This window comes from Clinocottus analis, unplaced genomic scaffold (assembly GCF_023055335.1).
Source record: "Clinocottus analis isolate CAN_PGR_092001 unplaced genomic scaffold, fCliAna1.0.p SCAF_14, whole genome shotgun sequence".
Taxonomy (NCBI): domain Eukaryota; kingdom Metazoa; phylum Chordata; class Actinopteri; order Perciformes; family Cottidae; genus Clinocottus; species Clinocottus analis.
In genome coordinates this window covers 9,161,099-9,268,607 of record NW_027175865.1, presented here as the reverse complement: position 1 = coordinate 9,268,607, position 107,509 = coordinate 9,161,099, and the positions used below count along the sequence as shown (strand labels likewise).

At 41.9% G+C, this 107,509-nt stretch overlaps 7 protein-coding genes across 23 annotated transcripts; 6 read left to right on the top strand and 1 right to left on the bottom strand.

The window, feature by feature from the left end:
• Positions 1-1,909: 1,909 nt before the first annotated feature.
• On the bottom strand, positions 1,910-7,716 carry crtap (cartilage associated protein). Its single transcript, XM_068575961.1, has 7 exons — positions 6,617-7,716; positions 5,892-6,041; positions 4,054-4,225; positions 3,745-3,873; positions 3,516-3,661; positions 2,815-2,898; positions 1,910-2,306 (listed from the first exon to the last, which is right to left on the bottom strand). The coding sequence occupies exons 1-7, from the start codon at positions 7,076-7,078 to the stop codon at positions 2,229-2,231; spliced, it is 1,221 nt and encodes a 406-aa protein (XP_068432062.1). The 5' UTR covers positions 7,079-7,716; the 3' UTR covers positions 1,910-2,228.
• Positions 6,629-17,544, top strand: fkbp9 (FKBP prolyl isomerase 9). Of its 2 annotated transcripts, none has more exons than XM_068575960.1 (10): positions 6,629-6,637; positions 9,406-9,551; positions 10,820-11,009; positions 11,096-11,241; positions 12,180-12,369; positions 13,725-13,870; positions 14,447-14,636; positions 15,724-15,869; positions 16,109-16,272; positions 16,383-17,544. In XM_068575960.1, the coding sequence occupies exons 2-10, from the start codon at positions 9,464-9,466 to the stop codon at positions 16,560-16,562; spliced, it is 1,440 nt and encodes a 479-aa protein (XP_068432061.1). In that variant the 5' UTR covers positions 6,629-6,637; positions 9,406-9,463; the 3' UTR covers positions 16,563-17,544. The 2 variants fall into 2 exon arrangements, with proteins under 2 accessions (XP_068432061.1, XP_068432060.1); XM_068575959.1 differs by lacking the exon at positions 6,629-6,637 and adding an exon at positions 7,994-8,404.
• Positions 17,545-24,502: 6,958 nt separating this feature from the next.
• LOC137785015 (uncharacterized) lies at positions 24,503-50,648 on the top strand. Its single transcript, XM_068576030.1, has 47 exons — positions 24,503-24,676; positions 25,794-25,862; positions 27,184-27,208; positions 27,346-27,363; positions 27,783-27,848; positions 28,127-28,254; positions 28,334-28,450; positions 28,596-28,653; positions 28,734-28,781; positions 29,128-29,196; positions 29,490-29,629; positions 30,704-30,835; positions 30,920-30,977; positions 31,084-31,164; positions 31,304-31,384; positions 31,634-31,668; positions 31,830-31,898; positions 31,996-32,050; positions 32,415-32,483; positions 32,565-32,704; positions 33,162-33,278; positions 33,439-33,499; positions 33,645-33,689; positions 33,786-33,842; positions 33,930-34,075; positions 35,893-35,994; positions 36,092-36,140; positions 36,609-37,214; positions 40,345-40,422; positions 40,660-40,796; positions 41,653-41,754; positions 41,936-41,993; positions 42,133-42,254; positions 42,376-43,252; positions 43,354-43,475; positions 43,574-43,687; positions 43,902-43,959; positions 44,281-44,412; positions 44,945-45,118; positions 45,309-45,587; positions 46,283-46,357; positions 46,706-46,839; positions 46,947-47,102; positions 47,844-47,901; positions 47,983-48,063; positions 48,170-48,265; positions 48,791-50,648. The coding sequence occupies exons 1-47, from the start codon at positions 24,650-24,652 to the stop codon at positions 50,194-50,196; spliced, it is 6,927 nt and encodes a 2,308-aa protein (XP_068432131.1). The 5' UTR covers positions 24,503-24,649; the 3' UTR covers positions 50,197-50,648.
• A 4,253-nt stretch (positions 50,649-54,901) lies between these two features.
• Positions 54,902-60,744, top strand: LOC137785226 (uncharacterized). Of its 5 annotated transcripts, none has more exons than XM_068576351.1 (12): positions 54,902-55,042; positions 55,910-56,045; positions 56,404-56,481; positions 56,564-56,706; positions 56,792-56,914; positions 57,008-57,065; positions 57,216-57,512; positions 57,920-58,056; positions 58,186-58,302; positions 58,421-58,478; positions 59,071-59,136; positions 59,269-60,744. In XM_068576351.1, the coding sequence occupies exons 2-12, from the start codon at positions 56,021-56,023 to the stop codon at positions 60,273-60,275; spliced, it is 2,109 nt and encodes a 702-aa protein (XP_068432452.1). In that variant the 5' UTR covers positions 54,902-55,042; positions 55,910-56,020; the 3' UTR covers positions 60,276-60,744. The 5 variants fall into 5 exon arrangements, with proteins under 5 accessions (XP_068432452.1, XP_068432449.1, XP_068432453.1 ...); XM_068576348.1 differs by having other exon boundaries at positions 57,213-57,512; XM_068576352.1 differs by having other exon boundaries at positions 57,213-57,512; positions 59,895-60,061.
• Positions 60,745-62,534: 1,790 nt separating this feature from the next.
• Positions 62,535-70,615, top strand: LOC137785212 (regulation of nuclear pre-mRNA domain-containing protein 1A-like). Its single transcript, XM_068576324.1, has 7 exons — positions 62,535-63,126; positions 65,368-65,497; positions 66,316-66,422; positions 66,878-66,972; positions 67,240-67,366; positions 67,704-67,879; positions 69,521-70,615. Exons 1-7 carry the CDS (start codon positions 62,976-62,978, stop codon positions 69,617-69,619), a joined length of 885 nt encoding a protein of 294 aa, XP_068432425.1. The 5' UTR covers positions 62,535-62,975; the 3' UTR covers positions 69,620-70,615.
• A 179-nt stretch (positions 70,616-70,794) lies between these two features.
• On the top strand, positions 70,795-80,579 carry si:ch211-13c6.2 (uncharacterized protein LOC100000125 homolog). 2 transcript variants are annotated; one of them, XM_068575651.1, is made up of 13 exons: positions 70,795-71,068; positions 71,368-71,436; positions 73,546-73,570; positions 76,608-76,694; positions 76,782-76,921; positions 77,042-77,161; positions 77,262-77,307; positions 77,813-78,773; positions 78,927-79,023; positions 79,143-79,208; positions 79,297-79,398; positions 79,845-80,100; positions 80,312-80,579. In XM_068575651.1, the coding sequence occupies exons 1-13, from the start codon at positions 71,015-71,017 to the stop codon at positions 80,557-80,559; spliced, it is 2,271 nt and encodes a 756-aa protein (XP_068431752.1). In that variant the 5' UTR covers positions 70,795-71,014; the 3' UTR covers positions 80,560-80,579. The 2 variants fall into 2 exon arrangements, with proteins under 2 accessions (XP_068431752.1, XP_068431753.1); XM_068575652.1 differs by lacking the exon at positions 73,546-73,570 and having other exon boundaries at positions 71,017-71,068.
• Positions 80,580-81,250: 671 nt separating this feature from the next.
• Positions 81,251-102,735, top strand: nfyc (nuclear transcription factor Y, gamma). Of its 11 annotated transcripts, none has more exons than XM_068575685.1 (12): positions 81,251-81,341; positions 92,102-92,211; positions 92,372-92,440; positions 93,757-93,870; positions 95,601-95,696; positions 96,638-96,814; positions 98,515-98,556; positions 99,745-99,813; positions 100,239-100,388; positions 100,726-100,830; positions 100,937-100,996; positions 101,462-102,735. In XM_068575685.1, the coding sequence occupies exons 2-12, from the start codon at positions 92,113-92,115 to the stop codon at positions 101,579-101,581; spliced, it is 1,101 nt and encodes a 366-aa protein (XP_068431786.1). In that variant the 5' UTR covers positions 81,251-81,341; positions 92,102-92,112; the 3' UTR covers positions 101,582-102,735. The 11 variants fall into 11 exon arrangements, with proteins under 11 accessions (XP_068431786.1, XP_068431781.1, XP_068431789.1 ...); XM_068575680.1 differs by having other exon boundaries at positions 92,369-92,440; XM_068575686.1 differs by having other exon boundaries at positions 81,258-81,341; positions 92,105-92,211.
• The last annotated feature ends 4,774 nt before the right edge of the window (positions 102,736-107,509 follow it).

Below are 107,509 nucleotides of genomic sequence, written 5' to 3'. Positions count from 1 at the left end.
TTAAAAAAAACTAAGGCTTACACAGTGTACTGTAGCGCTGCATGATTTGGTTATATTTGTTTGTGTTGTTTCTCTCGTGTGCCAAATACTTGACAACAAAGGTCAAATGTTTGAATAGTAACGCTGATTTAAAAAAAGGCGCAATTGTAAATACATTCAAATAGCCATGAAAGGGTTCACACTTAGATATTAAAGTTTGTAACTTTTGTGATGTAAAAAGATTACAAAAGCATGGAAATAACTTAGAAAGTTCTTACTTGTAATCAATGTAAAATGTGAGTGATGACGCTCCATGATGTAATGGTCTTTTTTTCTTTTTCTCACATCCAGCATTCTCAGTTGATTTCTAGATAATATATTTTTCATGGTGTTATTTGGAAACATATTTAGTTATGAAACACATGTTTGTTGGATGTGGACGGGTTAAGTCTATAACAACTAATATTGATTCGATCCAAATATTTCATCAATCTTTTTGATTTCCGTATTGTGGTTTCTGAAACTGAATTGACACCAACGTCTTGATGTGGTGAGGGCCGGGGGAAGATAGCACCTGCATGTTTGTGTAAATATGAATCTTTAACTGTAATAATTGGCTGTTCATAGTGAAGCATTACCGGTGTGGGGAAATACGTTTGACTTGTGTTTCTCCACTAAGACAGTTGAGCACATTTGACATTACCTCTTCAGGTCTTTCATCGCACATGTACACAAAATGCCCTTTTACAACTTTTTGTTCTACTCAATAGCATGAATTGTAGATTATCGAGGAATCGCACCAGGTTTGCCACATGATCCATGAACACTGATCATAATAATTAAGACTGTATTTGGGTTTGGGACCACCTGGGTTATGTGCAAAATCATAACAAATTATAAAGAAAGCGAAGGACTCTTATTGACATTGACTCTCATTCACATGATGCTAATAGTTTTCTATGTCTGTTTCTTTTTCATCTCAACCAACGTGATGTGTGTGTTGTCAGGTAGAAATGTGTACTGTGTTTGTGTCCCAATAAACTCCTGAACTTCAGATCTACTTTTATTTTTGCAAGGTCGTCTAGATCTCTAATTGCATGATCTATCATTCAGTGTATACGTTTGTGAAAGTGATCAACTTTTAATATTAGGGTGTGACTTTGACCTGTGACCTTGACACCTGACGATCAGCCTTTTATGTTAACTGTTACCTAATCCCACTCTACCAGACCTTAGCTCCTATTTCTTTGTGATGTTTCCCAGAAATGTTTAAAAAGAATGAGGAAGAATGTTTAAAGAGAAGAGGGCAGATGAAAGGCAAGAATTGGCAAGGGAGAAGGATCAGGAATAAAAGAGTCAGGTAAATACCGACAGGAGAGAAATGAGCATGCAGAGTCAGAGAGAGACGAACAGTAACTCTGAGAGAATGTTCCCCTGAGGGGTTTTTACATCACCATGTGACAAACTGCACAGAGACTCAATGTTCAAACATTATTAAACAACTCAGTGTGTTCTCTGGACGTCTCTCTGCTCAGCACAGCCCGGGTGTCGTCTGAAGGACCCTCGCAAACATCCTGCTGTATTCAGACTCCAGTCACATAGCAATGGACTGAAAGAGTATTATTTGATTGATCAATTATTTCCTAATTTCGGTCATTTTTGGAGCACAAAAAAATGGTTGTTCCCTGGTTTCAGCTTCTCAGTTGTGATGATTTGCTGCTTTGGTCGAGTCTAATAGTAACTTGATCATTTTATGGTTGGAAAGGAAACACCAAAAGACATGAACTTAGGTTTGAGGATATTGTGATTGCATTTTTTTTTCTATTTAGTGATATTTCATGAACCAATGAAGCATTCCTAGACTAAGTAGGTGTTAGTCATAACCGATCACATCCCCAAAACCAGCAAATATTACGACAACACTGTAATGTTACTTGAAAGACCTGTTTGTCGAGTTTTATTTCATCGTTACCGACAACATACATGATTTACAGTGGAGGAACGGATCCATAAAACAGCAAGTACAAATATTTCGATCTTTATTAACATCATTTTCTGTAAATGAATTTACCACCGTACCATGTGCACAAAATAGGGAGTTAAAAAAAAATCAGGACGTGGTTCTGCAGGTAAATACACAGTGACCAATCAGAGCCTCTTGCAAAACCCAATAAATACAAACTGTGGAAGGGCTGGAGGGGTGCGAGGGGTAGGAAGTGGGGGGTTGGTGTGGTTGTGTTTTGTGTGTTTCAGTGTTTAGGAGGTATTTCCAATTTGGGAAAGTCATCACCATCCAGGAACTCATCAATAAACTCCAGCACCTCTCCCTGCAGACAACCACACACACATAAAAAAAAGAGAGAACTCAGCAGGGTCTGTTTGAAGTGCATAAGCATTAAATATTTGAGTCACAGTTGTATCTGTGAGTTCTCACCGGGCTTTACTAAAGAGATAGCAGCCAAATACTGACAGGTGTTCACCACATTCAGCATGTAACCCTGGTTTATGCTGGGTGTGCTTGTGCTACGTTGTAAGAATTTAAAGAAATTCCAGTGTTTGCTGCCACCTGCTGGCCGCTTTATATATTATATTGCAGTTTGAGAATCACTGAGCCGACGTTGCACTGCAGAGTGTCATGTGACCAGAATGAAGAATCCAGGATTATTCAATAAGTTACACAAAGACCGAGCCTGATCCAAATTCTAACTGATAACATGGGAACCATGCAGGTCTATTTTTAACGGTATATTGTTCCCTTGACTTAAAGATGCCACGCTGGCTAAAAGCATCCTGTGATGCATCAACACACATAAATATGTAAACACAAGCACTCACCTCGTCGTCGCTCACCAGGCGCTGTCTGGAGAACTCCAACATCTGTTGCTGCATGGTGGTCTGATTGTAGTATCGCAGTGCCTCCTGCAGCACACACACAGACACACACAGACACACACAGACACACACACACACAGGAGCACAGCGGGTCAAATGTGTCACAGTGAACCAAAGACATAGAACAGAGAAAGAAGGCAGATTGCATGTGATCAATCAGTTTCCCATATAGTCCAAAGAACCCTCAATTAAATATGCTTATTTGCTTTATTACGGAGCTACATTTGTTGATTGATGTCACTATAATGCTGCAAATGTCGTTTAAATATAAAGCAGATGGACACAAAGAAACAGTCACCTTGGTTTAGTCACATAGTCTCTGCACCTGGCAAAGAAATATTTACACACAACCTTTATGTTTTCCTGTTTTAAGTACTTTTGTTAAGCTAAGCTGATAGGCTGCTGGCGTGCGGTGGCTTTATATTTACTGTACAGACATAAGAGGGTGTGAAACTTCTCATCGAACCGACTTAACCTTTTAAACCTATTTGAACTGAAAGCAACATGCTTATTTGCTTTCCTGTCATGACTTGTGAATGGTAACACTGATACCACCTAAAGGTCACTGAATAACTTGTTGCACCTTGTTTGTTTATTCATAACTAAAAGGGTGCATAATATTTCTAGTAATTCATCTGTCTCACTGGTCTGGCGAGGAAGTCCTCCTCCGTCAGCTCCCACCGGCTTTTGTGGAACTCGTAATAGGCTAAGTTATTCTTCATAACATCATCGTTGGGATCAAAGAGCACATAGCTGGCAGCACACGGTACTGCGTTCTTCAGGTCATTCACTGAAAAACACAATTACACAACTTAATCCAGGAAATTCGGTCATAATAACACAGCAGACGTTTGGAAACAGCACGCTACTCACATTTGTAATAGGCGAACTGCAGGTAGTGGTACATGGTGGCCACAAAATTATCCACCACAAAACCTCCTACTACAGGTGTCAGTTCACTTTCACACCTCACTTTCCTGTCAAGGACCTCTATGTAGTGATCTGAGGAGGAAAAAATATGATGGAGAGAAAAAAAAACATTACATTTTGAAAAATTCAGGATTAAAGGGTTGATTAAATGACAAAAATAAGACAGATGCAAAAGGAAGAGAAATGCAGATGTAGATGGACAGGACAGGAGGATTAGAGTCAGAGGTAGTAGTCCACTGCAGAGGAGCTGACCAGCGATGGAGGGGTAGAAGTCTTTGAAGTCTTTGACGTCCCTGGGGCCCTCGGACGCAGCCAGACACTCGTCGTAGACCTTGAAGAAATCCCGCAGAGACAGCTCCATGTCTGACACTGACGTACGGAAGTTTTCTCCATTGTACGCCCGTACTGCGCGCACAAACAGTGTCTGCAATAACACACACACAAAGATAATGTTGTTTATTTTGCACAGGATCGCCTTACTGAAGCATCCCACAAGGAGCTGTGTGACGTATAACAACATTGCTGCAATGCTTCTAAATTTAACATTGTGGCAGACAATATAAACATGAATATGAGAAGGAAAAAAATACAATATTAAATATATGGCACTCTTATACATGAGTCGAAAATATTGCTTTCAATGATTATTTTGAACGAACAACAAAGAACGACTTTGGGATTTTATGAATCAATATCAGATCATTTAAATGTAGAACGACTTGAATAGAATAATTTACAGCCTATTTTCACCAATACTAGAACCAACTTTTTGAGTCAGTATCGGACTGAAATCAGTATCGCTGGACCTCTATTTTTCATTTAATGTGTTGTAAATAGTAAATGGACTGCACTTTTCTAGTCTTCGGACCACTCAAAGTGCTTTAACACTACTTGTCATCATTCACCCACACACTGATGACAGGGCTACATGCAAGGTGCCACCAGCCCATCAGGACTATCTAATCTTTCATTCCTATTCACTCACAACAGGAACAGCCTGCAGGGGCAAATCACAGGTTTAGTGTCTTGCCCAGGTATCAAACATTTATATTTGTTGATTTGTGCGGGCATGTTGTCGGCTACAAGACTCCTCTTGTCTCTTTTACTGGGTTTCTTTCATTGAGATCCTCGAAATTTCTTAAGTTTCTCAAAACGTTGTAATTTTATCTTCCTTTTTGACAATGGCGCTGTGGCATGTGATGCAGTTCCTTTAAAGGTACTTGTGAAGCTCATAGACAAACATTTTTTGTGGGTGTCCACTTGTGCCAAAACGATGAACTGGAATACAAAAAGATTGGATGTTGGGAATAGACTCTTAAAGCCACTCTTCTGATTTTTGAAGCATGCATACTATAAATGAACAACACCTCCAAAAGCCTCCAGAGGGGTTACTGGTGTATTTTGTATTGTAGAACAAAATGATAAATCTCTCAAGCTTATCCTAACCACAGAGATTATTTCAGGAATCGTACCAAAAAACATTAAAAACACACTATGAGACAAGGGAAAATTATAATGTTGCTGTTGTGAAACCCCACAATAATCAGTCCAGCGTCAGAAGGGCGCTTTTATGCGGCTCTACGACGATGTTGCTCCACTTTCGGTCTCAGAATTTCAGTTGCCAATAGATCTGGAGAGAGATCTCAAACTTTGTAACAATGTAATGACGTTCATAATATCTCTAGTTTAAAGACATTAGATAGTTTCTGGATCGAGGTGCTGCGTTTGCAGTGGTGAGTGTATTCCTGCTTTCTTGCAAAGTCTGGGCGACATAGTCAAACCTCCCCTTAACTCATTCCTGCTGCGGTCACTGACGGTCCCCAGGCCCTATTCTGGAAGCACTGGTGTCTATGAATGACTCTCCATGATGTGGCCAACTTGGCCAATTCACCATAGGCTGTATATTCCTTGAGCACACCCACACAGACAATAATAGGATGGCTTGTGTATATTTATATGTATTAACGTGGGTATGGGAGTGACTCCTACATGCACGCAGCCTTTCCATGTTTACTCTTCCTTCTGATTCTGTGTGTGTGTGTGTGTGTGTGTGTGTGTGTGTGTGTGTGTGTGTGTGTGTGTGTGAGCACCTCATAGGATTTGGTCTCCAGGTCTTTGAGGTGTTCGTCGGATCCAGGCAGACTCTTGTAGTAAGCCATGTTCCTCTGCATCATCTCATCATTTGGGTGTTTCAGGAGGAAGGTGTGGGCAGCAGACACCGCCTTGGCCAGGTTGTCGGACTGGGAGACATAACACAAACACAAATTGTACAGCTGTTCTGTTGTGCTCATTACACGTGATAACCCATACATTACCAAAACTTAATTCCAGAATAACGGAATGGAGGACTGTATTTTAGATCATTAGAAATTAATTAACAATGTAAGTATCCAGGTGGGTCCTCTTCCTTTGTCGCCAAATGATTTTTTCAATCTTTGACTCTAAATAAACTGTGATTCACAACTTAGTCCTACATTTTACATATTTCCCTTGTAGAGGCTGTGAACAGTTAAATAGTTTTTTCTCCATTACGTGTGTTCATTTGACTTCTTAATGGGTAGGACAAAGGAAACTGAAGCATTATCAGGTAAAAGATCCAGGACAGACCCGAAGCCTAACAGACATGTGCATCCGTGGCACGTAGGTGACGTCAGAAAGCAATAGAAAACACTATCAGTGACGTTGAGAAAGTGTGGGCGCCTCAAAAAACAACCTTACACTGACTTTCACACCGAGGTCAACGTACAACCCCCACAAGGCCACGGGCTGGATCCCCTCGACCCTCCGGACGACCCCACACATTTAACAAGCCTACCTTGAAGTAGGCGTACTGCAGGTATTTGTACGGCTCTCTGTCCTCAAACTCAATGATGGTGTCCCGACTGGGCATCGTCTGCCTGAAAGCGGGCAGCCCCTGTTTGCAGCGCTTCAGGCACTGCGCCCTCTTCATCACGTTTCCAAACGCCCGCAGCTCTGGAAACTCCGCAAACTTCTGCTCGTCTTCCAGCCGGACGGAGCTGCAGTTCAGGTTGCAGAAGGCCTCGCTGTCCCGTAGCAGCCGGTACAGCCGCAGAGACACCTCCATGTACTCCACCGTCTCCTTCCACTTCTCTCCGGTGTACTGGTCCAGTGCGTGTTTGTAAGCGGACTCCAGGGGCATCAGCTCGTGCCTGGGGAAACTCCTGAAGCTGTATTTTTCATACTGGGAGTGCACCACGGAGATGAAAAGTGCGACGACAAGAGCCGAGAAGACTTGTGAAGAAGTGGAGGGTGCCATTTTTAAGTTTGGTTAATGGTGGACTCGGGGGTGATCCTGGAGTGGGAGCGTGGGTCTCTAGGACCGCCTCAAGTTCCACGACGTATCCGGACAAAGCCTCCCCACCGCCGGGCGCAAAGGCTTGATCCGCCGCTCCAGCGGGTGGGGGCTGCTGGAGCTGCTCCTCCCACTAAACCACACCAGTAAATCTCTGCTCTTGCGCTGTCCTTTTACAGGACAAGTAAAAACCTGACAGGAAATAGAGCTGTTATACTTTAACTATATAAGTGAGGGCGAAATTACGGTACTTTATAGATTAAGGACGAAGCGATTTAGCCATTTGTTTAAACTTTAGGACTGACCATGAACACATTATCCAATCAAACTCTATAAACTTGTTTCTTCTACGTCACCAATTAAACCCCGGCATGGTGAGGGAGATGTGTCCCTCCCACTGCCACGTAGAGACATTCCTGTCCGGTCTCCCCCCCTGAAACAGCAGGCCTGAACTCCACCAACAAACCAGTCAGGATCAATGTATCACATCTTCTGGGGTGGAAACGTTATGTGTTCTGCTCATATGACTGCTACGTAGAGGCGTATCCATTGTTGGCTACGTGTTCGTACGTTATAATGGTCCAGATGTGGGGGTGGAGGGTCTTTCTGCAGATGTGTGGAGACCCTACGTTACCACGTTGACACATATCAGGGGCTGCACTGCGCAGGAGCAATACGTGGTGCCCAAAACTATCCCATTCAATCCAAAGGGCGTCAAAGCAGCCAGAAAGAAGCGGGATGGGACCGGAAATGTAAAGTATAACTTCAAAGTAAAAGCCCAAGTGCTCTCACAACTTCGTTCGCGCCTGTTTGTGTCTCACAGAGACATCTGTTTATATATTTGTGTAGCCATGTGTAGTTGGGCTTCATCACCAATTCGCGACGTTAAGCTGCCCAGTCGACGTTGTCTTGTCAAAGTTCAACCGGAAGTTATACCGTTCTAGCTAGCTTGACACGTGATCATTCCTGCTCTGTGACCGAAGGCAGGACTTCCATCCAAGTCGGAATAGAGGAACTCACCAGGGAACAAGGAGGCAGCACATACTCACACAGGTCGTACCCACAGTTGTCTCCATAGGCAGTGAAAATGACCCAGTGCGTGCAGGGAATGCTGTATTTGTCGCTTCTGGTGGCGTTCGCCGCCTGCAACGCTCCTCCGGTTCCGTTAGACGACATCTTCATTGAGAAAACTTTCGTGCCAGAGCAGTGTGTGCGCGCAGTCAAAGAAGGGGATTACGTCAGGTATCACTACAATGGCATGTTCCCGGACGGCAAGAAGTTCGACTCAAGGTGAGTATCGCGGCAAGAATGAATGTATTCCCACTTGTCGTGTCTCTGTGCAGAGCAGACCCGGTGCACAGTGGGGAATAGCGTGCGTGATGCGTAAAAGTGCGCGTTGAGTGGTTCGCCCTGGGTAGCCACGCAGGCAGGCTGACTGAACTCTGAATCCATGTATGCTTATCCACAGGGCCCTAAAACCTTTTAATATCCACAGGTTTCCACTAAAGGCCTCATAGGTTTTTGATCAGATGGAGAGTTTTGCTGTTTTTCAGGTATTAGCCTGCTTAATCACATATTAGTCACTGTTTAGTTAATGCTCTACCTGCTCCCAAGCCCCCTGAAGGTGCCTGCACTTCACTTTAGAAACCACATATATTATTGACAGTAGTAACAGTGTAACGTGCAAATCGGTTTGCTTTCCACCAAGGGCCCCTTGATCCCTGAGGCCCTAAAAGCCTCAGATTTACTTGTTTTTTGGGTTATTTTATTGATTGCACATTTCTTGAAAAAAATAGAGTACTAAAATATGCAGGCCCTGAAGTATTAGCTAACTTTATGGCCTTGTGTTGTAGAGGGGCCCTGGGCTCAAATAAATGTCTAAATTAGGTAACATCTTACTCATTTAAATCAGACCATGTCTATGTGTGTTCTGTCTCAGGACGTCACAGGCTTGAAAGATGGTGACATTTAAATCTCACATAAACAAAATGACAGTTTGTATAAATTGAAGTATAATTAGCATGAGACACTTTAATACTCACTTTTGAGTCTCTTGAGATGAATCTGAACTCTGAGAAGTATTTTTTTTTCTAAATGAGTTGTCAAAGCAAGACGGGAGATTTATTTGTTCCTTCCAAATATTTTCCCCACAACAAATCACTGATGAAACAACTTTACAAGTTTTGTGAACTGGTTTGTTTTATTGTATACATAGGTTTGCAGAAAGGCTCCTGAATGAATGTAAATGCAGTCATTTCCAGTAAATAAAATAACCTGCTTATGTGTTCCAGTTACGACCGTGGCACCACCTACAATGTGTTTGTTGGCAAGAAGCAGCTGATCGCAGGGATGGACAAAGCTCTGGTGGGGATGTGTGTCAACGAGAGAAGCCTGGTCAAGATCCCACCTCACCTTGCATATGGCAAGAAGGGATACGGTGTGTTTGAAACTTCATTTCATATTAGCACATCCCTGTCCTGCCTGATTGCTCTGAATCAGACAAAACACAATATCTCTTGTTCTCCAACGAGTTTGAAGACGGTGTGTTTATTCCTCTGGGGAGTTATTATAAATATCCATATGAGTGAGCACCAGCTGACACTGTTTACGCTCACACTGAGAGAATTTGGTGGGACATTGGCAGGAGCATGAAGGACCAAAGTTACAGTCTTTGCAGAACGTACCGACTGTATTGTGTTGTACTAGAGTCAGTCGAAACAGAGAGGAAGTGGGCTGCTCCCAAGCGTCCATGTTTAATGATGTCAGAGGGACGTCACAAACCAGGAAGCAGGTCAGAGGAAGATGTTTTGAATCAAGATTTCCAGCTGGTAGTAGCTTCACTGCAGATGCGAGAGCATTAGTAGATGGAAAATTACAAATCTTGAACTATATATGAACATAAATACATCTGGCACAGTGTGCACTAGATAGAGTTTTTGTCAAAAAATGTTGATATATTTGCATGTAATTGCAGTAATGAGAGTAAAAATGTAGATGCTCTGTTTACATGTAGAAAGCATTGCGTCACTTTGTGTATGCATGAAATAGTTAAATCGAGAGGAAAGAGGGGAGCATGTTTGGACAGGTAAAAACAAGTCTGTGTCAGAGAGAAGATTAGAAAGAAAAGGGAGAATATAGAGAGGTGAGCATTTAGAGGAGGTAGAGAGAAATTTAAACTGGAAACAGGCCAACCAGCTTATTGGTCGTGAACATTGAAAACCTGCCACCCACACATTCCTTGCTCCCCTCCTCCACTTCCCCCGACTCCTACATCAACTTCTGCATGTCTCTAGGCTTGTTGAGCTCAAAAGTTAGAGACTCCTCCTCATGTTTGCTAACAGAGCTGGTTGAGATGTTGGTGAGTGGACTAAACCAGAAAACATCAGAAAACAGTAAAAATAGCATATCACAATTTTCCTAATCCCAAACTGACTCCATCAAATATATTCAGTTAACTGTATAAGACAAGGAAAGGCAGCTATTCAGCACATTTGTTAAACCATCAAACTGATTAGTAAATTAGTATATGTCTATTTGACTTCCCAACCGCGTCCTCTCCAAAGCATTATTCTTGTTCATCACTGCCAGGTTCATGGAGAAAGAAAGGCACGAATGAGGATTCGTCTTGACACAGAGAGTGATTAATACACAAGAGTCCAATCAGAAAGTATTGTAACTTGACTTGCTCTTTTCTTTTCTCCTTAGGTGACATCATCCCTGCAGATTCTATCCTCCACTTTGACGTCCTGCTGCTCGACGTGTGGAATCCGGAGGATGGCGTCCAGAGTAACACCTACCACACACCCTCAAACTGCTCCAGAAGGGTCGAGGTGTCGGACTACATTCGCTACCACTACAATGGCACCCTCCTGGACGGGACACTCTTTGATTCCAGGTTGGTTCTGTGTAATGGTCCCTCATTCACACAGACATGCAGCCACACACCTATATGTAACCTCTCTCCCCCGCCCTGCGCTGCAGCCACACCCGTATGCGTACCTATGACACATACGTTGGGATTGGGTGGCTGATTGCCGGTATGGATCAGGGCCTTCTGGGAATGTGTGTTGGAGAGAGACGCATCATCACGATGCCACCGTCACTTGGATACGGAGAGAATGGAGATGGTGAGTGTTAACAATTTCTTAATTTTCATTTGTTTCCTTGAGTCTGAATTACATTCCTGTTTGGGATCTCTGAGAAAAACAATGGATTAATATTTACTGTGGAAAGCAACGGAGGCTGTAGTTGCACATTTGTGGCATAAGGTGGCGGTACATCACACACGTGTGGTGCGGTTACACGTCCCATCTTGTTGTACTCTCTCAGTCTTGTCAGGAATGGAGAATGCTGAATCTTTTTTTTTTTTAAACCCTAGCCCTGATAAATTTATTTGCAAAACTGCAAATTTGTATCTGCATATTTAACTTATTTTTATCTTTAAAAGTAAAATGAATGTAATATAATTTCTATGATTAATCTTGTAGTAATTTTCCAGCCAAATACACTTTTGCTTTGTTGTCAGTCTTTGTGCTAAGTCAAGCTAACCGGTGGCTAGCTGTGTCTTCATGTTTACAGATAAAGACATTGATGCTCTCGTCCATTCCTTCCCACAGAAAGTGAAATAATCTCACAAGTATCCTGCATATTGACAGGTTATTGCCAGAATTTTACTGACAAGAGACACTTTTTCTATTCATTACTTGCAATATATTATATTAACATTTTCAAATAACCTTCAACAATAAATACAATTTAAATATAAAAATATAATACATAAGTATGAGTGAAACTATCAACAACATTTAACTGACTTTTAATTAAGGCCTTGCTTTAATGCTAGATATTTTAAATAAAACAATACTAAAATAATCAATATGAATACAAAAATATAAACTTTTTAGAAGTTTCCCATACTGTCATGCTCACGTCTCATGTTCATATTTGTATAAAGATGTATTCTTGACCTTGTAAATAACAGCAACTCCACTGTACATGGTCGAGGTTAGGAATTGATCTGGTCAATCTTCTGGAGTTCCTCAACTCTTTCTTCTTCTCGCTCTAGGAAGTGACATCCCGGGACAGGCGTCTCTGGTGTTTGACGTCGTCCTCCTGGACCTCCACAACCCCAAAGATGGGATCACAGTGACCAATCAGATAATACCTGCGTCCTGCACAAGGAAGTCCGTTGCTGGAGACTTTGTACGTTACCACTACAATGGCAGCCTCCTGGATGGAACTTTTTTTGATTCCAGGTGTGTGTCAGTATTTAGTATTCATCATGTGGACCACGCAGTAGATTTTATTATAACTATAGATGTTTAATGTCTGATGTTCCTCAAGCGGCCTCTGGGTGGCAGCGTGTTTCTGTTCACTGAAGATGTTTTAAGAGGAGAACTGAAACCTAAAAAACACTGGCGGAAACTTCCTGTTTGTGTTACAGAGTGTTACATCATGTGATTCGTCACATAGTTGTGCTTACGACAATTGAGGCAACGCACAAATCATTTATAATCCATAGAATATATCACAGTGTTTATTTTTCACCCTGGTTATGGCTTTAGAACATCTCTATGAGAATGACAGAAAATATAAAACATAGAGTTCATTCTTTGAAGAACTTTTCTTGCATACTTTTTGATAATTTGCAGCTCAGTGGGTAGAGCGGGCCGTCCTCTAATAACATGGTGCCTTTACGGCATCAAACCGTTTATAATGCTTAGGATGGGTTGACTGCAGAGGTCAAATTGAATGCATTCAAAGCCATGTGGGTTTGGCCTTGGAGCCTCTCCTTTTATTGTGAAGCAATTATTTTTCACATTCTGTAAAAATGAAAAGAAAGCCAATGTGTGAGCTTTCTGTCACTCACATTTTCTGTCTCTTCATGCAAATATCAGTTGGCCAGGAATCTGAAGCTCTTGATATACTAAAATGCCGCCATACCGCATGTGTGTGTGTCAACAAAAAACACAAATGCATCCTCCAAAACAAGCTGCTGGTGACAACTCAATCACAATGGTTTTGGGGATTTTTGAGTATAGTCACGTCCTTTTGTTAGCGTTCATCAGTTATTGGAAGCTTGGCGTCGCCTCCGGAAGAATACAGTTCGACAACTTCTCTCGTTCTTGTAATTTATTTCCTCTAATCACAAGTAAAGTAACAAGCGCAGCAGCTGCAAAAGCAGTTACTGGAACAACCGACTCGCAGGTTGTCAAAAGAACAACTGCCCCACAAACAGAAGTGGGGTCTTTTCATACACAGCTTATCGTCACAGATTCGCATCGTTCTAACATCTGATTCGCTCTATCCTGTCAGGAGGAGGAGAATCCTGTCTTCTCATCTTTTCTCACAGACTGGGACGAGCAACGTGCCAATCTGTTTCCCTAATGTCAATATACTGATAAACAGGTGTGGGTGTTGAAAGGTGCAGGCGTGTAACTAGTTTTCCCTTGAGAACCGGACGTTTCAGAGACACAAGTAAAGCTGCATAATGTTTACTGACCTCGCTAACCTAACCTGAACTTTCAATAGACATACAGTTCCCAGATTGACTGTGATTTCTTCCTCAATGGTTCAGTGGGATAGTAATAAGATATTTTCTATTCCACAGCTACTCTCGTAATCGTACCTACGACACCTATGTGGGTAAAAGTTATGTGATCGCCGGCATGGACGAGGGTCTGATTGGAGTCTGTGTTGGAGAGAGACGCACCGTCATCATTCCTCCACATCTGGGCTACGGAGAGGAGGGCACAGGTGTGTGTGTAATGCTTTGATGTCCTTATCTTGAAAATGGTCCCGCTACTTAACTCTGTACGCCAAAACAAGCAGACACAAAGACAGTTTCTTCATGCAGGCCGTCCATCTGATGAAGAGTTAACATCAGTGCTTTTGTGTCAATAGCATAAAACACCAAACATCTATATTACCAGTAAATTATATATTACATAGTTTAGATAGTCACTGTTCTTTAACATGTTATTGTCTTCACTACCACTTTAAATATAAGCATTGCTGTATACCTTGTATATAACCACCTCATCCATAAAAAGCAACCTGTTACGGTATCGTCCGATATGTATTCCAGCCTCCTTTGCACTTCTGTATTACTGTCATTGGACGGATAGATACTTTATATATATGTCTATATCTGAACATAGTTGTCAAACGTCTGTTTAGGTTCAGCCGTGCCTTGTGGCACAAGATGAATTCACAAAGAGTTTGTTTAGAGAACATTTCCAAATGCAAGGAAACTGATTCTGATGAAGTTCGTTTGTATGCAGCTTAACATTGTATTTACTGTATTTCTTTCCATAACCATGTTTCTCTCAGGCTCCAAGATCCCTGGTTCAGCTGTACTGGTGTTTGACGTTCACATCATCGACTTCCACAACCCGTCAGACAACACTGAGGTCACCGTCACACACAAGCCAGAAGAGTGCGTTAAGCAAACCAAGAAGGGAGACTTTGTCAAATACCACTACAACGCGTCTCTAATGGACGGCTCATCCATCGACTCCACGTGAGTAAACTTCTGTGAGACACTTTAAGGGGCCCTCGGGTAAATACCAGAGTAATCTTTCAAGTATATGTACTCTTTTGCTGAGATATCGACTCTCCTAATCTAGTCGAGCCACAATCCTAATACACAATGCTGGATATATGTTAGCAAGTTCAATAAATAAAAGAGTAATAAAAGAGTAATGACTGTATGTGTGTGTGTGTGTGTGTGTGTGTGTGTGTGGTTTGGGTGTGTGCATCTGAGAAGATAAGTTTGCGTTTCAGCTTGTTTCAAGTGATAAAACTGGAAACAGTTTGGTTTGTTGGTTTCAACTGCTTCAACATGACAAATACATGAGGGTGTGTTCTGAAGTCGCAGGTTGGTGTGTCGAGTGCGCTTCCTGCGCTTCCTCTCAGCAAGTATGTGTGTTTGTGTGCATGTGTGTGTGTATGTGTGTGTGAAGGTTTATGTGTGTAACAGGCCTTCTGTGTTGTGGCAGATTTAAAAGGAAGAGAGCCTTTGAGCAACCAGCGTGGAGACGTTTATTTTCATTCACAAAGTTTAAATGATAAATCTCCTTTCCCACCATTTCTCCATCAATTAGGTTTAGCAAGTTGAACCGGACACATTTGGGTGTTTACCTCCATATCTCTTCACTTTCATCACATACTACCACTTTCCAGTCTGGGTCAGGCTAACTTTTTAGCAAGTCATACAACGTTCCCTACTTCACTTTTCTAGGAATAGCTTTCATGCCTGTCCTGATACTGGGGTCAAAATGTCAGATGACATGAGGTCACATACGGTTATTTCAATCAGGAGAGATTTGTTTTTAGTTTAATAATTTATTACAATTGCAAATATTTGCATAGTAATCACTGGGAGAATTAGAGATTGAGATTATGAATAAACCGGAGTGTAAAGAGTGTCTTCCTTACTGAAATTCTGCTTGAGCGTCATCTGCATGCACCCCTTGAGTTACATTTATTTGTGTTGTTTTCTTCAATGTTGTCCATTAATTCAGTGTTCCTGGGCAACACAATGGTAATTTAATGACAAAGAAACTTCTCTTTGCCTCTTCCAATAACTTGAACTCAATTTGTTTCAGATATAATTATGGAAAGACATACAACATTGTCCTGGGAGCTAACCAGGTAGTCCCAGGGATGGAGGACGGACTAATGGATATGTGTGTGGGAGAGAGAAGGCACCTTGTTATTCCTCCTCACCTGGGCTACGGGGAGAGAGGAGTCTGTAAGTCACACGCAGTTCAACAGCTGTTAACACATTTCCAATCCATTTTGAGATATCATGTTTCACTAAACAAAGACACAAACCGTGACCTCTTTCGTGGAGCTATCAGTTATGTGTAACACAGGCAGTTAAAAGAAACGTTTGTCTTGCTGGTGACTGGAACTCACCTCTCCTCAACACATTTGAGTCTGCGCTCTACCACTTGACCTCCAGCTGATTCAGATTGTGTGTTTGTGTAGCTGACGAAGTCCCAGGGAGCGCTGTGCTGGTGTTTGACATTGAGCTGGTCGACATGGAGGAAGGACTTCCTGAAGGATACATGTTCATCTGGAACGAGGATGTTTCAAACGACCTCTTTACTGAGATGGACAAAGACAAGAACGAGCAAGTGGAGCCTTCTGAGGTATGTAATAACGTGCCATAATATCTGAAACATCTCAGACATGTGTTTCAGTTTGCTACAGTCCATTCATCCTTGATTTACCCTCTTGCTCCCCTCCTTTCTTCCCGTAGTTTACTGACTACATCATGCACCAGGTGACTGAAGGCAAAGGTCGTCTGGCTCCCGGCTTCGATCCTTTTCGCATCATTGACAACATGTTCTCCAACCAGGACCGCGATGGAGACGGAAAGATCACAGAGGCAGAGTTTAGACTTAAAGCAGATGAAGTCGCCTCCCATGACGAGCTATGACGGGACTGAGTGTAAAACTCAGATCAGGGTGAGAAGGGTCAGACCGCGGGGTTGTATTACATATATGGGTGGTAGAGTAGAAGCAGACGGGGCTGTAAGTGTAAAGTACGCCAGTGTGAAGCAAGAAATGTGCTGAGAGATTTTTTTTTACGTTCAAAGGGCTTTTTGGCCTTTAAGAGTCAAATGAGAAGAAAGAGTGCAGATTCAGGAGTGAGATTATTTTGAGTGCTAAGTATTGGAAAGACTCATCCGAGGTCTATGATGACTTTCTTTATTTTTTTTTTACCTCACTCCCATCAAGTTCTTGTCTTGTTTTATGTGACATTTGTTTTTGTTTTTATATTGAAGGGTACAAAAGCACTCATGTGGGAAAGAACAAACCAAAGCCTCGCTCCACAATATACATTCAACACTCCTTTGTGACTTTTATTGTTGTTAACATTTTGTGATTGTGCGTGAAACTTTGTTTTCTTTTCACTGGGTATCAGCTTGTCTCTGAAATATCCAACAGTCTTCCAAGAGCAATGAGTCAGTCATCACTCACTTGTTTGTTTCTAAAAGTTACAACTCATTTATTGATTAAAAAATAAGTGAAAATGTTAAGTGAGAGCTTAAGTTACAATAACATTTTATTTACATGGTGTACAGCTGACACATTTGACTCTTTTACCCTAACTGTCAGGATGCCTTCTTTGTTTCTGCTGTTAAAATCATCCAAAATAACACTGAAAGGTCACAAATCCTAAAATGTTGGGGCTTTAAATCACACTTCATCCAAATGTCAGCATTTGTACACAATTTAGGACTTTGTGTGTGTGTGTGTGTGTGTGTGTGTGTGTTTATGTGTGTGTGTGTGTGTGTGTGTGTAAGAGAAAAAGAAAAAAACAGAGACATGTTTTTGTTTTACTTTTTCATTCAGGAGAATACTGAGGCTTGGTGATGAAAATGTCAACACAAAGTTTAATTTGATTAAACCTGAATATAAAACCAGATTGGGTTTGTCCTTGAAGTTTCTCTCTTTGGTTCAGACACTTACTTAAACATTTTTTAAGACACCAGAGTAGTCAGATTAGTGCAAGTAATATGGAAGTGTCGTGGAGTAGACGTATAAAGTAACATCAAATGGAAATACTCAAATAAAATACAAGCGCCTCACAGTTGTGTTTACTTAGTTTGGGTATGTCCTAATAAGGTAATGTGTACTCCGTGAGACCCTTTCTTATCAGTGGGTAGGTCATAATGTATAGTCAGTGAAACAAAGGTAATATATATATATATATATATATATATATATATATATATATATATATATAATAAGTGCATATATACGGTACTGTGTGTTTACTGACCTTTATCTACGACACAGCAGGCGTCCAGGTGTGCAGCATCCTCCGTGGCGTTTTCTGTTCTCACATCCACTGCTTTCAGTGCACTGCCCACGACATCACACACCGTGGTCCTATATATATATATATATATATATATATATATATATGTATATATATATATATATATATGTATATATATATATATATATATGTATATATATATATATATATATGTATATATATATATATATATATATATATATATATATATATGTATATATATATATATATATATATATATATATATATATATATATATATATATATATATATATATATATATATATATATGTATTGTAGCGACCCTGCGTCAGGAAGTTACGAGACGTCGTCTGGCTTATTGGATGCTTTATTGTACAACACAGAACAGGCTACTGTTGGCCGTAGCCTACGCCAAAACAACCCAAAAACCACACTCAAAGTCTCGCAACGAGCTTCAGGTTCGCTGTCTGTCGTCCTCTCCCCGGACCGCAACACCACACGCATCAATCCACCCCCCCTCACTCGCTCTGCCAATCACAGGCACGCTCATAGGTAGCTACTTTGAGTGACAGCTTACACAGCAACACAGCTTATGTGACATTCACTGACCTCCTGAACTAGTAACTAACAATTAACATTGAAACCATAACATTACATAACAATTAACATCGAAACCATAACATTACATGTGCTGAGTCCGTTACACTACCCTCCCCCCACAAAGTCCCTCGCCCCCGAGGGGGCGAACAAAATCTCTCAGGTGCCCTGGGGGTCTCCGGCTCCGCCGAGGACGCCGTCGGTCTTGGGGAGAAGGGAAAGTGGTTGAGGGGATACTGGGGCCAGGGGATGGCAAGGAAGGGGAGAGTTCAGGGGCACCAAGACCAACCGGTGAAGATGCGGGCGAAAGACCGGGTCCATTGGATAAGGTTTGGGGGGTCATCCGGGCTGAGTCCAGGGTTCGTCGTGTCCCAAGCTCTCGTCCTGGTGGGGTGCCTGTGCCTCGATAGGGGGCCAGCCTGTCTCTGTGCAGAGCGACCTTCCTCCCGCGTGGTGGCAGCTGGACCCTGTATACCACTTCCCCAACTCTCTCCAGGACTCTGCAGGGTCCCACCCATTCACTGTCGAGCTTTGGGCACCTGCCCTTCTGCCTCTGCGGGCTATAAACCCAGACTAGCTCGCCGACTTCAAAATGTCGCCCTCTGACGTGGACGTCGTAGTTCCTCTTTTGCCTCGCGCCCGCACAGTGCAGCTGTTTCCTGGCAAACTCGTGGGCCGACTCCAAGCGGTCCTGGAGTTTCCGAGCATAGTCGAGCCCCGGGGGCCCGGCCGGAGCGTCAGGAGGTTTCCCCATCATCATCTCTGCTGGCGTCCGGATTTCTCTGCCGAGCATGAGAAGGGCAGGAGAGCAGGACGTGGAGTCCTGCACAGCAGACCTGTAAGCCATCAGCACAAGAGGTACATGATCATCCCAGTCACGTTGGTGTTTAGCCGTCACTATGGCCAGCTGCTGTGCCAGCGTGCGGTTGAATCTCTCAACCAGCCCATCGCTCTGTGGATGGAGAGGTGTTGTGCGGGTCTTGTGGGAGCCCAGTTTGTCACACATGGCAGCAAAGACACGAGACTCAAAGTTTCTGCCTTGATCCGTGTGGATGACTTCAGGGGCCCCAAATCTGCTGAACATTCCACCCACCAGAGCATCTACAATCGTTTCTGCCTCCTGGTTTGGCAGGCAGTAAGCCTCAGGCCACTTAGTGAAATAGTCCATGACAGTGAGGATGTAACGGTTACCCCTCTCTGAGTGAGGGAATGGCCCGAGAACATCAATCCCCACCCTCTCCATGGGGCACCCAGCCGGAAACTGTTGGAGCTGGGCATGAGATCTGTCCGCAGGGCCTTTCTTTGCAGTGCAGCTGTCGCAGCGGCGGCAGTAGTCCTCCACATCCCGCCGATGTTGGCCCCAGTAGAACCCTTGCCGGAGGCGGCGGAGGGTCTTATTAACCCCGAAGTGACCAGATCCCGGCGCTCCATGCATCGCCCGGAGCACTGTCTCTTTCAGAGCCCTGGGTACCACCACTTGCCACTGCGTCTCTCCAGTCACAGGCTCTTTCCACCCCCTCTGCAGCACACCATCACACATGCGCAGGGCTTGAAAAATTGACCACAGCCTTTTTGTGGCTCGAGAACACATGGCGATCTCTCCCCAAGGTGGTCGCTGCTGGGATCCCACCCAAGCCAGCACCGGCCTTATGTCGACATCCTCTTCCTGTTTGTACTCCCACTCTGCTGCGTCCACAGCTGTCAGTCCAGGGCCTGCCGGCGCACACCCTGGGCCCACTGCAGCACATTTCACATCAGGTTGCAGCCGCTCTTCTTCATGCGCCTCTCTTTTCTCACAGTAGTTGCAGCCCTTAGCGCTGCAAGGCCGGCGTGAAAGCGCATCAGCATTTCCGTGGCGCACCCCTGGTCTGTGGATCACAGTGAAATCATGCGCCTGAAGTTCCTCAATCCAGCGTGCTAGCTGGCCCTCTGGCTCCTTGAAGGACATGAGCCACTGTAAGGCAGAGTGGTCGGTCCTAACTGTGAAGTGGAGGCCCCCAAGGTAATACTTGAAATGTCGGATGGCACTGACCATAGCAAGCAGCTCCCGTCTCGTAACACAGTAGCGGCGTTCAGCCTTGTTAAACTGTCTGCTGTGATAAGCCACCACTCGCTCTCCTTCAGGAGTCACTTGGGCTAGCACAGCACCTGCGCCTGCATTACTGGCGTCTGTGTCGAGGACAAAAGGCAGGGTGGGGTCAGGCGGTGAGAGAACTGGGGCCTCTACCAGGGCTCTCTGCAGTGAAGTGAAAGCTGCATGGCATTCCTCAGTCCAATCAAATACCACCCTTTTTTGAAGAAGGTGGAACAGCGGTGCAGCTATGCAGGAAAACCCCTTCACAAACTTCCTATAGTAGGAGGCCAGGCCCAGGAAGCTTTTCAGGTCCTGTACCGTGCTGGGGGTAGGCCAATCCTTCACAGTCTGCACTTTATCATCCATGGTGCCCACACCACCGCCCCCAATCTTGTGTCCTAGAAATGTGGCCTCCCGCTGCATGAAGGAGCATTTCTGTGGGTGCAGCTTTAGACCTGCTGCTGCCACTCTTTCCAGCACCCGCCTCAGGGCCCTGAGAGCCGCCTGGAAGGAGTCACCATGCACCAGTATGTCGTCCAGGTACACAACACACTCCTGCCGGGGGATACCAGCGAGGACCCTGTCCATTAGTCTCTCGAATGTGGCAGGAGCATTGCAGAGGCCAAACGGGAGGACTTTAAACTGCCACAAGCCCCCATTAGTGATGAAGGCCGTTTTGGCCCGAGCTTCAGGGCTGAGGGGGACCTGCCAATACCCACTCCGCAGGTCCAAAGAGGAGTACCAGGCTGACCCTGCCACTGTGTCGAGAGCTTCGTCGATGCGTGGAAGGGGGTAGGAGTCCTTTTTTGTAACTTTGTTGAGGGGTCTGAAGTCCACACAGAAACGCCACGCCTCCTTCTGCTTTTTGGGAACCATGACGACCGGCGAGGCCCAGGGGCTGGTGGAAGGCTCGATGATTCCCGCACGTTGCATCCCTTGTAGGGCTTTATCTGCCGCAGCTTGTCTGGCCAGTGGGAGGCGTCGAGGTCTCATCCTGATCGGCCGTGCATCACCGGTGTCGATGTTATGCTGAATGAGATCTGTGCAGCCCACATCGTCCTCCGACAGTGAAAAACAGTCCTTGAACTCAAGAAGCAGCTGCCACAACAGCTCTTGTTCACTAGGAGTCAGACCGTCGCAGTTTCTCTGCCAGACCTCCCTCACTGCCAAGACTCTGTCACAGTCGTCAGGTGGAGAAGCGTTCGTCACCTGTGTGTGTGGACTTGCAGCTGGTCGGACAGAGGCTGGGGGTGGGTGCAGCTCAGCAGCTAGCAGGGTGGAGGCCGGTGGAGGTGGCTCATTTGAAGGACTGCAGCAGGGAGCAGCAAAATTTGTTGTCTCAGCCATCAGTGTGGCAACAGTGTGGGTCGCAACACAGCCAGGCCGGGGTGGCTGGCGCCACATCTGGATGACATGTCCATCAGGGAATGTGAGAGTTCCTCTCTTTGTGTCGATGACACAGTCCAAAGCCCCGAGAATATCCAGTCCCAGTATACAGTCTTCTAGGATGGCAACCCACACCGGGCAGCGGATGGACTTTCTTCCCAGCCCCAGAGTCACTACTGCTTCCCCAACCATAGGAGTTCGCTCTCCGGAGACTGACTGTAGTTTCACTAACGTGGGAAAAATAACAGTTCCATTTTTTACCACATCGGGCCTCACCAGGGTTGCTGATGAACCTGTGTCTACCAGTGCAGAGCAGTATGTCCCTCCAATAGTGAGTGGTGCATACCAACAGTCTCCTATCCAGGTCCGGCCCAGCACCACTAGTCGCTCCAGCTGACCATCGAAATCCTCCGGTGGTCTGGGTGTCCATACTTGGTCGGGTTGTTGTGTAGCTTTGGTAATGACAGGGGGTTGGGACAGAGTGCCAGGGGTCCGCATCGTCCCGATTATGCGGTCCCCGGATCGTTTCCCTTGTCCGCGGTGGAACGGGGGCAGTGTCGGAGCAGGTGGCCAGGCTGTCCACATCCCCAGCAGACTCTTAGTCGTCGCCTGTCTTGTCTCTCCTCTCTTAAGGTGGCAGCCCTCACCAGCTGGGTTAGCTCCCCCACCCAGGCAGGCTGCACCAATTCCATTTCAGTCCCACAAGCAGCTCTCCCTTGTGGTGCTTTCTCAACCACTTTACCCACAGCGCCGGTACACAGCATTTCTCTCTCCGTAGCTGACTCCAAAGCCTCCTGGAGTGACCCGGGGTGAACCAGTAGTGTCTGGATGCGCAGGTCAGCTGGCAGCAGGGCCTGGAGGAAATGGTCCCTAGCTAGCTCGCTCTGGATGGACGGGGGCATGTGGGCGTAGGTGCGGTGCACAAGCCCCTCAATGTCATTAGCGAGCTCCCTCAGCGGTTCTTCCGGCCGTCGCTGTCTACTGCATAGTTCCGAGCGGAGCAGGCTAGTGGCAGAGCATTGTCCAAACCGTCGCTTCAGAGCCCCAATCAGTGCATCATAATCACTCCTATCAGCGGGACTCAGCAGCAGCAGGCTTGATAAAGCGTCACCCGTGAGGCACATTGCTAACTGGAGAGCTTTTATTTCCGTGGACCATCTACTGGCATGGGCTAACAATTCAAATTGTGCATGAAAAGCTTCCCAGTTGGATTTACCGTCGTATCTGGGGGTCTTTATTGTGGACGGAAGAGCTTCCCTGCGTGTCCCAGTGTGCTCAGTGATGTCCCATTCTGCAGCCGCAGTCGTTCCTCTACTGCCGCCATTTCCCTCACTGGCGCGGGCCGAGTGTCCAAGGCCAGCCTCGGCAGCCATCCTCGCGGTCATTTGTTTTACCCGCTCACGGTGCTGCGTCGTCTGCCAGGACTCGGTTACGCCGTCCCATTCTCGTCCGTCACTTCCACTTTCATGTTTAATGTCGAGACGGCTCCCAGACCACATGTTCTTCACCGCTGACGAGCGTTAGCCACTTAGCTACTCCGCTGCAAACCCGCGTACAATGTTGATATCCAAAAGTTTTACTTCTGACACCAAATGTAGCGACCCTGCGTCAGGAAGTTACGAGACGTCGTCTGGCTTATTGGATGCTTTATTGTACAACACAGAACAGGCTACTGTTGGCCGTAGCCTACGCCAAAACAACCCAAAAACCACACTCAAAGTCTCGCAACGAGCTTCAGGTTCGCTGTCTGTCGTCCTCTCCCCGGACCGCAACACCACACGCATCAATCCACCCCCCCTCACTCGCTCTGCCAATCACAGGCACGCTCATAGGTAGCTACTTTGAGTGACAGCTTACACAGCAACACAGCTTATGTGACATTCACTGACCTCCTGAACTAGTAACTAACAATTAACATTGAAACCATAACATTACATAACAATTAACATCGAAACCATAACATTACATGTGCTGAGTCCGTTACAGTATATATAACCCGTGAAACAAAGGTAATATATGTGGTCCGTGAGACCCTCTCATCGCAAGGCATGTTTTAGCTAAAACAGGAAGCATCTTTCCCAGCATGTCTGCATGTCTACATCTTCAGATCAGCTTTTTTTAATGTCAGTGTCTAACACTTGAGCGCAGCGCATTAGCAGTTTACAGAAATATAAGTTTGCAAAAGCAGAAGCGTGACTTTTTACTATAAACTTCTGCACTTTTGGCCTGAACTTTTACCCTCTAAACGTATGCACTCTTGGCATCGTGATGGAAAATGTTTAAAGCTCTGTATCTCTTCATTTCCTAAACCTGACTAAGTAGTTTGTTGCCTAAAATGGAAACAAATTCCTGGAAGACAGACTTCTGCAGGTCGACACAAGCCCCGCCCACTGGCGGTGCCGGTGAGGTCGACACGAGGAGGGAGGAGTCGCGCCCTCACGATGACGCCACAGTTGCTGCAAATTAAAGCGAGCGTTGTCAGCCCGGGCCACTCAAAAGAGGTGTGACCTCCCACCTCCACAACATGGACACTCAAGCAAACAAACTGTTACCTCTAAAGCTCGACGGCGACACTTCAGCGTAGTTTTTTCTTCTTGCTCGACATCCCGCCTGGAGAGAAGACCTCACAGCGCTGCTGTCTGGCGGCTGTAACTTTCATCATGGAGCGCATCACCCTCGGGTGCCAGGTATGCGCTTGCTCATGCTTTTAGGAAATTGCGCCACAGTCATGATTTGCAACTGTAACAATGGAGTGGACAGCGGAAATAACGGAAGCACGAGTCCGTGGAAATATGGACTAGTCTGACCTTATTTGTTCCTGTTTGTGCTATTTGTGCATATGCTCGGTTGGTCTGCTATATTTGTCTTTCCATAATTTAAATTCAGAGCAACAACTCGTTACTCGGAGAATAAAAAGAAATGAAAAAAGGCAAACTCTCACTGTGTGTGAGAGACGGACTCCATACATGTGTATAGTGAAACCTCATATGGCGGAAGAATGATTATATGTTAATTGTTTTATTAGAATGCAATACATGCTATATCGATAAAAATTGCAACACCCGGAAAAGAATTAAACTTGATCTCGTGAGCAAAGTGTTTTGCCAAAAAGAAGAAAAAAAACAATAACAAAGAACCAGTGACAGCCTCTGGACATGCAGCTGTTGGTCTCAGGGCCAGCGGTGATCGCTTCCTATTAACTTTTGGCTTCTGTTGACACTCAGGACTAAAGGCCACACCTGCTCTCAATTCACCTAATGAGCCACAAGCTCCATCAATTCCTGACCGGCCTCTCATCATATTGTATGAATACAAGACTGTCTTTCCTCCAGATTTTGCATATGAACTGTGTTGGTCACTACAATGCATTATAGCATAGTCTGCACATTAAGCTTTCCCCATCTGCCCAGTGTTTCTTAATTTTGGAAAGTCCCTAAAGTGAAGCCTATTTGCTTGAATGATTTGCACTCGGCACCGATTTCCTCGGCAGACGCTTAGTTGTCGCTTGTTGGTTTCAGTCCTTCTATGCAAAGCAGGAGCCTATTAAATATACAAAGACAAATGTATCTTTGTAGGCCTTTGTAGGCAACAACATGAACAGGATTCCTAGAACTGATGCATACCAGATGTTGAGCTTATGATTTAGGATCCAACCCTCTTGGAGCTTGGGAGTCCAGTCCTCGATGTCGCTGCTCTGCATCACTAACTGAGAATTCCTGGTTCCTACTGCTGACTTCTACTCAAATGTTCGTTCTTCTCGTTCATGCCACTAATAAAACATGTTTTATCTTTTTCTCCTTGTAGGTCTGCCTCACCACATTTGACCGGGTGGGTAGATTGAAGGGCCATGTGTACTCACAAGCACATCAAAAGGTGAGCATCAAGCTTCATGGGCACTTTACCAGGTGTAATGGAAGATTTTCTCAGTTAATCTGCTAAGGAGTAATGGAATCTCTTTCGTCTTTCGTCCATTTATTCTTGCAAGAAGGAAAAGTCTGCCACAGCCACCCAAAGCAGTCTGTCCAACAGTCACGGCCCTCTTTTATACAATATGAGGGTCACACCTTCAAACCACGTGGAACAAAGAAACACTGGGTACCCACCCATCCTAGAGCTTTTGTCTCTTGGTCCTTGATTTCAAAGAAGTCACAATCTCCTTTGCCGTGAGAATTCAACACCCCATCAGTTCACAAATTGTTTACGATCACCCCCCTCCCTCCTCATATGCATACATAGGAAACAGTCCTTTGATTCACTTCCCCCCTCACCGTCTGCTTCCAACATCACAGAGAAACATTTAAATCAGTTTAACATTGCAATACTATATTTTCCCATTACACAGGTTACTCTGAGTGTTTTCTGGAGTTCGCACTATATTCGCATCCTGATTCATACACCAACCAAAGAGATTTGGGCGATGACGCAGTTTTACTGTTTGCTACTTCTAAACCGGTAAAACTCGGGTCACAAAATTCACCACTATCTGCTCAGTTAGTGAACAACACAATCTGCTTTCGTTTCATGTTTCTGCCACTTCTGTTGTGGGTGAGACATCTGGTCTTCCTCCCGCCTTTACATCCTGTCTACTTGACGGCTGCATGCTGCATTGTTGTTTACTGAATGGATCATTCTGAAGTCAGCGGCCCGAGGAAGTTAAAATCATTCAGACAATAAGTAAAATCCCGATTTGGGCGCATTTATTCACACATGTGGAGACATCACAAAATAAATGTAATGTAGGTCCTAAAACATAAATGTCATATTATTTTGACTGTGGCTTATGTTCTCTCATGAATACTCCCTCCAGCCTGTGACACCCTCACTCAGCCACACATACTATAATAATGTCAGCCTGAACTGTAATGAGTATTGAAAGAGCTATAAAAGGAATCTAATGATAGAGATTATAACAATATAAGATACAGACACATGTGATTATTCCATGTCAGTACATGCATCATCCCATCTGCTACTTTGAGGTGTTCGTCTGTCTCTTGAACAATATTAAAAGTAACTAGTTAACTGTTGAGTTAAAGCTGGAAGAGCTGGACCGTTGGAGTAAAGAGGCCAGTTGGTGCAGTCGTCCAGTGAACTGTAATCCCGTATCATGAGGCGACCTCTGTAGTTGTGTTTCTATGTTGGCCTCAACCTGAATAAATCCCCTCTGCATGTTTCCTCTGGTCTTTACCAACAGAAAAGCAAAGATGTCTTCAAGCAAGGTAATGTTTTTTTTAATTTTTTAACCTTTTTTATCTTTCATGGCACATTTGATTTATTGTGTTTCATGCAAAATAATGTGTACCTCCTGATTTTTATATCCAGTTAACTAATAAATGTGTATTTGTTTACTTTGTAGATGTTATGACGGGTCAAGGTAAGCCTGCTGCTTCTTCTCTTATGTTTGGGGCTTCTCAATATTATTTCTGTTTACATTCATCGTGACTTACTGAAATGCATTGTTGACGCCCAGCAGTTTTTTTTTGTTTTTTTTTTTGTAGGAAGATTACAGTGTCTCAACATTACATTAAACATAACATTGAATTTAGCATAATTTAATCCGATGTTTGCATTAACAACAATTGTTCTCCCCTCATCTTTAAGTTAGAAACTCTTTAGATGTAGTCAAGCTCTCAATACATGCTTAGCCCATTCTGTAAACTGAGATGGTTAAACAAAAAAAAAACACTGTTAGCTCATAAATTTCATCACTCAATCTGTTTATTCGAAAATTGATGTCACCTGACTGTAGCTCAAACATAATCATCTTTTCTTCCACTGTTCTCTCCTCTACAGGCACCTTTCCATCCATTACATTGATTGATCAGTGGTCCAAAAAAGACATCAGACAACCCATCACAGGTGCGTCACCCAGTCCTGGCCTTTACTCTAGCAGAGTTTGATGGCAGTATGATGAGGAACAGGGCAACATTATACACATGATTGAAATGTCATCCAATGTTCGGTCTTTGCAGACTCAAGATTGTATCATTTCATAATGACTGAATAGTATTTTCTCTGCTTTTTATTAAAAATACCTGTCTTAGGTGTATATCATTTGTAATGTATATAATTTGTAATGTGTCTGGCATTTAAACCGATGTAAACATGTCAGACCATTCTAATGTCCTTTCTTCCAGGCTTGACTTTGTGTTTTAGTCGAAAGTCACCTGGATCCTTTTACTTGTGCCAAGTCTGTGAGGAAAAGTGTCCATCACACAATATTTTATACCACCTTTCGACTATTGACCATTGCAGAAACCACTTTGTAAGTGCATAATATTCTAAAAATTAACCAGTGTTTTAAAATGTAGAAGCAGAATTTAATTAGTATTTTGTGTTTTTAGAGCCACACAAACCCGAATGCGCTGAGGTTCTCCTGGATCCCCAGCATGAATATAGAAGGCGTTTTAAGGCCCGAGGTCACAAAGGCAGTAAAGGAAAGCGGCGGCAGACAACTACAAGTTAGTACCTGAAGGCCTGGAAGCTTTAATTTGATTGTATATTGATAATTCTATATTGGCAATGGATCACATCACTACGTGTTTGTATCACTAGATTTTTTTAAAGAAAGTTATTTTGCGTTTTCAGCATATTTTCTCTTTGCAGGTTTTGGACTTACCTGAACGTCTGTGGGAAAAGGTTGAAACGAGTCCCTACTCTGACGGTATATGATTATTTCTCTGTAATATTTGATATTTGTATCAAATAGTTTGTTTCTGAACATGATCTGATTCTACTCCCCAGTGATGCACACGCTCAGGAAAAATGAAAAGCTTCTCAAGCTGCTTGAAGGTGTGTGTGCACATTCTCTCCCTTTTTTTCTGCTCATGGTTCAGTTGTGGAGGAGTTATGGAGTTTAATAACCAAAATCCAGCAGTGTTTAATCAGTCTGTTTGACTTGTAGCTGTTCTGGTACTTTCAGTAATATCAAATGATCCATATTCCAATGCAAATTTGAGCATCTACAATTTAAATGACAGCTGGAATAACTATCGGTTCATAAATGATGTGACACGATCCAAAGCTCCACAACGACTACTAATGGACCTTGTGGCGAGACTGTGGATCTATGTTAGGGTTACTATTTATTATCCGTTAGTCCATGTGTCATTGCTCCAATCTTGTGTTTTCCCCCTAGTTGTCAAGCCAAAGCAGATGACGATACAAACATACCAAAGAGACGGCAACAGAGAACATCCACTTCTTGGTCAGTAAATGTTTCACAAAACATCATTTGGAAGTTTGGCTGGTAGTGAGATTTCCCTTAATGGTAAAAGATGGTTTTCTTAAAACTTAAAGAAAAATTATATAAATGTCCTCCTCGCACAACCTCTCTCCTGAAACTTATGAAAGTCTCCCGAAAGGAAATAGATAGCTCCAAGGAAGGATTTCACCAATCCATGAGATTAAATTCCCGTCCACACTCATGCAAGAACATCTCCAATGTTTGCTTTGTTTTTTAACTTCTTCCCTGTGTCTTCTCTGTTCCTGGCCTTGTAGGAATGCAGCACCTTGTTGAATGCATTTCTGTCGGGCAGACCGAGAAGAGACACTACCTCTGCACTCTCTGCCACCTGACCTTGGCCGCCCATGCGATTGTCAAACATGTCCTGAGCTTTGACCACATCTTTTGTTACTTTGTAAGTACCGATGTAGCCCGAACCCGAACCCTATTCTTGAAATCACACAATCCTGAGAAGATTTCTACTCAAGCAAAGTGACTAGTTTGGCCATGGTTGCGCCTAAAAAGTAAGGCATGAAATGAATCCTCCTAAAAAAAGATAGTGCGGGGAATACCGGCAACACCAGGTTTATCAAGGACGTTAATCTCCCAAACGAGATTGTGAAGCGAGTGAATAATGGAACCTGTGCCATCAAAGAAAAGGCCTTTGCTTGATGTCTATAAATAATATCGTAACTGTTTACTTTGGGCCTGAAGTTTGAGCATGGGTTTTCTCTGCTGGAAAATAATAATGATATTAATCATGTCTTTAATGTAGACTTTAGTGTCTAATATACTGTATACTAAATATTTTTAGTCTTAATAGTATCAATGTTTTATATGTTACAAGACCGAAGGCACTTTCCACCAAATGTTTTCTAAGATGGACAGATTCAGTTTATTAATAAGCAAATGCTTTGACGTGTATTGGCTGCATTATCTACCTTAATTGTAGTTGTTTGTGTTCTGATGTCAAATTGCGTAATGAATCCTCAACAACTGAAATCAATGTTAGTTTTCTTCTATCACGTCAAAATTTACCTGACCAGGTGTTGTATCGAAAAACCAAAACTTATCTTTTAAAGCTTTAAAGTATTTATTTTTGCACAATTCTGTGGAAGTGAATGTCCCACATTGGATATCACACATTGAAATATTCTGCTTTGGCATTTACAAACAAAGCAGTACTTATCAGCGTGGTCGCAGGACATTCAGTTACAAACCTGTATCCTGCAAGGAGGGCTCCGTCCGCCTGACATGTGGAACATAACTGGAACATGCAAACATCTGTACTTATTCATACACAACAGAAAAGAGGATGTGCATACTACTTGGACAGCTGCTGCAGAAACCACAAGTTGCACAATGCAGGCCGTGTTTGTTTCCGGAAAAAAACCTTCACTTCATCAGTTGACCTCTAAAAGATACTAATAAGAATGAAAAATTCCCCTTCTACTTCTTTTGTGTAATTCACCCCAGTTTTAATCTGCAGAAAGCGTGGCACCCGTCTACTTTGCTGGTGAAGGAATCCTACAAGGATTACACGCCGTCCTTTGCCTCCATGATGCTTGATTTTGCAAAGCAGGCAGAGCAGATTCACGGCACTGCAAATGCTGATATGATGGTAATATAACTTACAAAGTCAATAATGTAGGTTTCCAAAATGTCTGCTATTTGATTGTATTAACTTTAAACCTTTCCCTTGCAGCAAGTGAGACTGGAGCCTACCAAATTCCAATCGGTGAATTTCACTTGTTATGCAGATGGTTGGTGTTTATTATTTGATAAATATGTTGTGTTTGGCTCAGTGAACAGGAGCTTCAGTGGAACACAGACGGATGATTGACTAGTTGACCCTGTGTTTTCTTGTAGCTTTGAAGGAACTGGAATCCATAAGAAAGGAAAACAAGGAGGGCAGCTTGATTGTGAGCGTAACACCAGGAATGAAGTTGGGTATGTATTTTAGTTATTTTAATTGTTATGCAGATGGTTGGTACTTATTATTTGACGCCTCATGTTAAGTTGTGTGAACTCAATGAACTGGAGCTTCAGTGAAACCCAGAAAGATGATTTAGACTGTGGTTTCTTGTAGCCTTGAAGAAACCCGAGTCCAAAGGAAAGGGAAAGGAGGCGAGCCGCTTGATTACAAACGTAACACCAGGAAACAAGTTGGGTATGTATTTAATTTATTTCAATTGTTATGCAGATGGTTGGTATTTATTATTCGATGGCTCACGTTACGTTGTGTTGGCTGAAATGAACTGGAGTGTCTTTTCTCAGTATTTTCTCAGTCATACAAAGATGACAAGCATTATATCTCAAACAGTCATCAACTTCCTCTATTCTTAATGGTTGGATTGAAAACATTTTTGCAATTTGAATTGGCTGCTTAAGTCTAATTTACTTTGTTTGATCTTTGTAGAGTTTCGTCCTATAATCTACCAACTTCGCTGTCAGGTAAAACAAATTATAACAATTATACATTTCACGACGAGACCTAGATATTAATACTCAACCTTTTTTATACTATCTATTTTGTTGGGCAACATAAGAGAACACTGTTTTCTTTAATACAATGAACTTTGTTTCATTTATCTTGTGTTTCTTTCTGGTGGCAGAACTGCAGTATGAGCTTTCCGAACATGCGTCAATATTGCAGACATTTGTCAAAATACACACACAAACAGGTATATCCATATTTGCATTGCTTTGTTTCATTTTTTTTTCATTGCAAGTATTTGTGGTTATTCATGCTGTACTACTTTTTCCAATATTCTCCTCCAGCGGGTGAAGAAATTCTTTGGCGGAGGCAACGTTTGTTTCCCTCTCTTTCCTACAGGTAGTGATAGTTCAGACCAAGCGGGTAAACGTTTCTTCTTTTTGTGATGTGCCAACACTTAAAACACTGTTGACCAAAAGGTCTGAAAATGCAGAAATGTGATTTTGTTTGTTTAAAAAGATAGCATACCATATAAATATATATTTTATACAACTGATTTAGCTTCAAGTCACTCATCAATATAGTCTCAGCATTTTTAACAATATCTTCACAACTATTGACGATATCACAATTTCCAGTAATTGTAGAACGTTTTTTTTTCCTACGTTTTTAGTTGCAAAGATCAAGTTGATGTTCACACCTGCTCTAATTAAAAAATAAAAAAAGGAATTGATTTTGGTAACTCTTTCCTTTTGAACGTTAGAATGGAAACCCAGTCTGGGATTATACAAAAACCTCGTCAACAGTTCGACGCGAAATCAAGCACTTGTTGGTGAGTGGACCTGCCTTTTTTTATTGTGTTAAGGAGTTGTACTAAAAATGTGTAATTTCTTAATTTTCTTTGTTTGTTTAGGTGTTCCCCTGGTTGTGACGTGTCTCTGCTCTCAGGTCCAGGACGAACCTATTTACGTGTGCTTTGCTTGTGAGGACTGTTTCACTGAGTCTTTTCTCAGACAACACTTTAACTCTCATAAACACCTCATACGCACATTGGTGAGCTCTTATTATTAGTTATTTATTGTATTTGTGTTTGTTATTGTGGCGCCAGTGCAGCTATGTGTGGATGTCAGCAGTACCACTTGTGTTTTAAAGCTAAAAACAATACAAATCCTCACACAAGTGGCTTTGAGCACTTTATTTAAAGCACCATACCCAAAAACATGTTTTATTTGTATTACATATTCAAGTAAAGATGCAACAGTATTTGGTATCCTTAACTTTTTTGTGAACTAATGTCATCAGACTTGTACCTATGCTGTTTGTTTGACTCTCTTTCTTTCTTTTTTTTAAAATTATTTTTCTAATATATTTTTCATTATAATGCAGTTTGAACACAAACAAAACGTAATTTTAATATTAAACCTGGCAGGGTCCAGAAACATTGTAAGATACAACTGCCTTCCCTGAAATACACCTTGGTTTATAACCAGCATTTGTCTTAAATTCGTAGCTGTACCAGAATCCCTGGAGGCTGACGCTTGGGTGGGAGCATCGTCTGGACAAGAAACACTTACAGTCACTGGCATTGGAAGAAGAGGAGGAAAAACCAGATCAGAGGATGGTGAAGGTAAAATGCCAAAGAACTTTAATGGACTTTGAATTCAGTCTAAAAGGCAATAACTGGCCACAGTAAAGATTATTAATGTAATAGAACGAGAAGTTCAGTTTCTTGCGATCGTCAGTCATTTTCTTTAGTCATTACTCATTGAGAATCTTTCCTTTCTCAGGTACTTGACATGCCAAATGGGATGTTTCAGAGACTTGTCTTCAGACATAGTTTCAAAAAAGGTAGGAACTGGTCTTGCATGAAATTAATCAGATGTAATTGGGATTAATTTGAACTAGTTTGGGTCATGCTTTCCATCAAGCCAACTCAAACAACATGAAGCAGTTTGACATATTTCTGTTGTCACATTCTTAATTTTGTCTGCAGTGATGGATAGTCTTACACTACAACTCATCATCTTAAAGCGAGACGGTTAGTGATGAAATAATTTCTTAGCCATAAATATGATGAATTAAACTAATTACTTTCATCTGACTCATGCTTGTTTGTTTGTTTTTATGTCTGCAGTTCCACCTTCTGAAACATACAGTAAACTCAAAGAAAACATCAGATTTCCTCTGCTAGGTGAGTACCACCGTACGGAAAAGGTCTTGCCAGAGATCAGAAGTGCACTCTGGGTGTTTTTGACTTTTCTTTCCCTCCTGGTTGCAGGAAGACAGTTCCTGGTCATGTACGACGTTTGTGTCGTAGGGCAACAGCCCACGCTGGCCTTCCTGTGTCTGCTCTGTGAGAGGAGGTTGTCAGATGAGGAATGTTATGCTCATGAGTTCAGTCGGAAACACATTGCAACATATTTAGTGAGTATTTTTACTCTTACTTGTTGTTGCATTATTTCCTATCAACATTTACTGTTATGCTCTTATCGGTTTTTCTTGTGATTATTTGGGGTGTTTTGCAGAGGCAGACAAACCGTGCAGTAAGCAAGTCATGGAAGAAAAACAAAATGTTTAGAAAATCACAAATCGGTTAATCCTTGTCATGTCAGGCTGTCTTCCTGTCAGCCGGTGGTAATATAACTAAAACTCAAAATGGACATGTAGATGCCTTCAGGCCTGGACTACAATGCTTTCTATCCAGCATGGGGCAATTGGGGCAAATTGGACAATTGGTCAAGTTACAACAACATCCTGTATCATGGAGAAGAGGAAAAAAAACTATTCTAATACAGCCCGTCCCCCTGTTCGAAAGGCTTGGCACACAGACGTGTTGCTAGAAGGGACAGGAGCCTGGTGCTGCTCCGCATGACCTTTCAACAGTGAACGTGTTGTCTCGTGGCTTACATGCAACCAGCATGATGGTGGATCTGTAACTTTAGTCTTTCACTATTCACCCATAAAAAACATAGTTCAATGTGCACAGATTATAGTACGAGGCAGAGCACACGGGGACCTGGATAGTGTGCAGCCGTCTTTACGCCTCTTACTTCAATACTGCCTTTTGGGTAAAGAAAGTTATTAAAGCTGTATTAAAAGATTCTGGTCACTCAACAACCACAGTGGAGAAAATACTACCCTGCACTTCCCTTGATGTGTGTGTGTGGAATGTTCTTCCTCCTGAGAGCAGGCAAAGTCACACACATTTTGGGGGGCGAGGTGGGAGGTTGTAAGTCATGCGAGGTGGGGGTTAAGAGTCTATGACGTGATGCATGTCGTGTGGTTTTCACAGTGGTTACTATTGTTTTGGCGTAGGCTTCGGCCGACAGTAGCCTGTTCTGTTGTTCTCTAATAAATAAATAAATAAAGACAACGTCTCGCAGCTTTCTTGACGCAGGGTCGCTACAATACTTTCAAAATTGTCTTAAACGGTATTTATACAACAACACAAAGAAGGTGCCTGTCTGTATACCTCGCCCTCTTCAATAAATGTCGGTAAACAGCTGGACAACACTTTGAAAATCACAGATTTTGTGAACTTTTTTTTTTTTTTAATCAACAAACGCCGGGGAGTTGAACGAACACCGTCGTTACCCGTTTCTCTGATGCTGCGAGTCAGAGAAGTAAGCTGCACCGCTAAGTGGAGGAGGAGGGAGGGGCGTGGTGGGGGCTTGTGAGCATGTCGGGGTGAAATTCTCACAAGATCTCAAATAAATGCCCCGTCAGATATCAAAACACATTTGGGGGAATTGATAACAGAGAGCGTCAGTTTTATTCTTAAATACTGATGAAATGAAGAAAAAAATCAGGCTCCAGCAGAAAGGGCACTTTTTTTCTCTTCCAGGGCAAAAGGGTAGGTGCTTGAGCGCCACTAGAGGTCTATCTGTGCACGTCCATGACAGAGAGGAGGCAGAAGGTTCTGCCTTGTGCATAGTCAAGCATATATGTAGGGAATAGAGACACACATGGACCAGTTTACCTTGAAAGGAGCACAGGTCATGTGAAAATAAACACTTCGACTAACTATTAACATTTCGGAGACACCGTGTCCAGTTGCACAACTGGCAAATAGCTTTTCTAAGCTATATTTTCCTAAGAGTGACATGATTGAGTCCCCCCCCCCGCCTCCCCAGCACCCGACATGTATGATGAAGTTCTGTACTCTGTTGGCTCACTTCTTTCTCCAATGTCACCATGTCTTGGTGAAAACAAAACCTTTGTGTGTCTCTGTCTGTGTGTAGGACCGGTTCCATCCAGGTTCGCTGGATTCAAGCACTGACGACGACAGCTTCTTGGACTTGGCAAAGCAGGCGGCACGCTATCACACCATATCACATGTGCAGGTATTCTATACCTGAAATTGAGTTTCTGTACCATCCTCATGAAGACTCACTTCTAACCATGCTCAAATGGGTTTTACTCCATTTTCTGCCTTCAAAGGTAATGAAGTTGAAGAAGCCCATCATGGAGCCATGCAGCTACCACTGTGGTGAGTGTGTGTGTGTGTGTGTGTGTGTGTGTGTGTGTGTGTGTGTGTGAGAGAATTGTGTAAATGTAACCAATGTGCTGCATTGGCATCTTTTACTCAGAATTGTTTCTTGACTATTTTGTTCCAGCATTATTCATCCTGACATCTGCAAACAAAGATGGGAAAACACTTGATCCACAAATAATTCCAAAAATGAAGCTGGGTAAGTTGTGCTGGGTAATATTGCGACAACAATGTAGGGTTGCCTATTCATGCTTTTACTAAATGATTCGTCGTAATGAGGTCATAATGGCTAATTTGGGTGTTAAAAAATATGAGCACCCTCCAGGAAATATCTCTGAAGCACAACACATTGACATATTTGTCATCATAACTGTTGCATCTTTAAATTCTTTTGAACCCACTTGATTAAACAATATCTAATCATAATCAAATGCATTAAATAAAAAAGTGTCTTTTTTTTTTTAGTCTCCAGAAAAAAACTGAATGATGAGGACAAGGGCGATGTGAGAGACAACGTTCAGGAAAACAGCGGGATGATGGAGTGTTTGGAAACGACGAGTCAAAAATCTACCGACAACAGTGAGACAACACTTAAAAAGACTGGAGAAGTTGGTGCTGAAGTTACTGATACACAAGCTCTAAAAAGTGAAGAAAAGGGAGATGACAAGAATACTCTGACTGTTTTTCACATGACGTCAGAGAAGGGAAGAGGGGCGTTTTCAGAAACGAGTTCAGAGGATGTACACCAAAGTGAGACATGCCAGACGATAAAGGAGAAGATGGAAACGCCTACAAGTGGGGGGCCCACAGAAAATGTCCAGAACGCGGACAAAAATGGGATGAGAAATGAGAGGAACAAAAGCAGTAAAGATGTCTTGACACAGAAGAAGGAAATCTCATCAAAGGATACTTGTCCTGTGGAGGATAAAGGGCAAGAAAAGAACCATAAACGGCACAGACTCGCCTTCAAAGAAGCCCCCCAAAACCTGCCGATCAGCGGCCAAAGCGAGGTGACCACTCTTGACAAGGGAGAAAGTGGAAAACCAAATCACAAGATGCCAAAGGACGAAGGTACGTGTAGCTAATAACTAACAACCAAACGTGATGAAGACCACCGGATTTCAGGAGGGTAAAGTTGAATCACAATCGATTTATTCTACAGAGTATTACACAAAGATTAATACGTGCAGCACGGATTCTGAAGGAAACTAACTCTTCCTCCGCAGTCCGCAGAACGAAACTTAAAGCAAGTGCAAAACGTATAGTTTCTAACAGCATTTGTGATTGGCTACGATGAAGAGTCTCCTGGATTAGACTTTGAGCTCCCATTGGTGGAGCACATGGTTGGCGCCACCCCTCTTGGCTCAGGACTCTTCCCATGGTTCGAGCGTCAGTATGTGTGCATGTTGTCAGCAATATGCATCTTGTCCTAATCAGCACGTGAAGCCGAATTTCTAATCTAGCGAACTGTATCATATCAAAACTGTCAAGCGAGGCTAAATCACAATCTAAGCTCATAGTCTAACAAGCTGAATTACATCAAAACTGACACATGAGGCTAATTTCCCTTTCTACCAAACTATATATTTAAACTATAAATTATCTAAACTGTCAAAGGAGGCTACGTTCTCTTCCAAGCGAACTGTAGGTCATTAAATTGTCAGCGCGAACCCAACGTATCTGGCGCTGCCGCATTACTTGGTCCTGTGATTGGGTGAATGTCCTTGGGTCCCAGGCTCCTCTGGCGCTTACTGTTACTTTTGAGTTTTCTCCTTTCCTTGAGCAAACTTTTTTTTTTTTTTTTTTTTTACCTCAAATAACTCAATCTCATGGCCTGTTGTATTTAAGCAATAAGGTCCGAGAGGCAGTACTGTATCGTTCAATAATGTACTGTTCAAGGGTGTTGTTAGGTTCGACACGCAGCGGAGGGCCTAACAACACATACGGGACGCACATACGGGACTATAAAACTCACTACCTGGTCAGTATTTACTGACCAGCTGAACCGGCCAGTCAGTATGGGTCAGTATTTACTGACCAGGCCGGTCGAAAGCACAGTGGAGGATGACACCCAGCCACCGGTGAAAATAAGTGCCCTCGCTGCTTCTGTCCGTCTTTTCTCCGTTATTTCCCCCTCCATGATGTTTAGAGAACTTGCCTCACGTGGGGAAATTGCAGGCGGTAATTATCTTTCACTGGAAATCAGCACTATTTTGTGATCAAACCCTTTTCGTTCCTCGCCTTCATTTCCTGTTTTACGCGCTCGCTCCCCGCTAATTAGTCCGCTTTCAGAGCGTTAACTAGTCTCTCAGAGCGTTAACTAGTCTATCAAAACGTTAACTAGTCTGCTCTCCTGATCGTAAGCCGTATCAACGTGTGACTGTACAGCAGGAACAGGGACCACAAACACATTATTCGCCGCTGACATTCTCATCGAAAGTAATTCCACCCAAAATATCAAAGTTTACACGAAACATGTGTAGGCTATTATAGTGTGTACGTAAACAGCTAGGGCTTTTATTGTGGAGGGGAAACGGAAAGAGAGGAGGATTTGTTCGAGTGAAAAGGAGACAAGAATAAAGTGGTTTCCGTCCTACCTAACGGAGCAGCGTGTTATTTTATTATTATAAAAGTATAGGCGCAAGACAAACCCCCGCTACACATATTTAGTAAATGTCAAGCTGGAAATGACAACTAACGGTCGCGCAATTTAAATCTACCTGTTATTTTTGAGTGCGCACTGATATGGAACGCTGGTTAATGTAAACAGGCTGTACAGTACTTTATTGGCTGAATAAACTACCCCCCTCTCCCCCGTGACTCTCTCTCAACCAATCAGAATGCTTGATTTGATCGACCCGTATTAAAAAAAGTGTATGTTCACCTCAACTAACCCAGTCTCATTGCCTGCTGTATAAAATGGATGCTTTAGTAAAATGGATATCTTCAACATACGTAAATATTCTATTTAATTATTGTGGAAGATTTGTCTCTGTTTTATGCTAGGAGATTTTATCTGTCGATCTGCTAAGGAGGAATGGAGTCTCTGACTCAGAGTTGTCTTTTGTCCGTTTATTCTTGCAAGAAGGAAAAGTATGCAAAAGTCACTCAGAGCAGTCTGTGACGCAAGATTCAATGAAACAGTCGGTGCGGTTACATGCATTCGAATTACTGGCTTAATCGGACTGAAATCGATTTTATCCCGTTCATGTAAACACCTTTGTTCGAATAATTGCGATAACTCGATCCGACTCGATTGATAATTCGGACATCTTGGCATGTAAACGCAGAATCGGATTAGGAACTGGACTATGCGCCTTTGTGCATGGTCAAGATCCCGCCGCCCTCTTCCCTCCCAGGTCGTGACAGAAACAAACAAACAAACGTAAAAGTCGGGATACTATCTTCGGTGGGTGTCCCGCTAGCTCCATGCTGTAGCCAGCTAGCGCTGCTGCTAGTTCCCTGTTTGCTCTGCGCTAGCTCCCCGACAACCACCGAAGCTAGCGGGGTTCTCTCCATTATGAAGAGTGAAGCGGTCAAGCGGAGATGGCTGTATCACCACTACATGTCATGAAAACAGCGCCACCTGTCGTATCGGATATGACATGCATTCGGCCAATGATTCGATTTATTCACTGCCATGTATATTAGGATAATAGCAGTTGCCCCGAAAGAGAGCATAGTCCGACTTAAGCAAAATTCGAATTAATACCATCATGTAAACGCACTGAGTGACAGCCCCACTTTATACATGAGGGTCACACCTCCAACCGGCAGTGAAACAAAGAAAAACGCTGAGTCATGACATGTGCTTAACCTGGTTCCACCAGTCCTTGAGATCAAAGAAGTTACATTTTCCTTTGCCCTGGGAAATCAACCCCCTCTTGTGTGACTTCTTTGAGCTCAAGGATAAGGGACAAAAGGTCCAACATAGGCCAGTACTCAGCGGTTTTCTTTGTTTCACCTGGCTTGGAGGTGCAACACTCATCATGTATAAAGTAGGGCTGTGACTATTGTTTCATTAAATCTTGTGTCACAGACTGCTCTGAGTGGCCGTTGCATACTTATCCTTCTTGCAAGAATAAACAGACAAAAGACAATTTTGATTCAAAGGCTCCATTCCTCCTGAGCAGATAAACAGAGAAAATCCTCCAATACATGCTATTACAGTGTCTCTAATGATGTTCTGTGGTTGGTGCAGTGTCTTCAAAGCCAATCGAGCAACAAGCGGATCAACTGTGGCAGTATCTTAAGAGGAAGAAAAGAGACCCTGTGATTGGTTCGTGTCTTTTAAAACCATTTCACCTCCAAACCAAAAATGTATTATTGGGTTGCTTGTATTGTTTTAGGGAGTTTGTTTTTCAACCATGGCAACAAAGGGAAAGAAATACACTTTTAGTTATTGATTCCACATTAAATTTGATCAATTGTTTTCGCTCTTCCTAAGCTTCTGAACATTTCTAGCCAGGGGGAAGATGTGAAACACAATATTAATGGTAAGTAATGTGTCTTCTAGGCTTGAGTGCACTTCTCGAATGCAGTTCTGCTGAGCATGAACCCATCTACCTCTGTAAGTGCTGCTCCCTTAAGATCCCAGAAGAGGACATCATCAGCCATGTTACCGGGGTTAAGCACCAGATGATGTATCTGGTGGTGAGTAAATGTTCAAATCTGTCTCATATGCCATGTGTACACAGTAACACTGGTTGTAATCCCTCCTCTCTGTACTGGCCTTCAAGAGATCCCCGCATAGAGCGGAAATGTGTGGGGGGATGGTCCTCATTCTGCCTTTCAAGCTAGCATATTTGATTGGGAACTTCCAAAGTTTAGTGCATTTTCCCCCCAAGTCTTTTTAATTTTTTAAAATTTTTTTTTACATGCATCACGTATTATAGCAAGATTACAATATTAGGATACATTTAAAATAAAGAATGCTATGCAGAGAGCCACAAATTACAACACTTTAGGATGGATCTCATCATGTGATGGAAATGAATCATATTAATTTCCCTAAAAAACCTGATGAGAAAACTTTCAAATGTATTTTATCAAATGTTATCTTATCCCACGGATGGTTCGGCAGTCCAACTACAAAATCTAAGTTTTTGCAGAGTTTAGCTTCACGCTAAATCAACAGCTTGTTCCCGACATTATCTTCCCCCTCCCTCCTTCGCAGGCGGTACTCCCTTTTCGACTGAAGGCAAGATGTCAAGGCCGATGTCAGGCCTTGATGTGTGCTGATGTTTCTGCTTTTGTGAGAAAAGTGTAGGGAGGATATTAGGTTTTGGAAAACAGGATGATTTGCGCAGATCCCAGATCATCAAGATTATTCTTTTGACTGAGGCATTCCACCATGAAACACATGTTACAGGATGCACTGTGTTAACTTGTAGGCCTGTGCTGTATAGTTTGAAACTTCATCTACAACGTTAATATTGTAATTGTTATTAATAATTCGCAGATTGTGTGTGTTTTTTTTAATGCTTCCCATGTATGTTTCTGACATCAGGGCTTAAAGAAAACCCTACCTCCACTAGGGCTGAACAAGGAGGAGACGATCAAACAGTTTGCTGGTTTGTTTGAACATAAACATGGATATGGAGAGGCTCAGGTTTGGCTCTTGACATTGTTTTTATCGTCACTACATAAACGAAGATTGAAAAAAATATACATTTTCTTGTTTAGGTCAGTCCTGAATAATGTTGGCTAAACTGAGATAAAGAGTTGAAAGTAACTGAATTCAGTAATACAGTTCACTAATTGTTGGTTATATCATATATGTATATATACAGATTGTTGAGCTGGATGATGAGATTTACAATAACTTCTCAAAACAGGACTTTGATTCAGGTAAGGGTACACCTGCTCTTTATTTTAAGATTGTTTTAATGTTTTTGGTAGTTTTTGGTTCAAGCTCATTTGATTCACTCAACAGGTGAATGACAATCAGAACCTTTACTGTCCTGTATTTCTTCTGTCATCTCCACAGCGCTTCAGACAGTGAAAGCACTTCAGGATAAGCAGGACAGTGACAATGAACTCCCTTCAACCTCAGCCCTGTCTGGTGCTCAACCTGTGGACACCATAGTCCTCCTTCATGCGCAACATGAGGTCTGTTTAATGAAGGACAACTACCAGGCCAGTAGTATTAGTAGTAGTAGGCATCAATAGAAAAATGAGCTGTGCCAAAAAATAGTTGTTTGATTTTTTTTTTTTTTTTTTTTTTTCATAGGTGATGAAGATGGAGACTGATTCAGAAGACTCATCTTCAATAACTACGCCCATGTTTATCAAGACTGAAACCACCAGCAATACAACCAAAGTCCCCCCTAAATCAAATGAAGCCCATGGCAAAGTCTCACAGTCACCCAGTCTGTCCTCTAACAATCTTTCCAAAAGCAGTAAGGACAAAGCTGAAATGATTTCAAACACAACTGTGGGATCTTGTAAAATAGCAGCCACTGCCAAAGTGGTGGCGAGATCTGAAACTGCAGCATCTTCAGACTTCACTGGAACCATACCTACCAAATCCATGACGGCCATCTCCGAATTTACAACCAAATCTTCCGATTCTACTCCAGACACCACCAAATCGACAGCACCCAACACCAAATCGATAGACACCGCCTCCAAATATACAGCATGCACCTCGAGTGACACCATCTCAGGGACGACCTCCACAACATCTGTAACATTGTCTAAACCACTGGAGAGCAGAACGAGAACCGCAACTGAAGTCAGAACGGCTGCCGGTCCCTCTAAAGCTAAACCCACAGGGATGTTTGAAGCCACAGGGAGAACGGCACCTAGCTTTGAAATTGAAAACACATCAAAATGTTCTGAGAACAAATCCAAAGCTGTGGTTGCATCTCAAACTGTGGTGAAATCTAAAATGCCCGAAACATCAGTTGAATGTCAAAATATCAAAGCCTCAGTTAAGACTGCACACATGAAGAATTCAGTCCGGTCAACTGCGGATGTTGCACCAAATATAAATAAGACTAAGGCACCTGCGGCGACCCACCTGACCACGTCCAAAAATCCTCCTGCAGAGACGTCACATCTCTGCACAAATGAGAAGAGGCCAAGTGAAAGCTCTTTTAAAGTTGGTATGTGTTCTAATTTATATGAGAGAATCCCTCAGTAAGTCTCTTTCAATTAGTCTGTTTTTATTTTAACCAGAGGTCTGCATTGTTTCTTTACTTTATAGGCTTAAACCAGCTGATTAAAGTGTCCTGTGGACAGAGGAAGCAAGTCTACTGTCAGCTGTGTTCAGTCCGGTTGCTGAAGTCCGAACACACATGCAGCACTATCCACCAGTTTAACTATGTGGTGCGTGCTTTATAAGTCTCTTTGTAGAAAATGAAGGCAGTTTATAAAGCAGGGCAGTGTTTACAGATGCTGATGTGTACTCTTGTTGCGCTTACCAGAAAATGAAGTATCCTGAATGGACTTGCAACGCGTCAGAGCTCGGGATCAAATTGCAGGAGGTGGTGAAGAACTTGGCTAAGATTGAGAGAAATGTCGGATCCCCATCTTTCCCGGTGAGACTGTAAAATATGTGTTTTGTGTATAAATTGGTTTGAGAAAAGAGGTACAGCGGAATGTGGAGGTGAATGTGGTTGTTAATCTGCTTTCACATTATGCAGTATGTACAACAATGATCTATACATGGGAGCATACATGAGCATGACTTGAAGATGTATTTAACAAAGTAGCTTGGAATGATTTTTAATTATCATGGTTTCTTTCTGCTAGACCGTGAAAGTAACGATTGATGTCTACAAAGAGCTCGCTGATCTCTCAGCAGAAAAAGGTAAAGATATCTTAAAACTCCCCAAACATCAAACTATAGATCACTTGGCCGTTGACTATTTCACAAAAACACATTCATCTATCATGCATACTTATGTATTTCATAATATTCCTCAGGAAGACTTTGCCGGTTCGCACAATTCTGTTAAACATTTCAGAAACACTCAATATTTTCCAGATATTGGTCTTCAACGTTAGAACGTAACTAAAAAAAGCCGTATGAATACGCTCCCCCTTCTTTTCCCTTGTAGTGATTTTTATCTGAATGAAGAAGTTTACCTGGTTAAATAAATTTCATACAATTCTCTCTTTTTAATCTCAGCTCTAGAAAGACTTAAAGCAATGCTGGAAAGAGGCTTGGGCGTCTCATCACCCACCACATCCAATCCTGGAGGGTTTTTGAGACGGCAAGTTTCCTTTGCCGATCACCATGAAGCTTCAAGCCCAGATGATGGTGGGTTCATGTGTCCCTTCTCAGCAGCACGATTGGACTGCATACGTGTGTAAATTCATTGGAATGTCGCATGCACATACAGGCGGAGTTTATGTTCTATGTTGAACTTGAGAAACTCATGATGTGACATATTGAGGTTATTAGAAGTTGGAATGAGGCGTATGTATGTATGGAATTATATGATCACAATTACTCTTGTCTCCGAGGGACGTATATGCAACAAATAACAGTTTTGGCCTCTATAACTAGTCAGAGCAGGATAACAATTATGTGCCCCATTCATAAGATAATATTCATCTGCATTGAGTTGGATATTTAAAGACAAGGAGAACAAAGGTGGTGACTCATTTTCTGAAAACATAACCAGTGCTCATACAATAACTTGAAAGTAGACACAGAGGAAGAAGTCTGAGTTCCTAAGCACATAATTCTAATATAATAATTGTTTTCCCATTACAGAACCCACGCACAAGATTTGACTATTTTAGATCTGTCATTATATAAATTCTCATAAAAGTCTCTATTATTTCAGAAATTGAATCCAGTCCAAACGAGGAAGGATCCCTCGCTGTGGGGAAGCTCCTCAGAACTCAGAGTTCAGAGCCTGAAGCCAATGACCAGATTCTAGACCAGCTAAATTCATGTTCGATCTTAAATAACAATGAGCCCCTTGTGAGTCCTTGCACTCAAGACATTGGCTTAGCAGGTACCTTTTAAGCCACTATTTTGTGTGCGCTATTTGTGTATCGTTATTGTGTAAAATGATCAGAGTGCAGAAATTTAAGTATACAGTGTCTCATTTTGTTATTCCTTGCAATGGTCTTATTGTTGGTATACGTTGTATTGTATCGCTTAATTTACACAAATACACAATCTCTTTCATCTCTATCTGCCAGCAGCTAAAATGGAGAGCCGTCAGGGTTGTGCGCTTCCTCCTGCCACTGACGCCCAAACTTCTGGATGCAAAGAGACGCCCGAGTGGAAACAACAGCAGGAGAGAAGTCCCCCAGAGATACAGGACACACAGAAAGTCTTGGAAGGCCCCCGAAGAACATCACCTGTAAAATTGTTCAACCCGGATCAGCTCTTTTCTGCTGCTACAGTGACTTCAAAAAAGCCGGACCAACCAAGACCCAGTCAGAAAGCAGAAAACGCACTGCCAATGATTTTATTAGGTAGGCATCAACGTGTCTGTGTTTTGTTTTTGTTTTTTTTACCATTTTTAATATACTGACAATGTTTGGCAGGAGCGGCACTACAAGTCGCCATATTACTTGTTTAACTATAGTTCTTACAAGTGTGGTGGTAGCATCTGCATTTTCTGAATTAAATAGCTTTTCAGTAGTTTAACGCTTTAATTACTAGTTTTATTAGTGAGCATAAGTCGAGTAGCATCTCTGAAGCTCAAGCACTGCTTTTTTTGCCATCTAAAATACGCACGCTTGACTGTATTTACTTGATGGGAAAGTGGCAGAGGATGAAGGAGAGAAGGGGGCACATACGCCCATGCACACTGCCTGGAGCATATTAATATAATAAACAGTGCAGTATACTATGTATTTGTACAAGGCCGGAGGATATTGCTGTGTTAGTAAGATGCATGATTGATCATGGATGTTAATTGAGTGTACGTTGATAGTTAAATATACAGTTTATTAATTATATCATTTAGATTACAGATATTCATAGTATATATTTTAATATTAATATCATTTACTTGGAATGAAGTTGCTTCAAGGGAAAAAATACTTATTTTTCCATGTTCCATGCTGTAGCTAAGCTTTTAGGGGTCGATTTATTTCATGACGAGTAACTAGTAGCTTACCTCACTACACTTAAACAAACAATATCTGTTTTCGTCTGTTTACAGGAGAAAGCACTGAGGGCTGCAGTCATTTGTCCATCTACTTAAAGGTGATGGGAGCCGACCGTGAGCCAATCATAGGTGGGTGTGTCCATCCTGCTGTGAAATGACGAATATCGTAAAATGGGACTTATCTATGAAATTTATTCTTGCAAAAAGAAGCAAAGTTATACAGAGTCACAAAGCGTCTGTAGAAGTTAGACCTCCAGAGTTCAAGTCACACAGTTGTATAGAGAGCGAACAAATGTTGGGGGGACCTGGATTGAAAACTTGTCTTGGCTTTTGATTGTTATTCGACAACAGAAAACTTGTTTAAGAATATGAAATACTCGTAATAATATAATGTTTCCCGTTAAAATTCACTCCCATTATTTCATTTCTTTTCACAAAAGCACTGTTGTTATGTTAATGACAGCGTGTCCTCACCAGGTATGGACTTTGTGTGGGAGTGCCGAGGACTTTCTTCGAAGCCATTCTTCCTGTGTGAGAGCTGCAAAGTGATGCTCTCCTCCAATGACATCTGTCAACACATGATCAGCAAGGATCACCAGTTCAATTTCATTGTGAGTGTCTCATTAATGCATTAAGATTTTTTTTTTTTATTAAAAATGTTTTTAAGTCTCAACCAATCATTCCCACATTTGACATCATAATGATGCATCTGTTTCAGTCAAGTCAGAAAAGTCAATTTCTGTACTTCTGGCCGGAAAATTATCTACTCAAGCATCCTGATATGTATCTGGAGAAATGGATGAAATTGGAACTTCTGAAAGACATCGCCCAGTGTCTGTCAAAACAGGAGCGCTACGTCAAGACGGATGCTCAGGTAAACTGTCGAGCATTTTTTGTCCGGGAAGTAATTTGGACAAGATGTGGTTAATGTTTTTAAAACATATGTTGTCTTTTTTGCTCATCATTGAAATGGATTGTTTTATTTATGGTGGACTTAGTTTAATGTCACAAGTAAAATAGCAATAGACGACCCATTCCTCCCCACTCGGAATATATTCACACAATCTGGGAATCAGCAAGAAATATACCAAAATATGTCATTTTGTAATTCATTCCTAATGCAGTTATCGTAGTCCCATTTCTTCTGCCAACACCATAATGTAGCTCCCTTTCCTCTGGCAGCGTACACAGCCACTCTCTTCCCAGCTGCAACTCACTCAACCACTAAGTGTTGTGTAAACAAATACACTTTTACTCCACCAACATTTTAGCGACTTTTGAAACTAGTGCTAATTTTTCTCATTGGAAAAGAGTTGGGATCACTGAGCACACTGCAGTTACTTTGCTTGTTCCACCGTCTGCTCCTGTGGATAGTAACTGCAAAGAACTTCCACTGATACTGTTTGGTAACTGTGAGTAGACAAGTTGATTTCACTTGCTTTGTGCAGTAAATCAAGCCTTCGTTTTCCATGTAGATCATATCAGGTGGCAGACAGAACTGCATTGTGAAAACCATTTACTCCATCATGAAAAGATACAGCAAAACACTTGTACATAGTGGAAATACACATACATTATGTTAATTGTTGCTATGTTTGTGTCTTCTCTCAAAAAGCTTATACTGCTGGTACCGGAGTTGTATGAGCATGTTCGGACTGCTCCATTCAGTAAAGGTAACAGTAAGCAAAGTCTACAGTGTATGGTGCATCGGGTATACAGTATTTGGTATCAACTCTGCCATTTGCTTTTTGTAGCTTTAGAAATAGTTAAAAACATCAAGAAAGAGCAGAAACTGAGCGTCACCTGTCAACCCAGCTGTACTGCACAACAAAAGGGTGAGTCTCATTAACCCAGGTACAATGTTTCTTGTCCATTTACTAAAGTGACTAATACAGCCAGGTCATGGGTAAGAGTGTGTGTGTTCTGGTTTCTGTTGCACAGTCCAGCTGCCTGAGGCCCAACAGAGTCCAGAGGAATCTCTCTCAATGGAGATGCAGCCAGCACAGGCACTTGAGACGAACCGGAGAAGTGACGACGGTATGATTTATCATATTGTTCACAACGGTGATGGATAAGTTACTTTTGTAACTGCAATACATTTAGGTTGGCTTATTACTCCTCTAAAAAGTATTAGTATTACTGGTATCGAAAGTAATTGGGTACGTTACTTGGATTACAATACTACTTATTTCTTACTTTTTCTATTTCTATCATCATCACTATTTTTTTTAATGTATTACTCAGTACCACATCACTGCCCAACATTTGTTCCCAAAGTGCACTTTGTAGAATTTAGTTTCTGGCACTGGTACGACCAGTTAACCAGAAACTGGTCTGTTGTGCAGAATACTTGTAGGTTTGTCCTAATAAATCAGCTTGTATGAATTTAAAAATATGTATTCATGTTTTCTAGTGCTTTTAAATGTTTGTAGTAGGTGCAAAATCTTTATTTAAATATGATTTGTTACACTTTGAAATGTATATCTGCAATGCATTTATAGTGTATACATGTCTTTAAAAGTACTCTGTTCTCCGGTGCGTCCACTTGTTTTGTTCTTCCAGAGCGACCAGATCCCAGACGCTCCGTCTCTCCGCTCCAGAGGCCGCTCCAGGAGTTGCCAGTGAAACAGGCAGGAGTCTACCCAGGATCAACAACTTTCGCTGTCGTTTGTCCTCCAACCCTGTCGATGTCTTCCAGCAATCAACATCTTCCAACGAGGAAAAGACCATTTGTTGAATCTATTGAAGAATTGATGAGCGATTGCACCGATCAGCCCAATCTTAAGGATCCCATGCCAGCCAAACGCAAACCCACGTACAATGAGCTGCAACCCATCATTCAGCCAAGCCCCGAATCAGTCTCCACTGAGTCCACTTCTGTAAACCCCGCTGCTACCTCCGTCCCTGTGTCTCCTCAGGATGAAGACATAGCACCTGTGTATGATCACGAAGACATACCCATGGCTCATCTAATTGCTCTAGTGAAAGAGAGGAAGTCTGCGCTAAATGCATCCCGTTGCTCGGCCACGCCGGGTAATGGTGAGACTACGACCCCCTGCGCCAACATTTCATTAAAAAGTGGGGCGCAAGATAGACAGGATTTTACGTCTGTGCAGACTGTATCTGAAGAAAGAAGAAACTTTTTAAAAATGGTGACAAACAATTCAGACCCCGCTTACGCATTGGAGGAGAAGTTCAACTTCTCTCTTGATGACTCTTCTTCAGCGAGGGGTGACCTTTTGTTCGGGGCGACTGAAGCCAAAGCAGTCAGTATCATGTTCCCTCATGCCAGCACTGCTGACCCATGTGACCCACAACATCAGAGAAGTATCAACACTCAAACCACCTTTGGAAACACCGGCCAGTCCAACCCAAGTCCCATTCACTGTGCAGTCATAAACAGTAACCCAGGTCACGTACCACAGCCACGAGATGACACAGAGAACGACAGCACTGGGGCTCGTCAGTTGCCCATTAACGCCATCATAACTGTTAGGTCAAACCAGCCTCAAAAGCAGTTTGTAGGCGGCAATAATAAAGAGGACCTCGTTGAGGTTAACAGAGAAGAAACTGGGAGTGACCAGACTCCCCCAAGTCTGGTCACTCACAGCTTGTCCTCTGTTTCAGAAATATGCCCCAGTAACGTTTCAGGAGGATATGATCAGTACAACCAAATGGTTTATGTCACTAATCGACAGTCGGGTTATTTTGCTTCTGAGGCCGTTGCAAGTTACGCAACACCAAACCGCCCTCCTCTACACACTGGGAGTTCATTTCAATTTGAAAGGTACCCGACAGGGGGGCTTTACTTACCAAGCCAGATTTACCTCAACCCTCCAGCTGTTTACCGTCCTCCTGCAGCAAACAAGGAAGTCGTCTACTGCCCTCGTGCCGCTAACGCTGAAGTCATGTCCCAAGCATTTGCAAACTCCTTTAATACCTCTGGCGAAGAGTTTTTATCTCCATGAAACTACCTGTTTAACCATGTCACTAACAAGACCACGATTGTTCTGCAGTACACCCGTTAAATACTGCTTTGTGTCTAGTAGACCTGTTTAATGTAGATCTGCGAGTCATCAGTAAGAGGTTGTGCATGTGTGCACGGATTATGTCTGCACTGAGGACATCTTGTCCATTTTGTGTATGTGTTTTTAATTGAAGTCAATCTGCTATTCTGTTGGAATTGCAACAAGTTCAGGATATTAAAACTATTGGTTGCTTTAAAGACGAAGGATGACGGTTCAAAAAGGCTAGTGTAGCTACTTTCAGTTTTTGTAAATTTATGTCATGTTCAGCAGAGTGATTTGTACAGTTTTATATTCATGTTTTGTTTATTTTAATACAATACATGTAAAATCCAGTTATTGGATGCAAAATATATTTGTATATTTTCTCCATAAATTAGTTTTTTCCTCTTTTACTTGTTTTGTTTGTTTTTTCATACATAGAAATTACTGTGTGAAAGGGGATTGCATTCATGTCACTTGTCGACATCCCAGAACTCTTGGTGCCGTGTACAGAGTACATTCCCCAAGAAACATCTCAACCATCCACATTAGACAAGGAACAAATGCAAAGGCTTTCCTTGTAGAGGGAATGTGGGGAGGGAGAGGGGTATACAAACAATGTCAATTTCAGCAGAATTAGGTCCAAGACCAGGGCATCAAATTTGACATACTGACGAGATTTTAAAAAAAAAAAGATTGTGTAATTTCTCACACTTGTCTTTGTTCTCACCCCCAGAGACATTGACGAAAAACCTAAAGCTGACTTTAATTGAGGGCTCTAGTTTCATTTTGACAGAAAAAAAGTATTTGCAGTTGGCCTTCTTTTTTTAATAAAAGCAAATACTTATCGAAGGTTGCCGCCTATAATCTTTCTCACAAGCTGAACAGATGACTCTAGAAACGCTTGGTTTCAGATAGTTGTTACCCTTAACTCTTGCTGTGTGGGTTCTTTGCTATTTATGAAGACTTCCCAGATGTTCGTCTTAACTACACACCAACTTCCTTATTCCTGAATGGCCCTTTATCTTAATTGTCACAGGAAAGCGTGTAATTGTCCAGGACTTATCCCACTAATAGATGGGCACCAGCCATGTGATTAAATTCAGTGTGTGAGGGTACAATGGCAAAAAGACATGTAACTTGTGTTCCTTGTGGACGACTTGTCTTTTTAAATGATTTATTTTTGTAGGAAGAGGCAATTAAAGAGTTTAGATGTGCAGGTTCAGCGATAAGTTGAGGATATTTTTAAAACACTTGGCTGTGTCCCCAGTTCCTGGAAGTTGAATATCAGTAATGGTGGGAGTAGAGGAAGGGGGAGAGCATTTCTGAGGCATGTTTTGTTTCAAGGTTGTTTTGACTATCCTCCTCCTCCTGTGGTATTTGCAGGAGCTTCAATGTAATGCAAGAAATGGCATCGAGGCCAGACCTCTGTGGGAAATGAATGACAACTGGACTTTGTCGCCATGCTCTGACCTTTTTAGATCAGGGAGACCTTTCTCCTTGTTTTAATTGCACTTCATATGTGACTTATCTTCTGAGGTCTCGCACAACAAAGAGATGCCTTGCTGAAGGACACCAGAAACTATTCCTCTCCAAACACATACATTTACAAGTGAAGAACAACACGTCTGCCTCACTGAAATGTCTGGCAGGAGGGAAACTCAATCGAGACCTGATCTCAGGGAAGATAAGGAGGGATCAGAGTCGAGTGGTGTCAAACCGCCAGCCCCACTTCCTGTAATAAAGTGTTTGATACAAGGTATAAAGAGGACAGAAGCTCAGAGACCTTTGAGTATTGACTACAAAGCATAATATGTGTGTGATTTCAGCTCTGCTCCGTCTTACAAGAATAAGTACTTGATTATTGATTTTAGACTTGGTGTCGAATAGTTTTTCTAACAGGTCTTTTAAAAAAAAAAAAATAAAGTCTTGTTTTCCTGCCATTGTTTGCTATTTAGTTCAATATACTAAAATGTTGTTGTAGGTTCCATGCCCAAACTGGCATTGGCTACAACCTGTGGCTTGATTCACTAATTTTCACAATCACTGAAGATGTGCTTTTTTTCATGGATTAAGGATTGTAATGGGAAATGTTATATGTTTAAGATTGTTTTATACTCGTATATGTAAATAGCATGGACTATCAAAGCTTGCAATATGTGACTTGTAGTTTCATGCAGCAGATATCCCAATGCATGCAGGTTTTTTAAAAGTTTTGTTCCAGGATGAGGCCTCTGTAGATAAGAACATGAGTCGCATCGTATGGATCCTTGAGCCGCAATCAGAACACCTGATGTCTGGAATTGTGAGTTGATGTTAATGAAAAACCCAAACACAGTTCTCAAGAATTTTTTAGCACTCGTAACCAAGAGTCACCACAAATATCTGTTTACACTGCCGTTTGGTTAGATACATGCTCTATGGCCGTCTTTTTTATCTGTTTTTATTGTGTATTTCACTGTGCCTTATTAAAAAACGTGCCTTGTGTTAAAATATCTCGTAATGTAGACGGACTTCAGCGGCAAACAGGGTAAAGTGCACACAAGAGACATAGTATATCCACTTGAGTGTGAATAACCACGACACATTTATGAGTTGTGATTACTGTACGTAAAGAAAAGATCTCACTCGCTGCAAACACAGATCAATTATCACTGAGGGTTACACTTCTGTGGAAAGTTGTGTACAACGGAGCATGAAACAGGATGTTGGCGCAAAGGTGGGAAGGAAAAGGGCTGCGGCTCGGCACGAAGTAGATCCGCCACTGTGACTGTCATAATTATAGACATGCAAATACAGCATTGAAGCGGGGCTGACAAACAACTTTAATCTATGTGACCAAGCGGAACGTGCTGAATAACAAAAGCCTGTTCTTAGGCAATCTCTGTTAAACAAGTTGTATGACATATTTGTGTCCTGAGCTCTTATTCTTATTGCTAAATTTAGCACTGAGGCCAATATTGTAAAATACAATAACTTTGGCAAGAAAAATCATGACATGAAGTGTTCATATGTCCTATGCGTAGAAGATGATGTAATAGAAGTAGTGAACAGATTAACTAAAAACAGAACCAGCAACAGGAGACTTTTGACGTCTTAAACTGAAGGTTTATTGAAGTTTCAATTTAAGGCGAATCGAGTTCCAGCAATAAAGAATGTAGTCACAATACAAAGTGCTGGATGTACAGAGATGAGATATATTTTCCCCGTCATGCTTTATGTCTTATCATGCGGCTCAAGGCTTCGATTATTTATCGTGAGAGAGCTGCGTTCCTTCAACAAGCCTCTCAACGTGTATGTTTGTTATGATTTAAGCGTTGAAATCTCTCCCTCATGTTCTCAATGAAGGATATCCAGAAGAGAAACAGTGTAGCTACTATCACCCCACAGCCTTGAAGGAGAGTCCTCCTCCCCCTACTTTTTACTTAGTGCTTTTTGCAAAGTAACTGCACTTTTACTACCATTTTTGGCTACTCTACATTTGTGTAGCTTCAGAAAATGTATACTTTTATAAGTGCTGGCAGAGCTAATATGCATGGCGGGAAGAACAGAGGAGCTCAGGTTACAACAAACTCAGCTCAGAAAGTGTGGAAACTTTACTGTCAACACATATTATGTTTAGTTAGATGTTTTAAAAATATATACCATCTATATGTGGGGTTTAACTGAATGAATGAATTAAGTAAGTAATGTCAGGTTAACAAATACTTGGAAACATAGCTGCAAAATCGTAAAACTGGTGAACTTCAAGTGAACTCTGCCACCAGCTGAAGCTCCGGATTTCAGTGGAACATACAGAAGCCTGAGGCTGTTAAAGTCTCTGTGGTTTTGAACATCTGACTGCCACAACGGTGACCTTTGTAACCTTAAATCATTAAAAAAAAGTGGTTCTCAAATGTGAAACCCTCGGGGTACGTGAAGGCACTGCAGGGGATATGTGAGATTTTATTCAAATATATATTTATGAGCATCCATTAAAAATATCTTTTGAAAAGTTATTTCATAAATATTCAATAAAATATAAGTGTAAGTGCATAAGCTGAATTCTATATATTCTATATTAAATCAGACACTGATGGCACAGCACTGTGTATTACACCTTTTTTTTTCAAACAAATATGTTTGTGCTGGTTAAGGGGTACTTGTCTGAAAAAAAGGTTGAGAATTGCTTTAGAGCTTGGAGTTAGTGGTATCTTAAAGTGTAATTTATATTGTATTAGTAATGTGATTTATCTTCATTGAGAAATGTAGTATGATTCATCCTCTTCTATCTATGGTCTGACTTATCATATTTTATCAAGCTCAAAGCAAAGTTTAATACTTGCTAAATAGAAATTGTTCCCTTTAATTTGACTTGCTTAGAGTTAGCTCACATTGATTTGACTGTTTGATGTGTGCTCTGTGTTGACCTCTGAAACAAAGCTGTGTTTAGGTTGTCTGTTTGATTGGCATCTAAATTAGGGTTGACAGGGGGAGTGAGAGTGTATTTACTGAGCCTGAATAGAAGTCTGCTTCACACTGCTAATCATTGTAAAATAGTTTCTCTTAACGAGTAGTCAAGATACAAAAAGACAATATCAAGAATTATTCACACGCACGCATGCACGCGCACACACGTTGATTGTATTGGGCCGTGCTGAGAACGTGTTGCGTTCACGCCCTCCTGGTACAGACAGTGGTTCGGAGATCATTTGTTTCACATTGTCCTTGAACGTTACTTCCCAGATTTTCAGATTTCGAAACCTCGACCGGACCTAGCAACGTGGAGACGAGACAAGACGGACCCGAGCTAACTGACCAACTAACGGTGAGCTGCTGCGAGCTCCATAATCAAAGCGCCTTCACCCTGTGAACTAACGACAAGTGTTTCGATGACACGTTGGACTCAAGCGTGCTAACTAAACTCGTTCAAATTGGTAATTTACATCCTGTCAGCTCTAAATTAAATCAGCAGCTTGATGAAATAGCGACAGCAGGTGTAACGTTAATCAGTCTTGGCAAAGTTTAGTTTGAAATGATTGACAGGTAAAGTCACAATTTAGATGTAACGCTAATTCTTAAACGTAATTGTTACTAACTGGTCTTAACTCGCACTGAAAGGCTGTTTAGTTAACCGGCCGCGTCGGGAGAGCCCTAATCGATAACCTACTGAACTGTACTGGGAGTTTATTGCACGGCGTTCATCGGGTTCGTAGAGGGAAGCTGAGCCACAATAACCAACATTAGTTCACGTTAACCAAGTCGCCTGATAGCTGTTTATTGTTGGTCTTTAGCTCATGTCTTTACACTTTTAAAAAATCACTTTGGGAACCTAAGGAGACCACCCCGTCTGTTGGGGTGCGATGATGTTGCAGCGCCATCTTGTGGTTAGCTTGATTTAGACATTTTACAGTATTCTGTCAGTGGTCCTGCTATTTTATTACAAGGCCAAACTGATGTCCAGCAGATACAAGAACTGGACACAAACAAATAGATACAACACTAAACATCAACCAATGTTCACACGGTCATTATGGACATAATCGTTGCCATTCTGTGGCTCGGTAAACTTTGTTACATGATGTAAGTATTTATGTATGAAGTTAAATGAAGGGGACTGATGTATTCCTGTCACCGTTGACCATGATTCATCTCATATCGTACACATTTGCTTGACTTTTTCATGTTATTTTAGAGGTAAACCAAAAATAGTCAAGGCATCTGGACACAAGCACACTCAAGTTGGATGTACTTACTGTAAACTCCAACTTCAGCTGTGTGCAGGTGGTGTTTCTACATCTGCAACATGCAGCAGGTTGAAGCACAAAAAGGTATGTATTTTGCTATCTGCATGCTGTCATGCTAACTCCTCTTTTTATGATAGCTCTCTAGCAGCAACCCTTGTATTGTTTTCACCTTGCGAGTCTGTGTGTGTGTAAATGTGGTTTGGGAGATTTTGCAATCACAAAACTTTACAGGTGTGAAGTTGAAATCAAAATGAAGGCGTTTGAAGACGAGTGTGGGATGAGCACGGCGCCAGAAGTTGAGGTTTAGGAAGTGGAGAAGAGGCCATTGGCCCCCTGGCTTTATCTCACAGCCCGGTTTGGCGTTGTTATCCCTGTTGTTATCCCATCTAAAGGTGTTTTTTTGTCTGTAAGGAAGTTTGTCTGATGCATTCTCTGTTTGTAGGGGTTTCTACCAAAAGCCTGCTGTTCAATTCTTTGAGGGTGTATCTGAACAACAAGAACAGACTGCAACCCATTATTGGTCTGTTGAAACGACTCCCTATTTTGTGTGTATGATGTATGTGTTTGTATTCATTTAATTTGTAATTTCTTTGTACCTTTAGGCCTGGGCAGCATTATAGAATGTGTGAAGGCGGGTACACAACACAGAGAAGTGCTTTACCTGTGTGAAGTGTGTGTGTGTCAACTTAGTAAAGCTGACATGCGGTGCCACATTATGGGAAGCCTCCACAGATACAACTACATTGTAAGTTGTATAAAATAAGTCATGATGGCAAGCGTTTGTGCTGCCTTGATTATAGTTTATTCACAGGGGTTGTTTTGCTTGACAGAAAGCATGGCACCCCCACTTACTGTCTGCATGGCAGGAGACGTCTGACCTGTCAAAATTGGCCCGGCCGCTGATGGAGATGGCCACGGTACTTGAGGGAAAAGAAGGGCCTGGAGAAGTCCAGGTATGCTATTTTGACTTTATGTTTGAGTTTGTAGTTCCCAACAGATAAGTGTTTTGAAGACTTGTATCCCGTTACACCTTTTTTTATATAAAGTGGTTCGAGGTTGAAGATGCGGTATACCAGAAGATTGCAACACCCAGTGAGAATGCGGGTTAGTGACTAATCACTCATCTAGAACCGTGGTTCTCGAGCCCTTTCCACCCCTTTATTCTCACGTGCTGTCTTCTCATTGTCTTTTTTGTACAAATATTTTCAGATGTACATGTTCATCAGTCTCTTTCTCTTTTTAACGTGACAGCAGTAACTCTGATAACAATCTTAAAAGATGGGCAGGGGCAAAGTGAACCTGAGGGACATTCAGAGACAACATCTGTGCAGCTGGAGCACAAACTCATCAAATCGCAGAGGATCGTTTTGCTCTCCCAAAACCAAGAAAGACCGTCCACAAAGTCCCTTAAGACCTCAGCGGAGACAAACAAAACTGTATCTTTTATCAAGTCAGAAGGCTGGTTCGAGAACACATCACCTGAACCCACCGTTCTATCGGAGAACAGCAACAGCTTTCTTGACGACTACACAGGAACCACGCCTCTCATTGGTGAGCACAGACGAAGAACAACAGGTGCTAGAAAATGTAGAAATTACTTTTGACGTGATTGAAAAGTAAACATTTTAATCGATTGTAGGATAGACATTTCTGCACGTATGTATTTTTGTAATGCACTGAAGCTGTTTGGGAAACTAGAAGATCAATACCAATTTCATGTCTGTTTGATAAGTATGTAGTTTACTATGTTTTATTTCTTGACTGGGACTAGAAACGTACAAGTGTCTCATTGGTTTCCTGCAAACTGTTCACAGCCAAGGACTTATACAGCACAGATATTTAATATATTCAATCCCTGTAAATTGGCTAATTATAGTATTTACACTTATATTTTTGTATAGAATATACAACGTCAAACTATTGCTTTAAGAGAAGCTGCTTAAACATGTTTGCAACAGGTCTTTTCCGCGTGGTTGAATGTAGACATGAAGATGGCCACACATGCTGTTTCTTATGTCACTGCTGCCGCATCCGATCCAACAAAAAGGACATCATTGACCACCTCACCAAATCTTCCCATCTTGTGAACTACTTGGTCAGTTTTGTTTTGAATAAGTAATTTTAATGATCAAGAACAATATACTACTTCACTATTACGCATCCCAAGGCTGCAGAGAACATGCAAGGTTTTTACTTTTAAGTTCGCTAAAACATCTGTGTTTAGATGGAAATTCTTCCTGACAAGGTGGAGGTAATGATGGCAGATATTAATAACGACTATCTGCTTCTGCAATCACTGGCCAAGAAAGTGGAGCAAGAGGAGGGCAGAGGAGAGCTGCAGGTATTAGATTTCCTTTTAAGTGCAGATCATCCCGCTTTGTTTATACTTACCTTGGTGTAATTGGAATTCACTCACCCTCATCTGTCCATTAAAATGTTTAAACGTCTCGTGTTTCTAGGTGTTAAACCCACCAGAATCCCTGTGTAGCCTACTGACTGGCAAAAGTTACCATTGGTGTAAGTACAAATGCATGCTCGTCCACTGTTTTCTTTTTTGGCCATAAACCATTCACCTCTTTAGTTTCAACTCTCTGTTCTTGTTGAGGGATTTGTGATGCAAGTACAAAACTGAGCTGACTCTCTGCCACCTAACACTCTCACAGATGCATTTCTTGAGGTAAGGGTGGTATGACACTTGATGCTGTGATTTTATAAGTGATGCTTCATAAAGTTTCAAGTTTGAAACACTCAACACCCTCCAGACTTGAAAGGTGGCTGTGCATTTTTTTTTTTTTAAATGCATGCAGTAAATCCAAGGTGACCACAGCCTCTGTTCTCCACGGTGGAGCAAAGTGGACCCTTTTACTGCCGTTCTTTATAGTATAGGCAGGAGTGAGTGAGCCACTTATACTTTGGGTTTAACTTATTAACTTGCATTAACAACTGTTCTGTTATTCACTATCTTCACCATTTGTTGTGGTTCTCTGTATGCTAGTCTCCTTTTACCTTTTCAACTGCGTCAATGTTTCTTTTTCAGCATCTAAACACCATTTTCAACTCCATACTATTTTTCCATCCAGTGCATTTTGTATTGCTTTCTTCTTTTCAGGTATAAAGATGCTGTTTAATGGATGGGTACATACTGACATCCAAAAGCGGAAAATAGCTGTCAAAGGTTTGTGTCTTTGGAAGCAATAGTTCACTTGAAGACGAGGAAAACTCTGTTTCATCTCTAAGGAATTCAATATTGTAATATATTGATGGTTTTTAAATTTCTGTGGGTCGAATTTACACTTTTTCTTTTAAGGGCCAAGTGTGAACAAGATTTCAAATGAAGTCATGCCAGAAAAATGTGATGTGTTGCTGTCACGATGGCCAAAAAAGTTGACCACCAAGAGGAAAAAGAGGAAAACGAGAAAAGGGACTAACCCTGTGTTCAGTGTAAGCGTGCCTCTCACCAAAGGGTCAATGCTGCTGGAGAGGACCTCTTTCAGCATGGATAGCCTCCCTGTGTCATCTGCATATTCCCCTTCAGCCGACTTAGATCTCAGTCCCTTGCCAGAGTCCCAGTCAGAGTGCTGTCAGTTGGATTATGATACGGGATCATTGGAAATAGACCACGCTAAACACGCCTCACAACTTCAGCATGACCTCTATAGTGGAGATGCAGATGCTGGACAATACATGGAACCAGAAAGAAACTTCACAGTCACTCTGTATCAAGAGGGCGACGGTTACGTCAATGACATTGAACACTGCAATCAGTCAGGAAACTTAACTGCAACAAAATACCGAAAGGTTTATGGGGAAAATAATTACACCGGACAACATGGTTATCAAGCAAGACCAAGCGGGAGGTTTTACAACAAGGTTCAAAATGAAAGCCCACAGACACAAACTGAGTGGCTGTCTCCTGCTGTCTCCTACACTCAGGACTTCTCCTCCAGTAACGCTTACTATGGACGAGAGACGAGCGGCATGGAGCAGTGGTACAATTCAACTTCACAGAGTAACGTTGGCGCAAGAGTGTTAAGAGAAGGAGACAAGATGAACTGGGATGTTGCGCAACATTACTGTTACTACCAGCAACTCCAACAAAATCAGTCCATGGCACAAGGTCATTCCAGTCTTCTGACGGGCAGTGTGGGACAGCATGGTGTGTCTGGTGAAGTAGCTGCTCAGTCAGATGCTGCGTGGATCAACGTTCAGCCTCGCTTTGGAGATCCCCGTGCTCACAGTGGAAGCTTTGCACCGGAGCCTACCGTGCCATTTCTTGAGTTTGAACAGAGACAAATGCTAACATACATTGATTGAGCTAATCCATTTCTGTTTGCATATCCCAAGTTGAGTTCTGCTCATGTTGCCACAGCCCACTGAGACCTTTACTGAAGAGCCTGGTGTCTAAATGGACGTCACACTTTAAAATGTGAAGTCACACGCCGATGCTCGAGCTTTGTTCCTCTAAAACGAATAGTCTGTCAGAAATGGGAACCTCCTAATGGACGGATGTTTTTTCCTGGAGTGATACAGTCAAAATGAAGGATATGAATGATGATAGCCTGTGTTTTTGTTATTTTAAGAATAATACTATTTTATAGGTTTCAGATCACTCTGACGTTCTGGTTTATAGTTGTCACTAATTGAACTATGTTACACTACAAATAATACTTACACTAATACCTAGATTTTTTTTAAAATTCATTTTGGACCATTATATCAATGTGACTGCATTTTCCAAAGAAGAATTTACTAAAATTAATAAAATCTTTGATGGCCTACTTTAGGTTTGTGCTTGAGTGTATTTTCTCAATTTCTTTTTAGCGACCTGTTTTTGCTATCACCAGTTGACTGTCAGGTTAGATAACACTATTAATGTACTGCATGTTTAAGTTAGCAGCAGCTACTGTAACAATGCAAACGACCAGTGCTGTGGCGCAGGGCGTAGGTTTGCATAAGGTCCATAGGGACTAGTCACGACCAAAGTTTGGATAAAATATTTGCATACTCGTCTGTAAAAAACTTTGAAACGGATTTTTCACTCGTAGCATAATACTATGTCAAATCCATGTCCATGTTTTCCAATGCGCCCTCGAGACAGCGAGTGAGAAAGTGGCGAGTCAGAAACACAAAGTTACGTGAGTCGTAAATACAGAAAGAGGGCTGACAGTAGTCTGACACGGTAAGCTACTAAAATTCGCCAGGAAATAATAAAGTCTCATTAGTATTTTGTTTGGTCTCAGCATTGATATTGTTGACCCTTTTGTGCTTTGTAGATAAGAAAATACCACCAAAAAAGAAAAGAGATATCTGACGTTTTTTTTCACCACGTAAGTAGCTATTATGAAGCCAGGTTGTTGTTAGCTAACGTTAGTAGTAGGCTAACTACTCACACAGTGCAAACCTGCATTACTTTGAAATGCATTCAGGAAACTCCCGTGCAGATGTAGTGCAGGCTGAGGGAGCAGCAGCTGGACCATCAGGGCTTCAGGTCTCGCATTGATTCTGTGTTGAGGTGTATCATCATGGCTGACAGTGTAACCATTGTCGACCTGTTTTAAGTGCATTATTAATATGTTAAAACATATTAAGACTAGGCCACGTTTTCTTTGCTCTTCAGGGAACAGTCAGTTTGAGCCACTTCCATCAAGGAAGTCAGTGTAGCAGAGTCCTGACGTGAGTGAACCACAGCAGCCTGATCCCAAATTCCTCAAGTACAGCAACTTCAGCTCAAGAAGTTACGTTTGCTCTGGACAAGATTGATCTTAAAGATGTAGGCTAAGAGTTAATTTCTGTGAATGATAGACGGGGGTATCTTTTTGGTGTATTGAAATAAGACATCAAAAGAAAAGAAAATACAACTAGCTAATAATTACATAAAGAAGGAAAGCACTTTATGTAAAGCCTATTAAGTGCTGCAGAATAGATTTATTTGACATCTTTTAATTTATTTTGTCTTTTTTCACTCCACAACTAGGAAAGGTTTTTAATATATTTTTGATATACAATATACTGTTTCTGTATATTGGCATTTTAGCATTTTTTTATTCATTTATTTAACTATTATTAGCCGAGTATGTATTTGGTGCAGAATACTGTTTTGTATTTAAACTAAGGTTGTATTACTGTTATGTTTAAATCAGTTCCAGGTTACATAAATGTTAATAAAGTTGGCCTGTTTGATATAATATCAACTAAGTGTTTATATATATATATATATATATATATATATATATATATATATATATATATATATATATATATATATATATATATATATATATATATATATGGCGGGGGTCCCTACCAATGCTGAGACCAAACCTACGCCCTTGGGCGCAAACCATGATGATAAAATGTGAAAAGGGATAGCTGTGTCTTGATTTGAAATGTGTCTTGATTTGAAATGTTAAATTTTTTTACATTTTAAATTTTAAATCAATGTTCATATTATGAATGGTGGAGAAAGTTAATTGTTGGATGGATTCAAGCGTCAGCGCAGTCAAATTAAAAAAAAAATATTTTAACCACTTGCATGACTGGTAACCACACACGTGTACACTCGGTGACCAGTGGTTAGGGTGCTGCCAACCAGTACAAGAAACCAGCAATGACCTCACCAAAACTCTTTGCGAAATTATATTAGGAGCCTGTTATCACAGAAATGCGCGACACGAACTTTTAACAACATTCATTTCATATATTTGTATCTGCCAGTTGGACGATCATCTTGAAGTCTATAAATGACCATCGGACATGAACGCAGCATGCGGAAGCAGCTCCTGCAGGCTGCTGTGGTCACAAGCTTAAACCAGAAAGGCAGCTCATCACTACTGGAGAACGGCGGTTTCGAGCTAGTTAGCAGTAAGACCCAGGCTTTACGCAGGGCAGGCAGCGTATTGCATTTAATTTGGATGGCTGAAATGCATGTGACGTTAGTGACTAGTGGCTAACTAGCTGCAGAGACGCCGTGAAGCTGCCTCTCCCAGTGCTGTCGGCCCCTCGCAGCTCGTCAAAATGTCAGCTTTTTCTGAGGCGGCTTTAGAGAAAAAACTGTCCGAGCTCAGCAACTCCCAGCAAAGTGTGCAGACGTTGTCGTTGTGGCTCATTCATCACAGAAAACACTCAAGGACTATTGTCAATGTTTGGATCAACGAACTGAAAAAAGGTAAGGTCGCCAGAAGCTAACGGTTAACGCTAGCTAGTTCCCCAAAACAATACAGACATAAGTTAACTTGAGTGCAGATCCTGGCTATGAATAAAGCCTTATTGTTCATTTCCAATTTACGTTATCGTCATTATTTAAAGCACTGTTACTGCTAACACCAGACACATTTAGAGCAACAACGTTGCAGTTGAAAAGGTGTTGATTTACTCGCCTGGCTAACGGCAAGGTATTCTTTAACCACGTGACCTGTCCAACGTCGGTCTGGCCAATGGTCACGTGTGAGGACTAGTTAAGTGAACGGTAACTTCTACATGTATAAATGACCCTTAGCACTCATGAACAAGATGCTCAGTCTTTCACATGATGTTTACAATTATCTCGCTGGTGAAAATAATTGATTATTTAGCAACTGAACCGCCCGAAGATAAAGAGGTGGCGCCCAAAACTGAGCATCTACGTGTTCACGTTAATGCTAATGTCTGTAAGTGTCTTTAAAAGGTGATAATATATCAATGCTGTGTTTACAGCTTGTTCTACTGCCACCAATTGTCCAACAAATTCGTGCAGCTTAATTTATGTATGCATTATAAGAAAATAAAAGACAGTGTGCGAACACTTATACTATTTAAAAGGGGATTTATTTTAGTGATGCACCTGTTAAGAAACATCACTTGACTGCAGCTCCGGTCAACTTTATTAATCTTTCTAGCGAGTTTTAGCTTATTGTTTTACTTCAATAACACTGTTTTTGGACTCACCAGTCAGCGTTTCAATGAAGAGTTTCTAAAAGCCTCTAAAATATTTACCTCAGGAGTTTGTGTCGACTAAAACCTTAAAGAGAGTGAATATTGGATTTAGCTTTACTAGACACAACTTTGACACAACTGACACACCAAAGATAAGCTAATGTTGCTCTGTGACTGATTGTGGTTATATGTCAATGTTTTTTTCTCTTGATGGACTGCTGGGGAGTTCATTCATCAGTTAGTTAAATACTGAACAAATAGGTAAAAAAAATTGGCAAGTCATGTGGGATAGTTGATTGTCAATTAATAACTTCAAATTCAGCTGCCCATTGATAGTCCTAGTTAATTAATAAGGTATTCTAGCTTCTGCTGTTTTTCCCTGCTGGGATGGAGCAATGAGAAACCCGTCCACTCCTTACATTTGTGTCCAATTAGCATATTGAATGGGTTTATTACAGTCCTGCCACACCCACATATATTGGATTCATTTAATTTTATTCATTGACAGAATGATACTGAATGTGTTAAACATTGCTGTGTAAATTCAATGTAAGGGTTTCCTATTAATTTATAACAAGTTATTATTGTCATTGTTTTGCATCAAGGTATCATTCAAAGCATGTTAAATGGAACATATATTATCAACCCCAAGTAAGCTAATTTATCCACATTGAATGATTACAGTTAAAGTGAGCGGGTTCACAAATGCATTAAGTAGATTCAGTTACAAGTACATAATACGTAGGTTACATATTAGATACATTTCTTTGTTAATATTTTTACAATTTATTTAAAAAAAAATTTAAAGCATGTTGTGTGCATGTCTGGTATTCTCTAGTTGTAGCTAATACTGGCACACTTTTCCTTTGGGTGCTATTCAAACGCCTAATGATATCTCAAGAGGTTGATGTATTTTAGCAGCGTGTCTGAGGGCATGGAGGAGTGTGCAGAGTTCATAACAAAAGACAAAAATCACACATTTCTCTTGCGCTTTACACTCTGTGTTGACTGTTACACTTCCAAAAACAACAAAGAGACTGTCCTATCAAGAACATGTTGGTGGATAAAACCCAAATGGAAAATACATTTAACAAGCTTTGTGATTAGAGTGAAGAAAATAAAAATTGCATGTGAAATGTAATTATTTACCAACTTATTCCTATACGCAGTTAACGCACAGTGAAGAATGAATAATGTGTGACTAAATGTTTGTTACTGGATACATTTAGTTCTTGGCTGTGAGTGTGAAGGGAGTTGCTGGGTTTGATACACAGATGAACAAACTTTAATATACAATATCTGGTTTGGTGGGAAAACCATGACGTTTTATTCACAATTTTGTATTTTTTTGTAATCATTTCATGAAGAACTAAATCAATAATCTGTAGTTACAGTTGGATAATTTACCGATCACTGTGCTTTACCTTCTATTCATGTAAATCATGACCAAAGGCCTCACTTTAATATGTGTATGTGTACATTTGTATGCATGCAGCTCAGGTATCACGCAAGCTGACCTTCCTTTACTTGGCCAATGACGTCATTCAGAACAGCAAGAAGAAAGGACCAGAATTCACACAGGACTTTTCACCGGTCATCGTTGATGCATTCAAACATGTATCCAGGTCAGATTTTCTTTTACAAATCATTTGTAGGTCTACATTTCTATAAATGGCTCAGGAAAATGCATTGTTGACTTATCTAATTAGGACTGTGTAATGTGTGTTTTTAATGTGTGTCTGTTTAAGTACAGGGTTAGGAGGGTTACTTTTGCCAATGTTATCAATATAGATACTGATAACCTGTAGTACTTATTAACCTAATCCAAGTATTACAATGTTAAAGTTAAGTCATTTGATTACTTACCTTTACACCAACCATGCAAATTAAGTAATCCTTTTGAGGAGAACAACATCACACATCAATCTGGTATGTGCTTCCTTACAGTTGTACAAACTGAGGTCCTCTTCCGTAGACTAGAATCATTCAGCACACCAGATTTGACCTTGGAGGAGCAACAGTACAAATATTCATCAAATTAAATTAACCGACATGAACATTTCCCAGTTTGTCCTCTATTATGTTTGCTGGACCAGAAATTTGAAGAGAGTTGCTCATTTCATACAAACTGCATTTTTAAACTAGGATGTTTTTTTTTCACTAAGTTAGAGGCCATCTAGTGAGACCAGTGTGGTAATTTGCATGGTACTAATACAATGTTAATTATTGTAATCATATTTTATGTGCTTAAGTGCTAACATATTGACATTTTTTATATATTGATTGACAACTTTGATTTCAAAATTAACAAAACAAGAACTAGTCAGATATACTCAAGAGGGCTTTTGGAACGACTATAGAACTACAGCCTAATATCTAATTTTCCCACCCAAATGTCAGCTGTATTTCTTTAGCCTGTTCGGTCTTGTGTTTTCCTGTCCAGAGATGGTGAGGAGGGCTGTAAGAAACAGTTGGGTCGGGTTTTGTCCATCTGGCAGGAGAGAGCTGTTTACGAGATCAACCTGCTGGACCAGCTCTCACAAGTCCTTTGTAAGTTCACCCAACACTTACACTACTACTACTACTACTACTACTACTACTACTACTACTACTACTACTACTACTGTAGTATTATTACCAGGGATTACAATGTCCAAAGCAGTAATTATATTACAGTTATTCATCCAAGTAATGTTGCGTTTCTGCAGTAACGGAACCAAATAAGTTTTTTTTGTGCCAGGTAAGTTCATGTTACTATGATGTGAAATCACAGCAGGTTGGTTTGCGCCTTCGCATCGCGTCAAGCTTTTGGGGAACATTTCAGGTATATGTGGTGCTGCGGCATATCCTACATTTTCCTCATATGACATTGGTTTGTTACTTTAACATTGCCTCTTTTTAGTGTGTGTTGGAAATGCATCTTAGAGATAGCGCCACACTAAAAAAGCATAATGAAAATAAAGATGATTTATTAATGATGCCTTATCTTATCTTTTAAATCTTAGATGGAGAAAAGAAGGCTAAGAAGAGGTCGTATGAGGAGATTCGACCAGATGATGAGGACTTTGCTTCCCAAAGTTCCCCAGCTGAGCCCCCACAGGTGATTGCCGAAACCAACAACTTCGCCATAAATACTGAACCATGTAACGGTGCTTTTTAATAAGGGTTTTTACAGCGGATTCGGCTGCTTCAGGATGGATTTGTATTGAAATACTTCCTTTCTCTGCTGCCTCTAACATTGCTAATATATGACACATACTCCTAAATTTACCATGCTCCTAAATTTACCATGCTTTCTTAACTTATCGCCTTCCTTTGCTCGTCTCTCCTCCCTTTTACTGCGTATCCTCATCTCCTTCTGTCACAGCCAGCAGAGTTAATCCGAGCTCTTCAGGAGCTGGAAAATGCAGCCTCTGGCGACTCAGTGCTGCGTCAGCGCATCTCATCCCTTCCTGCCGAGGTGCAAGACACATCACTGCTTCACAGGATCACAGGTAGGAGGCAGGAAACGGCCCACTATTGCACACGCACGTATGATCCATAGCTCATTCACATGCACTTAAGAGTTGATAACGTAACTAAATAAGGTCCTTATGTGTAGCAGGGATCAGTACTAGATACACTGGTATTTATGTAGAAGACAAGTATTCACAATTATTTTTCAACCAAAAGCATCAAGCGTTGGAAACAATGTTTGTTTCGCCAGTGACTTTACAGTAGCTTTTTACATTGTGCCAGTATTGATGGATGACTGAATGACCTTCAGTTGAACCCTCTAGACTGGTTTTGTTTACGCACTGCGTCCTGCTCTGTGTGCTTTCTGTGCTTCAGATAAGGAATCGGGGGAGCGTCTCTCCCGGCTGGTGGAGGAGGCCTGCATGTTGCTAGCAGACTACAGTGGCCGCTTGGCAGCAGAGATTGATGATAGAAGGCAACTCACTCGCACACTAACAGTCTTCCTGCAAAGCCAGAAGGACGGCCTGACCCAGAACGAGCAGAAACTTGAAGTGCGTAAATCTATTTTTTCCTTTTAACTACTGTACGTCTTGTCCACCTCACCCTTGTGTCATCATTCTTGTTTCTTGTGTTCATCTGTCTTGTGTAGCTGTGTGCTCTGACGTCTTTTGAATAAACATTTCTTTTCATGTATTTCAGCATGTTGCATACTTCTGCAGGGCGCCTGTCATGTTGCTGAGTTAGACTCTAGATTTTAGATTTCTATTGTATTGTCAGACATGTCTGGCTTTAAAAACAGAGATTCCAGATTAGATACACTGGAATTCATTGAAAGAATTTCCCTTCTCACAAGGAGATACTTGGTTGTTATTTAACCTGGTTCAATCTTTTCTCCATGTCTAGTATATACGTCTATCTCTGATGGTAAGTATTGGCCAAAGCACTTGATCTTGAAAAACACAACTACATATTTTCTTTTTTTGTGGTGACAATAACTGTCCAGTCTTCATCCACAGGATACCAAGAGGATAAAGTATTTCATATTTGTATCTTCACTCAGTCGAGTCTTTTGTAATAAAAGAAAATAAAAAATAAAAAAGATTTTGTGAGTGCTTTTATTTTGCTGTTACATTTGTAGCTCATTGTACAGTTTCCATTTTGAAGATGGTCTATATTAACAGTATTGATTGTTTTTGTAGTATTGACAGAAATGTTAGCTACACACGCAGATAAATTGAGATCAATTCAATAGAAATCAAATAGAGGTCAAAACAAAACATGTTAGGAATCTTGTTACAGCTCAGGATTATGTTGCCTGTTTTGTTAGTATTGTTGACATGATTAGATATTAATGTAAATTTGCACTGTGTGACTCACACTAATTTTGGTGAGGATTTGGTTTTTCTAGCTTAACACACCTACATGCATCAGCTGTAAACATATACAATAAACACAGGCATGCAGCAAAGATGATACATCTGAGTGACACTAAATGTTGCTGTGTCTTTTAAGGAGTGAAACACGACATAGGCAACTTTGCGAGCTGACCCTTTGTTGTGTGTCATAGTCATTCATTCTGTGAAATTATCTCAGAATCTAATTGGCCACAACAACTTCCCTGTCTGGTGCAGAGAGTAAAACACCTAAATACTTGACACCTGTTTTCTTTGTGTAACACATTTTTCTTACATAGAGGTGAATGTAAATAGTGTAGCAAGTTAGTCTTATAGTTGTGGCTAAAGAAGTGATACATTTTGTTTTATACTCATAATAAATGCAGGTGTTTGAAAGAGTAAAATTAGTTGCAAGATTAGTGGAAAAAAACATTGGTTTAACATGCTTACACATGTTTTTAAATGAGGCTTAACTGTAAGGGAGAACATAACATGTTTGATGTATTTGGCCAGAAATCTAAACTTTGTGTCTTAAGTTTTTTTAAAGACTTTTAACTAACACCTCGTTCTGTAATACACAATGCATGTATAAATAATTACATAACATTATTTCTATTTTTTAATGGTCTTCATATCCTTTTCATCACATGTCAATCTATTACAACTGTCCACTTGCCATAAATTGTTTGACCAAAGTGGCTGTTGAGACTTTGACAAATAAAGAAATCCCAATGTCACTAATTCCAGCTATAAAATATTTAAACTCTGATGGACTTTTTCTGCTGTGGACATTTTCAGGAATACAAACGCAAACTGGCGAGGGTGACCCAGGTCCGGAAGGAGCTGCGTGCGCGTCTGAACAATCTTCCAGAAGGAATCTACAACTCTTCAAAATGACTCACGTTTTGCCTGCTGCCCAGATAACCTGGCCCTCCTGCTTCTGCAACATCTCACTCTGCCTCTTAGATACATGATCAGTGACATCGTCGTCGTCCTCTGTTCTTGATTTTGGAAAGTGTCTGTGCGGTGAACTGTCTTTCTCATTGTTTATCCACTTTTTTTTTTATCCAGTGCTAGGAGCTTTTGTTAACAGAATACCTTCTTTTTTCTGCCTGTGAGTTCATCTCTTTGTGCTGAATGTGATCAGTACATTGAACATTACGGTTCATGCTCATCAGACACAAGCCCCTCTTGGTTTGGTCCCTTTAAAGTTGCATCGGAGGTGATGCTGGTGTGATATTTTTGTATTTATAGTGACTTAAGATAATGCACCAGAGAATACCCCCTAGTGTGATCATGTATAATATGTTCAGTGTTTTGGATTGTTTTCACTCGTTTCTTTAACTGGTCTATACCTGTAAATGTGTTTGTCTAACTATTGGTTATACTGTGTATCATTGTTTTCATGCAGTGTGATGATGGCCTCTGAAGAGAACGGTACACATGTTCAATTTTTAGGAAACCACATTCTCAAGCTAAGCAGTAAGCCATGTCCCTGAAAGCAAATCTAAAATGTGTAATTATCATTTATGTGAAGCCTCTTTCTGAAAGGGGCTTGTAAGTCATGTGTCAATGTACATATTCAAATTTGCATGTAAATATGATGGGAGTTAGACCCGTAAATTATTTGTATCCATGTTGACATGGCTTGTGGTGAAATTTAGACAAATCACTGAGACGTGTCTCTGTAGTCTACATCTTCATAGCTGCTCAGACCTCCACTGTACTGAAATAATGAGTGAAGGAGTCGGTTGTCTTGTTTTCTGTATCACACTGCTTCATAGATTCCTCCTTAACTCTACTGAATGCTGTCCGGATGCCTCACACAGCTTGTTAGGTGTCCCCGTTTCCAAAGCCAGACTTAAGCTGTTGTTTTTGTACATTTGAAGCAAATTGTTCTTAGAACCAAATAAACAGAAAATGTACAAATCTTTGTAGTCCTGTCTGCAGTCTGCAGTGGGTGGCCATTCAATGTGATTGCACTTGCTGGGTCCGGCCAACAGGGGACCACCAACACGTCCAGAACTAAGGTGACGTCGCTCTTGTTTCCCACGGCGACATGTGCACGAACACCGGAAGTAGCAGCAGCAGCTTTTTGACCAATTTCGTCGATTGAAGGAAACAGAAACCGCTATAGATCGGACAATATATGCATTATGAACCACATACACGATCATTCGCTAGTGTCAGTAAGAACTATTTGTGAGCCAGTTATGATACACGTTTACTAAGCAACGCAATTAACGAGTTTTTTAGAAGACAACGTCAACACCAACCGTAACACATCCAACAATGGACAATTTCGAAACGCCATACGAAGAGGAGGCTGGATTTATTGAATGCACGGTAAGATAGCGTGCCTTTACATAGATGTTCGTGAGTGTTTCACTCTTCGGTTCACCTCGGTTATCTGTACCTAATGCAGCAGACCTGAAATCAAGCCCTCCTCTCCCTGTAAGAGATGTGTGGATTCACCTTAGTGGTTATTGTTGTGGCTGTAGTTTGTGTTGCTACTAACTGGTACCGCTTCGTACAAAGTAATGTTTCTAATATTGTATCCACCTGTGCAAGCAACGTCTGCTTCAGTTTGGATATGTGTATAGTATGATAATACTGATTTGTTCCTGTTTTCTCTTTAAATCCAGGTCTGTGAAAAATCCATAAGAGGGGATACCTTGTACAAGATACACCTGACAACGCCAGGACATAGAAAGGTACTCGGCACGGGTTACTGGTGCAGTCGGTGAAAGATTTGTTGATTTGAATACAGCTTAAACACCAAGTCAGAGACTTATCAGGCAATAAATAGCCAGTAAGCACTTGTGACTTGTTTTTTCCCTGGCATCTTTTCATTCAGTCACAGGTCTTCCACAGGTCCCATATACAACTCAAAACAAGGAGCATCCAAAAGTGATATTACGCCATCGTTCCAAGCCATCAACAACATCTGGGGCCTCTTAGAAAGTGTTGTATTGCCTGCTGGTATATCTTGTGATCTAGCTTCCTTCTGTTCTGCCAGCCAAACACTCTGCATTGTGTTATGCCAAGGTTAAATCATGGGGTCGTATAGTAAGTACCAAGTCAGGTGTTCCACATTTCTTCTTGGGCAGACTTGAAGTTGAACCACACTATGACTGAATAAGTGTAAACTGTTCAGTCCCTTCTTCAGCAACATGTAACCAGAGGAAATTCACACGTACCACCATTTGTCTTTAACCATTATGAAGACTGTCCAGCTCATTTTGAAGGAGTGCAGTGTCTTTGTGGAGTGCACCTGGCAGTAAGTTAATGGCACATAAGAAAGCTGCAAGGTTGATCTGCATTTCTGCTATTCTCAAATCACCCCATGTGCATGATTGAGATGGACACAAGCTTTTTACAAGACCAGCAGTTTTCCTGTTTTCGGAAAAACATACTTTGCTCCGCAAAATGTCACTGTTGGATTTTAAAGGAAGGTTCACCTATAGATCAACCTGTAAGAATCACATGATTTGCCCTTTCTTAATCCCCTTGGGAAAATTGGTCTTGCTCAAAGACACTCCGACATGCAAATTATGGGGAGACCAGGGATCGAACCGTCTACCTTGTGCTCTCCCCATGAGCTACAGCCGCCCCTAGAGTCAAGAATTGAGACTCAAGGCAAGAAAGCTCAGCTTTCAACATTGATCATTCTCTCAAGCTACACCACTGGAATGGTTCTGATGGTTTGCACATGGCAAGCCTTAACGTCTGAACACTGGATTGATTTGAGCTTGATAACTATCTTCAACAGAGTCTTGTCCTTCTTTGTGGTGTCACATGGAGGGTGTGCTTGATCCTGTAAACAATTTTCTGTGACTACCTTCAATAGAAAACATCTTTTCAAACTTCCTCCAGAAACTTGCCAGCTCAAGGACGTTCTGCAAATCTGCTTCTGCAGCTTTTAATTCGACAAAAGCTGCAGCATTCCGAGGCAAAACAAGTGGAATCGTCAAAAGGTTTCTCCAGTTGACGGTTTTATGTTGTACGAAGGAGAGAATCACGAGCAACTCTGAAGATTCATGTGTTGTTGGGAAGCTTCAACCTCAATTCTTTCACTATGCTAACTGATGAGTCAGTCCTGGAATACAAATGTAAAATAACGATGGACAATATTTTGACAACTGAGCATTACAGATGCTAACTAAGTGTCTATGCTAACTGTCTACCATAGAGAGCTTTCTGTCTACACTGGATGCATTGAGACGAGAGATGGACATTTCATTTCCAGACTTCTGTGAGATTCCTGTGGGATGTTTGTCATTTTCAGAATTCATCTCGTGCCTGGGACGAGAAAAAAGTCAACTAGACTGTCAAGATTGGTATGATAGCAATACACAACAATAACGCTGGAATTTCTTTACTCTGTCATGGGATTGAGATGGGACAAGAGGTTTGTTTTTGTGGGAGTGAGGTGAAAGTCAGCTCCCTTGTCACCCTTTAGTTTCGACACAGTATTGGTGTGTGGTCAGCTGCGTTCACTGGCAGAGCTCACTGCTTGATACGCGATAATTCATGCTCGTAAGCAAAAGTTGCTTGAACATTGGTCAAGCATGTGTTTTGGTCGTGTTGACGGAAACTAGATACTGCTTTTCTGCATATAGATATCCATATTCACGACAATTTGTGGGCCCACTTTCACTGAGCCTCCAGTGAGCTGTGGTTTTTTTTTTTATCAACCATTATTGTTAATAAGTATATTTATCCATAGTATAACCCTTTCTCTGTTTGTAGCAGTGAACCAGTGTCCTGTTTACCCAGCACTGATTGACTTAATTTTGTTGCTCTCCTTTCGTCCCTGGCAGAAAGAGGATGTCCTTGTTGCTTCGGGTAAGTAGACTGCACATTCAGCATTGTCATTTTGTTCTGTTCTTGCTTTGAGTATTTTTGCTGTCTATTCCGGCATGGAAATCTGTCCACACACAAAGGTAACTGAGGCCTCTCTGATTGTTGCCTCGTTTCAATGGACAGCATTTTGGTCTAGATCCATCAATGGCTGTGATCTTCTCAGAATGACTATGAACTCCAAACAAATCAAAGGACATGTCATTGGTTGGACTCTATCGTACTGCGAGAATGTGTGCACGCTCTTCATCGGCAGATATAGAAACTTGGACGTTCTTTTTTTCATCATGATGCATTACAGCCAAACAAACTCTCTCCACAACTTTGTGTGCTTTTTGTCCCCGGCTGCTTCATACTTTGGCTTTTGACCCTTGATTCCAGTTAAGGGGAATCTTGACTAACCTGCAAAAAGCCCTGATCACACTTCACTGAACACCTCCAAGATGAATGGGATTGCAGACTACGAGCCAGGCTGCATTGCCCCAACATCAGCACGACCTCACTCATGCTATGCTTGTTGCAGTAACTGGCTCAAGAGCTGTATGAATCCAGCACTTGTGATTGCCAGACTAATGCAGGTCTTGTGGCAGAACATGCACATAATTGTGGGTACTGAAACCAGCCAAAGCTAGCCAGAGGGTAGCTAACTGGTTTGTCAGTTCACACGTCCACATGGACTTGTTAATGGTGGAGGACAGGCAGTCCACTGGGACTTGAGCTGTGAGCTGATGGCTCTCTCTAGTCAAATCCGGCTGAAGATCAGGACGAGAGTTCTTCTCCTTCCTTTTTTTATGTGCTGCACAACATCAGTAGGTTCAGGGTCTTCAACTGTATGGGAGCTCAGAAATAGTGCGCACTGTTAACTTTACAAAGGGGATGAGAAAAATATTTTTTAGTACAGTCACTGACTGTGACCAAAATGACCTCAATCGGACTGACAGGCTTGCGGATTTACCAGTGAGGGAACCTATTTTTTTTAAAAAAACATCTGGACGGGATACAGCCTCTGATGTCTTTACATCTGATTGCACGAGAGCCGAGCTTTGCCCGCTTTGAGCCGGCCTGGAGAGAGGCTTCTTCTGCTGTGTGGTCTGATTTGTCAGTTTTGACTCAGTCACTACAGCTGGTTGGCTCTGAGAATGCTCCTCACTTAAGTGGGTCTCTTGAGAGAATGTAACAACACCCCTGTTTCATTACCTGTACACGGGCAGTTTGTTCACGGTTTTACATTTGCACAAGTTAGCTTTGCGAACGCTGACTTCCGACCTGTTGTTACCTGCGAGCTGAGAGTGTGCCCTCTACTGGTGGCCTTTGAGTCAACAGAAATATCACTCATCCGTCTATTATTCAAATGTGGGGCACTTGCATGCCACCCATGCCTTCACGGCTGCTCCAAAACTTACTGTAGCCAAATTTGGCAGCTACATACATCCCTGTGGTGCTGGAACATCAGCATGACCTCCGCAGTTCAGAAGAGTGTTACAGGCGTGCAGTGAAGCTGACGCATCAAACAAGCTGATTGTTTAGTCCAACTTTCCTTTGGAGGTGGATTCCAAATGAGAAAGAAAAAGTACGTTCATGCTTGTTGCATGTATAAGAGACACAACCACACCAAGGTTTCCGCCCATGCTCGTTTGCTTATGTGCCGCCTGTGAAGCCATGTTCCACTTTCAGCTGCTGAAATACATAAATGTCAACGTCATTTTGTTTAAACTGAGCAAAGAGCTGTGACATGCTCATGCTTAAGGCAAATACACATTTTTTTGCCACTATTTTGGGGGATTTCTTTTTTTGGAAGTAGGAAAAAATATTTTCCTTTTTAATGTTGGTTTTGGCAGCAACATCAGCACGTTTGTCTTCCATAAAATGATGACGTTCATAATCTTCATGAACCTGAAGACGCTTGCACAGCAACATCCAAAAAGTCATGACGACCTCCCAGCTGATGTAAGTAAAGCAGAATTTGAAGTGTTCAAAGGTGAAGCGTTGGAGATCATACAAAAAACATGTATGGTTACTTATTTGCAGCATTCAGATTTCTGATATGGAGAATTCAACACTTTTGGCTGCAGTGAAACTGCATTTGCGTATTACCTCCTTTAGTCCTTTTGGCGTGTTGTATACTGATGCTGCAAACTCGATAATCAACAAATCTCATTTAACGAGGCCTCCGTCTCCTCAATGTTGCCATGGTCTGCAACAAAGTGAACACAAAAGATGGTTGGAAATGAAATGCAGTGACGATGTAGCTACATCTTAAACAACTACATTGCATGAAACATAAAGGAGCAGTGCACTGATGTTTTTACAGCACTGGGATCTAACTAGCAATGTAAGTTTATCTCCTAAATATTATTCAAGATTAACATTACCCAAAATGCATTTTACACTTAAAGCTCCTACAAGGAACTTTCATTTTGGGTGAATTTGGCGGTCCCTGTGGACAACGGTTGTAGTGTTTACGGCACAAGATTTGCTTTCCAAAAGCCGCCCCGCTCGGTCCTGGTTCTCTGGTTCCTCCCTGCACTCCAAAGGGCCCAGCTATTCAGCCTGGTTCTCCTGTAGTGTGGGATCTGTGTTGGCTCTCTGCGGGGCATTGAGGCGAAACTGTGCTCCTGATCGGAGAAGGAGGAGACGCTGCTGCAGTGCGCTGAGCTCTCCTCCGCAGTGAAGATGGACCTGGATCTGTCTCGTGACATGGTCGCTGCTGGAGGCCGAGTTGATGGACTTTCTGGTGAATTTGCAGGATTTCATCTGATTCCGACCTGGTAACGCAGATGACAAGCATTCAGAATAACTATATAGACATAGCCAATCTTCTCACTGATGGTCTGGATTAATTATGTAGGTCATATTGAGGCACCACTATTTAATAGACTGTTTCATAACCAGTTTACAGGTCCTCACAAGTATTACAGTCTTAAAGTAGACCATGCACTGTACATATTAATACTATCTTTAAAATAAATACTCTTTGTTGGAATGTTTTCTTTTGCTAACTACAAGTGTTTGGTTTTTTCAGGGTTTGCTGTCAGACATCCCCGCATACCGGAATTTGAGGACATATTACACTATCTGGATTACATGAAGCTTAATGAGCCCATCATTGGTGATTAACTTGTTACCATTTTTAAACATATTTCACCTTGTTAATTTAGATCCTATTTACCTTTTTTCTGCTTTTCGTTTTTCTTAGGTTTAAACTATTTGGAGGAACTGCCATGTAATGATTCCCAGGCAGGCATCAAATACATATGTAAGCTCTGTCATCAGAAGGCAAACCTATCAGAAATGGTCCATCATGTGATTGGACGGAAACACCGACAGAAATATGTGGTAAGAATTGTAAATATTTTCAGAACATGCCAGAGAAATATTTTGAGTGTTAGCTTCTACTTTTTTTCATTAACAAGGCAAATCTGATTGAGTAATGCCTTACCTTTTGTGTTTTTGTAGGAATTGAAACGACCAGACTTGGTGACCTGGAACCAACAATCCATAATAACCCACGGAGGAAAGATTGTACGAGCCAGAGCAGAAATAATAGAGAGACAGGATGGACGAGGAACTCCAGTGGTGAAACACACAGACGCAACCGGACATGTTGAATATTAATAAGTGATACATACTCCAAGAGTAACATATTTCATTTCTGTTTTCTTTTTTTGTGTTTCAGCTAATGCCGAAAATGGGTATCATGGACAAATTTAATTTCTCCAAAGGTACATTCCTACTATGAATTATTTGTAGTATTGACATTGGATAAGATATTGACGTGGCTACAATATTTCATGTGATATTGTGTTCTTACTTTTCAGGTCTGAGCATTAATAAAGACTTAGACTTATTAGGGTCAAACAGTCAGAGATTCACTCTCAGTTATATTTTTTATTATTTATTATAAATCAATATGTATTGATAATCATATATCAGCTAATAGTATTTTATTATTATTATTTATTCAAGAGAATCCCTTTGATTTTCGTAAGGTATTTTGACACTATATATGTACTGAACAGGATCTTTTACAGAATTCCATTCAGTGATAAACTGTGTGACTTCGGTGTTTAAGAGTTAATTTGGTGTAATATGCATGTAATGATTTTTAGAGGATAAGATATAATAGATCAAAGTCGCATTAGAATAATAATAATTAAAAAAACAGCTCATCAGCAATAGTGTACCTGCTATTTTTACTTTAACTATATATTTACTCTTCTTCTCTAGTTCCCCCAATGCAGAATCAAAAGAGGGATCAGAACCTTTTGCAGCAATTGACCCAACGGGATGTGTCGTCAGACCTCAAGGACTATCGGGATGAGTGCTCTCACCCAGGCAGGTATCTGCCAGGTCGCCCAGATACAGCCCCTTTGCGTCCAGAAGACTCTTACATGTTGGACAGAGACAGGCCGATGTACCAACAGAAGGACACGCTCAGATATGGCCGCATGGAAGAGGAGCTGCAGAGGCCAGATCACAGGGAAAGTCATATTTACAGACGAGAGTTTAGGGACCCAGATTATCGGACCGAATATGAAGAGGAATATGTTGAAGATCCACAGAGAAGAGCCGACCCAGAGCCAGATTATGATTCCAGGTTTGGTTCAAGGCAGGAGATGCCCCGTGGCCAGGCCCAGCGTGGAGAGTATTACCCAGATGAGGCTACTACTTCCAGAAAGCCCTATCGAGAAAGAGATCCACTTAAAGTGTTCTACACTGAGGAAGTTCAGAGGCGTGGGCAAGGTTGTTCTGAGTACTCTCCCTCGCAGCCGGGGCACCTCGAAGGTGATAAGGAGCAGTATTCTCTGAACTGGGAATCTGACAGACGTGAAAGTATGAATGGAGCAGGCAGGCAGGGATCGAGTGAACCAGAGGCCAAGAGAAGGAACTTTCCCACATCTATGGTCAATGATCAGACGCCTGATGGCCATTTGGTTAATTTCGTCAGAGATTATCGTCGTGAAATGAGAGAAGCATATCAGGAGGAGGCAGTTGCCAACCCTGGGCAGAGCAGAACAGGAACCCCTACTACCCAGAGACAAGTTGAGGCTACAAGGGCCATATCTGACATCCCAGAGCCATTCAGGCGTTTCTTGAAAGGGGCCGCTAATGAAGGAAACGTAAAAAGAAAAAGAAAGAGTCGCTTTTCTGATGCCACTGCAGAGGAGGCGGCAACAACAAAGGAGCTGTGAGTCACAATATCTCATAGTCTTTTTGTTATTATGTTGTACTCTTAATGAAACTGGTTGGCTGATACCTTTTTTTAATGTTTTAAATTGTTTCACTGCATGTTTTGTGTCTTACATTATTTTTCTGAAAATGTTTGATTTTCGTTTTTAAGGTTCAGTGATGACTTTGGACCTCCAAATCCAAAGTTTGGCGGCCGACCAAGACCTGTCCATGAAACGCAACATCCCAACCTTATTGTAGAATCACAGGTAGTTAATAGTAAAACTAGGCTATTTGTTTTGATTAACTAGTAATCTGCCAAGATGTTAGAATGCTCACTTATGTAGTATGACTGCTGTAGCGATGTCCCATCTGTTGTACTTTTCAGGGCATGCGTCGTACTGAAAGCTACCAAGGAGAAGGCTCTGAGTCAACGGGTGTCTTTGAAATGCTAGTAAGATTGTATATTTGTTTTTGCAACATAGCAATGATACATTTTTTTGCAGCCATTTATTAACTCTGTCTTTTTTACTTGTCACTAGAACAACATTGAAATTGAAAATGCAGAAGAGGCTGACTTCCTGAAGAACAAACTTTGCAACCTTCTGAAAGAATTCAAGAGCAAAAAATCTGAGAAAGCCGCGGTATGTCACCCCGTACAGGGTCTGTCTTTCTTGCTCAACCTATAGTCTAATTATCTGCCTGCAAAGCTCTACAATTTCAAACTAGGGTTGATAATGTTTTGCGAAACTAGAAAAAGTAACTATCAATATTTGTAAAATTATCCAACCAAAAAAGCAGCCCAGTGCTAGCTTTTTTCCAATGAAATCCTTCAGGCCTTCTCTCAAAGCTACTCCCCCCCCCAAAAAAATGCCAAATGAGTGCAAGCCTGAATTAATTAGCTTGAGCTAATTAAAGTCCTGCAATAGCCGCAATAGCCACAGATACCAGCTCTTTTTCTTTTGTCAGAACATTGGATTTATTGATTGTTGTTGGGACACAATGAGAATTTCAACAAATATTAACAAAACATTTCTTTGAAGACCATTACCAACCCAAGCATTAAAGAAACATGGTTTTGTTGCTCTAGCAAAACAGCCAAGGCCGAGTAGCCGTCCCCAAAAACTACAACAGCTTTAACCCGGACCCAGAGCAGTCTCCAAGACCTCAGTATGACACAACCCACAGAGAAGATTCAGACCTTCGACGACCAGAAGACTACTTTAAAAACGATCAGAGAGGAAGAGGCTGGCAACAGCAGGAGCACGTGCCTGACGAGCAGCGAAATGAATACCACCATTCTGTATGCGGGGAGCCCGGACACTCAAACAGAAGACGTTATGAAGGTATGTATTTGTATGCAAGTCGTTTAAAGTATTGAATGGGAATAACTTCATGTTGTGTGACAAGTATCTTTAAATATGTTGTATAATATCTATAACATTTTCAGTTAAATTCATGTGTAATAACTGATTTTGAATAAACTATGTTTTCTGGTTTCTCTACATTTTTACACTTACTTTCATACAAGTTCTTTTTCTCTTGTTTCTCCTTCAGAGGTGTTTGGATGGCCCAGGACGCGACATGCTAGCCATCCTGATGAGTCAGCATGTAATGTTGGAAGATTTGAAGAACCCATGCACCCTTTAGACTACACACGTGCTCCTGAGGGGTTTATGGACTCCCAATCCTCAGCACCTCCGCTCCGCATGGAACAAAGAAACAGGATGGACAGGGGCTTTCGGTACTCCAACAACCTGGACAAAATCACCTCCACCCTCCTGGAACTTGTGGCAAGGAAATAATGTACATAGAAGTTCCGTAGACATACATATATATATATATATATATATATATATATATATATATATATATATATATATATATATATATATATATATATATATATATATATATATATTTGATATGGTGATATGGTTTGAAAACATCATTTCATAGCTAATTTCGTTCTTGCTTGTCTAAGAAACATTTTTAAGTGTGAACATTAAAACATTTATCTACTGCAGCTGTCATGTCTTTCAATTATTTATATTACTATTGCAATCAATTCAACTTCATTTCATTTAATTTAATTTAACTGTTTTATTGTCCTGCAGACATTTGTGAATTGTTGGTCGGAGTTTAATAAAATCTTAAAAATAATTAGGTAAATCAGTCGAAGTAGTTCTACTTGTTGCTTGCAGCAGTGCCATTCATATACTGCATTCAAATGTTTTATTCCATAATTGTTACATGTCAGAATGGTGTACTACTTGGACATTGGAGAAGAAATGGGAGTCATTGTATTTTTTTTTACTACCGGTAGTTCACTTATCTTTCAATTTCACTATTAATACTTTGGGACTTGATATATAAATCATTAAATTCACATTCCTTCAATACTGTATATAATATTCAATGAAGTGTGGTAGGTGACGCCATTACCAAGGAAACGTAACGTCTACGTCATCACGTTTGTGCATCCAACTATTTCCGGTTCGAGTTGCAGCCATCTTGTTTCCCCCTGCTAGCTAAATAAAATAAATAATACGCTGAGCCGGACTTCACTTCGAACCCGTAAAACAAAGTGAGTAAGAAATTAAAATTCGTTTTTGTGTAGGGCGTTTACAATGAAGGAGCCCGGTCGGTTGGGAGTTTGAACAATTACTTGGCTCCTTTTCATTTGCTGTTCTTGACCAATAGACGATTGTTTTGGAAGATGAACATAGGCGCCATTTCCCTCCCCGCTCTCTGAGGCGCTTATTGGTGGCCCGCTGAAGGGATCACGGGCGGTCAGGAAACTGATGTCTCGTGTCCGCCATGTTGGCTCTTGTTTACGTTGATGTTAGATGGACTGGCCATTTCAACTGGAGCCCGAATGGCGTCAGTTGCAGAACGAACTTAGCCCTAAAAACCTTGATTGGTGGAATCTAGTCCGAGGTTTGATTGGTCTGAAGGACACATCCAAACGTTGCCTTTATTGGTTAGACTGCTTCTTCCTAGCTTTGGAAAGCCGTGCAAACTTTCACTAGATGGCCGGACTCGTTGTCCAGCGGCTATAAATACACGTTACGGTTGGTCACCTATGCTGTACAACAATCACAAGTGTGCATCTCCAACTAGCTAACATAAACTTCACTCGCGTTAGCATGAAGTCTCACAGTGTCTGGCGTTATCATACCATTAGCTACTAGTACTAAACGTGTGTCAAATGCTGCTGTCCTGGTGTTTTAGCAGCCGATATGTCACAGTTTAGCACGACAGTGCATGCTAGTTTATTTGATCGACCTTTTTGTCTTATGGATAATTAAATCTTCTGTTTGCTAACATCGGATGTGCCATTGGTTAATGTATCCTGCTAGCCGCTTTGTTCCTGCTCACTGGCTAATGTATGCTGTAGCAACCCAGTTAAAGTGTAACATAAGAACGGCGAAGGCGTTAAAGAGCAACGCTGCCCTACTGCCAGTGTAAATGCATCATGAAATCTAGATGCAAAGCCCAAGCAACGTTCCTGTTCTTGAAGAACATTCATTTATGTATCATTTTAAAAATTAAATATGCCTAAATATTTAAAGAAGTTTAAAATCAAGCCATCATTAATGAATGAACAAAATCACCCAACATGATGCTGCACTTTCTTTTTTTTTTTTAATTATCAATGATTAGCAATTCAATGCATTTCCCATAGATTGTTAGAAGTTGAGAGACAAATACTGTTTATGGTTTTGCAAACTTTGCTGTTGTTTATGCACGTTTAATATAGCAGTTACATTATATTTAAAATTAGCGGACGAGGGTTAGTCATACCTTGGGGGACTCAATCTGGGTTCGCCATGTGCGAGTCAGTCAGTTTACCATTTATTCATGGGTGTGTGTTTTTGCTGGTTTGCGGGTGAATGCGCTTAGCCTGTCTACCCTAAGGGAGCTGTGTGTTTATGAAACCCATAGTCTGGCTCATATATGTTTATCTCTAAACAGCATCAGAGAGAGCAAACATGTCTCCACTACGGGCAGCACAGGTCATGGGAAGGTCTCATTGGTACGGTGACCTTGCCAGGTGTTATTACTGAGGCATTTTGGTTAACCAGAATACATCTACATAAAGAACTGCTGAAGAGATTAATCTTTCTGCAGCTCTGCTCTAATCATTAACTGGATGGCTGGAGAACCTGCTCTAGTCCCCATGCTCCTTACAAAAATAGTAAAGGGAACATTTGGCTTTGTTTCTCTTGAGTCTCTGTCTTGTTCTCTCTCCACTTGTTCTGCCCCTCCCATCCTATAACAACTCTCCTCTCTGTCCTTCTCCATCCTTCCGGTTCCCCTCCCCCTCTAGGTTTTTCATTGATGGGGCAGGTTTGCTCTCTTTTTTTCTGTATCTTCAGCTTGTTGTGTTCCTACAGTCGGGATTTGCAGTATAATGCTTCAGGCCATACCTCTATCCTTTTGCTTATGTTTTCAGTTAAAGGCATACTTGCCCCCGTTTTATTACCGTCACACCTGCAATTGCTGTCACTTCTCAACACTTAATGTCTCAAGATTTGTATCTCAATAAGTAGGCATATTCAATGTGCAATTACTAATGCAGTCGATAGTTTATTAAACATAATGAGTTGGGCAAATGAGCAGCAATGTCACGCTTCGGCGCTCTAAGTAAAGGTTACGGTGTTAAAGAAACTATGCAGTGGTGAGTTAACAAGAAGGGCATTGTATGACATTGCTGATCTAGTTTTTTGATGACGTTTTAATTGTGGAAGTTGCTGTGAGCATAGTTTTTTGTTGGCAAGACATCAATTTCTTTGTTTTTCAGACTTGCACCCATATCTTACTTTTGTTTATCCACAAATAGGACAGGAATCAAATGCATAATTTTTCCCTCCACCATGGCTGCTCTCTCACAAGTCAGCTGATTCTTTATCATCTTGTACAAAGATTCAATGACCTTTCTTTTGCCATAATTAGTTTTAGTGTAAATCTGTTTGACACTATAATACGATTTTCATTGTAATAATTTTGTGGATGCAATATAACTAATTGTTACTGTGAGCCATGGGCATTTGTTGAATAAAGTCAATTAATTACATAATGACAAGTGCCTTTAACTGATACTTGTACAAATGATGGTGTTATGACCTGAATGTACAATGAATCTCATTGCAGGTTGGCTGGTTATAGGCTAGATGATTGTGGTGTGGGACTGTGAGCCAGGATGAATGAGAAAGCAAGGACAAAGTGTGTGTGTGTGTGTGTGTGTGTGTGTGTGTGTGTGTGTGTGTGTGTGTGTGTGTGTGTGTGTGTGTGTGTGTGTGTGTGTGTGTGTGTGTGTGTGTGTGTATACCTGTGCACACGTATGAGACAGCGAGTCTGCCTAGTATGCTTTTGTACTTTAAATCATGTGGATGCAACATGCGGCATCCATTCTGGCACTTGATTTAGCCAGTGAGGGCCAGTGTGGCTGCTTGCATCACTGTGCTGTCAGCCTGTAGCAGCAGAGAGGAGGCGGGACATTTAGTTTGACATTGTAAATAAGCAGAGAGCAGTTGTCAGAGAGCAGCCCGTGGAACCTTTCTCATCCGTCCAGCAGCAGAAGAGGCAGGGACTGCTCGAGGACAAACAATGCAGAGGCAAGCCACCACTATCACACCTTCACTCGATCCCACAAGAGCTTTCCACAACTTTATATAATATTTCCCCCCTATTCTCTTCTCTATTCTCTCTTCCTCTTTTCTTTTCCCTGACCCCTATCCTGCAGCTCAAGGTAACTTAGAGCAGGAAGTTGGCTGTCGGTAAAAGGGGGCTGAGCGGATAAAAGGGGAGGAGTAGGGGACGTGTCAGAGCTGATTGATGTGTGCAGCCTCCAATGGCACAAGTGGGTCTTGTCTTCTCATTGGTTGCAAGTGTGAGAGGGAGGCGGGAGCTGGGTTTGAGGCGGGATTTGAGTATCATGTAGCATGCTAGATTGATTACTCTTGAATGTTAAAGGGGAAGGAGGCAAGAGATTTTTGTCTGAGAGTCAGGAGTGCCGCTGTACTGTTTGCCTGCTGTTGCGTTGTTGCCTGCTGCTGTGCTGGCTTTCTACTCCCTCTCGCCCTCTTCTCTGCACCGGGCCAGGGGTCAGCTCAAAGACAAATGCACAGGTCATGACTAGAGAGAGGGAGAGGGGTGAGAGAGTGCAAAGGAAAGAGAGAAGGTCAGCTAGTTGAGGGGACTTGGTCAGAAGAGCAACGGGGCAGACGGGGCTGCATGTTTAGGCAGGAGGAGGACGTTGGGGGGCTGCTGAAGGAAAAGGGGCAATGTGTAAAGGGAGAGTGGAAGAGAGAAGGGGGAGGGGTAGAAGAAGGGGGGCTTGCTCTTCTCTGTCCAGGCTGAGAGCCTTTTTTAGAGCCGTCCAGTGAAGCCAGAGTGCCTTTTGTCTGTTGATACGATCAGGGGACTGGAGGAGGTGAAGGAGCTTGAAGAGAGTTTTTCTGTCAACCTCTGTGCCTCTTCTTCCTGCTGCTGCTGTTTATCTCAAGGAGACTTGGACAGGGCTATCTGTTTCCCTATACTCTGCTCCAGCACGGCAGACCATTCAACATGAAGGGCACAGTGGTAAGTCTGACTGCTGACAACACACAGAGCAAGAGAAGACCTATCAAGTTGGTTAGGCTTTGAGTTTCTGAAAAAAATTGTTCACATCAGTTCACTTTCTGATGTCTCTCTCTTCATCATGCTCTGCAGTGATGAGTGTGTCTGTCCTTTTCAGCCATCCTCAATCCCCCTCCCTTTCCTGTCCTGTAGTACTCTCCTTGGAAGATTGGAGTTGTGTGTGTGTGTGTGTGTGTGTGTGTGTGTGTGTAAATGTGTCTCTCTCATCTATGTCCTTCAGTTGTCACTTCAGTAAAGCAGTGATGCCTTTAACAGTCGTAAAAAAAGAAAGAAACTATGATTATTGTTCAAGTTGTACGTTTCTTGTATTTTTTAATTCTGAAGGTAAAAAGTGGAGTCTAATGGCATTTGGCGGTCACTAGTTTTGACTTTTTAACCCCGCACATTCGCGTCAACCCACTGTTAACAAGTGCATATAAGCACATTGCTGCCAGACTCTCTGTTTAGATGTCCTTCACTGTCTTGGTGGGGTTGATGTCCTGGGGGCCTGTGGCTGCAGTGCTCACGGTGCTGGTCCGGACTCTGTCCCCCCCCCCCCCCCCCCCTCGACGTCCTTGTTTACACGCCAGCGCCAGACAGTGACGCAGAGCAAGGAGCCAAAGATGGCATCCCCGTTGAAAGGAGAGGTTGTGTATGGTGAATCCTGTGAGCATATCTCTGTTGGTGTCGCGGATCCCCAGGGGTGGAGGTGCAGCTGGTTGCAGTGACCTCAGGACCCCCCAGGCCCTTGCCCCAACAGTGCCAGATGCCCAGATGGGACAGACTGTCAGTCTGTCAGCTTCATGGACAGAGGAGGCTAATCGTTTGATCTGATTTCTTCTGATGGAATCTTTGGAGGGTGCCTCTTCCCTCGCTTGCTGCTGTGACAGGATTTGTCTCCACTCACTTTCTCCCTAATTGAAAGTTTCCATTGGTGCCTTTGAACAAAAACAAATTCCCAATGGGGAAAGACAGAGATAGAGAAAGATTGAGAGAACGAGAGACTAAAAATAACTCTTAAGTTGAAACCATTGCTGCCAAATCCCAGGGTTGGCTGCTGTCTGCATGAGATTTGAATATTTGTGCCCCATTCCGTATCATATGCACACCAGGGAAGGGAAAAAGTTGATGAAACATGCAAACCCCTTCGACAATGCTAGGCCTTTCAGTTTATCACTAAAGTGACCACTACCGCCACGCATTCACTCTTTTGCCCTTGCTGCCTTTGGTTTTTACATGTGTACACTGTCACTAAAGTCAGTGTAAGCAGCTAGGGGGAGTCAGCTGTGTTCCAGCGTGTACTATGCAGGTAGCTTTAGCCCTGCCTACTTTTATGCCAGAGACTGGGCCTAGCGTTGGATGAAGGTCACAGGAATGTGAGATTGGCTCCCGCAGTCTCTCTGTCAGCAATGACGAGGAAACATGTCGAGGGAGATGAGAGGAAGCAAAACCTAAAGGGAGATACCGAACATAACTAATATGTACAGTATGTGTTGTTTTTATTAAGCTTCTTGGAAAGTACATTGCCCGAACCACTGGGGTCACTTAAGTGCTGCAGTGAAAGTTGAAAAGCCTGTCCGTTTCTATCCTCCCCCTCTCCCTCCCCTTCTCTCTTTCATCTCTCTCCCTCTCCCTCCTCCCTCTCTGGTTTCTCTCTCTCCTCTGTTGAATGACCTTGGGAGATCAGTGACTAGCACTTCCTGGAGTTGGCTTGAAGCAGAACCAAGGGCAAAGTTTGCAAGGCTGTTTGGTTGGCTGGTTCTGTCGGGCCATGCCAAAGGGATGTTGCATTGCAGGTCACAGCGAGCACATCCACCATTATAACCCTGTCTGTTCTTTTTTAATCACAAAGCATTTGCTCCAACATCTGTGAAAATGTTACGCATGTGTGCGTGTAGTTAATCTGTAATTCCTGGCCCGGGAACTTCTTGTTTTTTTTGTTTGTTTTGCCTGAGTAGATCATTTACCCTGCATGCTGTAACCGTGCCAGTTTGTTTCTTTCATCAAGATGAATGCTGTAATAGTCCAGGATGTGTAACCCCTTTGATTTATGGCCGCCATTTATGTTTGTCAGTATGACATATGTCTCCGAGGCTGTATTTATTTCATCTATTTACGAATAGTAAATCAGAATAAAACTGACATACTGAATGCTAAACATTAGGTTGAGAGTCTCAAGTGGTCCAACGATATGTCCTGGTTTATGGTAACATACGTTATGTAACTCTCTGCTTGGTCCACTTAGCATACTTAAACCTTTAGTGACCTTCCTGAAAGAACTGCCAATTCTGCTTCATTGACAGTTTCACGCATGTGGAACATTGACCTCTTGCTAGACATGTTAGTGTAGCTTGTCCAATAGCTGTCACTATGCTACACGAAAACATGTATTTTTTTAATTGGTGTATTTCATCAGTTATAGTGTTCATGTGAGAGATAAGACAACCCATGTGGTTATATGTTTGCTCTTTGTCCAGTCTGATGTTTAGACCGTGAACAACCTTGAAGAGTAACAATGTGTAAGGTCACAATGAAAAAATAAATCCTTTCTCTTTTTGGCCCCTCCTGTTTGTGGTCTCCTTCCCGCCTTCAGTCTTTTTGCAACACAATGCATCTTAATTTGTCTTTGTGTATATACCAACAGCCATATTTAATTAAGAGAAAAGTGTGTTGCGACAAAATCTAACTATTTTTTATTATGAACTATCTACTATTACCTGAACTATACTCACAAGTAGATTAATAAACATCAAATAAAGTAAATGTCTTAACAAAATTTAGCTGAGAGATTAACTTCCTCTGTGGCTAGGTTAAAAAAAATCCACACTAAATTCAGATTAAACACTTAATTTACACATTAATATGCTCCTTTATTTCTGTGTGGGTCACATCCTCCTCTCAGTGTACATCTGCTTCAATGTGAAGTGTCAACTGTGCTTCCAGTAAAGATCTGAGATAAGATGAGTTGTTCTTCAGCACAATGACAATGTGATACTGAAACGCCTCGGGGAAAAGTTCACTACTTTTCCTCAAATAGGCTTCAGTTTGTCCTAAACTGCCTTACCTCATTACCGATCAACCACACTGCAAAATTAACCTAAATTCACACCAACCGCCAGGTCATTATAAGGGCAATTAACTGCAGAACGTTTCACCTTAATCATAGACCAATTAATTAGCTCAACTGCACTGTCTCTCTTTTACAACAATGTCAATGTCTGAGTGTGACACTGCAAACTTTTGCCCTTTGTGTTCTATTTTATAATCTAAAAGAGCTAATGGAATAGGCATAAAGCTAAGTGATGCAGCTGTCTTTTGGTCTTCTGCCGACACTGCTATCAGGTTTATTTGGACAATAATTTGAAGTCTTTTGTAAAGTGGCGTGATGTCAGAGTTGGAGCGAGTCGCTGATGCTGCTGTGAGTGGCCACTTGATGTGACGTGCCAGTTAGTGAGAGAGGGAGGGAGGGAAGGAAGGATGAGATGGAGAGATGCAGGACTGGGCTGGCAGAAGAACATTAGCGCTGATTCAGCTGCAGCAAGCGGAGCAGCATTGACTTTCTCAGAAGTTGAAAGAAGGGGAATCAGGTGAGAATAAGTAAGACAGAACCCCGCACCCACGAGTGACGGAGAGAGATGGGAAGTACTGGAGAAGAGAGGAAGGAGGAAGAGCAAGTTGCTGTGTTGTCAACAAAGTACAGACATCACGTTTGTACACACACACACAGCAGGGTTGGTGGGAAACCTAACACCGGCATCTCTGTGTCTCAATGACCTGATGAAGGACAACAGAGCCGCAGGGAAGAGAAGAGGAGTGATGCACAATGTACACTGATATAGCGTACAGTGGCAGCTTTGAAAACACAGCAGAGATGCTTGTCAGGTTCATTACAACAAAATGATAAACAATATTTTTCAGATCGCCACGTCACAGTATAAAACGTTCGTTACACTTGTACCTACACTGCTGACCATGAGTATGGAGTGGATTGAGCTTAAAAGCTTTAACAAATTCTTAAGTACAGATTTCCATTTAAGGAATACTTCAAAGCTTACTATGGATTAGAGACCTGATATCAAGAAGCAAAAAGTACAGATCGAATAATCAGTCTTGACACTGGTTGACTGCAGCTGGCTGCATCAACCTCTAGACCTTTCACAACTTTTATAACGTTGACATTTATTAGCTTTCGCTGAGTTTCAAATTGATTTTTTGTGTGGGGTGGATAGGCCCACTCAGCTTGTTTGTTTGACTTGACTGGACCCAGACCATAGAAGGTGTTGCAGAAGTCAGCAAAAGACATCTTGATCTGCACTTGTGTCAGACATTAGTGAGATCCCATGCAAACTTTCCATTGATACCAAACCCTGGGAAATGCATTGGTGTACTTGCTAGCTGTAGGAGCAACCGTAAGGCATGTTGATGCTAGCCCTTCTCGTCATACGCACATTGTTGTTCTGTTTCCTTTCCCCCCATCTCACGCGGCAGCCTGCCTCTTGTCACACTTGCGTTCTCTTTCTTTTCTCACATTGACTTCCTCTCAGCCCCCTCTTCCTCCTCCTGCTGCTGTGGTTAGTGCATGGCTGTGTATTTAGATTGAAGGTCACAGGGTCAGAGAGAGGGGGTTGGGCTGTATGTGCCTCTCAACAAGTGTTGAGGCAGGAGTTTAAGAGAGGTGTGTGTGTTTTTTTCAACTGAATCATTTGCTATTTTAGCTTCTCTACCCTCATCTGTTTCCTCTCAGCGACAGTGTTGATACCATGACAATTAGCCTGATTGTTGTCTGTAATGCTGTTGTTACATTCCTAATTATTATTTCTTATCAGGCTACCAGTTGGAGAGGACCACACAAGCTGGCAGGCAGTAGTACACAAACAGATACACAAGGTTGTCTTGTTCAAACTTATCACAGGATCATGTGCTGATGCTGGTGCTCCAATGCTTTTTGGCTGGATAAGCTACTTTTTTATTCACTCTGTATGCATGGTCATGGTGCTGGAGAGTACACTGAGGCCTTGAACGAGCTGGCAAAGGTCAGTTTACCCGTCAGGCAGAAGAGGAAAAAAACTACAAATCCCATCAGTCATTCCTGTCGCGTGGAATGCTGGGATTGTTCTAGTGACTGCAGGATTGCAATCAACCTTGAAATGCTACTGGACACTGGAGCATCAGACAGAGAAGGGGAGACATTGTCAAGGTCAATCACTAGGCTGGCATACCATAGCTACAAGCTGCCTGATTGATTTATATAAAGCCACCCCCTGCTGCCATTCTGTCTCATTGATTTAGGCTACTCTGTCGAAAATTGAACGACAGAACAGGATGCAGCAGTACTTCTTATAGTATTCAGTAACTCCCACAGCTTCCATCTTTTCTATTAGGACTCAAATATGGATCCTGGATTAGGGATTGTTCGGGGTAAAATATTCATAACTGCATTTAAATGGTATGTATAAAGTAACTGGCGTGAACCCAGAGTCGAAACAATGTCACACAACACCACTGTAACAGTGAAGACACTAGATGGAGTGCTTGAAAGGGTGTCTTTAGTTTTGTATTGGTCTGTCAGCTCGGACAGAGCTGCAGCCATTCATGGTTGTTGGCCCAGAGTGAGAAAAGAAAGAGAAGATAAAGAGGTGACCCCCCTTCTCCGAACACTCTTTTTCTTTGTTCTGTCATGTCTCCCTCTTTCTGTCTTGTTTGACCCACATAGCTAGTTTGCACAGCAGTCTGACTGTGGGCTTGTTTCTCTCTTACCTCCCCCTGTTAAAGCCTCTGGCACTTTGTCTTAGCGCTGGATTAATGCTAAACTGGACAAGGCACTACCCCTCTCTCAGCAATACAAAACACACCCTGTCTCTCTTGAGTAGCTCCACACACTCATCTCTTGTTCGGCCCCCGTGTTTCTTTTTCTCTCTCCCTTCTGGCAAATCTTTTTATTGAGGTTGAGGGAAAGGGGAGAAAGTGAAGGAGTGCGATCCAGACACTTCAACCTCTGCGTGTTCAGACAGGCAGGCCAATATTCCCCCAGCAGATTCCTGGCATGCCATAGTAACCTGCTGGATCCTCTTTCAAACCGTCAGACCCCTTTTTGAAGCACTGGCTTTTATGTCAACATTCATGTGTGTAGCCGTTGGTTTATTTCACGTTATAGCTCTTGGTTTGTTTGTGTCTTTTTGTGTCTGTGTTTGTTCACAATGTGCATCGATCACAAAACTGGAATGCAGTTGTTGTCAGGAGACTGTTTCTCTACAACAAAAACACACATTTGTCTTCTTGATGTGTGGCTTCAGCATTGTCCTCAGGGAATGAATTGGGGGGGGGGGGGTCATCAGCAGTGCTGGACTTGCACATGAAGTGCTTGTGTTTTCAGAGGAGCTGCAGCTTTGTGCCCAAGGTGGGCCATTCATAATCAGGGAGTGTGTAGCTAGCCTGGTGGTGTGTTGTTGGGCATGTCAACATCTCACAAGGACAAGAATAGAAGCCTGTTGGCGCTCTATTTTAGATTTCACTGTATTATAATGATAGGCCCTGATAGGATGTGTGGTTCTGACACACAAGAAGAGCGCAGCACAGGCCTGGCTTGGACTGACACTGTATTTTGCGTCCTGGTGCCCTGACTGAATGACCCGTCTTCAATGTCTGCATTATCACAATATGTCTTTGAGTTTTATAATAATGAACTTTTTGCTCGCGCCTCTCTCCTGTCATTCTTTGATAAAGCAGATTAGAGGATGTCTGCGGATGCATTTGGAGCCGGGGGGAGCGATGCCCAGCAAACCCTGCAGTCCTTCTGGCCTCGTGTCATGGAGGAGATCAGGAACCTGACTGTGGTACGCTACTCAGTGAAACACACAGACACACATATCAGCCAAAGTAATACTAAGAATCAGTGGTTTCTTTCAAATATACACACATGCAAATAGTAAAGCACAACTTCGTTGTGCTTTACTCTGTGTATCTAACTGACCACCCATGCATTGGTTTCAGAAGGATTTCCGTGTGCAAGAGTTACCTCTGGCTCGAATCAAAAAAATCATGAAGCTGGATGAGGATGTCAAGGTAAGAAGACCATTATACCACCAATTTACCTTTTTGAGAAATTAACTTATTGTAAGAGCATTTGACACTTTTGTGAATCCTGAATAGTTTTTTTTATCATAATATTTCCATGTTATGGTTACAATTGATGAAGCCTTCATTCATATTTAGCACACTGGTCATGTTGAAGTTCTTAGAGCGGTGTTTATAAGGAAAAAATATGCAATTCATAGCTTGAGCCAGTTCTTTTGAAATATATATTTTACTTCCATTGACAAAAGTTTGATTATTTGAGTGGTTAATGGTCACTAATGTGGTGCCTGTCAAATTCTTGGTTTGGGGTCTGACCACTGTGCCTGTATTCAAAAGGCGTAGCTGCTTTTACTTTTACTCCAATTTGCAGAGACTTTAGCAATTAGTTGGCTTTTTAAAACATTCCACAAGTTGTGGTTTATTTTTGCACTGCAATAAGGTCAAAATAATCTGAATGTAATTGGGCTTATCATAACAGATATCAATCACTTAAAGTTGAACTTAATACTAATAGTAATCGCTCAGATCAAGTAATGATGTACTGTAGTTTCAGGGCCATACGCCACATCCACTCATCTCCCAACGTTTGTCAGTTGCATTGAACTCCACATTTAATGCACAAGGAGTGATTATTTTACCCCCATTACACCAGATTATCATTCGGGACTGTTCCTAGTCTCTAAAGAGAGAGCCTGTGCTTGAATGTGACGCGTCACCAGCACTATCCTGTTAGTTAAGCTGTAGCTTGAAATGGTAAAGAGATCAGGAGATCAGTAACATATCTGGAGACAGGAGCCGTCTGTCAGCTCTGACACAGCAGCTTTCACTGCATGTGTACATGTGAGTGGTGCGGTACTATTAGAGTACATTTAGTACATTTAGGCTTCACATCTGTGTCCATGTACTTAACACATTACCGCATGGCTTAGCCTGAGAGTTCAATGCTACTCTATGAAAAAGTGGAGTGAGAAGCTAAGCAATTTGTTACCTGAGGCTTGCCTTTTACAGCTGACGAGGCGTTGTTGGGAACAAACAAAGGTTTGAAGGTAATTTACTGCTGTTGTGAAAATAAAAGTGGTTTTGTGAATAATACTGACAAAATATATCTGTTTGAGTAATGTTTTGACTGACACATTGGCTCTAAACCGATTATTATCTCGACATATTAATCAAACACTTGTGAAATGTGAAGCAGCCATTTGTCCCTTAGCTCCTGAGTGATTCATGTTATAGCTGCGATGTGATTCATGTTAAATATTCTGTGGGTGTATTCAAACAGGTGTAACTTCATCTCTTCTGTACAGATGATCAGTGCAGAGGCGCCGGTCCTGTTTGCCAAGGCCGCTCAGATCTTCATCACAGAGCTCACCCTCAGAGCGTGGATCCACACCGAGGACAATAAGAGACGCACGCTACAGGTCAGATACGCTTGGATGCATATGAACCCTGTATGACACTCGTTTCACCTTTTTATCAGATTATGCTTCAGTTAAGGAAGTACGCAAACGGCCTGTCACCCTGTGTCCTCTTCCTCCTTTGTGTTTTTACCCTCTTTCCGCCATATGTGTCATCTATTGTATTAATTACATAATCTCTGTCATCCTTTCGTACATTTGGTTGACTCCTCTCCCACACCTCTTGCATCATGTGGGTGTCTCTTCGGTTTGTTGCTTTCTATTCACTGGCTGCACATGTCTGTGTGCGTATACAAGAAGAGGCCCCATACCAGCATCCCCTTGAGGAGTCGTCCTCTGTTTAGTTCTTTCTCCCTCCACTGACTTTCAAAGGAAAGCTAGGCGGGTGGCGTGACCCACTTTTCCCTGCGGTGCCATTTTGCCTGCTCTGCTGTCCCAAAGTTGAATAAGATGGACTCTGGAATGATGTGAGGGAGAAACGTGGCGCAGATAACTTGAGAACGCTGATGGGAACATTTAGGAAAATCAAGACAAGAGTCTCACCTGGATGTGAAGAGGGAAGAACGCTGGAGCAGAACATGAAAGCTCTTAAGTCTACTTTATCCATTCACATACTTCTGAGAGATTAACAGCCCATGGTTATATGTGTGTGTATGCCAACGCAGGTAGAAAAAGGGACCGGAAAAAAAAGACTATGTAATCGCCCTCATCGTAGTTGGTCTGGTAGGAGTCTTAAACTGAAGACCTACTTTGGAAGTGTGTTCACTTTGCTGTTGTCTTGGCTCAACTTTGTCTCAGAGTCCTTCTTTGTAGCATGAAACTCTCAGGTGTAAGAACTCTACACGGCATGCTTTAAATAGAAACCTCATTTACTGTGCAGGTTTACATGTTAATTACATCTTACCCCGCAGATGACGCTTTAGCTTCGTGTGACTGGTGAACCTTGTAGATGTGTGATTTTCTTTTCCTTAAATGAGGAAAACGGCATCGTCCATTGCCATGTTTAAACACACGCAGAGCCCTAGTCCTGTTGTTAAGAGGGCCGTCAATTGAGGACACCATAGCAACGCTCATCAATAGAACAAGTGTAGATGTGACCTGGTGTTACCAGATATTAATCAAGCCGCTAAAAATAGCCTCTAGTGAAGGGAGGGCCACAATGGGGGGTCCCGACAGCCAATATCCTGTGGAAAATTCCACAGAGACGGCACACTGCTGCTGTTATAGGAAAGCGTATAGCTGCAGAGCCGCAGCTTACGAAGGTGGGGAAGCATCATTCCTGTTCATTTCCACCCATCACACATACCCACGTTCATGATTGTGGTAATAGGGTGACTGTTCTCTATCAATTAATTTACCTTTGCTGACTGTTGGTTAAAAAACTACTTTGAACAACAAATCCTCACACACGAGAAGTTTAAACAAGCGGTTATTTGGCATTTTTACATGAAAGTGACAAATAATTAAATGATTCATCTAAATAGTTAGAAGTTAATTTAGCTCTAAATGTATCCCTTTGCCTTTGAGCTCAGGTATCAAAGCTAATACCTGTTGGAGCTAATAAACTACTGGAAACTTCATTTCAATTCTACAGCAGCCTCTTGTGTGGCTATTTTGGGGGAGTTGACCTCAGGCCTTGAGGCATGTTTATATATAGCTTGCTGCATATATTGAATTTGCATAATTTAAGTTTGACCTCGCCACTTGACCCTCTGTGTCTGTTATGCTTTCAGAGGAACGACATTGCCATGGCGATAACAAAGTTTGACCAGTTCGACTTCCTGATTGACATTGTGCCCCGGGACGACCTGAAGCCACCAAAACGACAGGTACGAAATCACACACTGCACAGTGACGGAGCAAATGGCAGAGGTCTCTAGAGCTAGTCAGAGTTTTAAAGTTAGCGCAGGAGAACAAGGGTCTTCGTCTCAGGTGCTTTTCCATTGTTGGCAACTTGGAGGTGCTGTAAACATCCTTGACTGGAAGCTGGGGTTTGGACAGCGAGGGCTTTCAGTCGGATGTTTGCAGCATCTTATTGCCTCTGACAGCCAACCGTAACTTCAGCGACGGCACTAGTTTGTACAACTGGTAACAGAAAAGCACGACTTCATTAAGCATTTGATTATATCCGCCACCCGAGGGACCAATTTAATCAAGATCAAATCAAAGGCAATATCTTACAGCAAGAGTATAATGTACAGGATACAAATGTAGGGTACCAGCTGGAGAAGTGAGATATTTAAATTAGTCGTCAAGTAGACTGTCTCCAGGCATGTAAACATCCTACACTCTCAGCTGTGTTGTCATGGAGCTGGGAGAAGGGTGTTTACTCTTCTGGTGATGGAGGAACCTCATGAAGATGAAGCGCTGCTCATCAGTCAGTTATCGACATTGTTTGTGGGTGACCCAGGAAGAAGACTGAGAGAGTTCACATATATGCATCAGTAACTGTCAAAGTTGCTTTATCATTTCTCCTAAACCAATATTACAGTAGAGTCACAAATGATTGAAGCAATTTTTTGGTGTAATTTGTTCTGGCCGCTGCTTTCAGTCTATGGTATGGACCAGTGTGAAGCATGTAATGGATCTTACGTCCAGATTGCATTACTCTTCTCCAGCCCCATCAGTTATTTATCAGACCTCTAACATTACACCTGCAAAAATAATTCATGGAGATGTAATGGACTGATAGGCCTTCTTCTGTGTGTGTGTGTGTGTGTGTGTGTGTGTGTGTGGTGTGTGTGTGTGCGTGTGCGTGTTTCATCATCAGGAGGAGATGCGTCAGTCAGTGGCTCCAGCAGAGCCTGTGCAGTACTACTTCACTTTGGCCCAGCAGCCTGGAGCTGTGCAGGTGCAGGGCACACAACAGATTCAGCAGGCCGGCGCACAAACAGCCACGACCATCCAGCCGGGACAGATCATCATCGCTCAGCCACAGCAAGGACAGGTAGTATTAACACATTGTTTAGAGAGCTTATATAACGGGGTTCGCCACTAAATACACACACAGAGATTTAAATAAGTAACCACAGCTGTACAACAGAATTGTATGCAATAATAATGGCGATGTGGAGAAGCACACTGACTACAGCTGACAGGCTTAACTGCTCCTACAGAAACAGAAAATACCAGTTAATGAAGCGTTCACTGAACTTTAAGAAAGTGCTTGTGTGTGTTTTTCTGTGGATGTGCAACACATGAAGGATTACGTAGCAAATTCTAAAATCCACCTTTTCTTAGAAATCATGCTGCAAAAGGCTTGTCTCTCAAGTCGTCACACCTGGCTTTATTGATATTAGCCTTAGCTCACATTCGGTCGGTGACCAGCCCCACCAGCAGGAATATCTGAACCTCAGAACACACCCAGGCCACATAACTCCAGCACCCTTCCTCTGAAACCCTGCAGAGAAAACATTTGATCCGAACAGCTATTTACTGCTATGAATTACAATGAAAATCAAATGAAATGTTTCTAAATGTTCTCTTAACTGATGGATTTGAAATTTGTGCATTTCTGTTCCTTGTCTATTTTTGCAACAACATAGCCGAACTACACACACATCATACGTACAGTGTGAATCATTGTTGACTTACCAAAATCATAGTTTTGCTTTTAAAAGTAAAGCAAAGATCAAATATCTTATAAACTATCAAAAATAACTGTAAGGCAATCATTAACAGTTTTTTTCTTCGTATTTCTCATCCTAACTAGTGCTATTTGCATTGGCTACAGAGAAATGAGCAAAAAGAAACAAAAACTGGGAATCAATAGATGTTTCTTATGACGGCCTCATAGGTCCATTGTATGTTAAAACATTACACAGCTGGGCGAGCAGGTTAATATTCTGAAAACAAAATCTGAATTTACGAGAAAAAGCTTGGTTATTCTCTGACGTTTCAGTGGTTAATTTACGAGGAAAAAAAAGCACAAATACATATGAAAATAACTTAATCATTCACTGAGACTATAAACTCGCAAGTTTACAAGAAGACAACTTTTCCAAGGAGCCACACCTTTTAATTTTGCAAGGTTGGATCAACCTCATCACATCACAGACGCCACTATTAAACACTGCAGTCATTTGAAATTAGTTGAATTAAAGAACATGAACGAAAACTTCTATGGATCTGGACCTTCACCTTGCCCAATGGTTGGAGAGGAAATTGGAAAAATATATCTTCAGGATTTATCTAATAACCCATCATCAACATAAAAGGTCTAACATGAGGATAAAGTACAAAGCATAACAATCTCAATATTATGTTTATAAAAGAACTTCGCTCCGAGTCCATCTTTACCTTAAGAACACTACGTTGGGTGCTACAAAATATCAACGTGGTTTACATGATTTTTCTTGCAAATTTATGACTTTATAATTTTAGATAATCAAGTTTTTTTTCTTTCTCGTAATTTAACAACTTCAATCCTGGGAATTCTGAGTGTTTTCTCTGAATATTATCACCTTTCCCACGACTCTACAGTTTGGTTTCATCTTCAATGGCTCTAAAACGCCCTTGTACTTTCTAAATTGTCCCTCACATACAGAAACACACAGTTTCCTCTCACACACATGCACATGAGTATTGGGGAGAGTGTGTGTCCACCTCTGGATCCCATTTTCTCATCCTATTCTGTCGGGCCATCAGATGCTGCAAGGTGCCACCATGCAGCAGTTACAGCAATTGCAGGTGCAGTCACAGGGCAAACCAATCACACCCATTGTCAACAGTCAGTAAGATGATGAACATGCATATCTGGGGACAACTTTCAATTGTCTCTCTGTCTAATTACCGTACTCCTACTTTTGCTGCTGCGCGCTTTCTCTCTCTCCCTCTTTCTCTCCCTCTCTCTCCAGCTTGGTCTCTGCATGTCATGTAGCCGTGCTTCTGGGCTGCTGTGCTGCTTTATGCTGCTTCAGCAGACTGCCTTTAGCTGTCCTTTAGCTGAGCGGTCATGCTCGTTTAGACCTGGCCTGATTCACTGCTACTGCTGCAGTCCCCGCTGAGAGCAGGGAGGTCACAGTTTGACACTCACCTTACGTAGACTCTGTTGTAGGCTATTTACAAGATAGCACTGTAAAGGTGGGCCTTAAGAGGAAATAAGTGAAAGTTGAAAATTTGACCCTCTCAAAAAGGTCTTTGGATTGTTGAAGTGCTTTTGACACTACATAAGCACTTCTGTCTTGAAACTTCATCTCAATGCCTCTGCCATTGCAACCTGCTTACCTTAAATTATTTCCCCCAGTTTTGTGTTTGTTGCGTAGGGTATATGTTTTGGTGCACCTATCCCTCTTGGCTGTTTTGACGAACACGTGTCAGCTGGTTGGATGGTCACTACCTTCCAGGCACATGCTATGTTTAGTACGACATATTTGGTCGATAGAGTAAAGTGTTTGCAGGAAATACTTGAAAAGCGAATAAGGAAAAGATGATGCACAGAGATTTATCGTTTCATACCCTATATTTATGCATCTCTGTCTGTTTGCAGAGCTTTCAATGTCACTTGTTGTTTAACTATTATCTAACTATACAATTATCTTATCTTAGGTCATCAACTCTCTCATACCAACTTATGAAAACACAATTGACTTTAGTTGCTGTAAAGTTCACTGTGATGTATATGCATTTTCTAAATCTGTCCAAACTCCCCCAGTATTTATTTAACCTGTTTCTGACTTTCACCTCAACTTCTTTATCATTCATAAGCATGTCATTATGTAATATGCCACTTGTATCTCAGTTTTTGCTGCTCTAACATTTAAGCGTTCAACATTCAACCTCCACACATGCTTTCAGCCACGTGTTAAGTTGTTGCAATTGCTGCTTTCTCACTCTGTCTTTCTCTCATTTTCTCATCCTATTCTGTCGGGCCATCAGATGCTACAAGGTGCGACCATGCAGCAGTTACAGCATGTGCAGGTGCAGTCACAGGGCACACCCATCACGGTAAACACACATGCATATTTGCATTTCTATGAACACACACACACAGACAGAGGCCACTACCTGTGTCGTAGCCCTCTAGGTGAAGCTCCATCCTGCTCAGGTGACTGAGGCCTGTAGGGGTGACCGCAGCATGAGATCAGGTGGCCTCTCCTAGATAGTGTGACAGACTGAGGACAAAGGGAGGTCTTGAAACCTGCGCTGTCACCTCGCATCTTTTGTGCCTTGTCTGATAATCTTTTACAGACTATTTAAAATGTAAGAATACACACGTTTTATGGTGCTGGTTAAAATCTTACTCCATGGAAGTTAGTGATTTTTTTGGTACTTTGTGTCAATCATAAACTACATGCCCGTAATGTGTTACTTCTGTCTCCTTCTCTTCGTGTCTTCTCTGCTTTCTCTCTCTCTTCTTTTCTCTCCATCAGAGTGCACCTGTGGCAATGCAGGTGGGTGACCAACAGGTACAAATCGTCCAGACAGCTGCCCAGGGCCAAGCCCAGACTCAAGGCCAAGGACAGACCATGCAGGTCATGCAGCAGATCATCACCAACACAGGAGAGATCCAGCAAATCCCGGTAAGAGATGAGGTTCAGCGGGAAAAAAGCAACGTGAATCAAGAGAGGAAGTAGTGATTGAGCAAAGAAGCTAAAACAGTGAATGAATTGGCTAAAATGGCTTTGTATTTGCTGCATGTTTGACATTGTAGTCCTGCGCAAATGTGGAGTTTAAGTGGATTATCAGTCTTTCACTTTTTGATGAGAATTACATTTTTCAAAATTAACAATTCATTCCAGAAAAGTGAATGATTCTCATTGCTGTTCTCCAGAGAAGTAAAATGGCTGTGACCTCTGGGTCTGAATGACCTTTACTCCAAACCAAACTTTGTCTCCCCCTTGTGTTGGTTTGGTGCAGGTGCAACTAAACACGGGCCAGCTTCAATACATCCGTCTCGCCCAGCCTGTGTCTGGAGCTCAAGTGGTGCAAGGACAGATCCAGACTCTCACCAACGCTCAGCAGGTGAACACATTAGCAAAAATAACAAACATTCATAAAACAAATTATGTAACTTCCAAGCGCTTACATTTTGTATTTGTTTCTTTAATTTAACTTGATTTGCTTTCAGCTCACACAGGCAGATGTACAGCAAGGACAGCAGCAATTCAACCAGTTTACTGATGGACAGGTAACTAATGCAATGAATGTGTTCAGTGTGTCAAAGCTGTTTCAATGAAAGGGACATTTTAAACTAAATGTTATTTCTGGCTTGTCAGCATTGTTAACATTTTAACTAGTGCACTTATTTAGCTCGAAACCAGCTGACATGTGCCTCTTGAATAAAATGTATTAAATGTAACTTTAAATTAAATCAGTTAAGCCACATTTAGATAAAAATGTATTTTTCGAGGCTGTAAGAAAGACAGCAATAACACTGAGTTACAGACGAATAACATCAGACAGACACTAAACATGTCAGAAGTCATAATTGGACAGAAATGTGTTAATTAAATCATGAATGAAAGCTGAAAACAGTCAGCCATTTTCCTTTAGAAACAACCTAAATAGCACATTGTAACAACCCTGTGTGAAGTCATTGCATTGAAATCCCACTGCACACAGACCGTGAGCCTCTCTTGTCTCTGTTTTACAGCAGTTGTATCAGATTCAGCAGGTGACGATGCCAGCAGGGCAGGAGCTGACCCAACCGATGTTCATTCAGTCCACCAACCAGACAGTTGACGCACAGGTCACGCAGGTCACCACCGAATGAGCCAGACAAGGAACCTTTTCTTCACACACACAACACGCATACCAGCCCATTCAAAGCCAAGAGATGCCGCCAACCTTGACAAAGGACGCTTGATAAACTTCAATTATAAGCACTGCTTATCTAGACGAGGGATCAGAAATCTCATAACTCTCTTTGTAATAAATGTAGTAAACTGGAAAAAAAAAAAACCACCAAGGGACATGGATTGGCTCTCGAAATTACACGTTAAGTTGCATCCACGCTTAGACACGATTGACGTTTTGTACTTCTGTCACCGACCATTTGTAGAGAGAATGTGCATCCACTGCCACAGTCCCTGACAGCAGTCTTAACAGACCGACTCAACTTTACTTCCATGTTGAAACTTCAAGATTTTTCAAACATATGAAAGGGTTTTATTCCTGGCGCAGAAATGAATTGGGAAAGTGTCCGTCTCTCTCTACATGACATGCTCCTGGTTTATCTGTGGCTGAAGGCAGCCATGAGATTATTCACCTGCTGAATCATACCCTGTTTATTGTTTTCCATGTCGTTGATGGATGAAATGAAGCCATATACCTCAGATATCACTTTTTAAAGAAATTCAATCTAAGGGATCTTGAGAAGAGGATATAAGTTTCAATGATTTCATGTAGTTTCTCTCAACATTGACGATGAAGCATGACTTTATGTTTTAAGGGACTTCAAACTGTATTGGTAAGCCGTGTGTGTGAGGCTCGTCTTTACTCTTCCATGTTGTATCTTTCATTCACTCTTCATCCCTCTGTCTTCAGAGCAGGGAAGCTCTTCTCTGCCTCTATGCAGCTTCACTCAATCCTCTCATCCCGGGTGTTTTTGAGTCTTGTGCCCCGGTTTAAGTCTCATGTACAAAACCGTCTGGAGCAACAAAAAAACCCAACCTTTTCATAAAACTCCCTTTTTTTCAATACAATTGTTTTTCTTTTGTTTTTTCGATGTTTGGCCTCATATCTTCCTGCTCATTTTTTTGTACAGTAATGATTATTGTCAATGTTCTTATTATTGTTGTTTTTGCATGTAGTTCAAACTGCCAGCATGACATGCAATAGATAGGTACAATTTTATTTTTGATGTTCCTTTTTGTAAACAAACTTTGTTTGTGAGAAAAAAAAAATAAAAAAACATAACTTGTCTAAGAGTCGTGTTTTTCTGAGTTTCTGTCCTAAAGTACAAATCTTTGTTTTTATTTGTGTTATTTTAAGTGACTTAGGCACTTTAATGTAGACAGAGACAGGAGAGAAATGCAACAGCAAACCAAGAGATAAGAATTGAACCAACCCAGTCGGCATCCTACTGTATTTCCAGGTAGATGCAACCCTCTGCGAGAGCCACCAAAATATCATTAAATTGTTGCTTTTATGATAAAAGAGCATTTTAAATGCTCAAGAAAATATTGGTGGTTTCAACAGTGTTGGTGTGACTCTTGTGTTGTTTTCCCAGATGGCCACTGGAGGGCAGCACTGATTTAACAAACCGTAAATGAGGCTGAACTCCTGTGTTAGGTCACCTGATTTTTGGCCGAACAAGGGGTTAACAATTTTTCCCACAAAGAGCATTGTTTAATATCAGAGACATGAGCAAAATGTGTAATCAATATGTGCCCACGTTGCACCCAAACTATACGAACACCTCTGCTGTGTTCACCTCAGCTTCATGTGCTCCAAAGGACAAGCGGGTAACAATAGAGTCACGAGTTATTTGGCTGGAGACTGCTCAGCTCCTGTGAGATCCGACTGCATTCCTTATCCGACCTAAATCTTAAAAGGAAGAGAAGTACTTATGGTGAAATGGACCATTAGATATGCAGAGAGATCCAAAAGTCCCATTTAACACACGTAAAATGTCTCACATTCAACATCGTGTCCGTGTTGAACGACAAAGATCAAAAGTTGCAAGTATCACATTGAAGGTGTTTCTTCCCAACACACCGCTGACTACTCAACCGTCTGCACCACAGTAGTCGGAGCCACAAGCAAACATTAGTCAAACCAGAGGGCCCTTTCTTAATCCACTAATCACTGAACAATAACAGCATTAATGAGTGCAGACTCATGCTCGGCTCTTTCTAATGAAAGCAGCGAGGATTGTGAGAATTTCGAGCTTAAGTCGAGCATGAAAAGGATCGTCTGGTGGTATTTTTCTTGGCCGGCTCGTCGGGTCAGATCAAGGCAACCTTGGCTGGATGTATTGGGGCTGACGGTCTTGGCTGCGGCCTGGACCTTGTGATTGGGTCGCAACGCCAGTTGCTCTCACCAAGTCACAGACGAACCCTTAACAGGAGTGGACGTCCACTTTGCGGTTGATCCACTTTTCTGCTTTGCTGAGGTGTCAGGAGAGTTTCTTTTCATCACCGTCAGCCCACAATGCAAGCTTTTCCCAGGTCCTGGCATTTCAGTGTTGTGTAAGAGTAATGTGACAGTCCAAGTCCAATGAGCCACAGAGGGAAATCCTCTTAGTGTGCGTTTCCCTTTACAAGGAGCAGCAACCGACTGGTGGAATGGATTCACAACAAGTGTATCAATTAGTGCAATGAAGTAGAATCCTTGATGTTTGTTCACAAGGTTATTAAATTGTTTTGTTCTCGACTGAAAAGGACGGATTATGTCCATGTCTTCGTTCAAATTAATTCAGGACAATTGTGATACAGTTTGTTCACAGAGCCAAAATGAATCCCTCAGGCAGACTTGCATTGTAGCAGTTGAGTAACTTGGCTTAAGATCTGCTATAATCTAGCCTCACCCCAGATACTGAAGACAGATCTTTTCAACCTGTGGATGGACCTTAACCTTTTAGGTCATCGGACCCCTGAATATTTTGAAATTGACACAAAACTGCTGCTTATGTGTGTTGGAACTTTCTTTTTATAGCTCAGGGTTTGGATGGTTGCCTGGCGGAAGTGAGGTAGTGTCTGACCTGCAGTTGCTTCAACAACATGCTGCATGTACACTCAGTCGGAGCGCGCTCTGTCACTGCTGTAAAAGTCCTAAGAGTTACAGAAGATCCTTTGACTCTTCATGAATGGGCCACTGACTGAACTGGTGTACTTCCTGACTCCCTCACTGGATGTAGTGGTTGACACTTGACACATTCATGAAGCAGAATGATGAACACAGGACCGCTGCCTCACATCCGTTGACATTTTTACAGCGTCGACATGACAGTTCAGTGTGTTGTTCAGCGGGAGCTCTCGATCCAAGCGCAGCGCTGTCTGACACAATGTCATCATTTCATCTCTCCTCAGACTATAACCAGAGGTATCACAACGACATAAACACAACAGACACTACATCAACAATCCAGTCCTTCTCTCTTAGTCCCTCTGATGTTTTCCATGTAGAAAATCCGTTAAAGGGGAGAAAAAAAGAAGAGAAAAAAGATTGAATAAAGGCAAACAAGAGTGTGGTCTGGGAAAGCCATTAAGTGGCGTAAATAAACGTCCAAGTGCACAGCGGAAACAAAAGGTTGGTGGGGTCGGACGCAGCGGGTTTGTGCTGTACTATGTGTAGCTCACAAATGCTGATGTGGGTATTTTTAAGTTCCCATAGCTTCTCTGGGTGGCTGTCGGCTCCCGTAGCTCAGTTGGCTCTTTGGGGCGTGAGCGAATGCTTGGAGTGAGAAGTGCAGTGGAAAAATAACCGCAAGGGAAAAGGTGGGCATGAGGGGAGCAGGACACTGGGCCCCTGCGGTCCTCATTCCACCTTGGCTACCATCAAATATGTGTACATGAGAGTATGCACCTTCCTTTATGGTCTGGTTTTCAATATTCGTACATCCAACCCGTTCCTCGTTCACATTTCACAGTCTGACCTTGCTCAGCTGTTGTTTGTTATCACCGGGCAGCTTTTATCCCAAAGGCCATGTTGGATACTCTGCCCAGCCCGGAGTGTTGATTTCTGGGTGAAAGCAACAATGCAGCAGGACTGGTACTGTAATAGAAAGAGGGGTTGCGTGGCTTTGCCTCGGTGCAACTTTCATGTCATTCCCAGAGGGTAAGAGCAGGCAGGGCCTGTCCGTTAGCACCTTCTTTCATCGTCGCCCCCCCGGCCTGGTTTGGACTGCTCAAAGGAGAGATAGAAGGAGAGCGTTGTAGTGGGAGATTCCCGTACAGGAAGCGTTGTGTTGATGTTTAGAAAGGACCTCCTCCTTTCATCACTCGGTGGTTAGGCTCTACTATTAGTAAGACTCTACTATTAGATGACCTTCTCATTTGATCCCTTGTCCTTGTCCCTCATTTTTGTTACATCACTATTCTGGTTTGAAATATACACCTTTGCTTTCACCTGTAGGTGTGAATTTCCTTTGCTTAAAGGCCCGCTCCTTCATTTGGTCAACATGTAAATTAAAACCTTAACTAACGGATGAATCAGGGGTTTCATTTATAGATTAAATATCAGCAGTTTTTTCAACAAAATATAAAATGGTTTCACTTCTATATTTTCGAAAATCACTGAATCAAACCTCTTGACAGCACCACAGCTTGAGTGATGTTAATTTACTTGCCGTCTGGAACCAGAACAAACAATCAGTTTGGACTTAATAGCTGCTTCGACTGTTGTCATTTGGCTTTTGGCGACATTATCCTGATAATCAAACTCAACTGCATTTTGTTGTTTAAAATAGGCGTGGAACCATGATGGGGTTACACTTTTGTTAACATTTATTTGATGGATTGTGCCTTTAGAGTTTGTTATTTATTTCACTCAGGGCTCCGGCATACTCTGGTTGCCTCATTTGAAGTCAGTCTTGTAAAATGAAACAATTATACAATGAAATTATTTGTCTCCATTTTCATAAAAATACTTAATCTAATAATGTGGGAAACAGTCTGTGGTTCCAGCTTCTCTAATGTCAGGATTCACTGCTTTTATCTATTCTATGTCATGGTAAAGGAACTTTTATGTTTCTTATTGAGTAATTTTTTTTAAGAGTCAATAAATTCAAGAAAATATTGTTTACATCTATGCTATAAAAATGTTGCCTCACATTTTCGACTAATTTGTCATGTTAACCAGCCTGCAAACAAAAGTTTGTTCCATTTCATAGCCAGTCAATATGTGAGACTTCGAGCAAAGCGTTAAGGATTAGTGATGTTTCGTTATGCAATGGGCCTGGGCCCTGGGAATAATGCGTGGAATTGACTTGAGAGACTCCAGCTGCATTCCCACTCCCCATTCCACCGACCTGCATGATCCATAAGCAGCAGCAGCCACAATGAGCATGCATAGTTAGCATGAGTGACCTTTCTGTTCTGTTGTTGTGCAACAATGTAGAACTTTACCAATGCTGAACGCACGGATGTGATAGGTCCGTTTCTCTGTTTGACGCAAGTGATAAAGTGTATTTTTATTCAGCAATAAGTCTACTTAAATGTTCTACTTAAATATCAAGACATTGATATCATTGAGTAACAAGTCACTCAAGTGGGGAATATAGATTTGAGCAATGAGATGCTGGAAATAGAGAACAGAATTCTTTTCTCGTCAGGAATTTACACTTCCAGTACCTCCAGGTTAACATTTGAGCTCCTCTGTTCGATCTGAAAAGTAATATTAGCTCACACGCATAATTGTGAATTACCTTGTTGATTGCTGATGTCACTTTCAGTAGTCGGATGATACACTGAGCCCAGCGGGAGTTTGGGGATCCCCCCCAACAATGCAGGCCCTCTGACAGGTGAAGTCTCCGTAGGGCACAGTGCTCATAACGGCAGTATTTATGTCATAACCATAAGCCTCTGTGTGTGTCACACTCATATATTTAGATCGCTCTGTCCACTAAGGTGCTGCCACTGTGTCCCCCTGCACCTGTCTCTGCTGTCCCAAACCAATGCAGCCCAACTCACACAATAAACACAATTTTAATTTCACAAAATAAACTTGTGTTCTTAAAACCCCTGAGCGTTAAAAAGTA

Coding starts and splice junctions, on each gene's coding strand:
- crtap (XM_068575961.1), bottom strand. CDS start 7,078: ATGGCACCCTCCACTTCTTCACAAGTCTTCTCGGCTCTTGTCGTCGCA. Junction 2,899..3,515: donor AGGACTTCCTCGCCAGACCA/GTGAGACAGATG, acceptor TGTGTGCTGCAG/GAGGCACTGCGATACTACAA. Junction 2,307..2,814: donor GCCTGGTGAGCGACGACGAG/GTGAGTGCTTGT, acceptor GGTTGTCTGCAG/GGAGAGGTGCTGGAGTTTAT.
- fkbp9 (XM_068575959.1), top strand. CDS start 8,202: ATGACCCAGTGCGTGCAGGGAATGCTGTATTTGTCGCTTCTGGTGGCG. Junction 11,242..12,179: donor ATACGGAGAGAATGGAGATG/GTGAGTGTTAAC, acceptor TTCTCGCTCTAG/GAAGTGACATCCCGGGACAG. Junction 15,870..16,108: donor CTACGGGGAGAGAGGAGTCT/GTAAGTCACACG, acceptor GTGTTTGTGTAG/CTGACGAAGTCCCAGGGAGC.
- LOC137785015 (XM_068576030.1), top strand. CDS start 24,650: ATGGAGCGCATCACCCTCGGGTGCCAG. Junction 32,705..33,161: donor AACACCTCATACGCACATTG/GTGAGCTCTTAT, acceptor TTAAATTCGTAG/CTGTACCAGAATCCCTGGAG. Junction 33,279..33,438: donor CAGATCAGAGGATGGTGAAG/GTAAAATGCCAA, acceptor TTCCTTTCTCAG/GTACTTGACATGCCAAATGG.
- LOC137785226 (XM_068576348.1), top strand. CDS start 56,021: ATGCAGCAGGTTGAAGCACAAAAAG. Junction 56,915..57,007: donor AAGGGCCTGGAGAAGTCCAG/GTATGCTATTTT, acceptor TTTTATATAAAG/TGGTTCGAGGTTGAAGATGC. Junction 58,057..58,185: donor CCCATCTTGTGAACTACTTG/GTCAGTTTTGTT, acceptor ATCTGTGTTTAG/ATGGAAATTCTTCCTGACAA.
- LOC137785212 (XM_068576324.1), top strand. CDS start 62,976: ATGTCAGCTTTTTCTGAGGCGGCTTTAGAGAAAAAACTGTCCGAGCTC. Junction 66,423..66,877: donor CCAGCTCTCACAAGTCCTTT/GTAAGTTCACCC, acceptor TTTAAATCTTAG/ATGGAGAAAAGAAGGCTAAG. Junction 67,880..69,520: donor AGAACGAGCAGAAACTTGAA/GTGCGTAAATCT, acceptor GGACATTTTCAG/GAATACAAACGCAAACTGGC.
- si:ch211-13c6.2 (XM_068575651.1), top strand. CDS start 71,015: ATGGACAATTTCGAAACGCCATACGAAGAGGAGGCTGGATTTATTGAA. Junction 71,069..71,367: donor CTGGATTTATTGAATGCACG/GTAAGATAGCGT, acceptor CTTTAAATCCAG/GTCTGTGAAAAATCCATAAG. Junction 79,024..79,142: donor ACCTTATTGTAGAATCACAG/GTAGTTAATAGT, acceptor TGTACTTTTCAG/GGCATGCGTCGTACTGAAAG.
- nfyc (XM_068575680.1), top strand. CDS start 92,113: ATGTCTGCGGATGCATTTGGAGCCGGGGGGAGCGATGCCCAGCAAACC. Junction 92,441..93,756: donor AGCTGGATGAGGATGTCAAG/GTAAGAAGACCA, acceptor TCTTCTGTACAG/ATGATCAGTGCAGAGGCGCC. Junction 95,697..96,637: donor TGAAGCCACCAAAACGACAG/GTACGAAATCAC, acceptor TTTCATCATCAG/GAGGAGATGCGTCAGTCAGT.